The sequence below is a fragment of the Cnephaeus nilssonii genome (genome assembly GCF_951640355.1).
Source record: "Cnephaeus nilssonii genome assembly, chromosome: 13".
In the NCBI taxonomy this organism is placed as follows: Eukaryota; Metazoa; Chordata; class Mammalia; order Chiroptera; family Vespertilionidae; genus Cnephaeus; species Cnephaeus nilssonii.
Window position 1 is genome coordinate 83,032,156 of NC_137084.1, and position 139,721 is coordinate 83,171,876.

General features: G+C 60.4%; 1 protein-coding gene across 2 annotated transcripts; it reads right to left on the reverse strand.

The window, feature by feature from the left end:
• Window positions 1-21,793: 21,793 nt before the first annotated feature.
• On the reverse strand, window positions 21,794-91,909 carry NECTIN1 (nectin cell adhesion molecule 1). Of its 2 annotated transcripts, none has more exons than XM_079787783.1 (6): window positions 91,038-91,909; window positions 36,278-36,628; window positions 35,501-35,803; window positions 35,029-35,146; window positions 33,014-33,165; window positions 21,794-25,234 (listed from the first exon to the last, which is right to left on the reverse strand). In XM_079787783.1, exons 1-6 carry the CDS (start codon window positions 91,114-91,116, stop codon window positions 24,687-24,689), a joined length of 1,551 nt encoding a protein of 516 aa, XP_079643909.1. In that variant the 5' UTR covers window positions 91,117-91,909; the 3' UTR covers window positions 21,794-24,686. The 2 variants fall into 2 exon arrangements, with proteins under 2 accessions (XP_079643909.1, XP_079643910.1); XM_079787784.1 differs by lacking the exon at window positions 91,038-91,909 and adding an exon at window positions 54,851-54,993.
• Window positions 91,910-139,721: the final 47,812 nt, after the last annotated feature.

Here is a 139,721-nt window from a genome sequence, read left to right on the forward strand (position 1 = left end):
CTTGTCGTCGTCCAGACATCTGCCATGGATCCTCTGCAAGTCCTCCCTGAGATCTGGCCTAGAGCCACCTCGCTTTTCAAATTGTACCTGCCTGGCCCGGCCGGCATGGCTCAGTGGTGAGTGTTGACCCATGAACCAGGAGGTCACAGTTACGGTTTGATTCCCGGTCAGGGCACGTGCCCAGGTTGCGGGCTCGATCTCCAGTAGGGGGTGTGCAGGAGGCAGCCGATCAATGATTCTCTCTCAGCATGGATGTTTCTATGCCTCTCTCCCTCCTTCTCTCTGACATCAATAAAAATATTACTAGTACAAAACAACAAACTGTACCTGCCTGAGCAGATTCCTGGCCCAGAAACCTGGCCAGAAATAGGGGGCCATGCTGGCCGTGGCCTTAGGTAGCGCCCTTGTGAGTGTGTGCAGCATGGGCCTGGGAGGAGCTTGGATGAGCCTCTGCTAGTCGCTGCCCCCAAGCCTCCTGCAGCCCCCGCCCCCCCCCCAATCCCTGCCTGAGGACAGCGCATGCTCCTCCGGCTCCCTCTGCGTGTGGGGAAGGAGAATTGAAGACATCAATAAGCGCCTAGTACGCGCTGCCCTGCCGGCGGTCCTGGGTGCTGGGCAAACCCCTCCGGCCCGAAGCCTTCCCAGACAGAAGCAGTTTCCCTTCCCGGGCGGCTGGCCTGGCCACACCCCCACAGCCCCTCCCCACGCCCCAGTCGCGTGGCCCTGGGTTCGGGAGCTAGAGCGTCTCCATCCCGAGCCCTCCTGCCCACGGTGGTGGTGGAGGTTGGCTCCTCTCCTCTTTGTGCCTCTTGAATGCTAAGCTCAGCCAGGGTTTCCCTCCGCCCCAGAGCAGCAGGGGCAGCCGGAGGGGCCCGGAGGGAGGGACAGGCAGAGCGTGCTGGGCCTGGTTTGCAGGGGAAGAGGGTGGAGGAGCGTGCAGGGGGAGGGGGCCTGCAGCTCCAGCTCAGCTGGGGTTCTCTGTGCCCACCCCCCTGCCCGAGGGCTGTGCGTGCCAGGCTCGGGGCAGCAGGCAGAGTGGGCGGGAGACGGCGCTGGTGGGATCAGGGCAGCTGCAGCTGTCCCCTCACGTCACAGAGCGATGTCCGATGTCCGGGCTGAGCTGGGCCCAGTCCTCAGGGGAGCGCCTGGGTGGCTCCCACGACTTACCACCTGGCGACTTCCATCCCCCCTCCTCTGCCTCGGCCCCCTCCCCTTCTCTTCCACCCGGGGCTCTGACAGCTGTGGGTGCGTGGCGTTGGGGAGCTGGGGGAAGGGGAGCTGCTCTGGGGAATCCGAGCGGCCATGGCTTCTCTCTGCAAATATCAGGGTCTCCGTGCTCTCCCTCCTCCCCCCTGCGCTCGCCGGGAACAGCGTTCTTCCTCACTGTCCGGGAGGCAGAGAGCCTGAGAAGCGCTCTCCAGAGAGTCCCCTGCCTGGTGCTTGTGTGGCCCGAAGTGGCAGCTGACACCCGACTCAGGACACCAACCCGAGTGCTCAGGGCTCCTGGCTGCTCCCGGCCGGCCGGGCTGAGAGGCACCAAGCCCGGAGCTGAGCACAGGAGCATGGGGCCCACAAGGGCTCTGCCTCGGCCAATGTGTGCGGGGGGTGGGGGGGGGGGAGGGTTGGAGTGGGGGCGGGCAGCAGGCCTCACCTCTAAACTCCCCACAAGCTCAGTCACCGATGGCTGCCTGGTGGTCAGGGCTATGCTCGGGAGAGGAGGACCAGGGCTTTGAATGACGCTTCCCCCAGGCACTCGCTGGGTGATCGGGCAAGCCTCTCGGCTCCACGGAGCCTCAGTTTCCTCATCTGTAAAATGGGACTCACCAGGACTCATCATCGTGGAGATGGCTGTGAGGATTGAACGGAACGGAGTTTGGAGTCTCAGCCTGGTGCCTGGCCCAGAGCAGGTGCTCAGTGCAGCCACCACGACCCCTCTTTCGGGGACTCATCGCGGCGGTGGGATGCGGGGTGTGGGTGGGGCGTGAAGCAGCCTAGGAGGTGGGGTGGGCGGGGGACTCTCCGAGCTCCACCGCTGCTGTTTGAGGAATGGACCCCATGTCCTCAGTGAGTTCCAGCTCACCTCCATGTCTCCGCTGGTTGAGGGATAATAAACAGCTGGAGGTCTTCTCACCCCCACACCCAGGCACTGGGACTGGGGGCCTTTGGCCTTGGCCTCCGGGGCAGAATTTGGCTTCTCAGCATGGGCTCCGCACTTTGGCGAGCCCAGGTGGGAGGGAGGGGGGCTGTGCTGTGGAGACTGGGCCTGGCCCTCCCACCAGTGTCAGGAGGCCATGCCCTCTGGGCCCAGGGTGGTGGTGGTGGGGGGTGTCTGGCCAGGGTCTCTGGGCAGCACAACCTGGGTGCCTCCCCCCGCCTCCCAAGTCCGCTGCAAGGCCAGGCCGTGGGAGCAGGCAGGAACTGGGCCGGTGGGAATGGCCGGGCAGAGGCTGTGGATGGTTTGCTGGTGGTCGTTGGTGGGAACTGGGGTGCAGGGCAGAGAGATGGGTGGGGTTTGCGGAGACAGAGCTGGGTATCAGATCCAGGTTCTGCCTCATCAGAAACCCCCCTCCTTCCTGGTCTGTCAGTGCCCCAACCCCCTCTTCCCTGATACCCACCTTAGAGCCACTCCCCGCTCCAGGGTCCCCCACCCCCCCACCCCACAACCCCCTAGGCCCCCTGTCCTGCCTCCCAGCCTCCTCAGCCCCCTTTCTCTCTAAGGCAGTGGGTGGAACTGGGTGGGGGCACCATCCCAGAGGCCTAGTGGTCCTTCCTGAGGGGGTGGGGAGGGAGGCCCCTCCATCACAGTGGGGGATCTGCAGGGGCAGCTCCTGCTGCTCCGCTACCCCCCCCCCCCCCCCCCCCCCCGCCGCCTGCTGCTGCTGCTGCAGGGGCCTGGCCACCGGGCCTCAGGGGAGCATGTGGAAGAGAAGCAGGTGAGCGGCTATGGACTCCTCCGCTCCAGGCAGCCTTTTCACACCCCAGCATGACTGGGGTTTCCTCCGGTTCCCTAGGCACCCCATCTCCACCTTCGCTGCACTGCTGGCTGCTGGTGACAGGGGCAGAGATAGAATGTGGGGCCAGCTGTGACTGTACGGAACGGGAGTCCTGCTCTGTGGCCGGGATCGCTTTGTTCTGATCACAGAAGGCGCAGGCTAACCTGGTGGGAGCTGCAGTGGGACCTGGGAGCTCACCTGGAAATGCAGCCCATCCTCCCCCTCTGGGAGCTCCTGTGATCATGGAGATTAGCAACCTCGCTGCAGAGACCAGAGCCGCCAGCCCTTTGAGGCCCCCAGCCTTTGCTTACCCACAGGCCTTTGCAAATCCAGCCCCCATTACCTGTGACCGGCCCATCTGGCACACCCTTTGCCTCCTTCCCCTGTAGTCTTCGTCCTTCTACCCAACATAGCAGCGGCTTATGGAGGGGGGGAGGGAGCAGAGTTCTGTGGGTGACCCGCTGCTCTCCCACGCTGCGGCAGGATTGGAGTACACACTCATGTGATTCACCCGTCTCTGCCGAATTGGCTCAGGTGGTGACAGGTGGCCCGGACCCCTGGCGGTCCGGCTACACTGGGCGGTGCGCGAGCAGCTGAGGCCTCAGCTCTGCAGGCTCCCGCGGGGGCAGGGCCGGGCGCCAGGCCTGGTGGCGTCCCCTGAGTGAGTGGGTGCAGGGCGGTGGAGGAGGCGGGGCCTGGGGGGAAGGGGGTGTTCAGGGGCCCATGTGGGAGGAAGGGCCCCTTCAGGTGGGGCCCCTCTTGGGGACATCTTCCTTTTTCTCTCCCGCCCCCTCACTCCCGGGCCTGGGCCCCCGCAGGTCCTCAGGTGCAAGGTGGCCCTCCCTGTCGGAGGAGGCACCCTTCTGGGAGGGGCAGGGCAGGCCTGGGAGAGCAGGATGAAGCTGGGGGGGCGGGGGGCCTGCCCGCCAGGCCACCTCACGGTGTCTGGCCCCTGAGCTCCCCTCACAGGAGTGGCCCGAGCTTGGGGTGTGGTCACCCCGTGAGGCGGGGAAGTGACTGAGTGCTCTCCCGGCCTGGGCACAGGCATCCGAGGCTGTCGGCAGTGGGAGCCCTGAGGATGCACTGGGCCCAGGACGAGGGGAGAGAGGCCCCAGTGCCAAGCTGGCGAGGACACCCGGGCTTGGCCCTCACGATAAACAAGGTCTTACTGCAAGACTCCAAACCTGGACACGAACGCAGACGTCTCTGACGGGAAAATGCCAGCCTTCAAGTCAAGGCAGGCTCCTCACAGCGCCGAGCGCCGGGGGGGGGGGGGGGGGGGGGGGGGGTCAGTGTACCCACCGTGTCTGGGAAACATTACTGGTCACGCTGACCGAGGATGGGGCTTCCCGTTAAACCTGTGCCAGAGCGCCCCCTTTACCTCGCCTGGTCTGGGTCCTGCCTCACCCCTCGTGCGTGGCTGGGAGAAGGTCATCCTGGGTAAGGGGTTAGCCCCCGTGCCTCAGTTTCCTGGCCTGTAAACAGTTACCATCGCACACTGCTTCTCAGCGTTGCCGAGGAGACGCATCTCTAGTGCCTCAGTGTGGACGGGCCTGGCTCACACGCCCCTCTGAGGGTCAGCTCGCCGGGGGTGCCCGGCGGGAGTGAGACCTGAGGTGGGGAGGCCTGGGCTGCAGGGAGGGGCTGGGCGACAGTTGGGCTTACTTGTGGGAGCCCCTTTCACGTCCCGCATGGTTCAGGGTTCCGGTTCAGGGTTCGGGTTCTGGAGAAGAAATGAAAGAGACTAGAAGAAATTTAATTTGGTGATATGGGGGGCCAGGCGGGAGCCCACCTCTAGTGGGAGGACTGCCGCTAGGCTCTGGCCTTGCTATGCCTTTTATTGAGACGGCCGTGTGCGCTGCCGCCGCTGCCGCCACCTTTGCGGCCACGGCGCCTGCACCCTCTTGCCACTGCCGCCCACCCCGCTCCGCCCCGTTCCACCTCCCTCCGCCCTGCTCCACCTCCCTCCGCCCTGCTCCACCTCCCTCCGCCCCGCCCGGGCTTTCCCTCTGGCAGCCACCTTGCTTTCCGTTTTTCCTCCCTCTTCCTTCTAAGTTGTCTTCAGTCTTCACTTCTCCCTCTCTCAGCGTATGCAAATTAACCGCCATCTTTGTCGGGTAATTTGCATACTCGCCCTGATTGGCTGGTGGGTGTGGCTTTGGCTGGTGGGTGTGGCTTGGGCATAGTGAGGGTGCGGTCAATTTGCATATTACTATTTTATTAGGTAGGATGGGATACACCCATCACCCTTAAGCAGTTTGGGATACACCCATCACCCTTAAGCAGGTTTGGGATACACCCATAGCCCTTAGGCAGGTTTGGGATACACCTATAGCCCTTAAGCAGGTTTGGGATACACCCATAGCCCTTAGGCAGGTTTGGGATACACCCATTACCCTTAAGCAGGTTTGGGATACACCCATAGCCCTTAGGCAGGTTTGGGATACACCTATAGCCCTTAAGCAGGTTTGGGATACACCCATCACCCTTAAGCAGGTTTGGGATACACCCATCACCCTTAAGCAGGTTTGGGATACACCCATCACCCTTAAGCAGGTTTGGGATACACCCATCACCCTTAAGCAGGTTTGGGATACACCCATTACCCTTAAGCAGTTTGGGATACACCCATAGCCCTTAGGCAGGTTTGGGATACACCCATCACCCTTAAGCAGGTTTGGGATACACCCATAGCCCTTAGGCAGGTTTGGGATACACCTATAGCCCTTAAGCAGGTTTGGGATACACCCATTACCCTTAAGCAGGTTTGGGATACACCCATTACCCTTAAGCAGGTTTGGGATACACCCATAGCCCTTAAGCAGGTTTGGGATACACCCATCACCCTTAAGCAGGTTTGGGATACACCCATAGCCCTTAGGCAGGTTTGGGATACACCTATAACCCTTAAGCAGGTTTGGGATACACCCATCACCCTTAAGCAGGTTTGGGATACACCCATAGCCCTTAGGCAGGTTTGGGATACACCCATAGCCCTTAGGCAGGTTTGGGATACACCCATTACCCTTAGGCAGGTAATAAGTGGATTATCATATCAGTAAGGATTTACATGATTACAAGATGGGGAAGTTGCCTCAGTTACCATTGTCTCAATTAGATAGGGAGTGGTTGGCTCTGACCTTTCAGAGCTTCAAGGTTGACCAGCCTTTTTCTATTAGTGAGACAATGGTTGGTTTCTGGCACTTACTGATGACCACCCTCCCCCCGCCCCAAGCAGCTCTTCTCTGCAGGTGAGAGAGGGGAGCCCGGGAGAGCCCCAAGAACGAGGGCCAGGAGCCCAGGGACCTGGCTGGGCACCCTGGGGGAGGGGAGTTGCTGGTAGAGAGAGAGGGGGGGGGGGGAGAGGATGAAAGAGAGGGAAAGATGGAGGAGGGGACCCCGGTCAGAGAGGAGGCAGGGAGGGAAGAGCAATCCGGCACACCCCCTACCAGGGATATGCCCGCAACCAAGGTACATGCCTTGACCGGAATCGAACCTGGGACCTTTCAGTCCGCAGGCTGACGCTCTATCCACTGAGCCAAACCAGTTAGGGCAGTTGATCTTTGTCAGGGAAAATATCGGCCTAGGAATAACTGCCCACTATAACCTGTTTGTAGTTAAATATTTAATTTTCAGACCATCTTTTGTGGTGACTCTAGGTCTCTGAGTTTTCAAGACCGCCACACAGGCCTCCCCTGAGCTTGTCAGGTTAGCAGGTGGCTCCTTTTGTTCACACAGGGCCAGCGGAGGGGTGCTCAGGACGGGGTGCCACCCCTTTGTTCCATCCCTGGCCCTGCAGGGAAGATTCCCGTGGAGTTTCATGTTCTCCCCTCCCTTCTCAATTAAACATGCAAACGGAAGAGTGGGGATTTGCCGGCAGCTCTGGAGACAGCCAGGCCCAGAGCCTGGGAGGGGGAAGTGCGGCCGGTGGGGGTCCCGGGAGACCAAGGCGATCTGTCCTGAGCAGTGGAAACCCAGGGGGCTGTGGTCTGAGCCCACCCCTGCCTGACCTGCCAGGACAGTGTCCCTGGAGCCCCAGCCCCCGGGGCAGGAAGTGAGTGGGGCCATGGGGCCTCCGTAACCGTGGGGAGCGCTCGGTCTCTCTGGGTCTCAGGAAGCAAGGCGCGTGGAGGCTCTCTCATGATCTCAGTCTGGGCGGGAGCAGCTGGTCGTCCCTGAGGACAAGAGCGCCAGGGGGCACTGCCCTGAGCTGGTGGCTGGTGGCCTCGCATGGCGACCCTGCTGGCCAGGCTGTGAGACCTCTCCTGGCCTGTGCTGGCTCGTCTCACCTCTGACCTTTACAGTCCCCGGAGGGAGGTAGAGACGGAGGAGGGGATCCACTCCCTTCCCTTCCTCCCCTCACCATAGTCCATGGAGCGCATGCAGGGCCCTGAACAGAGGCGCGAGTTGCATTTGGCAATAAACCTCCTGCAGCCAGTGTCCTCCAGCAGGACTGACCAGCTCCCTGCTCCATCCCGAGGCCAAGGAGGGGTCTGGCTCCCAGGGAATCCCAGCCGCAGGGCGTGGGGAGCCAGCCTGTCCCTCTGCAGCTGGTCTTATTCTACCACGAAGGCGAAGGCGCACAGAGGTGGGGTCGGTGTCCGTGCCCCGCGGCCAGGACCACCCACCAGGCCGCCTTCTCAGTCCCCTCTCCTCACTCTGCAGCCAGGAGCCCCTCTCCCCACAGAGCCCGCCCCTCCCGGCTCAGGTCTCAAGGATGGCCTCTGCCCCACTCCCTCCTGCTGGCTCTGGGACCACACCAGTGACACCCACTAAGCCTCGAAGCTTTCACCTGTCCCCTAGGGACAGCACACCTGGTTTTCCCTCCCACAGACTGAGAATGTGACCCCCAGTTCAGAGAGAAACACAGACCTGGGCCCAGTCCTGGGGCGAAGGGGGCTGCAGGCCGAGGACACAGGCCCTTCCTGGCCCTTCCTGGAGCTCCCTTGGGCATGGAGGCCCTGAGGTGGGGAGGGGCGGAGCTTTGGATCCCACCCGGGCACCCAGCAATCTCAGTCTGCACTTCCCTCCAACCCCCACTCGGCCATACCCCATGGTCTGAGCCCGCTCTGCTCAGCAGTGGGAAGGAACCCAGACAGCCTGCCTCACGGAGCGCTCGCTTTCCCGGGCTGCTGGCCCTTCTGCATGTCAGGTCTGTGAGGGTCTTGCCCCCCAGCTAATGGGGTGTCAGGCAGGTACACAAACTGAAAGATCAGACAGGGGCTGAAAACCAGGACTACAGGCTTTATTAGAGGAGAAGGACCCTGCCGGGCTGTCTCGCAAGGGGAGAGTAGCAACATGCCTTCTGAGGGGAGGAATGGGAAGGGATGGGGCTTAGGGCACTCGGCACTTGCTGATTGGTGGCTTCATATAAGGCACATGATTAGGCACTTAGGTACTTAGGAATCCAGGGCTTAGGGTATTTGGCAGGTGCTGATTGGCGGTTCAATGTACAGTCCATATAAGGTGCCTGGTTAGGTGCTCAGGAATGTCCAGGCCGCAGGTGCAGGTTATGTCATACTCTGTCCACCAATTGGGGGAAGGGAAGATCTATCATTCCAGGCTTTTAGTAATATTTAAAAAAAATTGAGAGTCCGGGCAAGGTCAGGGGGGTGAAGGTCCATCTTCCATAGCTACTTCCTACTGAGAGGGGACGTTGTCAGGGGCGTCTACCTGGGTCTCAAAGATTCTGGTGACATAGGTGTCTCTAGGTTCTCAATGCAAAGGCCAGATAGATCTCTCCCACCTTCTGGTTGGCGAACACCTGCATTCTGTTCTTCAAAAAACTAGTGAAACAGCGCATGAGACGGGCCAAAGAGCAAGATTAAAAGAATAAATATCAGTGGGCCTAATAGTGGGAGGAGCCTTGGGGTAAGTGAGCCAAAGATGGTAATACCCCCCTTCTATCTGGTTACATCGTCTTTGGTCAATCCTGTCCCAGAAGGATTTAATGTGATCTTTGACAATTCCTGATTCATTTACAAAGTAGCAGCATTCTTCCCCAAGAAAGACACAGGCCCCCCCTTTTTCTGCTGTCAAGAGATCTAAAGTGTGCCGGTTCTGGAGAGCTACTGCTGCTAAGGACGAGGGGTGCAGCAGCATGATTTCCCCAAGAGACTGGTTGGTGAAGTCTCGAGAGTGATCCTGTTGAGTCACTTGGGAGGTAAAAGCTGGTCCTGAGGCTGCCGCAGTGTCACTTGTTTGGTTTTGCTGCTTTTCTGGGCCTGGAGCTGAAAGACAGCTGAGACCTAGATGTTATTTTTAGGGGGAAAAGAGTAGGTTACCTTGGGGGTGAGGTTCTTGTTTTCCCAGTTTTTCCTCTTGCTGGGCATCCACATGTTTCTTGCAGGTCCTGAGACAGGGTTTCAAAGTATGGGTAGAGCAGTGGTTAAGCTCCCTGTGGCAGTTCCAACCTCTGCTGTGATGCCGAGGGTTAGGAGGAGAGGGATTATCTGGACTCCTCTTTTGTGTCAGATATGATGGGTTATGGGGACAGGTAAAGACTGATTATTGGGGCTGCATCTACATTGGGTGAGAGATAAATGAGAGTACAGGTTCCTGTCCAGATGATGGGGAGACAGATGTATGTGTTTTCCCCACAGAGGAAGAAAAATCCCTGATCATGGAGACAAGCTGAAAGGTGAAAGGAGAAGAGGTGGGCTAAAGGGTATGAGATTCCTTTTAGAGGGTGGTCACCATGGCGCTACAAATAAGGGGTGATAGATGAGTGGTTGAGATTGTATTGCAGTGAAAGTGGGAGGGAAAGAGAAGGAAAGGAGTAGTGGAAGCCAGGGACCTGGATGGTTGGATAAGAGGTTAGACACTGATCCAGCAACTTGTCACTTTCTTGCTCAGAGTAAAATGGCCCTTGTACAATTCTTGTCAACAGTTAACTTTAGAACTTCTTTCTTTCAACATTTCTCTTTTCCTTCTCATCACATTCACAACCTTCACAAACTCACACTTTCAAATTAGCCTTCAAACCTTCTTTCTATGTCCTTCAAAAACGCATAAGCATGCCTCAGACCCTCTATTAAGAATTTCTAGTTGAAACCCGTTTGGCTCAGTGGATAGATCGTCGGCCTGTGGACTCAGGGGTCCCGGGTTCAATTCCGGTAAAGGGCATGTACCTTGGTTGTGGGCACATCCCCAGTGGGGGGTGTGCGGGAGGCGGCTGATCGATGTTTCTCTCTCATTGATGTTTCTGGCTCTCTATCCCTCTCTCTTCCTCTCTGTAAAAAAATCAATAAAATATATTTAAAAAAAGAATTTCTAAACATGTCTAGCAATCAATGTTTCAGTATTGTATGCTATTTTAAAATATTTAGAAAAGGCAGGGGGAGGAGGGAGCAGGCCCCGCAGCCTGTTCCCAGGCCTCTAGCCACTTGAATTTTAAACTGCCGCATTTTCCCTAGAGATAAAGATCTCAGTTTCTGATAATAGCCGAACTGTTAATTAAGCCTGTGCAGTCAAGAAAGTTGTTCCTTGGGAAGGGTGGAGGGGGAAAGCGGGGTGAGAAGGCGCTGAGGTCAGAGCAGTTGTCAGAGCATTAAAGAGGTGAGAAAGCTGGCCTTGGGATCTAAAGGCTCAGTGAGGGGTCCCTTCGCCATGTCACGTCATAGAGGAGCTTTGCAAGAAGACAAGTTGTGAACCCGGAGGCGAGAGCACCCAGTGAGCCTGAGAAAGGAGAAAATTTCTTGTTCAGAGGAGGGGACAGTCATGGAGGCGATAAGGAGATAAGGTGTTTACAGTCCAAGGAATGGCTCAGCCTTGTGGGTTGAGAGAGTGAAACTGAGGTAGGTGACTGTGGTTTGGGACAACTGGGTTTTATGAGGGGATGCATGGTAGCCCTGGCTGGGCACCGAGGTAGAATGAGAAAAGAGTGAATGGGGGAATTTAGTAAAATGTAGTGTAGACGTGAGGTGGTTAATGGCTGTGAGACTAATCTGTCAACCCCCATAATAGAGACTGAGGAGGGGACAAGGGTCCCAGTGAATTCAGAGAGGGCAGAATAAGTGGCCCCAGTGTCGATTAAAAGGAGATCGGCTTACCTGCCACCACAGTTGTTCCCTGAGGCTCTGTCCTGGTGATGTAAGTCTGTGGGGCCCTGGCAGGGCCTGGGCAGCTTCTTCAGTGGCCAGTCCCAGGAGGTCTGGGAGCTCCAAACCAGATCCAGAGGGCGGCCATGCTGGACTGGCTGAGGCCAGACCCGGAGGGCCAGACTACAGCCTGATTTCCAGTGGCCTTTCCTTCCGCACCTTGGGCAGGGCCCAGGCGGGGGTCTCGGGTTTGAGCAGGACTTGGCTCAGTGTCCTTCCTTGCTGCATTTGAAGCATGGGCCCGGAGGAGGCTCAGCCCCTGACTTACCCACGGTTGGAGGACCGGCACTTCGTTTGGGGTTTGAAAGCGGTGGCTAGGAGCTGGAAGGCCCCCTACTGGGCCTCTGCCTTGGCCTGATCTCGCCTTTGGTTTTGGATTTGGGTCTCCTTGTCTCTATTATTAAAGACCTTAAAGGTCAGGTTAACGAGGTCTTTTGAGGGGTTTGAGGACCTGTGTCTATTTTTGAAGTTGTGGCGTATGTCGGGGAGTAAAGGTGGTCAGGTCAGTGGAAAAAGAAACCTGAGATGCCTCTCAATCTGTGAGGCTGGACATAGAGAATGGGACATGGACTCAAAGAGTGTGCCCTCAGTTCCTGCTGCCTCCCTCAGGGGTAGAGTGGATGTGGGAATAGAAGGGGCTGTTGAGGAAGGCGGTCTTTGGGCCTGAGAATGAGTGTTAGATGGAAAGGCTGTTTTGGAGCTCAGGTTCTCAGGATTTGGGCTCAGGGACTGGGGAGAAGGCGGCTGCTGGTTAAGAGGGTCTGAAGAGAAAGAGTCTAGACGTTTTTCAATTTGAGAAAGGTCAGAGAGTGAGAAGGGGATGGCCAGCCACCTGTGAATTTGGTTGCTGGCGGTCACGGGGGCAGAGATTCAGCGGAGAGCACAGGGGAAGGCAGGCAGTTAGAGTTCTCAGAGGTAGAGTGTGGGGTGCAGATTCTGTGGCAGGGTTGTAAGGGGGGTGGCGAGAGCAGGAGAGGTGGAGATGAATGATCTCCTGGGTCGAAAGAGTCAGAAGACAGAGAAAGGGGCTGAGGACCGGTTTGAGAGGGTGAAGAGGACTTTGGGAGGAGGATCTGATGGGTGGAACATGAGGAGCAAAGCGAGGGGCGAGAGCGGGTGTGTGTGTGCGTGTGTGTGTGTGAGGGGAAGCCTGTTCGTAGAGATCTCTGAGGCCTCCCTGTCCAGTGGCAAAATTATCTAGGTCTCGGAGGATATTGGAATCGAAAGTGCGGTTTTCGGGCCACAGAGAGCCATTGTCGAGTTTATATTGTGGCCAGGTAGAGCTCCTTTGGTTTGATGTGGCCAGAAAGACCAAGGGTCGAGAGATTGGTGAGGATACACCCTAAGGGTGTGTTTCGAGGGGGTTTGGACTGAGAGGTCCCCATGACCGGAGGGAAGGGCCACGGGGAAGTTGGGGAGGGAACAAGAAGCGTCCTCCTTTTCCCTCAGCCAACCTGGAGAGAGAGAGAGGAGAAAAGGTTCCGAGGTCGTCACCCGAGACCTTTCCCGTGGAGTAGAGCAGAGTTTCCTGTCCAGGCACCTGGGCTTTCGTAGAACGTAGGACGTGTAGCTGAGTAGACGGGAAACTCTGAGGCCCTTCCAGGTCAAGGGAACGATGAGGGGTGGGGGGAGTTGGGAAAGTCCCTGAAGCCTACGGGTGAGAAGGAAGCGACAAGATACCCACGTGTCCTGGTACGGCAGGGTTCGAGAGGTGTCCGGATCAGGCCAATCAACTCAGAACCATGTCACCGAGCAGAGCCAGAGCAGGAGTCAGAAGCTCGGGGCTAGGTTTGAGCATCGTCCATATCGAGCACCTCTCCTGGGTTTCAGCACCAAATGAAAGATCAGACGGAGGCCGAAAACCAGGACTACAGGCTTTATTAGAGAAGGACCTGCCCGGCTGTCTCGCAAGGGGAGAACAGCAACACGTGCAGAGGGGAACACGCCTTTGAGGGGAGGAATGGGAAGGGATGGGGCTTAGGGTACTCAGCACGCGCTGATTGGTGGTTTCATGTAAGGCACATGATTAGGCACTTAGGTACTTAGGAATCGGGGGCTTAGGGTATTTGGCAGGTGCTGATTGGTGGTTCAATGTACAGTCCATATAAGGTGCCTGGTTAGGTGCTCAGGAATGTCCAGGCCGCAGGTGCAGGTTATGTCATACTCCGCCCACCAGTTGGGGGAAGGGAGGATCTATCACAAACAAGTCCCTATTTTGTGAGTCATGATTCAAGAGAAGTCTGTGAAGGCCCCGCATGGGTGCCGAGAAGAGAGTGAGTGATCGGCTTCACAGAGGAGGGGCCTTCTGAGCAGGGTTTTGAAAGCATGATAGGAGTTCACCAGGAGAATAAAGGGAGAAGAGCATTGTAGGTAGAGTGAAGGGTGCTGCAGGGATGTGTGTGAAATGTGGGGCACATGAGGGAAGTGACACTTATTAGATGTGGCTGGAAGTGGGTGCAAAGGGGGATAGACAGCAGGAGTCAGGGTGGGATAACTAGAGGCAGGCCTGGCTCAGGGGTGTCGATGCTCCAGCCCAGGTGGGCAGGGGTGGCTCCATCACTGGCCAGAGGCAGGCAGCCAGGGCTTGCATCAGTATGCTCTGGGCCAGCTCTCCTCTCTCCACAGCCTCCCTGCACCTGCATCTCCAGGTGCTAGATGGAGGCGGAGCTCCCCAGCCCGTTCTAGTCTTGTTGCTCCATCCGTCTCCGCCAGCTCTGAGAACCAGGACCTGATCCACAAGGGATGGGGGTTGAGCGAGGACATAAAGGGCAGCAGGGCCTCTACAGAACTGTGGCCGCAACATCAAGACTAAGCTCCCTGCACGCCCCTCCTCCCAAGGCCCTGCCTGTGCTCCCAGCCCCGCCCACACCCTTCCTGGAATTGTCTGTCTGACTGTGTGTTCCGGCTCACTCCGCTCCCTATCATCTGTCTCTCTAGTGCAATGCTTTCTTTCCAGGACCCCAGAGGGGTGGCTGCGGCACCATCACACTTGGGGTGGCAATCACTTGTCCCCCAGCCTAGGCATGGACACGACCCTCTCCTCCTTGGCTCAGCCCATACAGGAGGGACTCTTTCAGGCACTTTCCTCTGACCCAGGCTGGGGAGGGACCCCGAGTCTGGAGCTGGGGAGCCGCAGTCAGGAGTACCTGGCCACATGGCTCAGGCAGGGCCATGCCACTGCCTCTCTCTCGCTGGGATGCTGGGCTAGGAGGCCTGGCCCCGGGGCTAAGGCTGCTGGGAACCCCAGCCTGCCTGCTCCCTGGGCAGGCTCCTGGCCAGCTCCTGGGCCGGGCTGCACTCCCGCCTGTGTCAGGCTGCCTTTTCTCTCTGGCTACAGAGTTCGCTGTGGTTCTGAACTTGGGCGGAGGTCCCCTTGCAGTCAAGGCCTCCGACCTCCTAGATGGAGGCTGCAGCCCTGGCTCTGCCCTGCCCTCTTTCTACCCCGACCCAACTCCCACTCCATGTGTCTGGAGCAGAGGTACGTTATGCAAAGTGCTTAGCACAGTGCCCGGAATGTTCTCAGTTTGCAATACATGGTGCTGTTTCTGTTATTAGTTACTAAATAGATGCATGTTGATGGTGGTGATGATGGTGGTAATGATGGTAATGATGATGATGGTTGGTGATGATGGTGATGATGTGGTGATGATGATGATGGTTGTGGTGTTTATGGTGGTGATGATGGTGATGGTGGTGGTGATGATGTTGATGATGGTTGGTGATGATATTGATGATGGTGTTGACAATGGTGGTTATGATGACGATGGTGGTGATGATGTTGATGATGGAGGTGATGATTGTGATGATGGTAGATGGTGGTGATGATGGTGATGATGGTGGTGATGATGGTGATGGTGGTGGTAATGATGATGATGGTGGTGACAATGGTAGTTATGATGATGATGGTGGTGATGATGTTGATGATGGAGGTGATGATGGTGATGATGATGATGATGGTAGATGGTGGTGATGATGGTGATGATGGTGGTGATGATGGTGATGGTGGTGGTAATGATGATGATGGTGGTGACAATGGTAGTTATGATGATGATGGTGGTGATGATGTTGATGATGGAGGTGACGATGGTGGTGATGATGTTGATGATGGAGGTGATGATGGTGATGATGATGATGATGGTAGATGGTGGTGATGATGATGATGGTAGATGGTGGTGATGATGGTGATGATGGTGGTGATGATGGTGATGATGGTGGTGATGATGGTGATGATGATGATGATGGTGGTGGTGTTTATGATGGTGATGATGGTGGTGATGATGATGATGGTGGCGGTGATGATGGTGATGGTGGTGGCTTCTCCTCTCCCTGGAAGCGTGGCTTCTCAGCCAGCACTCGGGCTGAATGACACCTATGGCCACATTCATCTGATATCATTATATCCTGCATGTGCCTTTACTTAAATTGCCTCATTTGATGTTTCCACCTTTTGCTCTGATGACAGCTGGGTAACTGGAGGCTCAGAGAAGTTTAGTAAAATGCTCAAGGTCACACAGCCACTGATGATGGAATGAGGTAGGAACCAGACACTGAGGTCCTCAGTGCAGATTCCGGCGGCCTTTGCGAGGAGCCCTCCTGGTTCATTTTCATGCTCCCGCTGCCTCCCTCTCCCAGGTCATCTTCCGAGGAAGACACGCCCGCTCACTCTTGAATTTGCCACTTACTTAGCTGTATAACCTTGCAAAGTCTCTCCAACCCTCTTGGCCTCAGTGTCCCCATCTGTACAATGGGAATAACAACAAGGCTGTTGCTGGGCGTAGATGAGGTCATGCGTGTTAGAGCCGAGCACAGTGCCTGTGCCTAGTCCGTACCCAGTGAGCACTGGTGCTGGTGGGGCAGGGGCAGGTCTGCTGCTTGGGCACATCCTGGGCAGCGGCCGAGGGGCTGGGAGCTCTGCTCGTCCCCGCCTGGTTGCTGGACGCATGCCTGCCCTCAGCTTTCCCCAGACCCTTGCTGGGCGTGACCCTGTCTGCACACAGTGGCCCACCCATCCCAATGCTCTCCCAGTGTCCCTTGCTTCCCAGCCTGCCCCCTGGCCCTGCACCCCCTGAGCTGTCATTAGGAAAAATGAACATGATGGGCCTGACTTTCCCAGAGGCCCACTCTTCCCCACCCCGCTCTGGTCAGGCCCAGCTTGAGGGAGTTACTGGGATTTCATGCACATTTCTGAGGGGAGAGGGACTGTCTCCTTGTTGGGGATCCTGCTGGATAGGGACCTGACCCCCGCTGTGGGCTGGGCACTCCCCCTCTCCACCCCCCCCCCCCACTCCTAGCTCTTCCCCTGCCTCTCCTCACAGAGTGCTGCTTGAAGGGGAAGGAAGGACAGGTCTGAGCCGATGCACACAGTGGCCCGGCTCTCCTCTTCCTAGCAGGGTGGCCCGAACTGTTCTGAGCCTCAGTTTCCCCCTGTAACTTGGGGATGTGCAGGAAATAAGTGTGATGCGTGTGGAGTGCCTGGCACGGAGCGGCAGGGGAGCACTGGAAATTCAGGACTTGTCCTGGTATCACTGTGTTCTGACATTCAAGCAGGGGCTGGTAGGGGAGGGAGGATGGTGGTGGAGGTGGGGAGGGTGGTGGTGGTAATGCCCGCGGCCTGTGCATAGCTCCAGATTCTCTAGCTCAAGAAGATCCTCCTTCACCCCCCGCCCCCTCCCCGCACTGCTGTCCCGGAGCCACTGTCCAGCGCCCAGCAGGAGAGCCGCGTAGAGCAAAGGTCCCAGCTCTGTCCCTGCAGAAAACAAACCTCGCGGTCAGTGTGGCTGAGGTCTCAGCCACACGCCCCCAGAGCCGGCCCCAGTCCCCAGCAGGAGCGGCCCTGGGCAGGGATCCCCACCAGCCCATGACCTTGAGGGACACATCCCAGCTCCTTGGTCGTGGGGGTGAAGCAAACCACTGAGGCGGAAACTAAGGGGACGTGGTCACCACGAAGCAGAAGGCAGGTGTCCGACTCAATACCACGGCCATTGCAGGCCGGTGGCTGCTGCGCACCCCCTCGGGTCCAGGCACTGCGCTCAGCACTCTGCAGGCGGAAGGTCCCCTGTTGCTCCTGCTTCAGCAGGAACCTTCTAGCACAGCGACCGGGCCACCCCAGCAGGCTAGCGTGAGGATACAGCTCAGGGAGGTGAGCAACCTGCCTGAGGCCCACTCAGCTCATAGGGTGCGCCCACTCAACCTCAGGGGACCCTAAAACCTCGCCTCTGTCCGTTCACCAGGTTCCTAAGAAACACCTGCTGTGAACTAAACAAATAGAACAGCATCTGAAAGGGCCACACGACTCAATGCCGCCTGCGAGCGTTACGATGAAACAGGAGAGATCCTGGCCAAGTCGTCACGTTAGGGAGAAGCAGCCCACCACAGGGTGAGAGGACTGCTCAGAGGTCGCACATGCAAAGACTCATCCATCCATTCACCCCCCAGACCGCCACCAGCCGCTGTGGTCCCCATCACTGCCAGGCGGGCAGCTGGGCTGGCGCTGCCGTGTCAGAGGAAGCTGGCCAGGCTCAGGGGGACAAGCAGATAACACCCGCCCTGCTGGAACAGTCTTTCATCTCTGGCCCTCAGAAGGAGAGGGGACTAGCAATGTGTTGGTGGTTCTGTGTGTGTGTGTGTGTGTGTGTGTGTGTGTGTGTGTTTCAGAACAGCTGGAGTACCTGGGATTTTTTAAAAGCACACACACACACACTAGAGGCCCGGTGCATGAAATTCATGCATGGGCGGGGGGGGGGGGTGTCCCTCAGCCCAGCCTGCACCCTCTTCAATATGGGACCCCTTGAGGGATGTCGGACTGCCCGTTTAGGCCCAATCCCACCGGGGTCGGGCCTAAACGGGCAGTCAGACATCCCTCTCACAATCCAGGACTGCAGGCTCCCAACTGCTCACCTACCTGCCTTCCTGATTGCCCCTAACTGCCCTCCCCTGCAGGCCTGGTCACCCCTAACTGTCCTCCCTTCCAGGCCTGGTCACCCCTAACTGCCCTCCCCTGAAGGCCTGGTCCCGCCCAACTGCTCTCCCCTGCAGGACTGGGTCCCCCCCAACTGCCCTTTCCTGCAGGCCTGGTCACCCCCAACTTCCCTCCCTTGCAGGCCTGGTCCCTCCCAACTGCCCTCCCCTGCTGGCCTGATCACCCACAATGGCCCTCCCTTGCAGGCCTGGTCCCTCCCAACTGCCCTCCCCTGCTGGTCATCTTGTGGTGGCCATCTTGTGTCCACATGGGGGCAGGATCTTTGACCACATGGGAGCAGCCATCTTGTGTGTTGGAGTGATGGTAAATCTGCATATTACTCTTTTATTAGGTAGGATAGAGGTCTGGTGCATGAGTGGGGGGCAGCTGGTTTTCCCTGAATGGTGTCCTGGATCAGTGTGGGGGTTCCCTTGGGGCGTGAGGTGGCCTGGGCGAGGGGCCTGTGGTGGTTTGCAGGCCAGCCACGCCCCCTGGTGACCCAAACAGAGGCCCTGGTATCTGGGATTTATTTACCTTCTATAATTGAAACTTTGTAGCCTTAAGCAGAGGCCTGGGCTGGCCAGGGCAGGCGGAAAGCTTGGCTTCCTCCATCGCCAGGGAAACCCAAGCCTCCCTTCTGCTCTCAGTGGCCTCAGCCATCTTGGTTGGGTTTATTTGCATATTTGATCCTGATTGGCTGGTGGGCGTGGCTTGTGGGCGTAGCGGAGGTACAGTCAATTTGCATATTACTGTTTTATTAGATAGGAAATATCTTTTTGTTGCTTTTTGGTTAATCCTCATCTGAGGCTATTTTTCCATCAATTTTTAGAGAGAGTGGAAGGGTGGGGGAGAGGGAGAGAGAGAAACTTGGATGTGAGAGAGGCACATAGACTGGTTGCCTCCTACACGCACCCCTACCAGGGCCGGGGATCAAGCCTGCCTGAAACTGAGGTACATGCCCTTGACTAGAATCAAACCCAGGGCCCTTCAGTCTGCAGCTTATGTTCTATCCACTGAGCCACACCAGCCAGGGCCATGTGTACACGTCTCTGATCCTTGACCTGTATTGCATGGTGTGCTCATCACCCACAGTCAGATCATCTCTCACCAAATACAGGCGCCCCCAAAGCACGCTAGCTCAACCGACACTCCTTTCTTTTCAGCCAGACTAAGCTTTGAACAAAGGAAATTCATCCTAAAATGCTACGGAAGTTTGAAGATGCAGTTAAGTACAAATACTGCCTCTATAATTATTCAAAGTGTGTATATATATTTTGGGGGGACACCCTGATAACTCACTTCTTACTCTTCTCAGGTGTAACTGATTTGAAATAATAGGTGAAGCCAGACTGAGCTTTGAACAAAGAACATTTGCCCGGTAGGCTTTGGTGGGATACTGACGATAAAGCTGATGGCACCAAACTGGCAGCAGGTGGCGCACTGAGGCCCATAAGTACCGAACAAAACGATTCTTTTTTTTAAAATATATTTTATTGATTTTTTACAGAGAGGAAGAGAGAGAGATAGAGAGTTAGAAACATCGATCCCTGCCTCTTGCACACCCCCTACCGGGGATGTGCCCGCAACCAAGGTACATACATGCCCTTGACCGGAATCGAACCTGGGACCCTTGAGTCCGCAGGCCGACCCTCTATCCACTGAGCCAAACCGGTTTCGGCCAAAATGATTCTTGATGTTTGCGATTCCATCGCTTCACGCATCAGCAGTGCCTGGACCAGAACAGTCATCAGTTTGAAAACTCATTGACAAAAAATTATTCATTTCTGTACGTTCTTTCAACTTTTGAAAATGAACTGTATGTTAATAAACACTGACTTTATAATCACTTAAGTGTGTGTACATTGTTGGGGATACCCTCTATTTGGCCCCCTCAAATGATCTCTTTTACAACGAATATAAGATGCTAAATTCTCATTTGGTCTAGAATCCTCTTAACACACCTCTGGTCTGAAGAACTCCTATACATCCTTCAAGGCCCAGGGGAAATGTCACCTCAGCCATTAAAGCTCTCAGACCTTCCCAGACAGACGTAGCCGACAGCGCTTCGCACACAGCCCTGCTGCTTTGGAATGTGAGGTCCTGGAGGATCTGAATTCTTGAACCAGCGCCTGCCCAGGGGACCGAATGGATGAATGAGGGCGTGAGTGCCTGCATAAGTGACTAACTGGACCCCTCCATTCAAGCTCATTCCCTCAACCACCTGCAACCAGAGGCCACGGTGAGGACCGGAGAGGAGCCCTGTGGTCTCCAGGGAGAAGCTGTGACCGCAGCTCTCAGTCCCGGGCCCCCAGCCCAGATGGAGTGCAGGTGGGCACACCCCAGGGGTCCTGCCTCCAGGCCAGACAGCGTTTGGCCCTCTGCTCTGTTGAGGGTCGGGTAGGGGGCTGGAGACAAGGGCTGCGACTTGGGGAAGGAGCCTCAGTGCAGAACGCGGCTTAGCCAGCGGCTCCTATGCCCCGACTCCTGGGGTCCTGGGGAGGGGCCGGGCCTGGCCCTCCAGCCCAGAGGCTGTGCCCGGACTGATTGGTCTGCCCTCCTTCCGCCACCGGAGAAAGTCTTAATCTGCTGGAACGCTCTAGTTAAATACCAGTTAGGACGTCTGTCCACTGCTCTCTTCCAATCCATTAATCACGCCAGTGGCACTTGCTCCTGTGCAAATTAAACCTGCACTAAAACGGACGGCCTGGCGGATGGAGGGAGGGGCACCTCCTCACCGGTGTGCATCTCCTTCGAGCATCAACATCTACACAGTCCGGACGGGGCCTTCTGCGAGGGCCGCCAGCTGCCGCCAGCTGCCGCCAGCTGCCCGCTCATGGCCACGGTCCCCGCGCCGGGTGCCCCCGCCAGTTGTGTCCCGGCCGTCCAGGCCCGTGCAGAGCAGTGTCTTGCCGACGGGAGGGCTCTCTGCTGGGCAGCCCCGTGGCTTCCCCCCCCCCCCCCCGCCCCCTGCTCAGAGGTGTGCATTTCAGGGAGCGGAAGTGCTGGGGGGTTGGGAGGGGAGCCCCAGAGCCCCTGCGCTCCCACGCCGCCCGATTGGTCCTGCATTCCAGCCCGAGAGATGGGAAGCAGATGGCGCCGGGGCGAGGAGGGGGCAGTCCCTGCAGCCGGCCCTCGGAGGGCTGGGCTGGTGTCCAGAGCTGGCGGCCCTGATAAAGGAGGAAGCTCCCGCCCGTACCTGTCCGGAGGGCGCTGACAGGTGTGCCGCTCCTCCCACAGCCAGCGGAGGCCGCAGGGAGCAGGCGGCGGGCGGGGCTCCCCGCTCTGGGGCCGGGCCTGGGGCTCCGGCCCTCACGGCCCCCTCTCCACCGTCCGCCCCCCCCCTCCGGACCCGCACCCCTAAGGCTCCGGCCGGGTGGCAGATGGCACTGGCAGCGGGAGCTGCAGGTGACTTGAGCTGGACCCTCACGTCCTCCCTTGGGGGTCTTTTTAAAATATGTATGTATTTTTATTGACCTCAGAGAGGGAGAGAGAGAGACATCAATGGCGAGAGAGAATCACTGACCGGCTGCCTCCTGCACGCCCCACACTGGCGATGGAGCCTGTGCCCTGACGGAATCAAACCGTGCCCTCCTGCTCAACCACTGAGCCACACCGGCCGGGCTCCCTTGGGGCTCCTGCCTGATGGCAGGTTGGGGTTCCCTCGGCCTGGGCGTGGGGGCCCCTGCCAGGAAGGATGGGCACCACCACCCCAGGGGGCGGGGAGGGACACGAGCCAGCCAGCATTGTTTTAAACACTTTATTATAAAAAGTACATTTTCAACCCATGAGTGTGTTTTTTAATACAAGTAAAAGGGGGCGAGGCCAACACCCCCGGGTGGGAACCAGGAGGCTGTGGGGCGCCCGGGACTGAAGATGAAAACGGCGATGAGAAGCCGAGGCAGAGCTTGTGCCTCGCGCTCAGGGAGGGGCCGCTCCTGGGCCTGTTCTCATCCACACGGAACAGAACAGCCTGGGGCCCGGAGCCGTCCCTGCGGCAGGAGGGCAGGCTCCTCGCCGTGCACCAGGCGGAGGCAGCCAGGCCCCAGGCGCCCTCACCCTGGGCTGGGGAGACCTCCGCTGCTCACGAGGAGGGGCCGTGGGGCCCCCAGGCGCCCCCCTACCCAACACCATCCCCGCTTCCTGCACTGGCGGGTGGCCGGAGGAAGATGGCACCAGTGACCTGGGCACAGGGAGGGGCTGGCAGAGGGCACATGCCCAGGGCCGGTGCTCCTGGGCGCCTCTGCCCATCCCCCTGGTGCCCGTGCCTGGGCTGTACGCGCCCCACGCGCCCTGTGCCCGTGTAGGCATCCCTGTGCTGCGCTCTTCACATCCTTCTAAGAGCCTCGTGGTTCTGTCCCACGTTATAACAATATCAAAATCTTAAGAAAACAGGGTACAGGGAGGCCGGGCTGGGCCAGGACAGGAGGGCACCCAGAGGCAGGGTGACAGTGGGAGGTCTTGGCCCCCCGAATTCCAAGTTCATCTCATCTCCAGCCAGGAAGGGCTGGGGCTCAGCGGTGCTGGTGTCACAGGGAAGCAATGCCCGCCCCCCCCACCCCCCCGCCGCTGGGCCACAGCTCCCTGCAGACTCGGGCACAGAAAACCCCATCTCCCCAGGCCCAGGTGCGGACGCTGCCTCGTGCCCACTTTCGGCTGCGGGCGGCAGCTCTCCCGTGGGGAAGGTTGCAGCGGGCTCCCGGCGAGGAAGGGGGTTCCTTGTGGCCCATGCATGCGGCACAGGCACCATGATTTGTGCTTTGCTTGGAGGAGGGCCTGGAGGTGTCCGGGGGGACTCAGTGCTTTGGCTGGGCTCAGGGGCCTCCAAAGTCCATCATCAAGTGAGAAATAGGGGTGGCAGTGGTAGCATCGACAGAGGAGGAATCCTTTCAGTCTTATGGTTTCAAGAGGACAGAATGCCTCCACCAGGCAGGCCCCCGAGATTTCTCTCTGCCTGGGGTGAGGGAACTGGGTGGAGGAGTCCCTGCCCATGGATGGACAGTGACGTCACATGGAGAAGGCCCCTCCCCTGGGGGCTAATCCTGCTGGGAGAAGCAGCCCATCCCTCCCTCCTCCCCTCCCTCTTCTCTGGCTGGAAAGACCCCAGAATTTTCTCTCCGACTGCATTCCATCCAGCACCCTGAACGCCGAGGGGAGGGTGGCCCCAGGGCTGCCATGGCTTCAGATCTCTGCTACGTGGCTACTGGGTGGCTGGTGGGATGTGGGGGCCAGGTGAGGGGGGCCCAAGGTTGCCAGGAGCTGGCCAGGGGTCCCATAGCAGCACCAGAGAGGGGAGAAACAGGGTGGGGGGCTCCCTCGGGAACCTAAGGAGGGGCAAGTGGTGCCTGGGGGGCACAGCCATCTGCCCCTCCTCCCACACTTGCCATCCAATAGGGCTCACACCTGGGCCAAGTTCACCAGAATCCAGTGGGCAGGTGTGACCCCGCCTCCCCACCCAGGGTCTCCCCACCCAGAGCCAGGGGCAGGGGTGGGCAGTGATGGGCAGAGGGAGGACCTGAGGCACTTTGAGGGGACCAAGGGGCGGGGCGGGCCTTGCTCCTCTGTGGAGACCGGAGTGGGTGACTGACAGGAGCTCAGGCCTCTGCAGCCGAACCTACAGCTCCAAGGGGAGCTCTCCCAGACGCCCAGGGGCAGCTGAGCAGGAAGGCGTGTGGGAGCAGGAGCTTCGGACCAGTATCCCCGGCTCCCCCTCCCCTTGCACTTTCTGGCCTCAGTGGGCGAGGCGCTACCCACACCCTTCAGAGTCCGAGCTCCTCCCGCATGGCTCCCTCCCCCCATGCCGGCCCCTCCACCTCGGGACCCCAACCCTGACCCCAAGAGAATCCGTTGCTAGAACTTGCTAGGTGAGAGAGACCCGGGGCTTCGTGCTGTACGGAGCGGTTTAGGGCCAGCCAAGATCCTAGGGGGGAGCATGGGGGCCTCGTGCCAGCTGCCCCGCTGTGGGTGGGAGGGGGAGGAAGTGGGGGGCAGCCTGGACCGTGTCCCACCCGGGGAAGGCGTGTGACCCCGGGGTGTGCGGAAGCAGACACGGGTGGCGTGTGCATGGGTCCGTGTCTGTGTCGGCAGAGGTGTGGGCCCCCTGTGGGGACAGACTGGGGTGGCAAGGAGGGTCGTGTGGGATGAGGAGAATGCACCACCAAAGGCACCCACGGCCCGGGGCCTCGGGCTATTCGACAGACGCACAGCACGGCGCCCGCCTCTCGGGTCTAGACCGGGCCGACCCGGCCGCGTCCACTCGCAGGGGGCTGGGCGCCCTCTTCGTGGGAACGGGGAGCAGCATTGGGGGGGGGGGGGCTTTTCCTCGGGGAGGCCCTGAGGCCCCTCCCAGTGGAGCGGAGGCGTTCCAGTGTTGGGGTGGGGAGGGCTCCCCGGGCCTGGAGGGCTGGGTGCCAGGTGCACGAGGCGAGACCAGGCCCGGCTGCACAGCGCAGAGGGCACCGCCAGGGAGAGGGGGCGCAGCAACATCAAAGCCACAGAGGACACGCGGGGAGGGCGGGCCGAGGGGCCAGAACCAGGGCTCTGCCCACGGGCCGGCAGCGTGAGTCCCTGGGGGTCCTGGAGGGTCTGGGGGAGGGGGGGGCGTGCGGGCGGAGGAGGGCGCAGCAGGCTCTGGGGGGACTACACGTACCACTCCTTCTTGGAAATGAAAGACCCATCGTTCTGAGAAACCATGTTCTCGGCCAAGTCCAGCTGCTCGGGGTCGTACTGGTAGCCCAGGGTCCGGTCCCCGTAGCCGTCCTGACAGGCCTGGGCCTCGTCCACTGTGAAGTAGGGCCTCTTGGCGTCCTCGTCGTATTTGGGGTGCGTGCCCCCCACCTTGCACTCGCGCCCCCCTCCGCCCTCCTCCTCCTCCTCCTCTTCGTAGCTGCTGCCCCCCAGCGGGCCGGCCTTCTTCTCGTCGTCCGAGTCGTCGGGGTACTGCAGGCTCTGGCCCAGCGGCGGGTGGTGCTGGGGGACGCCCGCCTTGCTGTAGCCGTTGCCGTACACGTGCTTCTTGGTGCTGTAGTCGCCCTTGAAGGTGTGGCGGCGCCGGCGCAGGGCCAGCACGGCGCCCCCGACGACCAGGAGCACCAGCAGCACGCTCCCCGCCACGCCCCCGATGATGGCCGTGGGCACCGGCCCGGCCCGCCGCCCGTGCTCCGGAGGAGACGGGGTGTAGGGGAATTCTGGGGGAGGAAGAGACGGGGACGGTCAGTGTCCGCTCGGCGGCAGCGGGGGGGAGTGGGCCGAGGCCCGGGGACAGACGGCTCCAGCCAGCCCCCAGGCTGCGGTGGGCCGCGAGGCAGAGGCAGCTGCGCGGCCAGGGCCTCTGTGCCCACCTCCTGGCTGTGGCGCCGGCCCACCCTGACCCCGTGCCCACCGCTGTGTGATGGCCACGGCGCCGTGCAGCAGGCTGCTGGTACTGCCCAGGACACCGGGCCTGCCCGCAGCCACTGGCCGTGACGCAGCGTGGGCTCCCGCATGTCCAGTCCGTGCCAATGTCCCCCCTGCCTCTGCCCACACCTGTGGTCCCGGCCCCGGACTCCACCCGTCCTAGAGCACAGGGAGCCGCTGGCTCCCAGGGGCTGGCCCACAGATGCCCAGCAAGTGCCAGAAACCGGGGCTGTGGCTCTGGGCTGTGGTCTGGCCTTGCAGGCACGGTGGGGGAGGGGTGGGTTAGAGGTGCTGCCAGCCTGGGCCCTGAGCATCGACGCTCAGCCAGGATGTGCAGGAACGGGCGTGCAAGCACGGGACTTGGTACTAAAGGTGACGCGGAGACAGGTCACCTGGCACACGCCCCTGTGCCATGGCGAGCCGTGTGCCGTGCTAATGTGGTGAGTGTGTGTAAGACACGGTCACACTGAGGACAGAGTGGAGACGAGAGGCAGGAAAGGTAGAAAGAGGAGCAAGGAAGAGAGGCTGGGCAGGTGACTTTCTGGGCCAGTGGGGCCAGGCCAGAGGCCGGAGGGGCAGTTCCCAGCACCGCCACAGGGTGGCACCGGAGCCCACGGCCAGCCCGGGTCAGGAGGAGCAGCGGGCAGGTCAGGGCACACCTGGAGGCCGGGGCCCTGGAGCATCCCTCCTTTCTGCAGGTGGAGGGTGAGTTTGGGCCTATGTCCTGGCCTTCGGGGGGGGGGGGGGGGTCCTCTGCCAGCTCACTGCCGTGACCCTGCCCCTCCTCCCAGGCGGGCGGCCCCTGTGCGGTGTGGCCGTGGTCGGCAGCAGGGGGACCAGGGCAGATTCCAGGGTGGAAAAGTCCTTCCAAGGGCTCAGGCTGGAAGGGCCGCCCCCGGGGAGGGGGGTGCGGGCCGTGCCCAGGCACAGGCGGAGGTGGGGCCACCCACGCCCTCCAGGTGGAGTGGGCAGAGCTCCCATCCCCACTGTGTCCTCCGGGCAGGTGCCCGCAGGCTGCCCAGTGACTTACTTTTAAACCTAGCTGTGTTTTTTGGAAAATTGATGTCAGAGAGGAAGGGAGAGGGAGAGAGAAACATCAACGATGGGAGGGAATCATGGATCGGCTGCCTCCTGCACGCCCCAACCTGGGGATCGAGCCTGCAACCCAGGCCTGTGCCCTGACCAGGAGTCGAACCCTGACCTCTTGGTTCAGAGGTGGATGTTCAACCCCTGAGCCAGGCCGGCCGGGCTGCCCAATGATCCGTCACTGAACATGTGTCCTCACTGCCCACGTCCAGAGCAGCACCTCTGGAGCCTCACGGTTCTTCTGGTCTCACACCTGCTCCCCACGAGGGGCGCCGAGGCAGCGGCCTCTTCCGGAACTTGCACCTGCCCGTGACCTTCCCCTGCCCGTGGCCTTCCCCTGCCCGTGGCCTTCCCCTGCCCGGGGCCTTCCCCTTCCCCTGCCCGTGACCTTCCCCTGCCCGTGGCCTTCCCCTGCCCGTGGCCTTCCCCTGCCCGTGACCTTCCCCTGCCCGTGGCCTTCCCCTGCCCGTGGCCTTCCCCTGCCCGTGACCTTCCCCTGCCCGTGGCCTTCCCCTGCCCGTGGCCTTCCCCTGCCCGTGGCCTTCCCCTGCCCGTGACCTTCCCCTTCCCCTGCCCGTGGCCTTCCCCTGCCCGTGACCTTCCCCTGCCCGTGGCCTTCCCCTGCCCGTGGCCTTCCCCTGCCCGTGGCCTTCCCCTGCCCGTGGCCTTCCCCTGCCCGTGACCTTCCCCTGTCTGTGACCTTCCCCTGCCCGTGACCTTCCCCTGTCTGTGACCTTCCCCTGTCCGTGGCCTTCCCCTGTCCGTGGCCTTCCCCTGCCCGTGACCTTCCCCTGCCCGTGGCCTTCCCCTGCCCGTGACCTTCCCCTGTCTGTGACCTTCCCCTGCCCGTGGCCTTCCCCTTCCCGTGGCCTTCCCCTGCCCGTGGCCTTCCCCTGCCCGTGGCCTTCCCCTGTCTGTGGCCTTCCCCTGCCTGTGGCCTTCCCCTGCCCGTGGCCTTCCCCTTCCCGTGGCCTTCCCCTGCCCGTGACCTTCCCCTGCCCGTGGCCTTCCCCTGCCCGTGACCTTCCCCTGCCCGTGACCTTCCCCTGCCCGTGGCCTTCCCCTGCCCGTGGCCTTCCCCTGTCTGTGGCCTTCCCCTGCCCGTGACCTTCCCCTGTCTGTGGCCTTCCCCTGCCCGTGACCTTCCCCTGCCCGTGACCTTCCCCTGCCTGTGGCCTTCCCCTGCCTGTGGCCTTCCCCTGCCCGTGGCCTTCCCCTGTCTGTGGCCTTCCCCTGCCCGTGGCCTTCCCCTGCCCGTGGCCTTCCCCTGCCCGTGACCTTCCCCTGCCCATGGCCTTCCCCTGCCCGTGGCCTTCCCCTTCCCCTGCCCGTGGCCTTCCCCTGCCCGTGACCTTCCCCTTCCCCTGCCCGTAGCCTTCCCCTGCCCGTGACCTTCCCCTTCCCCTGCCCGTGGCCTTCCCCTGCCCGTGGCCTTCCCCTGCCCGTGACCTTCCCCTGCCTGTGGCCTTCCCCTGCCGTGGCCTTCCCCTGCCCGTGGCCTTCCCCTGCCCGTGACCTTCCCCTGTCTGTGACCTTCCCTGCCCGTGGCCTTCCCCTGCCCGTGGCCTTCCCCTGCCCGTGGCCTTCCCCTGCCCGTGACCCCTCCAGTTCCCACCCAGGCTGGATGCTCTCCTCTCTTCACCTGCTCCCCCGTCACCCATCCACTCATCCTCCCGTCTATCCGTCCGCCCAGCCACCTGGTCAGCAAGCGTGTGCCGAGCACCTACTTTGCTAGTGGTCACGGGACAGGACTCACAGATTCCCCAACTCGGCACTCTTGGAGACGATTTTTAGAGAGAGTGGGAGAAAGGGAGAGAAACATCGATGTGAGAGAGACATCGACTGGTTGCCTCCCACAGGCACCCTGACCTGGGGCTGGGAGGAGCCTGCAACCAAGGTACATGCCCTTGACTGGAATCAAACCAGGGACCTTAGGTCTGAAGGCTGATGCTCTATCCACTGAGCCAAACTGGCCAGGGCCCCAGGAGCTTTCTGGACCAGGGGAACCCTGGTTGTGTTGGCTGTGTTAGGCCCAGGCCTGTGCAGAGGAAGAATGGCTAAGATGACTCTAGCCCAGTGATGGGCAACCTTTTGAGCTTGGTGTGTCAAACGTCGCCAAAAAACTGAGCATAACTCGGGTGGTGTGTCACTTTGAGGAAAAAACATTATTTCGCAAATGTTTCATCCTCGGCATGCGGCCACCTCAGCGGCCGCGTGTCATCACAAATGGCTACGCCTGTCAGTGCTGACACGCGTGTCATAGGTTCGCCATCACTGCTCTAGCACCACAGACTTGGGGGGGAAGATGCTACATGGGGAGCCAGAGAGCAGTCGCTGCAGGGCCTGATGCAGCCTGCGCGGGCTGCCTGCTGTGGAGGACCCGCCCGCCCGCTCTGTCCCTCCAGCTGTCCCGAGGCCGTCTGCGTGCCAGCAGCACACACAGCCTCCATCGCTGCAGGGGGAGGGGAGGGGAGGGGAGGGAGGGCTGAGCAGGGAGGGGAGGGGGGGCTCAGCGGGTCGCTGTGCTCGCTGGCGGGGGTGGGGGGTCCAGCTGCAGCCCTCACATCCTCTTACAAAGGGGCAGCGTGGCCCCGACTCCTGACTGGCTGCAGCTTCCCCTCTGGCGGAGGGGACTCTGCATCCCTCCGGGGCCCTGGCTCCCTGATGGAGCTGGGTGGACTGCTGTGGGGGCTTTGGATGGGTCTGAGTAGAGGGAAGGGTTGGGGTTTGCAGTCTGAATCTACGATCTGGAGGAGGCTTGTGGTCAACAAGAATGTTTGGATTTGCTTCCCAAACCAACACAGACAGGCAGGAAGTGCTTGGGCACCAGATTAGGGTAGGACGCTGCGAGAACTACACCTCCCAGCATGCAGTGCGGTGGGCCAGGGACAGTGGGAAGGCCAGGGGTCAGACTCTGGGGAGCTCTTCCCTCCTCTGCAACTGCAGCAGCTGAGCATCTGTCAGACCGCAAACGGGCCTCATCGAGTCCAAGGGGCACCGGGTCCTCCAAGGTGCAGGCACAGCTGCCTTCCCAGACACCGGGCACGGCCACCGCCTGAGGAAGGAACCTGCCCCAGCCCAGCCGGCCCGTCTACACACTCAGCACTTGCACACTCAGCACGCAGCTGCTCACCTGCTGCTGGCACATCTCCTCGCCCAGGGGCACCCCCACTCAGGACCAGCCCCCACACCCCCACTCAGGATCCCGGGGCGGCCCCACTCAGGACCAGCCCCCACACCCCCACTCAGGATCCCGGGGCGCCCCCACTCAGGACCAGCCCCCACACCCCCACTCAGGACCCCGGGGCACCCCCACTCAGGACTGCTGCAGCAGCCTGGGTCTGAAGAGCACCTTGCCCATGGGGCACACCCTGTCACCTTCATGGGAAGTGGGTCGACCCCCTGCACCCCGGGGCCTCCCTGCCCTGCTCTGGAAGTGGCCTGAACCCCCAGCCCAGGGGCCTAATTTGGCCTCTTTAGTTTGATCAGGGACATCCCTGAGCGCCCCTCCCACCCCGGCATCACCCCACAGGGAGAAGGGAGGGGAGCTCACCAGTGTGTTTGTGACCTGCCCTCAGCAGGGCTCAGGCCCCGCCTCGTGGGGACCCCGAGGAGGTTATCTCCTCTGCTCTCTCACCCCACGGCCCCAGTGCAGAAAGCCCTCACGCCGCCCTCACTGCTCCCCGCGCATCCACAGCGCCTCCCAAATGCTCGGTCGGAACCAGCCCTGCCACGGCCTCTCAGGGAACCCGCAGGCTCCCCTCGGCCAGAGAGAGAACCCCTCCTTCTGTTTCCTCCCACACTCCCCCCGGGGACCCCCCTCCGCCCACTCACTCATCCTTGTAGGAACAACTCAAATACCACCTCTTCCGGGACCCGGGACCCAGAGAATCCTGTGCCAAAGCGTGTGTGCGGTGGTGCAGTGGCCAGGGACACGCGTGCCCTGCACACACGTGTTGTGCACACGCCCTGCGGCCCACCTTCTGTCCATCCTGGCCCCACTGCTCTCCATCCCTCTGCACAGGCACCAGGCTGCGCTGCTCCCCGAGCAGCCGGGAGAACGAAATGTGAGCTCCCACCTCTCCATCTCACACGTTCCCTCCAGGCCAGCCAGGCTTGGGCAGGGCAGGGCTGGGCCTCAGTGGCCCTGGGGAGTGTGACGGGCACCAGCTGGTACAGGTGAAGATTGGGGGGCTGCTGCTTAGAGAGTGCCTTGAGCCCGGCTGGCGTGGCTCAGTGGTTGAATGTTGACCTATGAACCAGGAGGTCATGGTTCGATTCCCGGTCAGGGCACATACCCGGGTTGTGGGCTCCATCCCCAGTAGGAGGCGTGCAAGAGGCAGCTGATCATGATTCTCTCTCATCATGGTGTTTCTATCTCTCTCCCTGCCTCTCTGAAATCAATAAAAATACTAAAAGAAAAACAAGAAATTGCCGTGAGCACAAGCACACTCAGCCGGGCAAAGGCGTGGTGCCAGCTGAGACCGCCTCTCAGGATGGCAGCTCGCGGCCCTGGGCCCTCGCTGGTTCAGGGAGTGTCGGCTCCGGGCTCCGGCCTGCCCAGCTGCAGAACAGGGTCCCTCTGCCAGCTGCTCACCACCCGGTGTCTCAGTTACCACCCTGGCCCCCCTCAATCTCCAGGGCACAGCCCGCCCACCTGGCCTAGAGGCTGACCCAGGAGACGGCCGCCTCCACAGCTGCCCCCTCCTTCCTTCCCTCTGCTCTGTCCCCAGGGCCTCCCCTCCCCGGTCTGGTGTGGCTTCCTGATGAGCAGCGAGCGCTCATGGGCGCTGGGCATCCTCTGGGGTGCTGGGCAAAGGGCGGCCTGAGTCCCGCCCACCCCGTCTCTGGGCTGAGCAGCACCGCGAACCCGGCAGCTCGGCGGGGCCTCGGGCTGGTCCGTGCGGCTGGGGCCCAGGGCCGCCGGGAGGAAGCTGCTGGGCTTTGCGGCCTCCTCCCAGGTCTTGTAACCCGTGGTTTTCCTGGAGCCCGGAGGGAGGGGCGCAGCACTGTGGGGGGCACCTGGGGAAGGTACACCGGGAGGAGCACCGCCCGTGCCAGGCAGTGAGTGCAGGCTGGCGTGACCATCGGAAGCCCGAGGTCTCCATATAAAGCCAAGGCAGCTGAGGCTCAGAGGCGAAGGACGAGTTCAAGGCCACAGCCGAAGGGCCCGCATGTGAACACACTCGGCCGAGCCTGCACCCCCATACGGCCGCCTCTCGCTGGGGCGGTCAGGCTCCCTCATGACGACCCCTCACCCTTGCTGCCCCCAGCGCCCAGGCCAGCGCCCAGCGCCTGCGAGGCCTCGCCCAGCTCTGCTCACTCGCTCCAGGGAGGGAGGGGTGCAGGACTGGCCTCCCTTTGCCAGCCTTTGGGAGCCCTGAACCCTGGCCTGGAGGGGTGTGCCCTCCCAAAGCAGCCTGGAGGCCAATGGCAGGGAATGGAGAAAAGAGCAAGTGGCTCCCCCTGCACCCCGAGAGGTGAGACAGCCCGGCCCTAGGTCAGGTGGGCTTAGTGCAGCCACAGCCGCTCTTCCTGCAGCCGGGCCCCCATGCACCACGGCCGCCCCCTCACCGGCTCCAGCGCACGGCCCTCAGGTCGGCCCAGCCCTGCCCTGGGCCCCGCACCGCCGCCCACGCACTCGCGCTGAGACACCCCGCGATGCCACTGCCGCGCTCGCATCCCGCACCGGCCGAGGCACAGGCTGAAGGCACGTCCTGCTCCGCCTGCGCGGCTGACGGCACTCTCCCCGCTGCTGCCCTTTCCATCGTTCCCGTGACAACGAGGACGGGTCGAGATGACCGCGGCGGGCGGCCGCTTACAGGCAGGTCTGTGCTGTCCTCAGCCTGCCTTTGGTGTAATTCTGGCTCTTCACGGCACCTCGTATTTTCCCATTTTACAGATCCCGCCCCCCTGACATGGAAGCCTCGCTCCTTCGCATCCCTGTGAGGTCGCCAAGCCTCCCAGCCCGCGCCCTCCCTGTGCCCCGAAAGGTCTGGAGGCCGACCCCGCTCATCTGCATTGACAGAGAGAGAAATGCAGGGAGAACATCAGTTCAGTGGCAGGGCCCACACCACCCTGCCTCTGGGCGACCTCCTTGCTCTCCCTCCAGTATCCCTGCAGAGGTCGGCCTCCTCCTCCAGCACATGGGAGCTCCCTGAACCCCAGAGGCAGAGCTTGGAGATTAGCTCCATCACAAGCCCCCTCCTCCAAGCTGGCCTCCCATGGGGCTGCTGCTGGCAGACCCCAGGTGGACGCTCACACCCGACCACAAGCAGCTCTGCTGTGAACAGCACTTCCTTCTCCCCGACCGTCTCTCACAGCCATCAACCGAGGAAAGAGAAAGGCCAGGGTCCCGGAGAACGGGAGATGCAGGCAAAGGAGGCACAAGCTTCCCCTGACAAAGCAACCGGAAGCCGGAAGGCGGGGCGGCAGGGGAGGAGCGGTGGGGGTGGGGTGGGGGCAGGGAGGGTGCAGCTTCCCACCTGTGATGTTGACCTCCACTTGGCCTGAGCGGGTGCCGATGGGGTTGGTGGCCTCGCAGACGTAGGTCCCCGTCAGGCTGTAGTCGATAGGTCCCCTGAAGAAGAGGGTTCTGTTCTGGGCCTCCACGCCCCTGGGCAGAGAGCCGTTCAGCCTGCGGGTGGAGACGCGGCTGGGTCAGCACCCTCCGGCCACACCTGGTGCCAGCCCAGCCCAGCCCCGCCTTCTCCGCAGCCGGCAGGGAGGGTCTGGCTTGGAAGGAGTCGGAAGAACCACCACCATTGGCAGTTCTCTGTGACCCAGCCTCGCACAGATTGTCACTGCCCCGGATTGCGGACGCCACAGGTGGGTGTGAGTCCCACTGGACAGGTGAGGGCCCTGAGGGTCAAGGCCAAGGAACCCGCTCTAAGCGGCAGGACTGGAGCCTGAGCCAGCTCTCTGGGCGCCTGCCCGGCGCTCTAATACTCGTGGTTCCTGGCTGTTGACCTGGTTTCCTGTGTAGCTGGTTAACCACACACGTCTGAGCTCTCACCCCAGCTCCACTGAAGCTGGACCACTGGGGCCATGGCCTGGGGATCTGTATTTTTTAAAAATATTTATTTTTATTGATTTCAGAGAAGAAGGGAGAGGGAGAGAGATAGAAACATCAATGATGAGAATCATGGATCGGCTGCCTCCTGCACGCCCCACACTGGGATGGAGCCTGCAACATGGGCATATGCCCTGACCAGGAATCGAACCCTGACCTCCTGGTTCCTAGGAGAAACCCCGAGCCACGCTGGGGGGCTGGCCATCTGCATTTTAACAAGCTACTTGGGTAAGGAGACGTGACTCAGGCTTAGGAGTTGTTCCATTCCCCTCTCTTGTGTTCTTGCTGGGCATGTCACAGGCCTGGACGTTTCCGGAACATAGGGACCTTCCTTCCTCTTGCTCCCCAAGGCCACAGAGCAATTACCCTGTGGGATTCCACAGCTGCTTGGCCCACGGACATGGAACTGGCGAGCAGGCCCCACTCACTCACACCTTCGGAAGCACTTCCGGTTTCAGGAGGTGGAGGGTGACGGCAGGGGCCCCGTGCCCTCTCCCTCCTGGAAGAGAATGTGGAGCCCTGGCTGGTGTGGCTCAGTGGATAGAACGTCGGCCTGCGGACTGAAGGGTCCCGGTTCGATTCCTGGTCAGAGCACATGCTCGGGTCGTGGGCTTGATCCCCAGTTGGGGGCCTGCAGGAGGCAGCCGATCCATGATTCCCTCTCATCACTGATGCTTCTCTCTCTCCCTCTCCCTTCCTCTTTGACATCAACAAAAATATATTTTAAAAAAATAGTAAATGTGTTTAAAAAAAGAAGTAGTTGTAGATGTAATCTAGACAGCCGTCTCTGCCCACCGTGCCCGGCTCCTCCTCGTCCCCCTACCCCGTCTCTCTGTGCCCCGCAGCCCTTCGCCAGGAGAGCTGGCTGCCCTGGAGGGGACAGAGCCTCTGAGGGCCCGGCCTGAGGCCCGCGGAGCCAGGAGAGGGACAACGGGACGTGGAATGAGCCCTCTGAACACAGGCGCTCTGGGCTGCCTGTGGCCTCCCTGAGAACTGGGGGTGCTGGAGAAGGAACAGGAGTAGAGAAAGGTCTGGAAGGCTTCAGAAAGCCAGCTTTCCTGGGGACACTGGACAGAAATAAACGCAGGGGCTGGGGCGGCAGCGACCAGACTGAGTCCCCGCGGAAAAGGGCAGCATCATTAGCAGCAGGGGGCAGGTCACAGGTGAGCCCCTCTGGCCGACCGGGCCGTCCCGCTGCCCGCGCTGGGGACAGGTCCTGGCTGCCGTGGAGCAATACTGACAGCACAGCGGCAGCTGAGGCGGCACAGAGCAACATGCCGCTCGGCCTCTCACAGCCCACGCCCCTTCTCACCGAGAAACCGAGCCTAGACCTGAATTTCCTCCCTGCCTCAAGGTGCTGAGGTTGGGTGGGGCCCCTCTGTGACCACCCAGGCAGCCCAGGGTGACGGGCTGGCCCCGCGCACTCACGTGGTCCAGCGGTACTCGGTGGCCGGGGGGTTAGCGTCGGCTTTGCAGGTGAGCTTCACATCCATCCGCTGCAGGTGCCAATTTCCATCAAACCCTTCGATGGTCACCTCAGGCTCATCTGTGGCCAAAAGAACGAGGTCAGAGGAGCGGGACGTGAGGCCAGGGGCCCCAGACGGTGAAGGGGTGGCGTCGACAAGGACACGGAACCGGCCAGAGAGGGAAGCGTGAGGGTGGTAAGCTCACAGAGCAACAAGGGGAATGAGGAGAGGAAGGGTGAGCAAAGGGAGGCGATGCGGAAGAGAGGAGGGGGGACAAATCACCCCCAGAAAGAGAAAAGGAGGAGGAAGAGGGAGAGGGGAGAGGGAAGAAGGAAGGGGAGAGGCGGGGAGGGGAGGAAGGGAGGCCTGGGGAGGGCGGGGCGGGAGGGGACGCGCCCTCCGGGAGGCCTGCCCGCCGCACCGGCCCCGCTCACACTGCACGCGGACGGTGATGCTCTCCCGGAAGCGGTCCAGGTGGTAGTTGACGATGCAGGCCAGGGGCTGCAGGTGGGCCTCCCGGCCGGGCACCAGGCGGTAGCGGCTGACAACGGTCACCGTGCCGTTGGGGTTTCGGACCTCCTGGTACTCAGCCTCCCCCTTCAGCCGCGTTTCCCAGGACAGCACGCCGGGCGGCTTCCCGTTGGCCGAGGTGCAGGTGGCCACCAGGACTTTCTCATCCCGCCCCTTCTCGGCACGAAGCGCGGCCTGGCTGCTCTCGATCCAGTTGGTGGGTTTGGCTGCGGGAAGTGGAGGGAGCCATGGGCCTGGCTCTCCTGCCCGGTCAGAGGGGCCCGGGCGGGATGCCCTGCCTGGCCTCGCTCAGGTCTCCGTGGCTGTCCGATCGCCATGCCCCCGGCACCCCTCCCGGGACTCTGCATGGCCGACCTCATTCCACCATGTGCACCGCCTCGGGCAGGCCCAGGCCTTCTGGGAGGCGTGCCGTGATCCAGGCCATGGCTCCAGCAGCCCTCTCTTTCCTGGGGCTCCTGAGGCTCTGCACGCCTCCAGCCACCCACCAGGGGCCCCACAGTGGGGCTGCAGCCTGAACACTGACCCTCAGCTCCGTCCAGAGCCGAGGCCCTGCCCCAACCCCTAGGAACTGTGGGCAGCCAGGCCAGAGGGACTGGAGGTGCCAGGCCTGGAGCCCCAGAAACACGCGGAGGCCACACCCAGCCCAGGCCCTGCGCACGCGGGCGGGAGGTGGCACTCACCCATCACCGTCAGGTTGAGCTGGCTCTCTCGGTTGCCCGCAGGGAAGGTGGCGAACTCGCAGATGTAGACGCCCTCGTCGTCCAGCTCGAGGCGGGAGAGGCGGATGGTGCCGTCGGTGAAGGAGGGCCGCAGGAACTGCACGCGCTCGCGGTAGGGGGCCAGCACCGAGACGCCCATGGCCGGGTTGAAGATGGCCACGTTCTGCTTGGAGCCGTTGGTCGCCTTCTGCCAGGTGACCTGGGTGATCTTCACGCCGGGCAGCGGGTTGGCGAAGCTGCAGTGCAGCACCACGTCGGTGCCGATGAACCCGGACATGGAGTCATTCACCTGCACCATCTGGGCGTGGGCACCTGGGCGGGGAGGGGGCGGTGGAGGGTCAGCGCCAGGCACACCCTCCACCAGCTCACACAACTGTCTCCTTTCCCGGCAGCCACACTCCCCTTACTCTGTTCTTAAAATACATTTGTGCTGGTTTCAGGGAGGAAGGGACACAGAGAAACATCAATGATGAGAGAATCATGGATCGGCTGCCTCCTGCACGCCCCACACTGGGGATCGAGCCCCCAACCTGGACATGTGCCCTGGCTGGGAATCAAATCATGACCTCCTGGTTCATAGGTTGACACTCAACCACTGAGCCACGCTGACCGGGCATATTCTCCTTATTCTGATTACACACAGAATACGTGCTTGTTATAAGAACACTGGGTGATACTGAGAAATACTGAGACGAGCCCTGGCTGGTGTGGCTCAGTGGATAGAGCATTGGCCTGCAGACTGAAGGGTCCCAGGTTCAATCCCCCAGTGTAGGGCGTGCAGGAGGCAGCTGATCCATGATTCTCTCTGGACATGGATGTTTCTATCTCTCTCTCCTTCTCCCTTCCTCTCTGAAATCAATAAAAATATAGAAAGAAAAAAAAAAAAAGAAGAAAAATACTGAGAAAAAAGTGAGAACCCATGGCCCCGCCACTCAGAAACGCCACTGGTCATCTCGTGGGAACGCCCTCCACGTTCTTCTCTGTAGCTGCCCAGCCATCTACTTACTTTTCCCACAAAATCAAGACCACACTCTGCATGTTGCTCTGTGCTGCCTCTCACTGCTGCTGTGCTGTCAGTATTGCTCCATGGCAGCAAGCACCTGTCCACACCCTCATTTTTTAATTTTTTGTTAATCCCCACCCGAGGACATTTTTCCATTGATTTTAGAGAGAGTGGAAGGGAGAGGGAGAGACAAACATCGCTGTAGAGATACATTGATTGGTTGTTTTCCACAAGCCCCGACCAGGGCCAGGGAGGAGCCTGCAACCAACATACATGCCCTTGACTGGAATCGAACCCAGGACCCTTCAGCCCGCAGGCCAATGCTCTATGCACTGAGCCACACTAGCCAGAGCTCATTTTCCATTTCCAATGAGGGTTGAATACACTGCTCTCAAGCCCAGCCCAGCCGAGTGCCACCGGCTGCTTCGCTTTGCCGGGCTCCTCTGGCCGACGGGGCGGGGAATCCATGGCCTCCGCCTCACAGAGCTGCGAGAACCAAACGGTCTGATGGGTGAGGAACTGAGGAGGCAGGAAGCGCTGGGGACACAGGACCCCGGTGGCTCCTGCTCTCTCCTCCGCAGAGTTCCATCCTGTGTCCGGGTGCACTGGCTCACCGCCCCCTCCCCTCTGACCCAGGGGCAGGCAGAAGCAGGCGCAGCCTTCCGAACCTGCCTGGCTTCTGAGCTTCTCCCGCTCCTCCCGTTTATTCTACCACTAGGTGCTGAGTCCACGTATCAGCACTTGAATCATATGAGCAATTCAGTCCCAGCCCCAAGGAGCAGATGCAGCACTTCCTGCCTCCTACTCATGCAGTTCCCGAGAAGGCCCCCCCCCCCCCCGATAATCCACTCGGCCACCTCCTCTGGGAAGCCCCGATCCTCCAGCTTGAACCCACCAAATCCACGACAGCTCCTTTCCACCTCGTGATGCGGCAGCTCACACCCCTGACACAGTGGGTGCTTGGTAAATACTTGTTCTACAGAAGATTTACAGGTCAGGCCGGCCGGGGAGCGTCAGTGGCTGGAGCGTCGCCCCGACCCGCTGGGATTGCACGTGGCATCCCTGGGCAGGGCGCATACAGAATCAACCAACGAACGCGTAAGTAAGTGGAACAACAAATCTCTCTCTCCCTCTTCCTGTCTCTGAAACCAATCAATAAAAAAATTACTTACAAGTCACCATGGAGAGTGGTGATTTGCAGGAAGGAGGGAGCGATCAGTGGGACCCAATAAATACCCCCCATGGCCCCCCCCCATGGCCTCCCCATGGCCCCCCCCATGGCCCCCCCCATGGCCCCCCCATGGCCCCCCCATGGCCTCCCCCATGGCCCCCCATGCCCCCCCATGGCCTCCCCCATGGCCCCCCCATGGCCTCCCCATGGCCCCCCCCATGGCCTCCCCCATGGCCCCCCATGCCCCCCCATGGCCTCCCCCATGGCCTCCCCCATGGCCCCCCCATGGCCCCCCCCCCAGCTGTTCTGTCCCATCGAGAATGGCTTCTGCTTGCGCTTCCTCAGCCCCCTCACTCGGCCAGCTTGCTGAGCCCCATCAGCCAAAGCGGTGCCGGGCCCTGCGCGGACCCAGAGGCAGCACGGCCTGGAGGCTCCCAGAGGGTCTGGGCTGCCTCTGCCCGTGGGCCCCGGGAGCAGGGCACAGTCCTCTGAAGGCCCCAACGCCATGATCAGGGGAGCGGGCTGCCCCCTCCTCCCCTTACGAGGGTGCAGGCCAGCTCCCTCTAGGCACACAGGGACTCAGGAAATGCTTACGACTAAAGGTCGCTGGTTCCTCCACGCCAGGCCCCTGCCACTCTCTGAAACTCCCGAGGCCCCCTTCTCCCCGCCCGCACGTCCACAGGCCCACCTGGGTTATCCATAGCCCACCCCCAGCTGCCCCCAGTCGGTCTGTGGGTTCCAACATGTCCCTGCAGATGCCCTGCAGGCTGGTGGGCATCTGACAGAGCACCCACAGGAGGCGAGGAGGCCTGGGTCCTATCGGCTCCATCTTGAGCTGCCTGAGACCTGACCAGGAACCCCCTCTGAGCCCCACTTTCTTCTCCGAGTGGCCCTGTCTGAGTCCTTGATCTGTAGCCCAGCGTGGTCAGTGGGCCGGACAGCCCAAGACCCCAGGTGACGGGCGAGGTGGCAGCAGGGAAGTCCTGGGCCCACCCAGGGGAACAGGGGTAGGTGCTCCCTGCCCGTCCCCAGCCTCCACTTGCCAGGCGGGCCCAGCAGCTGAGATAATGCGGGTACAGTTGGGGAACTTTCACCAACAAAGCAGGAACAGGAAAAGCCGGTTGGGAGCGCTTGGGCTGGGTGCAGGCAGGGTGGAGAGAGGGGTGCCCCCAGCAGCCGTCTGGGGGTTGGCGTCGGGCACGGGCACGGGCACGGTGGGGCCTGCAGCAGAACAAGGCCACCCCGGAGGCTGCGACCTCCTCTCCCCACATCTCCCCGCAGGTGTGGGGGCAGCAGGGCCAGTGCCTGGCCACCAGGCTGACACTCACATGGCCTCTTCAGCGGTGACCTGAGCCTGTGGAGCTGAGTGCCAGGGGAGGGCTGGCAGCGCCTGGCGTGGGCGGGAGGGCGCGGCAGGGGCTCGGGCACCCGAGACCCTTCCCACCAGCCGTGCCTCCAGGGCAGGTGTGGCCTCGGGACCCATCCCTACGCTAGGGAGGCCGCGCTCCCAGAAGCCGCCGTGGTGGGCATGAGGAAGGCGCTGGAGCCTGTTCGCTGGGCACAAAGTGGGCTCTCCTGGCCCGTGTTCCTTTGCCCCGGGGAGGGCGGGCCGGGCACAGTGGGTGGGAGGGCCTCCAGGGAGCAGGCGACTCATTCTGATGTGGATCTCTGTGCCCACAGCACTGCTGGCAGGGCCGGGGGGGTGGCCCGGGATGGGCAGGAGGAGCTTGTGGCCATGGGCATGGGGTCACTAGGGGGGCTCAGTAGTGGAACTGGGAGAGGCTGGGAAGACTGGGAAGGTCTGAAGACCCCCCTGCACCCCTCCCCCACCTGCCACGCTTAGGAGCCTGAACCAAGCGTCTGGCCTGGGGCTGCCTGTCCTGGTCAGACGGGCGACCAGGGAGAACGGCCTGCTGTTTACACTGGGAAGACGGGGCCTTTCTGAGGGGGCAGACTCCTGGTGATGCTGACAGGCAGGGCCGAATGCCAGTCACTGAGGGAACAGGGCTCACCACTGCAGGGAAAGGGCAGAAAGCCCCCCTGGCAGCCAGGAGAGTGGCGGGATGGAGGGAGGCCCTCGGACACTGACGGGGATCATCACCCCATCCCAGCCCTCTCCATGGCGTCCAGGCCTCTCCACCAGCGCCCCGGCTCTGACAGCCCGGAAACGGACGCTCTGTCTCATCTGCACTGCCCCCCGCTGCCGCCCGAAGGGCTGTCCAGCCCCTGCCCGCAGCCAGGCGGTGGGGCTGCGGAGCGTTCTCATTCTCCCCGCCACGGGCGAGCTGTGGAACCTTGGACGAATGACTTCACCTCTTTGTGCCTCAATTTGCACTGAGGTTGCACATCTGTAAAATGGGGATCATAATAGCACATACCCCACAAAATCGTAAGGATTAAATGAGTGGGCACATGTGAAACTTAGAGAAGCAGCCCGAAGCACAAATTAAATGCTCAGTAAATGTTAGTTGCTGTCATCGTCACCATCATTGTCACCATCCTCATCATCATCACCATCATTGTCATCGTCACCACCATCATCACCATCACCACCATCACCACTATCACTGTCATCGTCACCATCATTGTCACCATCCTCCTTATCGTCATCACCATCATTGTCACCATCGTCACCATCATCGTCATCACCATCATTGTCACCATCGTCACCATCATCGTCATCACCATCATTGTCACCATCCTCAGTCACCACCATCATCACTGTCGCCACCAGCACCATCACATCCTCTCTCCTCTACGAAGCAGTGGGCTTCCCTTCCTGGAACCTCACTCAGCAGATACCGATGGAGCACCTACCCAGTACGAACCTTGTACTGGGTGCTCCTAGGCCCCCTCTTCCAGGAAGCCCTTCCTACTTAGCTGACATGTATACGTGCGCACACCCTGTTGTTGTGTTTCCTGCTGTGTCACCCCGTCCCCACAGGCTGCAAGCTCCTGCGGGAGGAAGCAGCAGCAGGCCTGGCCTTGGGTTGAGTTGGTCACGTCACAGCAGACCCTGGCAGGGTCCAGAGAGTGGAGAGGACCCCCTGCCTCTTCCTGGTTCCAGCAGCCAGGCCGGTCCACAGCAGGGAGCACGTCTCCCGCCCAGAGGCTCCCCGTGCCTGGGAAGCAGAGGCTGTCCCAGGTGTGGGGATGGGACGCCTCCAATGGCGGCAGGTAGTTCACTGGAACATGCAACCCGCTGTTTTATGGAGAACAGGGTCCAGAGGGGTTGGGCCACTTGCTCAGGGACACAGAGCAGCAGCACCCAGCCGTGTTCTTTCCACCGGCCCGAAACCCATCACTGTCCTCACCGTCACCATCACCACCACCGTCATCAGCGTCACTGCCATCACCATGACCTCTCTCCTCTATGAAGCAGGGAGCTCTCTTCCTGCCATAAAACAGACCCCGCTTCTCAGTCTAACACCCCAGCTCACCCCCCCCCCCCCCCCCCCGCAGAATGTAACCTCAGTACCCACGTCACTTCTTCAGAGAAACGGCTGCAGCCTCGGGCCTGGGGGCCGGGAGCCTGGTAAGTGGGGGTCAGGCGGGGTTCAGAAGCAGGGACTTTGAGCCCAGGAGGGGATCCCTGCAAGAGGCTGCGATGTTCAGAGCAAAAAGGAGCCGGAGAGGTGGGGAGTGGAGGGTGGAGAGGCCCACGGGAGCCTGCGCCCCGGCGGAGGGGTTCCTGCACCCTGGGGACATCCAAGAATGAGCGTTTCCTGACCTAAAGCTCCGGCATCCTTCTTCCCGACCGCCCTGCGCTCCCGGGTCTGGGGCCCCGGCTGGCCTGTGCAGTGCTCGGTGTCCCCGGAGCTCAGGCAGGGCTGCTGCAGGGCTTCTCGGAAGTGCTGAGCCAGCGGCGGGCGCTGGGCGGGCCTGAGACTCACGGGCCGCAAAAGCCCGCGCTCAGCAGCACAGCACAAAGGCTCCTCAGTGTGGCCAGCAACCTGCTCCCGGGCCCTGCCCAGGCCCTGCCGCCGGGCGCTAGTCCCAGGCCGGGGTGGGTGCCCACGCAGCGGGTGCAGCCCAGTGTGCGGAGCGGCTCTGCTTCCCACCCGCGGTGAGCAGCGTCCCCTCCTGCCCCACGCAACCCAGACCCCAGACCCCTGGTCCGGCCAAGCAGGCGGGCCTGGGCCTGCGTGGTGGACGGGAGAGGGCCCAGGGGAGGGCCCGGGGGTTCCTGGCATGGACCCTCCCTTCTGTTCCTCACTCCTTTCCCGAGACTCTGCCCGGGTGCCCGCACTGGGTGGGCAGGAGTGGTGGCCTGGCCCGGGGAAAAGTAGGGGTGCCTGGGGGGGCACTGGGCTCCTCAACAGGGGACCCTCCAAAACCAAACCCTGTGGCCTGGCAGCCCCTCCAGGGCTTTCCAAGGATCTACCTGCCGCCCTCCCCCCTCACCCCCACTGGCAGAGACGAAAAGGGTATCTAGTGAGAAACCCGCTGCGGGCAGGGCGGGCAGGGAGGCCAGGGAGGCCAGAGAGGCCAGGGCGGGCAGGGAGGCCAGGGGGGGCAGGGAGGCCAGAGCAGGCAAGGAGGCCAGGGTGGGCAGGGCGCCTCCAGGAGGTTTTGCAGTCAGTGTCGCTGGGACCCACTGTGCGGCCAGCGAGAACCTGGCACACTCTCACCGAGGTCCTTCCTACTGCCTGTCTCATCCCCACACCCCACATGTCTCCCCACTATCGGGGGGCTCCCACGTGACCAGGCTGCATCCCCAGGTTCCCGTTGGCACCCAGGGTGGTGTCCAAGGTGATCCAGGTCAGAGTGACGAAGCAGCCGCACCCCCACGCCCCTCCCTGGGCTGGGCATGACGAGCGGGCGTGAGCGCTGTGGGCTGGTGCCTGCCGGCGCCCCTGTGCGCCCAGCCACCCGCTCCCCTCGGCCCTGCAGGGCACGGGCGGCCCTGGGGCGGGCCCTGGGGTCTGGGGGGGGGGGGGGGTGCCAGCGGCGCCAGGTGTCTTGGGCCTGAATCCCTTCCACACCCACCTCGCTGCAGGGCTACCTCCCAGGAACCACAGCCAGGGGCTAATTGCTACTGTCAGAGCCAGGCTCCTCTGGGTTTGGGGTCACAGAAACTGCGGCTGCTTTCCCCTTGGCTGACACCCCCACCCCCCAGTCCCCACACGGAGCTGGTTAATGATGGGCTGTGGGGCTGGCGCCGGGCGCCTTAGGCGGGTGAGCTCCCTGCGTGGGATAGGAAGGGGCGCGGCGCCTGGGAAAAGCCCGAGGGAGCGGGAGTGGGAGCCCAGCATCTCCCAGACAGGCCGGGCCAGCCTGCTCCCCGCAGCACGGAAGCCTGGGGGGGGGGGGTCCCTGGGAGTGGCAGGGGGCTGCTCTGGCGAGTCCCGTCTCTCCCGAAACCTGGTAGGACAGGTTGGGGACAGGGATGAATCAGGGGGCTGGGTTTTGCAGGAGCCGACTGCTCGTCTACAGCCTGTCTCATGCTGGTGCCCCATCCCCAAGGCCAGGGCACGGCTGGTCCCGAGCAGTCCAACTAGACCTCGCCCTCAGAACCGGGAGCCGCTTGGCTCTGCCGCTCCCCCCCACCACCTTCAGTCCCCCCCCCCTCCCGCGCCCCCCGCACCTGCCCGTCCTCAGGCCAGGCCTGGCGGGAGGAGAAGGGCACCCACTGAGCATGGAGAGGCAAGCTCTAGCCTCCGCTGCTTGGTCGCTCCCTCCTCTTGGGCCTGAGGCGAGGTGATCTCCCCTCTTTGGCCTCCGTTTCCTTGACGATAGAGGAAAATTGGACCCCATGACCCTGGAGGACGAGGCTTTGGATGTCAAATGTCCAGCTCTGTCTGGGCCCCAGCACCGCACCTTCCCTCCTTCCCTGGACCAGCCTTGGGGACCTCTCCACCTCTGTGTGCTCCCAGACCTCTGTGCACTGCCCACCAACTCCAGGCAGACCTCCTGGATTACACGGAGCGCCAGGGAGGTCCAGGCTGCACAGGGGCAGAGCTGGTCGCCACAGCCATGCAGTCACCAAGGGCAGCGGTTGCCAGCCCCCCGCCCCCGAAGTACCCCCAAGCAGAGTCTCACTTCCTTAGGTTTCAACCCTCGTGGGCTGAACTCTACCTCAGTGACGTGTCAATTCCTTTCCTGTGAACCTTAGGGACCCCCTTCTCATCCCTCCCACCCCATCTTCTCCCCATAGCCTGCCCCTGGCGCGAGCCACAGCCGTCTCTTACCCGGCCTCCTAGAGTAGAACGCCAGGTGTACATCCCTGCGTCCAGCTCCCTGCTCCAACCCACCCTCCACTCCCTAAAACAGAAATCATTCTCTGCAAAATTCTTCCCCGGCTCCCTGCGGCCTCGGGATCAGTTCAAATCCTCCGGCTCCAGACCTCATCTGGGGGATCCAGCCTCCAGCCACCTCCTCCCCTGCTCTCTCCTGCCGCACGGAACAGGCCATCAATTCCGTTAAAAACACCCGCCCGTTACCAGCCCCGTGCTCTTCCTGTCTTGAATGACCTTAGCTTTGACTTCCAACCTTCCTGGAGCCTCTCCTCCAGCCGGTCAGGGGTTCCTGCATCCCGCGGGCACCATCCATCCGCCTTAGCACCTCCCTCGGCCCAGGGCCTGGCGTGGAGTAAGCATCAGAGCTCCCAAGTGGTTGGTGGAGAAACGGGGCCCACTGGGTCCCGGGCCAGGGCCAGCCACTTCTCAGGTCTGACTGTACTTCCTGGGAGTGCTGTCGGCGGGAGGCATGGCCCGTACGGGAGGGCACCGCACAGCGCGGCAGGGGTGGGAAGACAGAGCGGCGAGGCTCATGCCTGCATGGGAGGGGAGCGGGCCAGCACCCGAGTATTCCACTTCTTGACTGAAACCAGGAAGCTACACCCCAAAAGGGTGTAGGTCTGCCTGACCTCTTGCCTGCCCCCCATTCGTGTCCTCTGCTGGCGCCCACTTGCCACTCCTGGATTCCTTTCCTCTCTCCTCTGTCCCAGTTCCCCCTCCTCCTCCACTCCAGGCCATAAGGTGAAACATTCTCCCCTAGTGCGGGCAGCCCCGAGCCCCGCTCCCCAGGTCCGAGGCCTGCAAAGCCTGCAGCTCTCCACTCCACACCCTCCTGGCCTGGTCATTCGAGGCCTCGAAGCCCTGAACAGCCCAGCTCTAAGGCCAGGGTTCAGGGTCCAGGGTTCAGGGGCCTGCCTGTAGCTGATGCCCACCCTCTCCACGCTGACAGCACCGCCTCACAGGACCCACACGGAAGCCTGGATTCCCCACTGCGGGGGGTGGGGTGGGGGGGGTGGTGTTTCTTTGTTTGGTGTGTGTATGTGTGTGTGTGTGTGTGTGTGTGTGTGTGTGTGTGACTCGTATGCATGCACATGAGCATTCCCAATGGACACAGACAGTAGGGGGGTGAGGGCATGTGCTGGGGGCCGGGGGCGGCCGGGGAGAGGTCAATGGGGGAAAAAGGAGACGTGTAATACTTTAAACAATAAAGAATTTAAAAAATTGAAAAAGAAAAAAGAAACATCAGTGATGAGAATCATTGATTGGCTGCCTCTTGCACGCCCCTCACTGAGGATCGAGCCCACAACCCGGACATGTGCCCTGACCAGGAACCGAACCGTGACCTCCTGGGTCATAGGTCGATGCTCAACCCCTGAGCCAGGCCGGCCGGCCGGGTGGGAAGAAGGTTTAGAGAGGGGTTCGGGCAGAGGTGCGGCTCCCTGAGTGCCTGCTCTGGGCCCTGTAGGAGGGCGGTGAGGTGTGCGTGGGGAAGGCGGGGGAGGGGACGGGCCCGCTGCTGTTGGCGTGGGGTATGCTGTGGCATGCCTGTGCCCTCAGAGGGCAGAGCACGGGGAGGGAGGGGGGCGGGGGCGGACAGGGAGGCAGGGCGTGCTCGTGGCTGGCACCCTCGCACAGGGGCAGGAGGCTGCGGAGACGAGGACGAAGATGAAGAAGGAAGTTGGCACCTTCTCGCGGGGAACGGCGACCCCTTTGGAAGGATGTCCACCTCGCCTGGCCCTGCGTGAGGGAAGGCGCCTGCGCTCTCCGCATCAGTGGCAAGCCTGTGCTTAGCTCGTGGCAGGTCTTTCGTATGAAAGGCATTCAGTCTTGCGTTTGCGTGTCTCACCCACCTGCTCTCCTCGGTCCTTCCTGTGACAGGACGGCGGGTGGCAGCCTCACACACACCAGCCCTCCCTGTGGCACTGAGCCCACAGGCCGGCCTGCGCCGGCCCACCCCGCGCCGGTATTTGTTGCTCCCAGCACCTCTGTCCCCGCCCGGCCTCAGCCTCTGCCACCTGGGCTGGCAGCTGTGCCTCAGGCCCCACCACCTCCCGCCTCAGGGGCTGCTCTTAGGCCAGGCTTGCAGGCCAGAACTCTGGCAGGACCCTGGCTGGAGCGGGCGGTGGAGCGGGCGGGACCCTGCAGGTCTCAGGTGCCGGGGGCGTGGGGGGGGTGGGGGGGGGGTGGGGGGGGTGTTGCTGGGACCGGGCAGAAGGCACTGCGTGCGCAGCGTCCACCAGCAGAGGATGTGCTCAGGGCACTGCTGGGGGTGCGGAGGCCTGGGGGGGGGGGCTGGGCCGGCCGAGATGGCCTCTGGACCCCACCCTCTAGGACGGTCGTGGTCTCATGGGCCCCAAGTGCTGAAGGCGTGGCCTCATGCCCACAGCAGTGAGACCCTGGGCCTTGGACAGGAAGAGTGGTCAGCGATCAGGGCCTGTGTGCAGGGAGGTCCCCAGAGGGAGGAGGGTAGTGCACGGGTCTCCTCTGGCCTGGACCCGGGAGGGCAGGAGGGAGCCTGCTCAGATTCCCCGGGGAGCCCTCCCACAACCTGGCCCAGACCCAGTGGCTCAGTCTCCCTTTACACTCCGCCCAGGGCCCTGTCACACTCCCGCCCAAGGCTGTGTCACACTCCCGCCCAGGGCCGCGTCACACTCCCACCCAGGGCCATTCCACACTCCCACCCAGGGCCATTCCACACTCCCACCCAGGGCCATTCCACACTCCCACCCAGGGCCATTCCACACTCCCGCCCAGGGCACTGTCACACTCCCGCCCAAGGCTGTGTCACACTCCCGCCCAGGGCCTGTCACACTCCCGCCCAGGGCCTGTCACACTCCCGCCCAGGGCCCTGTCACACTCCGCCCAGGTCCATTACACACTCCCGCCCAGGGCCTGTCACACTCCCGCCCAGGGCCTGTCACACTCCCGCCCAGGGTCATTCCACACTCCCGCCCAGGTCCATTACACACTCCCGCCCAGGTCCATTACACACTCCCGCCCAGGGTCATTCCACACTCCCGCCCAGGGCCCTGTCACACTCCCGCCCAGGGCCGCGTCACACTCCCGCCCAGGGCCTGTCACACTCCCGCCCAGGGTCATTCCACACTCCCGCCCAGGTCCATTACACACTCCGCCCAGGGCCTGTCACACTCCCGCCCAGGTCCATTACACACTCCGCCCAGGGCCTGTCACACTCCCGCCCAGGGCCCTGTCACACTCCCGCCCAGGGCCGCGTCACACTCCCGCCCAGGGCCGCGTCACACTCCCGCCCAGGGCCTGTCACACTCCGCCCAGGGCCATTCCACACTCCCGCCCAGGCCCTGTCACACTCCCGCCCAGGGCCCTGTCACACTCCCGCCCAGGGCCTGTCACACTCCCGCCCAGGTCCATTCCACACTCCCGCCCAGGCCCTGTCACACTCCCGCCCAGGGCCCTGTCACACTCCCGCCCAGGGCCATGTCACACTCCCGCCCAGGGCCCTGTCACACTCCCGCCCAGGGCCTGTCACACTCCCGCCCAGGGCCTGTCACACTCCCGCCCAGGGCCTGTCACACTCCCGCCCAGGGCCTGTCACACTCCGCCCAGGGCCATTACACACTCCCGCCCAGGGCCTGTCACACTCCCGCCCAGGGCCATTCCACACTCCCGCCCAGGCCCTGTCACACTCCCGCCCAGGGCCATTACACACTCCCGCCCAGGGCCTGTCACACTCCCGCCCAGGGCCATTCCACACTCCCGCCCAGGGCCGTGTCACACTCCGCCCAGGGCCATTACACACTCCCGCCCAGGCCCTGTCACACTCCCGCCCAGGGCCATTACACACTCCCGCCCAGGGCCTGTCACACTCCGCCCAGGGCCTGTCACACTCCCGCCCAGGGTCATTCCACACTCCCGCCCAGGGCCTGTCACACTCCCGCCCAGGGCCGTGTCACACTCCGCCCAGGGCCGTGTCACACTCCCGCCCAGGGCTTGTCACACTCCCGCCCGGGGCCTGTCACACTCCCGCCCAGGGCCTGTCACACTCCCGCCCGGGGCCTGTCACACTCCCGCCCAGGGCCATTACACACTCCCGCCCAGGGCCCTGTCACACTCCCGCCCAGGGCCCTGTCACACTCCCGCCCAGGGCCTGTCACACTCCCGCCCAGGGCCTGTCACACTCCCGCCCAGGGCCCTGTCACACTCCCGTCCAGGGCCATTCCACACTCCCGCCCAGGGCCATTCCACACTCCCGCCCGGGGCCTGTCACACTCCCGCCCAGGGCCTGTCACACTCCCGCCCAGGGCCATTCCACACTCCCGCCCGGGGCCTGTCACACTCCCGCCCAGGGCCTGTCACACTCCCGCCCAGGGCCATTCCACACTCCCGCCCAGGGCCTGTCACACTCCCGCCCAGGGCCTGTCACACTCCCGCCCAGGGCCCTGTCACACTCCCGCCCAGGGCCCTGTCACACTCCCGCCCAGGGCCGTGTCACACTCCCGCCCAGGGCCTGTCACACTCCCGCCCGGGGCCTGTCACACTCCCGCCCAGGGCCTGTCACACTCCCGCCCAGGGCCTGTCACACTCCCGCCCAGGGCCTGTCACACTCCCGCCCAGGGCCTGTCACACTCCCGCCCAGGGCCTGTCACACTCCCGCCCAGGGCCTGTCACACTCCCGCCCAGGGTCATTCCACACTCCCGCCCAGGTCCATTACACACTCCAGCCCAGGTCCATTACACACTCCCGCCCAGGTCCATTCCACACTCCCGCCCAGGGCCCTGTCACACTCCCGCCCAGGGCACTGTCACACTCCCGCCCAGGGCACTGTCACACTCCCGCCCAGGGCCCTGTCACACTCCCGCCCAGGGCCCTGTCACACTCCCGCCCAGGGCACTGTCACACTCCCGCCCAGGGCCCTGTCACACTCCCGCCCAGGGCCTGTCACACTCCCGCCCAGGGCCATGTCACACTCCCGCCCAGGGCCCTGTCACACTCCCGCCCAGGGCCTGTCACACTCCCGCCCAGGCCCTGTCACACTCCCGCCCAGGGCCTGTCACACTCCCGCCCGGGGCCTGTCACACTCCCGCCCAGGGCCCTGTCACACTCCCGCCCAGGGCCTGTCACACTCCCGCCCAGGGCCTGTCACACTCCCGCCCAGGGCCTGTCACACTCCCGCCCAGGCCCTGTCACACTCCCGCCCAGGGCCATTCCACACTCCCGCCCAGGCCCTGTCACACTCCCGCCCAGGGCCATTCCACACTCCCGCCCAGGGCCATTCCACACTCCCGCCCAGGGCCGTGTCACACTCCGCCCAGGGCCATTACACACTCCCGCCCAGGCCCTGTCACACTCCCGCCCAGGGCCGTGTCACACTCCCGCCCAGGGCCTGTCACACTCCCGCCCGGGGCCTGTCACACTCCCGCCCGGGGCCTGTCACACTCCCGCCCAGGGCCTGTCACACTCCCGCCCAGGGCCTGTCACACTCCCGCCCAGGGCCTGTCACACTCCCGCCCAGGGTCATTCCACACTCCCGCCCAGGTCCATTACACACTCCTGCCCAGGTCCATTACACACTCCCGCCCAGGTCCATTCCACACTCCCGCCCAGGGCACTGTCACACTCCGCCCAGGGTCATTCCACACTCCCGCCCAGGGCCTGTCACACTCCCGCCCAGGGTCATTCCACACTCCCGCCCAGGTCCATTACACACTCCTGCCCAGGTCCATTACACACTCCCGCCCAGGTCCATTCCACACTCCCGCCCAGGGCACTGTCACACTCCGCCCAGGGTCATTCCACACTCCCGCCCAGGGCCCTGTCACACTCCCGCCCAGAGCCCTGTCACACTCCCGCCCAGGGCCATTACACACTCCCGCCCAGAGCCCTGTCACACTCCCGCCCAGGTCCATTCCACACTCCCGCCCAGGGCACTGTCACACTCCCGCCCAGGGCCTGTCACACTCCCGCCCAGGGCCTGTCACACTCCCGCCCAGGGCCTGTCACACTCCCGCCCAGGGCCATTCCACACTCCCGCCCAGGGTCATTCCACACTCCCGCCCAGGGCCCTGTCACACTCCCGTCCAGGGTCATTCCACACTCCCGCCCAGGGCCTGTCACACTCCCGCCCAGGGCCGTGTCACACTCCCGCCCAGGGCCATTACACACTCCCGCCCAGGGCCTGTCACACTCCCGCCCAGGGTCATTCCACACTCCCGCCCAGGGTCATTCCACACTCCCGCCCAGGGCCCTGTCACACTCCCGTCCAGGGTCATTCCACACTCCCGCCCAGGGCCTGTCACACTCCCGCCCAGGGCCCTGTCACACTCCCGCCCAGAGCCATTCCACACTCCCGCCCAGGGCCCTGTCACACTCCCGCCCAGGGCCATTACACACTCCCGCCCAGGGCCCTGTCACACTCCCGCCCAGGGCCATTACACACTCCCGCCCAGGGCCTGTCACACTCCCGCCCGGGGCCTGTCACACTCCCGCCCAGGGCCATTACACACTCCCGCCCAGGCCCTGTCACACTCCCGCCCAGGCCCTGTCACACTCCCGCCCAGGCCCTGTCACACTCCCGCCCAGGGCCGTGTCACACTCCGCCCAGGGCCGTGTCACACTCCCGCCCAGGGCCTGTCACACTCCCGCCCGGGGCCTGTCACACTCCCGCCCAGGGCCATTACACACTCCCGCCCAGGGCCTGTCACACTCCCGCCCGGGGCCTGTCACACTCCCGCCCAGGGCCATTACACACTCCCGCCCAGGCCCTGTCACACTCCCGCCCAGGGCCGTGTCACACTCCCGCCCAGGGCCGTGTCACACTCCGCCCAGGGCCGTGTCACACTCCCGCCCAGGGCCTGTCACACTCCCGCCCGGGGCCTGTCACACTCCCGCCCAGGGCCATTACACACTCCCGCCCAGGCCCTGTCACACTCCCGCCCAGGGCCGTGTCACACTCCGCCCAGGGCCGTGTCACACTCCCGCCCAGGGCCTGTCACACTCCCGCCCGGGGCCTGTCACACTCCCGCCCAGGTCCATTACACACTCCCGCCCAGGGCCATTACACACTCCCGCCCAGGCCCTGTCACACTCCCGCCCAGGGCCGTGTCACACTCCCGCCCAGGGCCGTGTCACACTCCGCCCAGGGCCGTGTCACACTCCCGCCCAGGGCCTGTCACACTCCGCCCAGGGCCGTGTCACACTCCCGCCCAGGGCCTGTCACACTCCCGCCCGGGGCCTGTCACACTCCGCCCAGGGCCGTGTCACACTCCCGCCCAGGGCCTGTCACACTCCCGCCCGGGGCCTGTCACACTCCCGCCCAGGTCCATTACACACTCCCGCCCAGGGCCATTACACACTCCCGCCCAGGCCCTGTCACACTCCCGCCCAGGGCCCTGTCACACTCCCGCCCAGGTCCATTACACACTCCAGCCCAGGGCCATTACACACTCCCGCCCAGGCCCTGTCACACTCCCGCCCGGGGCCTGTCACACTCCCGCCCAGGTCCATTACACACTCCCGCCCAGGCCCTGTCACACTCCCGCCCAGGCCCTGTCACACTCCCGCCCAGGGCCGTGTCACACTCCCGCCCAGGTCCATTACACACTCCAGCCCAGGTCCATTACACACTCCCGCCCAGGCCCTGTCACACTCCCGCCCAGGGCCCTGTCACACTCCCGCCCAGGGCCGTGTCACACTCCCGCCCAGGCCCTGTCACACTCCCGCCCAGGCCCTGTCACACTCCCGCCCAGGGCCTGTCACACTCCGCCCAGGGCCGTGTCACACTCCCGCCCAGGGCCTGTCACACTCCCGCCCGGGGCCTGTCACACTCCCGCCCAGGTCCATTACACACTCCCGCCCAGGGCCATTACACACTCCCGCCCAGGCCCTGTCACACTCCCGCCCAGGGCCGTGTCACACTCCGCCCAGGGCCGTGTCACACTCCCGCCCAGGGCCTGTCACACTCCGCCCAGGGCCTGTCACACTCCCGTCGGTTTCCGTCTCCAAAAGCCTACCTTGCAAGCCTAGGAGCTCGCCCCTGGGCCTCAGTGGAGGCAGCATCTTACCCAGTCCCACGCTCATTCGCCCTCTTTCATGGGCTGGCAGAGCAGGCGGACAAGAGGAGGCAGCAGGGAGCAGGGGACTGGCGTAGGCTCTGGGTCACATTTGCTCTTTGATTAGCTTTCCTCAGCTGGTGTGGCCCCAAGAGCCCCTACAGGGTCTCCCACAGGAGGGCTGTGGGGCGGGGGGCAGGACAGCGGGCCCCCAGGTCAGTCAGAGCCTCAGGCCTGCTGAGTGGAGAGGAGGAGGCAAACCCTTAGTTCTCACTGGCCCTTGGCTGATGGGTGAACACGAACCCCACAGAGGAGAGGCCTCCTGAGGACTGACATTCAGGCTGACGTCCAGGGAGCATCTGACAGGTGGACACTGGGGCCTGGGGCGGGGTGGACACTGGGGGCCCGGGGTGGGGTGGACACTGGGGCCCGAGGCGGGGTGGACACTGGGGGCCCGGGGCGGGGTGGACACAGGGGCCCGGGGCGGGGTGGACGCTGGGGGCCCGGGGCGGGGTGGACACTGGGGGCCCAGGGCGGGGTGGACACTGGGGGCCCGGGGCGGGGTGGACACAGGGGCCCGGGGCGGGGTGGACACAGGGGCCCGGGGCGGGGTGGACACAGGGGCCCGGGGCGGGGTGGACACAGGGGCCCGGGGCGGGGTGGACACAGGGGCCCGGGGCGGATGAGAGAGGTGAGCGAACTTGGGGAAAGGGAGGGAGAAGTCTTCCCATAGCCCCTCGGTCACCGTGAGAACCCTCCCCCCCCCCCACTCCACCTGCTGTCCCCACGAGAAACAGACCTCTCACTCCAAATACAAGCAACAGGTGCTGGATCCCCCACGTCCCACCTTACTGGACACGTCCCAGTGTGAACCCCAAGAAGCACCCCCCGGCCCCTCACGTGAACCCCCACACCAGCCCAGCCCAGTCCCCACCTCAGTGCCAATCTGGACCCGAGACCTGGGTGGTGACCCCCCTCCGGGCGGCGGCCGGTCCCGGGTTCTAACCACTCATGCAGAGCCCACATGTGGCGATCTCAGCCCGAATCTCCCCTCGCTCCGGGGGGCGGGGGCTCAGCTGGTGGCAGTCAAGCTCCCAGCGTCCTTCCCACCTGACAGTTCTCCCCTCGGGTGGTCCGAGAAGGCGGGTCTGCACAGGGTCCTGACCTCGTGTGGCTGGGCCTGGAGGCCACCCCTGTGGTGGCGTCTGATCTCCATCGCCTGACTGGGGCCCCCGGCTTCCCCACTCTGCTCCCGCCCCCGAGCGGAGCCTCAGGAACAAGCCCAGGCCTGGGGAGCCCTCCTGGCCTGGGCCTTGCCGCCCGCAGGAGGCGGGGAAGGGCAGTGCGAGGCCCATGCTTTGCCGTTGGTCCTGCTGCTCATTTCAGTGTAGGAGCCACACACAAGTCCACACACAACCTTCCCTGAACCCCAGCCTTCTCACCTGCCAGCTGGGCTGAGATCAGCCGCTCAGGCGCTGGGGTGAGGAAGGGGAGGGGCCCTGCGGAGAGACCCCCAGCTCTGGGGTCCCCTGGGGCCTCTCCCGCCTGGCCCACTGCGCCCCCGCACGCTGCCCTGCCCCTCCCCACGCCTCTCCTCCGCTCCCTGCTCAGCAGCACTGAGGTCATCACCTTCCTGGCAAAATGCTGAGGGAGCAGCCCTGCCGTCCCAGCCGCCCGCGCCTCCGGCAGGGCCTGTGGGTTGCTGGGACCCGAGAGGTGGGAGGGGAAACCCTGAGCGGCTCACTCCCCAGCCGCCCCCCTCCAGTCCAGTCCCGGGCAGCCCATGGCCGCCCCTCTCCAGTCCAGTCCCGCTCACTCCCCAGCCGCCCCCCTCCAGTCCAGTCCCGGGCAGCCCATGGCCGCCCCTCTCCAGTCCAGTCCCGCTCACTCCCCAGCCGCCCCCCTCCAGTCCAGTCCCGGGCAGCCCATGGCCGCCCCTCTCCAGTCCAGTCCCGCTCACTCCCCAGCCGCCCCCCTCCAGTCCAGTCCCGGGCAGCCCATGGCCGCCCCCCTCCAGTCCAGTCCCGGGCAGCCCATGGCCGCCAGCGCAGGGGTCTCTCCCCGCCTCCCGCCTCCCGCCTCCCTCTGCCCACCAGCAGTCTCTCAGGAGCCTCGCCCAGCCTGCCTCCCGCTCAGGCTTGTCAGGGTTTCAGGAGTCACTGGGTAGGGGCCGGCGTGCCAGGGCCTGCTCCCGGGCTGCCTGCAGGAACAGCAGGCACGTAGGCACAGGCGCTGTGCCCGGGCACAGGGCAGCAGCCCCGCCTCCGGGCACTTGCTTCCTCCTTCCCAGCTCGTCACTCAGCCCATCCCGTGCCCGCCTGCCCTGCCCCCACGCTGCCCAGAAGGGCCGTGGCCGAGATGTGTGTGTGTGTGTGGGGGGGGGGGGCAGGGAGTACACCCCGTGTTCTTCCATTCAGAGAAGGGTGCTGCCTGCTTCCCTGGAGCCCCCAGGCCTGGGCCCTCTCCTTGGTGGTAGAATCAGGGGCCTCCCATGCTGCCCGTCCCTGGGAGAGGGAGGAGGCATGGTGTTCCCGCTGCCCGCACTGCCCGATGGCACGCACGCACGGTGACCACCTGTGACCGCTGACCTGTGCCGCCCAGGTGATGTCTGCGTGTATCGGCTCGGTCGGCCCCACCCCTCCGGAGCGCCTGTCCCATTCGGTCTCATCTGGGAGAGGAGGAAACGGGGGGGGGGGGGGGGGGAGTGACCTGCCTGCAGCACAGCCCACGGTGCTGCGGCCACGGCAGCCGGCCCCTCTCCTTCCGGCCGACGCGAGGCTGGCACACCGGCCCAGCCCCACACCGTGAGGGACACGCCACACGGGGACGCCTGTCTGTCAGCAGCCACAGTGATGGGCCACGGCCACCCCCCACCTCTGACCTGTACACGAGGCTGAGAACCCCATTGTATGGGGCAGCCGGGCCCAGGGGCACGCCAAACCCAGAAACCATTTCCCCGCGCCCTCTCCACCTGGTCCCGGAGCTAAGAACCGGGGTTCCAGTCCAGGCCTGCCTCCCTGGCTGTGGGTCCCCCCTGCCCTGGCTCCCCGCCTCTGGGCTGTGGGGCTGGAAGGACCAGGTGTGCCCAGGCGAAGGGTCCGGAAGGCTGACAAAGCGCCCGTGGCGTGCCAGCCGCTTCCCTATGTCTCGGTCTCCACACGCATCCCAGGAGGGTCCCTCAGCGTCCGGCCCAGAGGGGCAGACGGCCACCCCACTCTGTCCTTTCCCCAGGCCCCAGAAATGTGGTTTGTTATTCTTTTCCTTCTTGTCTTCCTCCTGCTCCCCCGCCGGGCAGGCACTGCCCACCCCCAGCCCCGCTTGCCCTCGCCACTCAGGGGGACTGGCTGCCCTGAAGCCCAGACCAGGCACCGGGGGCTGATGGACACTCTGCAGGGCGCCCCCCGCCCCCCAAGAGGGCCTGGAGGGCGCTGTGGGCGGCCCCCCTCAGAGCTCCAGGCGAGCAGGGAGCTCGGACACACCTCCCAGCCGTGCCACCAGCAGGCTCCGCTGCGGCTGCCGGGACGGCAGCGCCAAGGAGCGTCGGTAGCAGCGAGGCCTGCGTGGTTGGGGCCCCGGGCTCAGGGCTCACAGTGCTGCCTCCGCCGGGAATGCTGGGAACGGGGTGGGGGGTCTCTCTCTGGGGCACCTGCACATGTCACCCTGGCTAACGGCTCCTGGCTCCCAAAGGCCCCCACAAATGCTAACTGGGTTTATGACGGGGTAATTCAGGATTCTGTTGGAACACTGACATCCTGTGAGTGAACTTTATGTATAAACTAGAGGCCCAGTGCACGAATTCGTGCACGGATGGGTCAGGCTGGCCAGGCTGGCCGGGGGTAGGGGCCACAGGTGGTTGGCAGGCCAGCCCCCCCCCCCCCCCCGCCTCGTCGAACTCCCGGTCGAAGGGGCAATTTGCATATTCGCCTTTTATTAGATAGGACAGTCAGAGGGACAGAGAACTCACAGTGGACCCAGGACGAGCTTGGGGTGGAGGGAGGACAGGCGCGCCCGTCAGCCGTCCTGCGTGCGGGAGAAGGGGCGGTGCCAGGAAAAGCACCTGTCGGAGGCTGCCATGACGTTGGTGGGGGTGGAGCTGGGCCCCGCTCCTAACTCGTGGCCACGAGCGCCTCAGGGCGGAGGGTCTCCCTCTGTGTGGGCCTCTGTGTGGGTCTCTGTGGCTGCAGAGGCCCAGCCTCTGGGTCAGTGGGTACCCAACAGCTCATCAGCCCATCAGGCCGAGCAGCAGGGGGCGGGAGTGGAGGGCCACCCCTCCGCCCCCTCCAGGGGGAGCTCTCCCCCGCGGTCCACACGGAAAGGGCTGGTGAGGCGTGTTTCCCGCGTGGCTCACCCCAGCCTCCCCTGAAATGCTGGGAGGACGCGGAAGGGGCAGACAGCTGCCCCGGGAACTTCATGGGGACCTAGAGGTTGGTGCTCTTTGGGGAGGAAGGAGATTGGGGGAAACATGAGATAAGAAGGGCAAAGAGAGGACTGCCTGCCTGGGGGGATATCTGGTCCATGTTCCCCCACGGCCTCGATAATGCCTCCACGCTGGGGCCACCTCCTGTGCTCAGCTGCCCACAGACCCCTTCTCCTCCCAGCGGTTCCTCCCTCACCCCCTCGCCTCCACTCTCACGTCCCCCTCCCCTCCAACCTCCCCTCCACTCTCCCCTCCTCCCTCACCTCCCAGCGGCTCCTCCCCTCCACTCTCATGTCCCCCTCCCCTCCACCCTCCCCTCCACTCTCCCCTCCTCCCTCACCTCCCAGCGGCTCCTCCCTCCACCCTCCCCTCCACTCTCCCCTCCTCCCTCACCTCCCAGCGGCCCCTCCCCTCCACCCTCCCCTCCACTCTCACCTCCTCCCTCAGCTCCTCTCAGGGCCCAGCCACGCCAGCCCCCTCATGGACGCATTGGACTTGACTTCCTCTGAATTTCTGGAACACAGCTCCCTTATCGCCTGATCCTCATGCAGATCAACCAGGTCACCCACTTATCTGGAACCCTGGCCCCGAGAACACCAGACGGGCCTGGGCTGAGCACTCACTACCTGAGAGGGACGGTTAGGCACCGACGTTCATCCTTCTCACAGAGCCCCCGCAGTGCTGCAGCTGCTGGGAAACGCAGGCTCAGGCAGGCAAAGTGGTCCATCCGCTCTCCACGGCCTTGGAGCAGGCCCAGCTCCCCATCAGCCCACAGCCGGCCCTGACGTATGCCCAGGTCTCAGGCCCAGCTCCCCATCAGCCCACAGCCGGCCCTGACGTATGCCCAGGTCTCAGGCCCTGGTCCCCATCAGCCCACAGCCTGTCCCTGACGTATGCCCAGGTCTCAGGGCCCTGGTCCCCATCGGCCCACAGCCCGTCCCTGACGTATGCCCAGGTCTCAGGCCCAGCTCCCCGTCAGCCCACAGCCCGTCCCTGACGTATGCCCAGGTCTCAGGCCCTGGTCCCCATCGGCCCACAGCCGGCCCTGACGTATGCCCAGGTCTCAGGCCCAGCTCCCCATCAGCCCACAGCCGGCCCTGACGTATACCCAGGTCTCAGGCCCAGTTCCCCGTCAGCCCACAGCCTGTCCCTGACGTATGCCCAGGTCTCAGGCCCAGCTCCCCATCAGCCCACAGCCGGCCCTGACGTATGCCCAGGTCTCAGGCCCAGCTCCCCGTCAGCCCACAGCCCGTCCCTGACGTATGCCCAGGTCTCAGGCCCTGGTCGCCATCGGCCCAAAGCCCGTCCCTGACGTATGCCCAGGTCTCAGGCCCTGGTCCCCACGTCCACAGCCTGATCCTGACATATGCCCAGGTCTCAGGCCCAGCTCCCCATCAGCCCACAGCCGGCCCTGACGTATGCCCAGGTCTCAGGCCCAGTTCCCCGTCAGCCCACAGCCTGTCCCTGACGTATGCCCAGGTCTCAGGCCCTGGTCCCCATCAGCCCACAGCCTGTCCCTGACGTATGCCCAGGTCTCAGGCCCAGCTCCCCCTCAGCCCACAGCCCGTCCCTGACGTATGCCCAGGTCTCAGGCCCAGCTCCCCGTCAGCCCACAGCCCGTCCCTGACGTATGCCCAGGTCTCAGGCCCAGCTCCCCGTCAGCCCACAGCCCGTCCCTGACGTATGCCCAGGTCTCAGGCCCAGCTCCCCGTCAGCCCACAGCCCGTCCCTGACGTATGCCCAGGTCTCAGGCCCTGGTCCCCGTCAGCCCACAGCCCGTCCCTGACGTATGCCCAGGTCTCAGGCCCTGGTCCCCACGTCCACAGCCTGATCCTGACATATGCCCAGGTCTCAGGCCCAGCTCCCCATCAGCCCACAGCCGGCCCTGACGTATGCCCAGGTCTCAGGCCCAGTTCCCCGTCAGCCCACAGCCTGTCCCTGACGTATGCCCAGGTCTCAGGCCCTGGTCCCCATCAGCCCACAGCCTGTCCCTGACGTATGCCCAGGTCTCAGGCCCAGCTCCCCCTCAGCCCACAGCCCGTCCCTGACGTATGCCCAGGTCTCAGGCCCAGCTCCCCGTCAGCCCACAGCCCGTCCCTGACGTATGCCCAGGTCTCAGGCCCAGCTCCCCGTCAGCCCACAGCCCGTCCCTGACGTATGCCCAGGTCTCAGGCCCAGCTCCCCCTCAGCCCACAGCCTGTCCCTGACGTATGCCCAGGTCTCAGGCCCAGCTCCCCGTCAGCCCACAGCCCGTCCCTGACGTATGCCCAGGTCTCAGGCCCTGGTCCCCATCGGCCCACAGCCCGTCCCTGACGTATGCCCAGGTCTCAGGCCCAGCTCCCCGTCAGCCCACAGCCCGTCCCTGACGTATGCCCAGGTCTCAGGCCCTGGTCTCCATCGGCCCACAGCCTGTCCTTGACGTATGCCCAGGTCTCAGGCCCTGGTCCCCGTCAGCCCACAGCCCGTCCCTGACTTATGCCCAGGTCTCAGGCCCTGGTCCCCGTCAGCCCACAGCCCGTCCCTGACATATGCCCAGGTCTCAGGGCCTGGTCCCCATCGGCCCACAGCCCGTCCCTGACGTATACCCAGGTCTCAGGCCCTGGTCCCCATCGGCCCACAGCCCGTCCCTGACGTATGCCCAGGTCTCAGGCCCAGCTCCCCGTCAGCCCACAGCCCGTCCCTGACGTATGCCCAGGTCTCAGGGCCCCGTCCCCATGTCCACAGCAGCCCGTGGGCACTCCCACCACATTCCCATGCAGGTCCTACTGCCACCGAGACACGTGATTGCTGATGTCCCTGCACACGGCACACGGCACACGGCAGGACGGGAAGACCATGATTCGTGTTTGCTCACTGACCCCAGAGCCGGGCTAGACAGTCAAAGCTCCGAGAAGGGACTCAGGGACACGGGCCCTGTTGGCTTTAACCACGACTTCCCAGGAAGCCAGGGCCACAGGCGAGCAGGCCCTGGAGGCGGCCGGGGCTGTCTGCCCAAGGGAGGGTCCCTCGGAGAGGACGGCTGAGCCCCGCGTGTGGGCCCGGCGTCCGACTCCAGCCCATGGAGGTGGGAGACCCTCCCTTTGCCGGCCCAGCCCGCCCACCTGGTGCCTCGCTCCCTACAGGAAGGTGCTGCCGCCCATTCTGCAGATGTTGGCATCGAGGCCCAGAGGGGACGGGACCTCCTGAGGGTACACCCGACATGGACAAAAAGCCACGGCGAGGGCTGCAGTCTCCAGCCCTTCACCGTTCTGGTCCCACCGGGACAGGGGAGAGGCTGGGCAGAGGCAGACCCTGCGCGGGGAGCCCGTGGGCGGGATCTTTGGAAGGCAGGCGGCGGCCCATGCCCACTCGGAGGCTCAGAATGGCCCGGGTCAGGGGACACGGCAGCACCCCTCCGCCCACAGCCCCCCACTCGGCCTCAGCAGCCCCAGGCTGGGCTCCTTTGGATACATCTTAATCGGACGATGGGGGGTGGCGGGGAGGCGTGCTCTGGGGTTCACCACACCGGCCTGGGGGTGGAGGCGGGTGAGGGAGGGAAGCCTAGAGAAGCAGGTCAGAGCAAATCCTCCCACGGGCCCCACCCCACCCCACCCCACCCCACCCCCACTGAGCGGCAGGCAGCCTGGAGCCGGCAGGACCAGAACCCGGCACCCTGTCCTGACACGTCCCAGAGTGGGAGGTGAGGGATGAGTCAGGGCTGGGGGTGGGGAGTGGGGGGACAGAGAGGCTGGTGGGGGCTGGGAGAGCTGTCTGCCTCGGAGGACATGGGGCCCGGCTGGAGGAACCCGGAAGGAGGAGGGCTCCCGGGACTGGGATGAAGCAGAGCTGGCTCTGGGAGTCTGCCCACAGCCCGCCTCCCGGGCTCCCTGAAAGGGGGCGGGGTGCTGCTGGCCGCAGACAGAAGCGAGGGGAGCGGCCTCAGCTTCCACTGTCTGGGCACAGCCTCCCCAAGGCCTGATGGTGGTGAGAGAGCAGCGCCCTTCACCCCAACAATGAGCTACAATCAGCAGGAGGCCTGGCGGCCGGGGTTGGGGGTGGGGTGGCTATTTTTATATCCCATTTCCCACCCCCTCCTTGCCTCCCGTCAGGCCTGGCAACTCGGGGTCCTGCCCACCTGGTCAAAGACTGGCCTGGGGAGGGGCAGGCCCATGCCCTCTCAGTGGGGGCGCGGGCGTGGGCGTGGGGGGTGGGGAGGTCAGGGAGACGATGAGGCTGGGAGATGCTTTGAACCCAAGAAAGAAGGTGGGAACTGGTTCTTGACTCATGGTAGAAAGGGGGGGCAGGGCTTGTGCCGTATTATTTTGTCTTTTATGACTTGTGAACTCAAGCAATTAAAACATGCACCTTGTTTTACACGGCCTGCCCTGCTGTCCCTTCTTCTTGCTCCAGCCCTGGCCCACCATAAGGGTGGGCGTTTCACAGCAACTTTTTATCTTCCAAGTGATTGGAGAGATTGGGTTCCTAAAGTCTTACAAGGCTCAGAGCCCTCAACCCCCTTATGGCTCCCCCATCCCTACCAATAGATCCTGGAGGGCAGCATCGGTCCCAGGTGCCTGCCTCCCGAAGCGAGCTACTTTATTCCCCCAATACTGACGAACAGCTATGCAGCAGGCCCTGGGATGCATCTCCCGTTCAGGGTCGATCACACTTTTACTCCCATTCTTTCGTTTTGTTTTGTTTTGAAATATATATTGATTGATTTCAGAGAGGAAGGGAGAGAGAAACATCAATGATGAGAGAGAATCATGGATCGGCTGCCTCCTGCACGCCCCCCACTGGGGATCGAGCCCACACCAGGAATCCAACCGTGACCTCCTGGTTCATAGGTCGACGCTCAACCACCAAGCCACGCCGGCCGGCTACTCGCATCCTCTGGAGCAAGGACTGCTGTCCCGTCTTGGAGAGGAGGAGCCGGAGGCTCGGGGCTGAGAAGCCGTCCAGCTGCACGTGCACAGCGGGCAGCACCGTGCCGGCTCTCAGACGAGCCCACGCTGCCTTGCGGCTGCGGTTAGAGCCTCTCCTGCCCACATGTGCCGGCCTCGGCGGACATGGGGACCGTGGCTCCCGGCTGACGGGCAGGTGGGACAGACGTGCTGACGTGAGCAGGACGGGTGTCCGCAGAGGACAGGGCGAGCATTAGAAGCCGAAGCCGGTGGTGACCTGCCCGTCCAGGTCTCCGCGCAGCCGTCCTGAGCGCGGGAAAGGAAACGGGGCGAGGACTGGGGTTCTGGAGCGGCTGAGCTCTCGCCACGAGCCAGCTGGTGCCGGAGCAGAGGGCTGGGCCCGCCCCTGCCCAGGCCCTGCCCGGCTGGCGCACGGCCCCGGGCAGCAGCTGGCGAGGCATCCCGAGTGGACCTGGACCAGGCAGTGTCCTCAGGGAGGCGGCATCCGTGCTGCGCTCTGGGCCCGTGCAGCGTGGAGGGCAGGCGTGCCCAGAGGCCGCGGAGAGGCAGTGCCACCCCCCACCCTCCGCCTCCAGCAGGGGTGGCCCGAACACCTCCGCCGGGTCACCCCCTGAGCCTGTGCCCTGGCTCCCAAGGTCTCCGGAGCCGGAGACGCCACCATTTCACCCACAGAGAAGCCCTTCGCCATCCGCCCTCCACGCTTCCTGCTGCAACGGAGGCGCGCTGCCGCGGCGTGCTCGGGCTTTGGGTCAGGTGCCGGAGCCGGAGGCGGCACAGCCCGACAGCGCCAGGGGGCCGGGAGGCAGGCAGGCCTGCGCGGGCACTCCCCTCACCGGCAGTGAGCCCGGAGCCTCGGTCTCCCCACCTGTGAAGTGGACTCAGTGTGTCATCATCGACGGCTAAGGATGCGACAGCACCGAGCGCTCCCGGGCGTGTGGGTCACTGCGCAGGAGCGCAGCTGGCAGGCAGGCGCTCGGAGGCAAGGACAGAGCCACCAAGCCGAGACCACCCCACGGCTGAAGCTGCCTTCCCTGTCCGACGTGGCTCCGGGCTCTCCCCAAGGCCAAGGCTACGTTTGTCTGGATGCTGGCAGCTGCCCCGTGCTCTCCTGCTGAGGATGGGCAGCCTCAGGGCCCCACGGTGTGCGCCCGGGAGCTGGGCTGCCGCCCCACATCAGCACCCTCCTGGCCTGGCGGGGCCTGGGGTCCTCTGGCAAGTGGCCTGGGCACCGAGCAGAGCTCCCTGCGGAGGGCGAAGGGAAGCGCCCTGCGCCTCTGCCTGCCCACCTCCTGGTGGTGCCAGCACAGACCTGCACGCACACCGTGGGCCTGGGCTGCAGGCAAACGAAGGGCCAGCGCTGCCCAGGTGGGACCGGCCGAGGGACTTCCCCGCCGCCCTCCCCGGCCTGGGAGACTCAGAGAGCTCTGTGTCCTCACAGGAACTCAGGACTCCTCCCCCCCGCCGCAGCAGATACCAACTATGCCAGCTCCTCCCTCTCCTGCATCCTTCTCCCTACCCCCAGGCTGGCCGCACCCCGCTGTCGGTGCCCAGCCCGAGTCCTAAGCAGCAGAGGTCCCGTCCAGCCGCCCGCCATGCTCCTGCACCCTGGCCCCTCAGGCAGGCAGCCTGGATGGGAGGGACCTAAGCCAACATCTCCCCTCCTCCCTCACCGGGTGCTCCTGCACCCGCCTGGCTCCCCCGCCCTCAGCATGACCGTCTGGAGCAGGCATGGGGGGAGGGGGCTGAGGGAACAGGCTCGGAGCCCCCAAGTCCGTTAGTGGTGGAGCCCAGACCAGACCCAGGCTGCCCACCGGCTCAGCCCGCTCCAAGGCTCCGGGAATGAGGACGGCTCTCGGGCCGGTCTGGACGTGGGAGTTACAGCCACCGCCACCCGGGGCCAGCAGGCAGTGGGGCATTCAAAAGATGGGCTGGGGAAGGTGCCGGCCGCCACCGTTTCTCCACCTGAATGCGGGGAGCAGGGCTGCGTGCCCCATGCGGGAGGCTCTCCTCACAGCTTGGCCTGGAGGCTGGAGGGGTGGGGGTAGCGATCTTGCCCCCGCGCCCCCCCACCGCCGGCAACAGGTCCCCCTCCCAGGGGGTTGCACTCCTGGCTGCCACCGACTCCTCAGCCTGTCCTTGACTCCGAGAGTCCCTGATGGGACAAGGTCACTGCCTCACGATGAGTTCACCAGCACCAACACCCACAGGAGACCCTGGTTCTAATCCTGGTGCCTCCAGCAGTCAGTGACGCCAGCCTGCGACTCTTTTCTGGGCCTGTTTCCTCCTTGGAAACCCAGGAGTGTCCCCTCGGGCGGCCCCCAGCGTGGCCAGTCGGGAGTCGCTGCCGGTGCAGGCCGCAGGCGCAGGCGCGGGAGGCACGGGCTCTGGGCGTCCAGGAGATGCTGCCGCGTGGGGAGGGCTCGCTCCCACGTGCTCCCAAGGGCCTGGGAGCTGCGGTGGCAGAAATGGACTCGGAGAGCCGTGTGGCTCAGTGGTTGAGCGTCGACCTATGAACCAGGAGGTCACAGTTCGATTCCCGGTCAGGGCATGTGCCCGGGCTGTGGGCTCGATCCCCAGTGAGGGGCGTGCAGGAGGCAGCCCATCCATGATTCTCTCGCACCATTGATGTTTCTCTCTCCCTCCCTTCCTCTCGATAAAATGTATTAAAAAAGAGAAATGGGCTCTGAGATGCTATGGCTCACGGTGGATAGAGAACTCGCTGGATTGTGCAACCGCTGACTTCCCGATCAGGCGTGGCCCAACCGCTGACTTCCTGATCAGGCGTGGCCCGTTCTCCGGCTTCTCCCGGCTGTTGTCAGCGGGTGGTTCTCTGAGATGGCACGGCTGTGCCCTGTTCTGGGGCGGGGTGCGGCAGGGAGGGGTGGGGGTGCAGAGGGAAGGTGCCAACTCTCCCAGAGGAACACTGGCTCTTGCCTACGTTGGGGGGCGGGGAGGGGCAGTGTGAGACGCACCGGGCGCTGGGAGCTGGGAGAGGCTCCTTGAACTCACACCCAGGAAGTGAGGTGTCTGTGAGGAAGCGAGACTTGGGGTGTGCAGGGCTGCGGGCCCGGGGCCGAGGGGGGAGGGCCAGGCCCGTCTGGCCCTGCCGCTCCGCGAGTGTCGGGTCTCAGCAGCGCCCTCCTCACCTGTGCCTCCTTTTGGGCACCTGTGCGTGGAAGCCGGCCAGCTCGCGGGCGCCCGAGCTCCCTGTGTGGGTCCAAGCGACGCGCCGTGCGCACCAGCGAGGCTGCGGCCCGTGTCAGGGCCGTGCCCGGGGCTGCCTCATGCCTGGCGGGCAACGTGGGCTCTCGCTCTCGCGCCGGGGCTCGCTGGGGGGCGCAGAGACGTGAGGTGTTAGTGTTGGTCAATTCGCTGAACGAAATGAATTGTCACATCAGGGACTTTCAGAGTCAAGAACAGGGGCTGGAGGTTTTCGGGGGCCCCACCCCAACGTGTGTCGCCCAGGATGGGACGGGCACCTCGGTAAGTGAACACGATGATTTTGTGGGTCCCTCCCAGCTTGCGGTTCCTAGAATGGGACCCCGAAGCCTGAAGTCTGGCTTCTCCCAGACCCTCCCTCCTGCTCGGGGGTCTGAAGAGGCGAAGCGACTGGGCTCTGACAAATTCACAGAGAATTCGCGGGTTTACTCTCTGCGTCTCATTTCCTGCCCTGCGCTCGGCTCCTGCGGACCAGCTGCTGCTGGGAGGGTGGGAGGGGCGGGGAGGGTCCCTCAGAAGACAGGGTCAGCCCCATCCACGCGCCTCCGCCTGGCGGCTGCCGGTGCCCACTGCCTGCCACTGCCAGGAGCCACCCAGACATGAAGCTGTCAAACCACAAGCCCCTGTCTCTCGGGGCGCCTACCGGCTCAGGGGTTGACTGTCGACCACCAGGAGGTCACGGTTCGATTCCCGGTCGGGGCACCTGCCCGGGTTGTGGGCTCCATCCCCAGTGTGGGCTGCGCAGGAGGCAGCCGATCAATGATTCTCTCTCATCATGGATGTTTCTCTCTCCCTCCCTCTCCCTTCCTCTCTGAAATCAATAAAAATATATATTAAAAAATGACGTTTGAAGTCAGGGCTGGAGCAGACAGGGTCCCCGCGGGGCGGCTTCCAGTCCCCTCTGTCTATGGCCCGGTGCCTCCCACTGCCTGACACCATCTCCGCTCAGCGCCCAGCTGGGACCGGGCAGGAGGGACCACCCTTCACTTCCGGCCCCACCCCGTCCTGGGCAGCAGCCACCTCGGCGGCCCCAGGGCCTCTTCGTTTGTTTGTTTGTTTTGCTGTTGTTACTCCTCACTCCTCAGGATATTTTTCCATTGATTTTAGAGAGAGGGGAAGAGAGAGGGAAAGACAGAGAGAAACATCGAGGTGAGAGAGACACATCGATTGATTGCCTCCTGCATGCGCCCCGACCAAGGCCTGGGCCGGGGAGGAGCCTGCAACTGAGGTTTGTGCCCTTGACTGGAATCGAACCCGGGACCCTTCGGTCCACAGGCTGATGCTCTATCCACTGAGCCACACCGGCCAGGGCTCCTGTGCCTGGGTCCCCGAGCGTCTGAGACTTGCCCGAGTGTGGGCAGTCATGACCCGTGCACATCACTGGCACCGAGGGAGGCACAGAAGGGACACAGCAGAACAGGCCCAGCCCTCTTCCCAAACAGACGGGACCCTCGCCCGCGGCTGATGCTCACCCAGAGCCGCGTGGCCCAGGTAGCAAGCCTGCCCCCTGTCTGACCCCAGGTCCGACCCGTCACCCTGCATGGCTGTGGAAGTAGCTCCTCTTCAAGGCTGAAAGGGAGGCTCAGAAGGACCCTGTGAGCGAGGGAGCTCATGCCAGGTTCCCTCCGGGTGTGCTCACCGCGCCCACCCCTGCTTCCAGGCCAGCCTGCTCCTCCGGGAGCCGCCCCCCCCCCCCCCCCCCCCGCCCCAAGGGCCCGGCTCCCAGCGCGGGAGACACAGAGGCTTGTCAAGGCCATGCGGCTGTTCCCTGGGAGCCACTGCGTGCCGGCACGTGCACCGAGGCAGGGCTGTTTCCCTCCCCCTCAGATCTTTCCCAGACGACCCCTGGTTTCTCCAGGTGCAGAGCCCCCGCCTGGGAGAAGGGCTGCTGGTCAGAGGGCACCCCGGCCTCCCCACGTTCACCTCTCCACTCGTAAGGACGCTGACGCGTGGTGAGGGCTCAGGGCTGGTCTGATTCTCCCCCGTGGGTGCGAGCAGGCCGGGCCCTGCACACGGCTGGCATTCCCAGGAGGCTCTCCAGGTAGGCGGGCAGCTGCAGGGCGTGCCCATCAGCCGTGCCCGTGCCCGTTATCAAGGAGGAAGGGAGGGCGTGGGGGGGGAGTCAGAGGAGCAGGGCATGGGAAGAGGCAGACTGCCCTGAGCTGTGGGTGTGAGGAGCTCGGGATGAGGCAGCATGCACCCTGGACCGGGGATGGAAGCTGAGGCTGGGGAAGGCTTGGCTGTTCTGGCACTCACAGCCCGGGGGCATCTGTGGAAAACGGGGCAGCTCTGGCTACAAGCCTGCTACTCGGAGCACGATTCTCCCGCAGGCCCCGCCTGTCGGAATGTGGCTCAGATGTAGAGCAGGGCGGACACTTGGCCTGGGATGCTGCAGGGACAGCTGAGAGCCATAGGGGCTGCAGGCCTGCGGGCGGGGCCCCGCCGGGCAGAGCAGGCTGCCCAGCAGCAGAAAGGGGGCTGAGTGCGCATGTGTGCGCGTGTGCATGTGTGTGTGTACGCGCGCATGTGTGCGTGTGCATGTGTGTGTGCGCGCGCGTGCGCATGTGTGTGTGTGTACGCGTGCGCATGTGTGCGTGTGCATGTGTGTGCGCGTGCGCATGTGCACGCACACGCATTCACGGGCAAAGGACTGAGTTTAGATGGAGGGTGGCAGGAAGGCCACACACAGAGAGAGCGTGTGAGCCCAGACCCCACAGCACCCGTGCTACTGGGAGAACATTCCCCGCAGAGGGAGGGAAGGGGCCAGCCCTAAGGTGGGGGCGGGCGCCTGGTCAGTGTGGCAGGTGTGGCTGGAGGGAGGGAGGCAGGGGCAGGTGGGGAGGCCCGGCTCCTCCAAGCGAGAGGGGCCTGGAGGGTGAGAGTGGGCCTGGAGGGTGTGAGGGCTGGAGGGTGTGAGGGGGCCTGGAGGGTGTGAGGCCTGGAGGGTGTGAGGGGGCCTGGAGGGTGTGAGGCCTGGAGGGTGTGAGGGGGCCTGGAGGGTGTGAGGCCTGGAGGGTGTGAGGGCTGGAGGGTGTGAGGGCTGGAGGGTGTGAGGGGGCCTGGAAGGTGTGAGGGCTGGAGGGTGTGAGGGGGCCTGGAAGGTGTGAGGGGGCCTGGAGGGTGTGAGGGGGCCTGGAGGGTGTGAGGGGGCCTGGAGGGTGTGAGGCCTGGAGGGTGTGAGGGGGCCTGGAGGGTGTGAGGGGGCCTGGAGGGTGTGAGGGGGCCTGGAGGGTGTGAGGGCTGGAGGGTGTGAGGGGGCCTGGAAGGTGTGAGGGGGCCTGGAGGGTGTGAGGGGGCCTGGAGGGTGTGAGGGGGCCTGGAGGGTGTGAGGGGGCCTGGAGGGTGTGAGGGGGCCTGGAGGGTGTGAGGGGGCCTGGAAGGTGTGAGGGCTGGAGGGTGTGAGGGCTGGAGGGTGTGAGGGCTGGAGGGTGTGAGGCCTGGAGGGTGTGAGGGGGCCTGGAGGGTGTGAGGGGGCCTGGAGGGTGTGAGGCCTGGAGGGTGTGAGGGGGCCTGGAGGGTGTGAGGCCTGGAGGGTGTGAGGGGGCCTGGAGGGTGTGAGGGGGCCTGGAGGGTGTGAGGGGGCCTGGAAGGTGTGAGGGCTGGAGGGTGTGAGGGGGCCTGGAGGGTGTGAGGCCTGGAGGGTGTGAGGCCTGGAGGGTGTGAGGGGGCCTGGAGGGTGTGCGGGTGGAGGGTGTGAGGGCTGGAGGGTGTGCGGGCTGGAGGGTGTGAGGGCTGGAGGGTGTGAGGCCTGGAGGGTGTGAGGGGGCCTGGAGGGTGTGAGGCCTGGAGGGTGTGAGGGGGCCTGGAGGGTGTGAGGGCTGGAGGGTGTGAGGCCTGGAGGGTGTGAGGGCTGGAGGGTGTGAGGGGGCCTGGAGGGTGTGAGGCCTGGAGGGTGTGAGGGGGCCTGGAGGGTGTGAGGGGGCCTGGAGGGTGTGAGGGCTGGAGGGTGTGAGGGCTGGAGGGTGTGAGGGCTGGAGGGTGTGAGGCCTGGAGGGTGTGAGGGGGCCTGGAGGGTGTGAGGGGGCCTGGAGGGTGTGAGGGCTGGAGGGTGTGAGGGGGCCTGGAGGGTGTGAGCGGGCCTGGAGGGTGTGAGGGGGCCTGGAGGGTGTGAGGGCTGGAGGGTGTGAGGGCTGGAGGGTGTGAGGGGGCCTGGAGGGTGTGAGGCCTGGAGGGTGTGAGGGGGCTGGAGGGTGTGAGGGGGCCTGGAGGGTGTGAGGGGGCCTGGAGGGTGTGAGGGCTGGAGGGTGTGAGGGGGCCTGGAGGGTGTGAGCGGGCCTGGAGGGTGTGAGGCCTGGAGGGTGTGAGGGCTGGAGGGTGTGAGGGGGCCTGGAGGGTGTGAGGGCTGGAGGGTGTGAGCGGGCCTGGAGGGTGTGCGGGCTGGAGGGTGTGAGGGCTGGAGGGTGTGAGGCCTGGAGGGTGTGAGGCCTGGAGGGTGTGAGCGGGCCTGGAGGGTGTGAGGGCTACACTGCAGCGAGGGCCAGGATGGGGGGGGGGGCTCGTGCGGAGCGAGCCGGACGGGTTGGGCATCCAGGCTGGGGGCCTCCGCTCTCCCTCCCCGCCTCTCAGGGGGGACAGCTGGCAGCCTGCACCCTCTCCCAGCCACAAGCTGCCTCCCCAGCCTGGGCCTGAAAGGGCCGCTGGGCGGGGGCGGGGAGCCCTGCGGAGACCATGGCCTTGTGCCAAGATGAGAGGCTGGTTCCCTTCATTGGGATCGTCCCGGTGACACAGCTCCTGCTCTCGGCAGCCTCGCAGCTGGGAGCCAGGCCGGCGCTCCCCTCCCCGCGTCCCACCGTCTCCCGGCACAGGTTCCCTCGGACAGAGATCCAGTAACTTCCCTCAGAGAAGATCGTATCTGCCCTTACAACCCAGCGCTGACAGCCCCATGAAGAAGCAATCAGACGCCTGTTGCTGGCAGGAGGCCCTCTCGGCACCCTCCTGGGGAACTGGAGCCCGAGGCGGGAGGCCCTGGCCCTGGTGTCTCCCGTGGGGAAGGCGGACCCTCCCAGCCCCTCACCCGCCAGAAGCAGGGAGGCAGACCCCCTCCGCTGCCGGCCTGCGGGTGCCCACCAAGGCGCCCGGCCAGGCACCCCTGCACATGGCACCCTGGGAGTGGGAGCGGGGCTACCTTTGTCCCCTGCCCCCCAAAATCAGTACCGATTGCTTTCAAGCTTATTTCAAATAAACAGCATGGAACGGCCCAGCAGGGAGTCTAATCTCTTGGAAATGAGAAAAAACAGGAAGAGCGGGGGGCCGTGGGGATCCCTCACACCGGAGGCCCAGCCTGGGCGCGCCCCTCACTCAATCCTCACAGCCCCGAGGGCAGGTGTCACCGAGCTTACACTCAGCTCCACGCGTGTGCGAGGGCACCCTGGGGTCCGAGGGGGAGCCCCGAAGCCAGTGTGTGGCTGGGCCCTGCTTTCTCCCGGGCTGTGCGGAAGGAGGGCCGTAGGCGCCATCATTCGCCTTCTAGTTTCCACCTGCAAGGACAGCAGGGCCCTGAGGTGTGGGCTGGTGGTCAGGGCGTCGCCCCCCTCTGGAAAGCGGGAGGTTTCATCAGATGCAGGAAAAGGCCGCCCCCTTCCGGCGCCTGAAGCCCCCTGGGCCTGGGGCCTGCACCCCGCCTGCTCCTCTGGTCCTCCCCTCTCCCAGGCTGGCCCTCGCCGGCTCTGGGCCGTGCCCTCTTCTTCTGTGCCCGCGACGCCCCCTTTCTGGCTGAGGGTCACCCCTTTCTCTCTCCTGCTGTGCTTTCCCTGCTCTGCTCCCACCCCTGCGCTCCCTTCCAAACCTCCCACTCCCCTCTCGGGCCGGCGACCTCCGGGCACTGGGCACGGCTGGGTGAGGGAGCCACCCTCCCAACGTTTCTCAGCTCTGCGCGCACGGGCAGCTCCCAGACCAGGCCCCCCCCCCCCCCCCCGCCGTGCCAGGCTGCCCACCTCCCGCCCAGGCCTCTCCAGGTTGCATCACCCGGGTGGCACCCACTGGCTGGGCTCACCGATCGCTGGCTGAGCGCACGCCACGTGCCCAACGCTGCTTGCTGCATCTGGGGAGGTGACAAGGGGGCAGGAAGCAGGAGGCAGAGGAGCAAGAAAACGTGCGGATTTCCTTTTTCTCTAGAAACCCAGCCTAGCAGGGGCCCAGATGTGAAAACAGGTCACCACTGAGTGGTAAGTGCCGTGTTTGGTTGTTTCTTAAAGTCTAAACCCAAAGCGACGGGAGTTCTGGAGGAGGGGGCCCCGGCCAACGGGAGAAGTGGAGAGAGGGGTGAGCTGGGCCACAGAGCGAGGGCGTCCCTGAGGGAGAAGAGGGAGGAGGGAGAAGAAAGAGTATTTTCATTTTCACTTTTTAAATAAAATTCTGTATGCTAGTTTTTTTAATTGGTTTCAGAGAGGAGAGGAGAGGGAGAGAGAGAAACATCAATGATGAGAGAGAATCATGGATGGGCTGCCTCCTGCACGCCCCACACTGGGGATGGAGCCCGCAACTCGGGCCTGTGCCCTGACCGGAATCGAACCGTGACCTCCTGGTTCATAGGTCACCGCTCAGCCGCTGAGCCGGGCGGCCAGGCAGAAAGGCCGTGTTTAAAAAGCACGCGTGGGGCTGAGCCTTAGCTCTCAGGTGCACGGAGGGCCTGGAGGCGGGCACAGCCCTCCCGCCGCGGGGCAGGAAGCCCCGGCCTTGAGACCAGGAGCATGCGTGCACCGATGTGCAACGCCTGACCGCACAGACGGAGCAGATGCCTGGCCACGGGCGCTGGGGGAGAAGGACATGGGGAGTGCCTGCAAACGGCACAGGCTTCCTCGGGGCAACGAGGTGTCCGAGAGGGAGTGGTGTGGCTGCGCGGCCCGTGAACACACCCACTGCTCACTGCACCCTTCATGCTTATTTCCATTGGCTGTTACTCCTCACCCGAGGGCATTTCCCATTGATTTTTAGAGGGAGTGGAAGGGAGGGTGGGGGGGGAGAGGGGGAGAGAGAAACATCCATTGGTTGCCTTCTGCTGGGGATCGAGCCTGCCACCGAGGTATGTGCCCTTGACCAGAATAGAACCCGGGACCCGTCAGTCGTGGGGCGATGCTCTATCCACCGAGCCACCAGCCAGGGCTGACCATACACTTTAAAGGGTGAATGTGATGGCAGTGAATTGTGTCAACAGAGAAAAAAGAGGCGCGTGAAGTAGCCTGACGTGGGGGAGCTGACCCCACAATGGAAGCAAGCACTCCCCAAACATGGGGTCCCGTTCAGCAGGGCTGCTCTGAGCAATGACCACTGACGTCCGAGCTGCCCCTCCCGGGATGGACGTGGCTGGGGGGGGGGGGGGAGCCCTGGCAGCCCTGAGCCCCGTGGGTAAGGGGCGTGGTGCACATCGGGCCCGAGAGAGTGAGACCCGGACGAGCTGCGTGCCCCTGGGGCTTGAAGACGTGCGGCAGCCACAGAAGAGGCCTTGCCACGGACGGGAAATGAGGGCAGAACCGCTCCCTGGAGAGGGGACTGCCTGGGCGCGGGAGCACAGCCCTCTCGCCCCGTGTCCGGGCCTTTCCGAGGGAGCCTGCCGAAGTGGGGGCCTGGGATCGCCCCATCTCTCGTGCCAGTGACCACCGAGGTGCTCCCCAAGTCCCTCGTGTGGGGCTGTGAGGGAGCACTCAGGCCCAGGGGAGGAACAGAGGACTCCACACTCCAAGCCTGTCACCTGCACGGCTGTGGGGACAGGTCCCTGGCAGGCTGGGGAGGGGCAATACATCGCCATCACAGTGGGGTGAAATTTCTGACACCTGTAAAGTGGTGTGAGCGACAGAGATCCCTGCGAAGGAGGTTCTGAGCTGCGGGACGCGGTGAGGAAGTGGTCGGGAGGCAGGGTGGCTGAGCTCAAGAGTCTAGGCACAGCCTTAGCCGGTGTGGCTCACTGGATAGAGCGTGGGCCTGCGGACTGAAGGGTCCCGGGTTTGATTCCGATCATGGGCACGTGCCCGGGTTGCGGGCCCTATCCTTAGTGTAGGGCGTGCAGGAGGCAGCTGATCAATGATTCTCCCTCATCATTGATGTTTGTCTCTTCCTCTCCCTTCCTCTCTGAAATCAATAAAAATTTTTTTTTTTAAAATCTAGGCACAAACCACAGGCTTGCATGTCCCCGGGTTCCCTCCGGCTGTGGGTGCGGGCAGAAGGGCAGGGCTCGCTCCCCGGTCTGCGAAGGGTAAGAGCTTGTGAATGGGGGGGGGGGGGGGGGGGCGGGAACCGTGTGGGAAGCCGGAGGAGCCGGGAGAGAGCAGGGCTGGGTGGGGTGGGCGAGGGGTGCGGAGGGACCCCAGACGCCCTGGCTTAGCAGGAAGGGCAGGGCACAGAGGCAGACAGAGCAGTGTGAGGGAAGGACTTGGCTGATTTTTCCCAGCATCCCCCAGGCCACTTTGCTCACCACAAACCTCAGTCTCAAGCCACTTGGTTGTCATGGAAACAGGCTGGAAGAGAACAGATGGTCTCCACTAGCCAAATTCCAATTAATCAGGGCAGAGATGGATCGGAAAGGGGTGTGAGGTGACCAGGCCACAGAGAACTGCCCACCAGCACCCCCCGCCCACCCAGCCCACCGAGGGCGCAGTGGACAGGAGGCCTCGGTCACCCCCGCGGAGCAGGGCTGGGCCAGAGGAGATCCTGGAGGGGCAGGCGTCTCAGGTGGGTGGACAAAGCCAAGCTTGTGTGTGTGTGGGGGTTAGTTACCACCAGTCACCCCGACCTCCACCTCTTCAGTTCTCACCGGTGCAGGCGCGGGGCTGGAGGTTGGGGCCACCTAGAAAGGGCAGCAGTGGGGGGCACACGGAAAGATCTGCAGGAACATGGGAACAGACACCTGCATGGGTGTGTGTACATCCATGCACACGTGGGCACACAGCGCTGTATGTAGAAGTATGTGCATGTTTACATGCACAGAAACACATGGGAGCCTGTGCAGAGGGTTAGCTAAAGTTGTTCATCAGAGACACTCTCAGGACAGCACAAAGGAAATGCTTTGGAAAACAAAGCCATTTAATTCCATTTACTTAATTATGAATCTGTCCATGCCTGAAAGTAGGGATTATAACAAATAGGCGCGCGCACACACACACACATGCACGTGGGACATGGTCACAGCTCAAGGACACAGGATAGGTTAGCTAATATCACAGCTCGAGGACACAGGGTAAGTTACATAATGACACAGCAGGACTGGAGGAAACGATGAATTTGGGGGGCAGATGAGAGAAGGAAGGGCTAGAAGGCCGAGTGGACGTTTGCCAGGTAGCGAAGCAGGCCCGCCAAGCACAGGGACAACGAGCGCGGGCCTGGCAGGACGGAAGGTGGAGCCGGCGTGGAGGAGGGACCAGCCTGGTCTCAGCCAGGGGGCGTGGGGTGCAGAGCAGCTGGTGGAAGGGAGACCCCGAACACACCCTGGTGGGAACAGCGTCCTCCTGATCCAGCACAGACACCCACCAACAGGAATGTCACCAAACACCCTGCCTGCCAAGCCACACATCCGCCCGGCCCGCATGGCTCAGGGGTTGAGCGTCGACCTAGGAACCAGGAGGTCAGGGTTCGATTCCTGATCAGGGCGCCTGCCCGGGTTGTGGGCTCGTTCCCCAGTGTGGGGCGTGCAGGAGGCAGCCGATCCAGGATTCTCATCATTGGTGTTTCTAACCCTCTCTCCCTCTCCCTTCCACTCTGAGATCAATAAAAGTAGATTAAAAACAAAAAGCCACACCCCATGCCAAGCACCTCACGCAGCCACAGCGGCCCGGCCCCAGAGGCTCGGTACACAGGAGGTACGCAGTGAATGCCGACTCACTGGGAAGAGGCTTCTGTTCGCCGCAGACAACACTGGAGGTGTCAGCAGATGTGTTCCCATCTTGGCTCCCGGGGTTAAACAAAGTGCCAGGAACACAGGTGTGCAAAGAGGGGAACCTCAGAACTTACAGGCTGCAGAGGGAAAGCCGGCCGCTCCCACCCGTCTACTGTGCGTTTATGGAGCACCTACTGTGTACAGCGCACCGAGCGAGAGCCTGCAGACATTTTAAGGTTGAGTCCCCTCTTTCAAAGGGTGAAGGGAGGGGAGAAAGTACCAGACAGCATGGTCCCAGGAGACAGCGTGGCGATGGGGGAGGGAGCTACGTAGGAACTAGGTATTCACAGGCGGATGTGCTGGGGTCTGGCTCAGCCGGCAGGGAGGAGCTGGGAACAGCTAACTCTGGCTGGAACCTAACGTGCCCAAGTCAAGTGCGGGCGGTACTTTTGGAAAAGTAGGGTCTGGGCACAATGACAGCACAGGGTCTATGGTTCCCAACACTTTTATTGTTACTCCTCACCGAGGACATTTCCCATGGATCTGAGAGAGAGTGGAAGGGAGAGGGAAAGACAGAGAGAAACATCGATGTGAGAGAGACACATTGAATGGTTGCCTCCTGCATGAGCCCTGACCAGGGCCCAGGCCTGGGAGGAGCCTGTAACCGAGGTACATGCCCTTGACTGGAATCGAACCTGGGACCCTTCGGTCCACAAGCCGGCGCTCATAAAGACGATTTTTAGTGGCGCACAGTCGGGGAGGGGAAACGATGCTATTGGCCACACATGCCACTAACATCCTCCAATGTGCAGGTCAGCCCCGCCCGGCAGGGAAGGACCTGGCCCAGGTGGCCCCGAGCTGGCCGGCGGTGAGAAACCTGCACTTCTCAACCCCTGAGCCACGCCGGCCGGCTCCAATTCTGCTTTGGTGCAAGGAGTCACCTGGTCCTCAGGTGTCCCCCCGGCCCCGCCCCCCCACCAGCTCAAACGTCATCTGTGGACTGCCTGACCTCAGCTGAAGGGCTAGGAGGGGATTACCCACAGGGTAACCCAGGGCCCACCCGGCCAGGCAGTGAGGTAACGGGCCTGCTGGCACTGCCAAGGAGAGGAACCAGAGGCTCCTGGGTGGGCCTGGGCTTGCCTCCCAGCAGGAAACATCGAGGGGCACCGGTGGGGGGCAGTGAGAGCAGGTCTCTACTCTGAGGTTAAAGCCAGGCTGGCTCTGGAGGCCAGAAACCAGATGGGAGAGGGGGCCCAGGGCGGGGGGGGGGGGGGGGGGGGGGCCTCCTGTCAGAGGCTGGGGAAGAGCCTAGAAGTAGCTCCAGGGTGGGAGAGAGAACACTGAGGGGAAACACCAATGACTGATGAGCCAGGTGCTAATGATTAACCAGCTGGACCCTTGAACTTGAGGGCCTAATTCCTGGCTTCATCTTTCATCACGGGAATCCAAGCACCTCTGGACCCCTCACCCCAACTCCCAGGCCCGCTGCCTCCTGCAGACTGTCCCCCCGCCTCCTGCAGACTGTCCCCCCGCCCCCCGCCTCCTGCAGACTGTCCCCCCGCCTCCTGCAGACTGTCCCCCTGCCCCCCGCCTCCTGCAGACTGTCCCCCCCCGCCTCCTGCAGACTGTCCCCCCGCCTCCTACAGACTGTCCCCCCACCTCCTGCAGACTGTCCCCCCGCCCCCCGCCTCCTGCAGACTGTCCCCCCCCCGCCTCCTGCAGACTGTCCCCCCGCCCCCCGCCTCCTGCAGACTGTCCCCCCGCCTCCTGCAGACTGTCCCCCCGCCCCCCGCCTCCTGCAGACTGTCCCCCCGCCTCCTGCAGACTGTCCCCCCGCCCCCCGCCTCCTGCAGACTGTCCCCCCGCCCCCCGCCTCCTGCAGACTGTCCCCCCGCCTCCTGCAGACTGTCCCCCCGCCCCCTGCAGACTGTCCCCCGCCCGCCTCCTGCAGACTGTCCCCCGCCTCGCAGACTGTCCCGCCGCCTCCTGCAGACTGTCCCCCCCCACCTCCTGCAGACTGTCCCCCCGCCCCCTGCAGACTGTCCCCCCCCCGCCTCCTGCAGACTGTCCCCCCGCCTCCTACAGACTGTACCCCCCACCTCCTCCCCCCGCCTCCTACAGACTGTACCCCCACCTCCTGCAGACTGTCCCCCCGCCCCCCGCCTTCTGCAGACTGTCCCCCCCCCCGCCTCCTGCAGACTGTCCCCCCCGCCTCCTACAGACTGTCCCCCCACCTCCTGCAGACTGTCCCCCTGCCCCCCCGCCTCGTGCAGACTGTCCCCCCCCGCCTCCTGCAGACTGTCCCCCCGCCCCCCGCCTCCTGCAGACTGTCCCCCCGCCTCCTGCAGACTGTCCCCCCGCCCCCCGCCCCCCGCCTCCTGCAGACTGTCCCCCCCGCCTCCTGCAGACTGTCCCCCCCGCCCCCCGCCTCCTGCAGACTGTCCCCCCCCACCTCCTGCAGACTGTCCCCCCGCCCCCCGCCTCCTGCAGACTGTCCCCCCCCCGCCTCCTGCAGACTGTCCCCCCGCCTCCTACAGACTGTCCCCCCACCTCCTGCAGACTGTCCCCCCGCCCCCCGCCTCCTGCAGACTGTCCCCCCCCCGCCTCCTGCAGACTGTCCCCCCCCGCCTCCTGCAGACTGTCCCCCCCCCGCCTCCTGCAGACTGTCCCCCCCCCCGCCTCCTGCAGACTGTCCCCCCCGCCTCCTGCAGACTGTCCCCTCCCCGCCTCCTGCAGACTGTCCCCTCCCCGCCTCCTGCAGACTGTCCCCCCCGCCTCCTGCAGACTGTCCCCCCCCGCCTCCTGCAGACTGTCCCCTCCCCGCCTCCTGCAGACTGTCCCCTCCCCGCCTCCTGCAGACTGTCCCACCTGGCCTTGCTCTTCATCTCCAGTGCCATCCGCTCCCTCTCCCCTCCCCTCTCTTTCCCCCACCTAACCCCCCTCCCCCCTCCCCCCTCCCTCCTGTTTTCTGAAATATCAATCTCTACTCCCAGCCTTGTCAGGAGACTGGGGTGACAGTGACTGTTGGGTCTGAGGGGCCTGGAGGCAATCCTAGGGACCTCCCCCAGCTCCCATCTCACCCTGCTCAGCCTCAGGGTTTGGCAAGCGGAGGTGGGGGTACCAGGAGGAAGCATGGAAGTATGCCGCCCTGCTGGGCCCCTAGTGCCTGCCAAGGAAGGGGGGAAAGAGCAACTAGCCTGGGGGACAAAGGAGAAGGAGCTCCAAGCCACGCCTCCTGGGCTTGGGGGGCGGAGCTGAGCAGGTGAGGGCACATGGGGGGCAGATCCTGAGGAATCCCCTTTGGGGTTCAGGAAGGAGGCATCTGGGTTACTTTTAGGATCAAAGAAGTCCAGCCTCTCCCAGAGCGAGCGGCTCCTTTAACCCCGGCGGCTTAGCACAGCTCAGAGAGGCAGGCCGCCTGGGGTCTGCAGGGAGGGAGTGGCCGCGGGGCAGGCTCTGCCCTGCCAGCATCCGACAGGGCGCCTCACTACGTGCTCCCCTGCCCGCGCTGGGACAGGCCACCGCCTGCATCGTGTCCCGAAGCACCGAGGGGCGACGGGAGGCTGCCCGGTCACCCACACAGGACCTCCCACCAGGGGACCACCCCACCCGGCTGGCCCCCGTCCTCGCGGGGGTCTCGGGGCTGCCCAGGGCTTCCAGGGTGAAGTGTTGCAGGAATCCCGCTCTCGGCCCCACACACTGCCCCCGCTGTCTGCCCTGGGCCCTGAGTGTCTCTCTCTCTCTCTCTCTCTCTCTCTCTCTCTCTCTCAATATTTTTATTGATCTCAGAGAGGAAGAGAGAGAGAAACATCAATGAGGAGAGAGAATCATTCATTAGCTGCCTCCTGCACGCCCCACACTGGGGATGGAGCCCACAACCCGGGCCTGTGTCCTGACTGGAAATGGAACCATGACCTCCTGGTTCATAGGTCGACGCTCAACCACTGGGCCACGCGGCCAGGCCTGAATCTTTTAAATAAGCTCCGTCCCGCAGGCCCCTCCTCCCCCACACCACCCTAACCCCATTCCCGCTGGAGGTAAGTGGGTCTTTCACTGCAATTTGCTGTTAATCCGAAGCACAGCAGGGCTGGGAGGGGAAGATGGAGGTGGGGACGTGGGCGGCAGCCGCCGGCTCTGCTCCTGGACCCTGGGCGCTGCCGGGGGGGGGGGGGGGGGGGGGGGAGCCCTGGGCGGCCCAGGCTGCAGCAGCCCCACTGAGACGGGCCTGGACAATCTGCTTCTGCAGAGAGCCCCCGAGAGGGGCCAGCGTCAGACGTGGTTGAAGGAGCGAACGGGAGGGAGCCCCTGGGAGCCAGGGCCGCCCCTGAGAGACCGAAGGGCGTCCTGTGTGAACCCACTGTGCTCACACGAGTCCAAGGGCGTGGACAGGGCGATGGCTGCAGCTTCCGGGTGCAGACTTCGGCTCCAGGCCAGGAAATCGGGGCAGTCAGAGCTGTACGGCTCCCGTGTGGGGTGAGTCCTCCGCCACGGGGGGGAATCAAGCAGAGGCTGGATGATCAGCAACCAGGTGGGTTTTAAGAAGTGAGTGGGGCCCTAGCCGATCTGGCTCAGTGACCGAGCGTCGGCCTACGGACCCAAGAGTCCCGGGTTCCATTCTGGTCATTGATCCCCAGCCCTGGTTGGGTGCTTGTGGGAGGCAACCAATTGATAGATCTCTCTCACATCAATGTTTCTCTCCCTCTCTCCCCCTCTCTCCCATTCTGTAAAAAAAAAAAAAAAAACACACACACCAGAAACAATGGAAAAATATCCTTGGGAGAATTAAGAAAAAAAAGAAGTGAGTGGGTGTTACATGATTTGACTCCCTGCCGATTCTGAGACCCTAGGATCCTGACTTACCTTCCCCTCTAGGCAGGCAGGCACTCTCTGCGCCCCCCCCCCCCCCCGCCCGGGACAGAGTGGGTGTGGCCCCTGGGGAGGGGAAGGAGAGGCGGCCCCGCCTGGGCCCGGCACTAAGTGTGGACACACGGAGGCTGGGGAGCATCACCCACAGGCCCAGCTCCTCCTCTCCATCTCCCAGCCCGGCCTCTGTCCTCCGGGCATCGAGAGGTGGCACCCTCAGGGGCAGCCTGCTGTGGGTGAGGCCAGCGGGCTGTGCCGCCCCTCAGCGCCAGGACCAGGAGGGAAACTGCTCCTCCCACGCCAGGGGCTTCCCCCGGGCAGGCACCAGGCCCTTAGGGCGGCCGCCCCCCTGAGCCTGGGCCTCCTCGCTCCAGGGGCACATCTCTTGCTGCCAACTACCTTTTACGAGGGGCCCAGGAGGCTCCAGGGCCACCAGGCACTTCCCAGGTGACCCTCTGGGCATTGGGGTGTTCTCTGTGGGCTGAGCCCCATGGCCCTTCCTGAGCTGACCCCCCGGAGACGTCCCAGGAGCCCGGCCCAGGGAGCCGACTCCTCTCCAGCGCCGGGCCCCGGGCACAGGCCTGCCGGGGCCAGGGGTGCAGACTGGCTCAGGCCCGGGGCCCGGCAGCGCCTCTTTCCCTTCTCGGAGCCTCCGGGTGGCACCCCGTTCACAGTGGCGGGCACCCGCCTTTGGGAGAGAGGCACGGACACACACAGGCACGCGTCAGCAACAGAAGGCGGAGACCGCGGCCTCCAACAGACCCGGCCCGCAGTCCATTTTCTGGGGGAAAGAGTCAAACCAGTTGTCTGTGATCTTATAGACAGACGATTGCCCGAGACCGACCCCCGTGCCGTCCTCTCACTGCTGCCTCGCCCGACTCCACGCAGCTGGGGCCCTCGCCTCCGCGGGGAGAGGATGCGACCAATCAGGAGCAGGCGTCCCGCACAGGCCCGTGGCCCCGTCACACAGCACAGCCCTCACGCGCACACACATAAACCATAAACCTCTCACACACACAAAGCACATACAAGCACAGTAAGGAAACGCACATGCTGCACACGGGATGAGAAGAGAGGGGAGAGGGGGCTGGCCTCTGGGAACGCTGCCCCCCCAGCACTGTCTGCCCTGCCCCCGCTCCCTGGTGGGAAGGGGGCACAGACCTCCCAGCCTCCCCAAAACATCACTGAGAGGCGGGTGCCTGCCCTACTCCATTACCACCCCCTTCAGCACTGACACCCCCCCCACACACACACACACAGGCCATTATCTGAGTCTCGGGAGGTGACAAGGGTGGGAGGGGCGGGGCCTGGCAGGGGCGGGGGGGGGGGGGGGGGAGCAGGGGCCCATCCATCAATGTGGGGCTAATCAGGGTGCTCGCAGGCCCAGGATACTGTCTCTCTCTGGGTGTCATAAACACAGGCACCGTCTGGGAAGGGCCGAGGAGGAGGTGGCTTGGGAGCAGGCTGGCCGCAGGCCGGCGGGGGAAGGGCGGGGGCCATCCATCATTCTGAGAGATGCAGGATGCAGGCCAAAGAGATCTGCACAGTGGGGGGTGGGGGGTGGGCAACCACGACCCACAGCCGCCTGGGGCAAGGCTCCGGTTTTCTTCCGCTCCGGGAGCAGCCTGTCCCGGCCGCCGCCCAATTTTTAACCAGAAATTCGGCAGAAGCCTCTGCCATCGACTCGAACCCTCAGAGGAGGCCTGGCCGGAGGCAGAGCGAGGGGGTGAGAGTGACCCCATCCAGTGCCCCCACTCCCACCCCCACCCCGGGCAGGAAGCTCTGGGCAGAGCGGGCCTCTGTGAACGAAGGCGGTCCTTAGGGCTAGGTGGGTTCGGGTGGGCCGAGCGCCCTCCCTCCACGCAATGCCTGGCGGGACACTCCAGGCCCGGGAGCCCTGCAGCGCTGCCGCCCAGGCCGGGCTGCACGGAGATCCCAGCTAATGGCGCGTGGATAATCCAGAGCAGCAGCGGGTCCGGAGGAACGCCTCTCCGGCTTCCAAACAGATCAGATGACTGTGCAGCGAGCTGCCCTCCTAACGAAGCTGGAGTCTGTGAGGCCTGAGCCACGGGGGACCCGCAGGGCCCTCCGAGTCCCCGCTCGTGCTCGTGACACTGGGCGCGGCTCTGATTGCTCTGCTCCTGGGACAGGCCCTGGGCCCAGCTGTGCCCGTGCCGCCCGGGCGGGGACAGCCCGGTCCTTTCCTTCTGAGACCAAAGCAGCGCACAGGCCAACGCCGAGTCCTGTCCCTGCCCCGTCCCCAGCGAGGAACCCCTCCTTGCCGCCGTTTGGGATTCGGGGTGAGGACAGGAGAGACGAAACCCTCCAAGCTTAGGACAGGCCCGGCACAGTGCACCTGGCTGACCATGGGCCCCTCTGGGGTCTGGGCAGCCGGGAACGCCTGCTGGGCAGCTCCGGGCAGACTCTGCCAGACAGGCCACCTACACGGCCCGGCTCCCCGTGCCGCGTGGGAGGACCCCAAATGGCACCGTGATGCCGAAGGCTCGGGGATGAAAGTGATCATATGAGGACACCTCCTCCAGCAGCCCCAGCACTGCTCCAGGCACAGGGCGAACCAGGGCTCACGGACGCTCTGTGCTCGGGAGGCATCCGCAGGCACAGGGACGACGCTGGCTGCCGAGGAGCTGAGCGCTCCGGGCCGGCCGGCCGCGCAGGCTGTCTGCAGCGCCAGGGGAGCAGGCGGGTCAGAGATAAGGAGCCACGGGGCGGTGACACAGGGCGGCAGCCCCTGGAGGCAAGGTCTGGTGTGGCTCAGGCTCAGGAGCTGTCCGCCCACCGCCCACCCACGCGTGGCCAGGGTCTGAGCGAGGACAGGGAGCCTGGCTTTCCAGACGGAATCCTGGCTCTGCACTGACCCGGCGTTAGCCTACCCGCTGCGGGAGAGAGCTGGGGTCCCTGGCTTTTCCACTGCAAGAAGGGGGAGCACAGGGGTCCTCCCAGGGAAACGGTTAGGGAAGTGAAATGAGCTGTTGTATGCGTCTGAGTGACCAAGAACTCTGGGTAAAAGTTTTCTGTTCTTTAAAAAAAACGTATTTTTTTTTATTGATTCCAGAGAGGAAGGGAGAGGGAGAGAGAAACATCGATGATGAGAGAGAATCATTGATCGGCTGCCTCCTGCACGCCCCCACTGGGGATCGAGCCCGCAACCCGGGCCTGTGCCCTGACCGGGAATTGAACCCTGACCTCCTGGTCCATAGGTCGACGCTCAGCCCTGAGCCACGCCGGTAAGTTTGTTCTTATAATCACCAACTGTCCAATAAGCAAGCGCGTAGCCACCTAGCATGCACTCCCAGCCCAGGACAGGCCGCCGCGCCGGCCCTGCGGACCGAGCCCTGTCATGGCGGCCCTTTGGGAGCTGTCCCACGGAGGAGTCCGTCCCAGGCCCAGCGAGCTCCACAGCGAGACGCAGAACTCCTGGCGCCCGGTGCTGCGGCTGAGAGGAGAGGTCACCCAGCCGGGCTCACAGGCTTCAGGCCAGCAGCGGCTTTGGCCTCAGCACGGGGATGTGAGAGCTGCGGGGAGGGGTGCTGCGGGGAGGCGTGGGCACTGAGGCGGGAAGCAGGGCCGCAGAGGGGTGGCCGTGGGCCTGGCCGTGTGGCGAGGGCAGTGGAGGTGAGCCAGGGAGGGGCAGCGACACTCCTGAGGCTGAGTGTGTCGCAGGTGAGCGCACCCAAGCAGCAAGGTGGGCAGAGCGGGCGGAGAGCCAGGGGCCGGCGCAGTGAGCCCAGGCCGCTGCCGCCACCGCCCCCCCCCCCCCCCCGCCCAGCGGGAGCCTCAAGGGGCAGCCAGGCTTGATTCGGAGGTGCCTTCTCGACCTCCTTTGCCCTGGCAGCTCACAGCAGCTGCCCACAGACCCTAGGAGTGAGGGAGGGGTGCCTGGGGTGCTGGCCAGGGACCAGAGAATGGGGTTCCGGGAGGCAGCCTCGCCAGCCCACATGGGGCTCCACTCCAGACCACGGCCTCACGGGGCCAGTACAGGCCTCTGGCCCCTCTCTCCCGGCAGGGCCAGGCTCAGGCCGCAGACTGGCGCTCCCGTCTCTGCTGACTCACGTGGTGCCAAGCTGGGGCTGGGCTGTGCGACCCTCAGGGACAGACCGAGTCCCCCATGTGCGCCACGAGCCCGTTACTCAGACGGGGAACACGCTTCCTGAGACGGGCTCTCAGAAGGGCGAGCTTTGCTATGCTCTCGCCTCACTTTTTTTCTGGTTATTCCTCACCGAGGATATTTTCCTATTGGTTTTTAGGGAGAGCAGAAGGAAGGGAGACACAGAGAGAGAGAAACATTGATGTGAGAGGCACATCGATTGGTTATCTCCCGCACACATTCTGGCCTGGGCCGGGGAGGAGCCTGCAACCGAGGTACATGCCCTTGACCAGAATCGAACCTGGGACCCTTCGGTCCACGGGCCGACACTCTAACCACCGAGCCAAACCGGCCAGGGCTCTTGCCTCATTTTCTCATGGCGACACCCGTGAGCCGGGTGCAGGCATGTGGATCGCAGGGGAAGACAGACAAACGGGGCGGGGAGGACGCAGCGGGGAGGAGGTTAGGACCCGCTGAGAAGGAGGAACCCGAGGCTCCGTCGGTGCTGCGGCGCCCTGCACCTCCGGACGGCGAGCTCCAGGAAGCTCAGCCAAGGCTCCCAGCTGGGGAGACCGTCCATAGGGGAGGGAAGGTGCCCCCCAGGAGGTCCAGGCCCCGGGCCTGAGGCCCTCAGGCAGGGGCGGCCGTGCTGGCTCCCAGGCCCGGGGCTCCTCCAAGGAATGGGACCTGCCGAGCTTCGGGGCGGGCTCCTTCCAGAGAAGGCACACTCCCAGGCCCTGGCCCGTGGAGCCGTGTCCCGGTCGCCTCAGGCAGGAGCAGAGCTCGGGCTCTGAGTGGACAGAGGAGTCCGGGCTTCTAGGTCTGGAAGCTCCAATTCCGGGAGCGAGGAGGGCGCGGGACTCCATGGAAGTCCATGGTCACACTCTCTACGGGGCCCTCGTGCCCGCGGCCCCTGGCCTGCTCTGCCGCCCGGGCTGTGCCCGCAGCTGCGTCCCAGTGGAGCCGCCAGCCACCAGCCGCGGAACTGACGTCCTCTAATGAGAGCCGGGCCGAGGGGCAGGGCAGCCTTTATTGTCTGTGGCTTGGTAACGAGACTCCTCATAAACCGGGAATAAAACTGGGGTCTGCACAGAACGGAGCGGGTGGGGGTGGCCCAGGAGAGGGGGCTGACTCCACCTGCCACATCTTTCTCCTCTCCCCTCTCTCCACTCCCCCCCCTCCCGCCGCCCCCGCGTCCGTGCTTTCTGGGCACTGTTCTACTGGTCTCTGCCCAGCGCCAGGCTCACACCCCGCCTGGGCCTGCCATGCCCTGGACTCTGTGCCCACACTTCAGGGGCCCTGTCTCTGCCTCAGGCCGATCCCAGGGACACCCTCCTCTTGGCCCCTCTGTTGTTGGGCGGCTTGTATTCTGCGAGCCTGGGATGTGGGCCCCACAGTCAGCTCTGGCTGGGTCCCCCTCCAACCATGTCCTCAATTGACCCCCTTTTCTCCCAGGAGCTGCCATGCTCCGGCTTGTGTGTGTGTGTGTGGGGGGGGGGGGGGGGGGGTGGGGGGGCAGGGAGCTGGTGGAGCAAGAGGCAGGTCACTGGGTAGGCTGCACCCGGCCGGGCCCGCCTCCTCAGAGGTGTCTGTCCCCCGGCCCTCCCGGCCCTCGGCTTCGAGGTCTGGGGCAGGAAGGCCGCACCACATGTGGCCGCTCGGGTGAGACCGTCAGCAAACGACGGCTGTGGCCTCACCGTCCTCCTCTGTGAAATGGGAGGACGAGCCCTCTCCCAGGGCCACCCAGAGGCTCGGCATGTCTGTTCTTGGCGAAAGCGCCATCTGCAACAGGGGCGCGGAGAGGCTTTCTCAGGGCGCGGCGGTGCCGAGGAGCCCTGCCTGGTGGGGCTGCACCTGCCCACCGAATGCCGGCACCAGGCACTGCTGGAGAGGGCTCCTGTGGCCACTCTCCCCAAAATGGGGCGCTGGAGGGGAGGCAGGGGCTGGTCCCAGGCCCCCTGCCAGTCCAGGCTGCTGCCACGGCGAGCACTCCAGATGGTCAGCGGTGCCCAGCAGGCCGCAGCCCGGGAGAGGTGGGTGCTGGGGAGAGCCCCTGGGGGTGCAGAACAAAGGCTGCACAGCACCCGGTGCCCATGCAATACCAGCCACCTGGCCGCAGCCTCCACCATAACTCCCGGGGGGGGGGGGGGCAGGGGCGGGCTCCCTGCTCAAAGCAGCTCCCGGCTGGAGAGGGGAGGGAGGGGCCGTGGGCAGGCCGCGGAGTTGCTCTGCCCCACTGCCTGATGCAGCGGGGGCGGGACACGCGGGGGACAGGCCGGGAACAGGGGCAGCCGCCACTCACACTCATTCATCACATGCCTGGTTCTGTGCTAGCACGTTCCATACATTACTGTTATCTAGTCTTCACAAACCTCTTTTGAAATCGACATTAATGGAAACCCATTTTACAGATGGGAATACTGAGGTCTACAAAGTGACTTAACCAAGTCCACTCAGCTAGCAATTGGCAGAGCTGGAATTCAAATCCAGTGCACCGGGCCCCAGCTGGCTGTCTCACTGTGCCAGGCAGCCACCTGGGGGAATCTGCAGGTCGCAGGGAGGGGAACAGAGCTACCTGCTGCTCCCTTTGGACGAGGGCCTCGGGCCACTGCTGCTCTGCCCTGGATGGCTATGGAAGGCACAGACGCCAGAAGCCCCTGAGAATGCATACCCTTGGCTCCCTCCCCTGCTGCAGGACAAACTGTGGGGTCACCCGTTCCCTGGAGAGCCTCCAGCCTGCTGTGCTGTCGGGAAGTCTCTTGGGTCTCCCTGCCACTGAGCTCCTGCTTCCTTGTGGAACGGCTCCGGGGTGATGTTGGGTAAGACATGCTTTCTCCCATGTTCCCCCTTTTGCATCTCCCAACTCCAAACAGCACAACAGCACCCGAGCTTAAAGAGTTACTGGGCCCGGGGTGCTCTCTCCAGCGCAGGGCGCTTCCTTTGCAAGATGATCCCTGCTCAGATCTCAAGTTACCTCCTGCCCCAGCCAGCCCATCTGCTGCCGCCCCGCAGCCTGGTCTCTGAGGGGTGGGCACCATGGCGGGAAACAGTTGCAGCTGAACTTCCGACAGGGTGCTGGGCTCCCGGACAGCCCTCCTCCCACTCCCCGCCCCTCATTCCCACTTCCCTTTCCTACAAGGGGCGCCACTGTCCGCTGCATGGACTGGGGAGGCCTCGGCACATGCTGGACACACAGACGGTTCTGCAGGGCTGGTCAGGGGGACCAAAGCCTAATGCACCCCCTTCTCAGACGCCCAGAGGGCACCACCTTTCCCCTGAGGGTGCCTCTCTCCAAGTATCCGTGCAGGAAGCCAAGGTGCTAAGTTAGTAGCTGAAAACCTGTCTCTGAGGGCCCTCCCCAGCACGCAGGATCCCGAGAGCCAGGCGAGCCCGCGGAGGCTGAGAAGAGAAGACCGTCTCCAGGGAAGCACCTTCCACGAGGACACAGGCAGCCGCCCGCCCTCCCGTCTACAGCCAAGGGCAGAGCACAAGGAGGAAGCCGCACCCAGGCCTGCTGCCCCTCCAGGACCTGGCAGCCCGTGGAGGGAGGAAACAGGGGTGGGGGGAGCTGCCTCGGGCACATCCCTGTCTCCTCCCAGGGTCACCCTTGCTGAGCCGACAGGAACACAGACATCGCCACTGAGGCTCAGTCACTCACTGACCCCGCGTTGGGAAGACGGGCGGTCTGTTCTATGAGGGTGTATACTTGACTTGTGACCCTGTCGCATGGGGACCCGCAGAGAGCAGTGCATACAGTCCTGTCCCCGGCCCCGGGGCCACACGCAGGGAATGTGGAGAGCCCACACAAGTGCCCAAAGCCCGCACTCTGCACTCTGCACTGTGGTGACGGTGTGGTGACATCACAACTACACCCACAGCCGGCTGCCGTGCGTCCTAGCCGGCACACACTAACGTCCGAGTTAAAAAAGTCAGAACAGGTGAACCTGCACATGCCCTCTCCCAGGTGGGAGCCGTTCAATTGACCAGATTAACCAGGAAAGACACTCAGGAACAACCGAAGGGACACGGACACCTCCCTCGGGTGTTCTCTGTCTGTGATGAACAATGAACACTCGTCAGCTGCTGGACAATGGCAGTATCAGACACCGCAGCTGGGGCTCACCCTCGGCCCCGCCGGCCCCTGACTTGGCCATCACACCAGGCTCTGGCCCGTGGGGCCAGCCTGCTGGCACACACCTGGGTCAGACAGTGGCCGCGGGCAGCACTGAGAAACGGGGAGAGGAAAGGGAGCCGACACCCCGACACCCCGCATTTCAAAGGAGCCCCAGGACAGCGTGCTCTGCCCAGCTGCGGAGAAGGGGCGGGCTGTGGCCAGAAGGCCTTCCGAGGGTATGCATGACACCTGGGCAGTGTTTCCTTCCAGACAAAAGGGTTGGGAGCCAATTAGGGCGGGCGCGGTCCAGGTGGGACACCAACGCTGCACCTGCTCCGAGCGGCGCTCTGCCTCCTCCGGCTCCCGGCTCCCGGCTCCCTCTTTGGGTGGAGCCGCCTGCTCCACTGGCTCTCCTGTGGGGAGACTGCCCTCAGTCGGTGGACTGCACCCCCCACTCCCCCCCCTCCCGCCCCCGCCTGGCAAAGTCTGGCCCGTTGCAAATGTACTTTGGTGTTGACACTCCAGTGGCCAGATTGGGGATGTTTTGAAGTCAGGGACCAACCCTCCACCAGCGGCTCCCTGAGCCCCTCCCCCTCAGGAGGCTCCTCTCCTCGCTCCTCCAGGTTCAGGAGACCCCAGGAAAGAGGACCCGGGGCTGCTGGGGCCCCTGAGAGAAGCAGCAGCAGGCAGTCAGGGCTGGGTGTGATGGAGGGGGGCGGAGGGGGCCACGTCGGGGCTGGCCAGCCGCAGTCCAAGTGTCAGGCGGGCCCTGCACGTCCACACCGCCCGCCCCGGGGCCAGGGCCCAGGCCCTGCACGTCCACACCGCCTGCCCCGGGGCCAGGGCCCAGGCACGGGTGCAGGAGCGGTTGAGTCCAGGCACTTCGCAGCCGTAACAATGACAACCAAGCCCGGAGCCCACAAGCTCAATAAGCACTTTTCTGGCCCCGGTCCTTCTCTGCGTCCCACCCTCCATCTGGATTCTTGGTGTGTGTGTGTGGGGGGGAGTGTCCTTGCTCAAACCTGTGACACTGTCCCCTCTCTGCTCCTCCTTCCAGAGTTGGGTGGATCAGGGCAGGCCTCCAAGCCCCCAAAGCAGGAATTACCCACTAGGCACCCCAAGTCTGGGGGAAGAAATAACCAAAGGAGGGGAGCATGGGGGTGAATTGCTCCCCTCCCCTTATGGGACCCAAGGTTAGGGTAGCCCCTAGTGTGCCAGACCCACTGGGGCCCCGGGGTCTGCCTGTGGCTCTCCTGGGGCGGGTCTCCAGGTGGGCGATATGGGTGAAGGGTGTCCAGAAGCCCACACCCCAGGGTCAGAATTTCCTGGCTGCGCCCAAGGAGGCTCAGTGTGAGAAAAGACCCCTCACTCCCTCCAAAGCGGGGGTGGGGTGGGGGGTGATGGGGGCTTCATCAAGCCCCTGAATGGGCAGACACCTCTATGTCCAGGGATTTCCCCTCCCCCCACCTAGCAGGGAGCACCCCAGGCCCAGGAGTGGGGGCACCCGCCTCCACAAGTGCCTTAGGTACCACTGGCCACTCCCGGAGATGTGTGAGGCTCGGGCAGGGAGCTGGCGGCGGTCGAGGCACAGACAGGAATGGCGGCGGGTTCCTGCCTTCCCGGGGGGCACCCCAGCCCCGAAGTCGGCGGCCAGGCTGGGCCCTGGAAACCAACTGCCCGGCGAGTCCTCTGCGCTCGGGAATCGCGCCTCGGTGGCGGTCAGCGGCGCCCGCGATCTCAACGCCGGCCCCCGGGAGCGGATCTCTACTCCGACCCCTTCTGCCACCCTCAGGCCACGGCCACGTGCTCCAGCCCAACCTGCCCCCCGCCCCCTGCCCCCTGCAGCCACAGCGGGGGGTCAGGTTTCCTCCTGGGGAACCCCACCCACCAGCGCTGGAGTCCCAGCCGCCGGGGGAGGCGCGCAGCTTCCCCAGGGACGCGAAGGGTTAAGTCCAGGCGCGGGGACTCGGCGGGATTAGCCTCCGAAACGCATTTTCCAGTCCATTCCCAGCACTGAGCGCCCGGCGGTCCCGGCCTCCGCCCCCGTCCGCCCCGGCCTCCGCGTCCTCCCCGCTGGCGGGGCGCCGCAGGCCACCCCGGGGCGAGCTTCCGGTGAACTCCTCGGCCGCCCGCCCGCCGGCAATTCGAGGAAGGGCACCCCGGGGAAAGTGGGTCACGCGGCCACCTGGCCGGCACGAAGCCGGGCGGCCCCCTCGGGGGAGAGCCCCCCAAACTGGGAGCGGAGCCCCGAGGGGAAGCGCAGCCCCGCCGTGGCCGGGAGAGGGACCGCAGGTGGGGCCTGTGTCGGTGCCGCAGTCCCGGCTCCACGCGCCCGCCGTGGCGCGACGCGGTGCGGGAGGCGCCGGAGCGCCCGGCACAGCCAGGCAAAGGGGCTCCACAAAGAGAGGCAGCCCCTGCCGCCTCCCCGCCTGCGGCCCACCAGCTTGGGGACAGACAGACGGACGCCTCGTCCGCGGGGCTGGGTCTCCGTCCGGAGAGGCGATCACGGCGGCTATTTTGCATTTATGTAACAAGCAGTGTTTCAAACCGCCTCCCAGCTGAGAGCTGGGCATTAATAAATAGGACGCGATTACATATTATTTCTGTGGAAAACTGGGCGGGCTGAGCGCTCTCTTGCTGCACAGACATTTGCATCCCACCAGCCGCCTTCCGGTCCGGCTGCCGGGTCTCCCCGTCCACCCCCGCCGCGCCCCCTCTGCCCTCCCCGTCCCTAAACCCTGACCCAACTTTCCTGGTTCCTTTCACTCCCTACAACCCAGACGCGCCCGCCATCCAGCTCCCAGCGCTGGGAGGCATTGAATGGGGGAAAATTAATAAGAAGGCAGAGCTCACCTGGGAGGAAGAAGGCGGCCAAGCCGAGAGCGAGTCCCCACCAGTGTCCAGCCTCGTCCGCAAGCCCCCGCGGAGCCATCGGGGCCCGGAGGTCCGGCGAGGAGTGCGCTCCTCGCCCCAGAAACCGGCCGAAAGACGAAGGCGATCAGGGCCAGCCGGCGCGCTCCGGGGATCCAGGTCCGCCGCGGAGGTGGCCGGGGGCGGGCGCGCGGGGTGCGCTCGGCGCGGCGCAATCCAGGCCTCAGCCGCCCGCAGCTCAGAGGCTCGGCAGATGCCCGCCGCCAGTTGCACGAGTCATGCCCCTCTCCTCGCTCTCCGCCCCGCGCCGGTCCCGCCCTCTCCTTCCACGCAGAGCTCAGGAGAAGGGACCCACCCCCGGCTCGGCGCGGCGGCCCAGCTGCTCCGCTGCGCGGGTTCCGGGCCCGGCGCGCTCACGCCCTCCCGCTCGGCTCCAGCTTGCAGGCGTCCAGGGCCGGCGTCCTCCGGGGCCCTGTGGTGGTGGGGCGTGGGCCCAGGCGGCGGGTGGGCGTGCGCGGGCTCAGGCCCAGGCGGTGGGCGCGCGGCGCGGCGGCCGGTTGCCCGGGTGGCTCGGGGGAGGAGGGGGGGCGATCTGCGCGCCGACAGCCAGCCAGGTGCGCGCTCCGCCGGCCGCGATCCGCACAATGTGGAGCTGCCCGGGCGCCGAGGGAGCCGCGCGCCTCCTCTCGCTCTTTCTTTCCTCGCCAGCGCCGGCCTCTCCCCGCTCGGCCGTGATGTCAGGGGGGAGGGGTTAGCGTTAACCCTCCCGGCGCCGCGCCGGCCTCCGCGCGGCTGCTCCCACCTTCCGGCTGCGGGCAGAGGCGGATCCCAGGGGGGGCCGGGGTCCCGCTCGGGCCCACTGGCTCCGGAGATGCCCCCGCCGCCGCCTGCAGCCCGGGAGAGGGCGGGGGACCCGCTCAGCCGCGGGAAAGGCGGGCAGTGACCCCTGGCGGCCGGCGTCGGGGAAGCGCTGTGCCGCGGGGTGGAGTTAGCCGGGGCCGGGTGCGGGGTGGCAGCCTCGGAAAACTGGGTCTATTCATGTCCCCGCGGAACGGGCTCCCCCAGGTCCTCCGCTCCAGTCCTGGCCCCACTTTACATCTGGGGAAACAAAGGCCCCGAAGGGTAAGACGACTTGCCCAGGGCACAGGGCACAGCGTGGCGGATCTCTGGGACTGGAACCCAGGGCCAGAGCCCCTGCACCGCCCGGACGCCCGGACGCCCGATGGAGAGGCCGCCTAGCAGGACCCGCTGGGAGCTGTGGGGAAGTGGGGGGGGGGGGGGGGCGCGGTAGATGGTGAGATGGGGCCACGGAGGTTTCTGGTCTTTTCTAATCCCCGCTCCCTTCAGGGGTTCCTTCTCTAAAAACTGCGCCCGCGCCTCCCCAGATAGAGCGTTGCGTGGGGGTTCCCTCTGCGGGCACCGTCGTTGTGCTTCGCGGGGACCCATCCCGCCGGTGTCTGGGCGGGCGCTCCTGCCTCGCTCACCACATCCGGGTGGGGTGGGCTTCCTGCCAAGGTGGCCAGCCCTCCGGGTCCTTGGCAGCCCCAAGCCTACTCTCCTTCTCGCTGGACCTCCCATTCTCTCTCCCAGCAGGAGACAGACAGACAGACAGACAGACAGACAGGGCTTCCCAGGAAGAGGAACCTAGTTTTCCCCGGACGCTGGGCCAGAGGATGCCTCCTGTGTCCATTGCTGCCCTCTGCCCGCAGGCAGGAACACGGGGGGTGGGGGGGGTGGGGGTGGCTGTGCTTCCTAAATGGAAACTCTCATTTCCCCAAGGAGACAGAGCAGGGGGTGGGCAGGAGGGTGCCGCTGTTCCCCGCCCCCCCCCCCCCCCCCCCTCAGACCTGGCCCTGGAGTGTCTGGGGTTCCGTCTGAAACCATTTAAATATATTTTTATTGATGTCAGAGAGGAAGGGAGAGGGAGAGAGAGAAACATCAATGATGAGAGAGAATCATTGATGGGCTGCCTCCTGCACGCCTCACACTAGGGATCCAGCCCATAACCCGGGCCTGTGCCCTGACCGGGAATCGAACTGTGACCTCCTGGCTCACAGGTCCACACTCAGCCCCTGAGCCACGCCGGCCGGGCTGGCTGAAGCCATTTAGTTTGGCACTTGAGCACCTGCATCACCTTGACCCAATGCGACCCACGTTCTTGTTAGCAAGCACTGCGCAGGCTTGCCGATGCAAGGCATGCCATTGTCCTAAAGGCACCCAGGCCCTGGGGGCGTGGGAAGACAGACACAGTGGTGTGTGTGCTTCCAGATGGCACAGGATTTGCTGGGTCTCAGAGGAAGTGCCCAGCTCCGCAGGGAGGTGGGGGCCCCACAGGGCTGAGTCAGTCACCATCAGACGGCATGGCCCGCAGGGAGGCACTGAGGCGGACCGGAGGCAGCTGGGTCAGCACGCAGCGGTGCAGAGGCCAGCAAATGGCTGAGGCCTGAGCGAGGCCCCACGTGGTTGGCTGCAGCCTGAGCCTGCCTTGGGCATGCAGAGCCATGAGTACCAGGGTTACCCTGGGAGGGTTACCCTGGGCAATGCCTCGTCAGGACCTGTGCCCAGCCTGGCAGCTGGCACCTCCCATGGCTCTCCATGGGCTCCCGGGCCAGGCTGCGTGTGTCCGTGCTGTGGTCTCGGACTCTGCCTGGCATGTTGTAGAGTGAATAGAGGGGCTGGAGGGGCCCTTCCAGATGCGCCCTGTCTGTTCACGTCCTGCTCGTGTTCTCACCTCTCTACCTGTCGGCGAGGCTTCTGTGACCTTCTGCTCTTACATGGGTGTCCAGAGAGGGCGTGTGGGCATTGGCATGACTGCCTGGGGGTGGGGTGGGTAGAGGAGACGAAGGCAAGTACCTGAGCTAGCATGGTCACCCACGCGTCATCTTTAAAAACAAGCCCCTAAAACATGCAAAGCACCAGCGTGGGGGCCAGTGGAGTGTGTGTGTGTGTGTGTGTGTGTGTGTGTGTGTGGTGGGTTTACTCGGAGAGTAAGTAGAGGTCTTTGGGTACCTACTAGCGAGGTGCTGAGGGTACAAGAGTGAGCTACAGCTAAGAGCCCACTCAGATAACTAGGTTATTACAGGATGGAAGGTCACTGCCAAAGAGCCACAGCCGGCCGGCCTCCGAGGAGAGTGAGCGCCTCACGGGGAGAGCAGGGAAGGCTTGTGGACGAGGTGCCATTTGAGGGAGCCCTGAAGGGTGGGTCAGCTTGGAACCGAGGGAGACTAGGAGAGCATTTTGGCGAGGGGACCGCACTTACTGGGAGCAGTTGGGCTGCGCTTTCGGACGAACCTGCAGTGAGGAGCGGACGGCAGGTGAGGACTGGCGGGAGGAGGAGGAACTGAACGGAGGAGGAAGCTGCCCCAGGGTCTGACGCTGTAGGAAGCGGGTGGGGGTCGGTGGACTTTGGAACCAGTGACAGGAACACTTGTGACCTTGGAGAAAGCGGTGCTGGGGGCGGAGCAGGGGCAGAACCCAGACCAAAGAGCCAGGAGCGAGTGGGATGTGGGAGCAGAGGCAGCAGGCGCCCGCACTACTTCTGATGAGCAAAGTGGAACAGAAGCTGGGACACGTTAGCATGACACATACCAAGGGGCTTGTTCTCTCCTTTTGCTGGAAATCAAAAGCTACGGAGTCTCTGGTCAGCAGAGGGGAGGGGAGTAGACAGCGGACTGGAGAGACGGGGTAAGAACTGAAAGCGTGCGCTGCAGGTCAGCCCCGAGGAGGCTTGGGTGGGGAGGAGGGGGTCAGCCTTGGAAGGGAGAGGACTCAGCCTTCCCTGAGCCTGGAGGGAGGACGGGAAGTGCGGGGAAGATGGAGGTCTGGGGTAGAAGGCAGGGAAGGTTATAGTACGGTCGCTGCAGGGCAGTAGGAGGAGAGGCGGCCTCGGGTCTCAGACAGGGAAAGCTGCGGGCCGTGGAGGGAGGCGGCTTAGCCCTCTCCAGACCCGAAGGGAGAAGAGCAGTGTGTCTGTGTGCTCCCCAGAGAGGAACCAGGATTCGTGGGCACATGGGATGGGGAAGTCGATTTTAATTTATTCCAGGGATGAGTATTTGGGGAGCACTCCCTGTCCCTTGTCAGACGGAGGCCCAGGCCCATTTACCAGGGATGCCGTCGGTGGGATTCTTGTCGGGCAGGAGGGCCGGCCAGGTGAACGCCACGTTCCCTGGCTCTGAGACCAGGTGACTGCAGAGAGGACACCATTCACAGGACAGGCACTTGGCCCATCAGGAGACCAGTGGGTAAAAAGCTGTGGGCATTCACACCATGGAACACTGTGCAGCAGTAAAAAGAAGGATCTCTTAGCCTTTGAGACAGCATGGAGGGACCTGGAGAGTCTCATGCTAAGTGAAGTAAGTCAGTCAGAGAAAGACAAGTATCACGTGATCTCACTCCTGTGAGGAATGTACGTAACAAAATAAACTGATGAACGGAGTGGACCCAGAGCCATGGGAGCATGGAGCAGAGTGCGGAGTCTTGGAGAGGAGTGGGTGGGAGGTGATCAACCAAAGACCCCGTATGCATCTATGCATAACCCATGGACACAGACAGTGGGGGGTGAGGGCCTGGGGGGGGGAGGGGATCAATGGGGGCAAAGGGAGACACATGTAATACTTTCAACAGTAGAGATTTTAAAATAAATAAACAAACCAAGGGCCGGCACTTGGACTGCATCTTCTCTCCTACCCGTGGCGGGGCAGTGGCCAGACAGGCTCCGCCCCGAGGAAGGTGCCGCTGCCGGGAACTGCCCGGGAGCCCCTCAGTGCCCGCGGGCTCTGCCAGGGAGGGGCAGCGGGCCGGGAAGGCCCACAGTCCATACAGCGACGACTTCCCCTGGCCATGCCTCGGCCCCGTGTCACTGGACCCCCGTGTCACTCGGCCCCCGTGTCACTCTGCCCCCATGTTACTGGGCCCCCGTGTCACTGGACCCCGTGTCACTGGGCCCCCGTGTCACTCGGCCCCCGTGTCACTGGACCCTGTGTCACTGGGCCCCGTGTCACTGGGCCCCCGTGTCACTCTGCCCCCGTGTTACTCTGCCCCCGTGTTACTGGGCCCCCGTGTCACTGGACCCCCGTGTCACTGGACCCCCGTGTCACTGGACCCCGTGTCACTGGACCCCGTGTCACTGGGCCCCCGTGTCACTCTGCCCCCGTGTCACTGGGCCCCCGTGTCACTGGACCCCCGTGTCACTGGACCCCGTGTCACTGGACCCCGTGTCACTGGGCCCCCGTGTCACTGGACCCCCGTGTCACTGGACCCCGTATCACTCGGCCCCCGTGTCACTGGACCCCGTGTCACTCTGCCCCCGTGTCACTCTGCCCCCGTGTCACTGGGCCCCCGTGTCACTGGGCCCCCATGTCACTGGACCCCGTGTCACTGGACCCCCGTGTCACTGGACCCCGTGTCACTGGACCCCCGTGTCACTGGACCCCCGTGTCACTGGACCCCGTGTCACTGGGCCCCCGTGTCACTGGACCCCGTGTCACTGGACCCCCGTGTCACTGGACCCCGTGTCACTGGACCCCCGTGTCACTGGACCCCCGTGTCACTGGACCCCGTGTCACTGGGCCCCCGTGTCACTGGACCCCCGTGTCACTGGACCCCGTGTCACTGGACCCCCGTGTCACTGGACCCCGTGTCACTGGGCCCCCGTGTCACTGGACCCCCGTATCACTCTGCCCCCGTGTCACTGGGCCCCCGTGTCACTGGGCCCCCGTGTCACTGGGCCCCCGTGTCACTGGACCCCGTGTCACTGGGCCCCCATGTCACTTGGCCCCCGTGTCACTCTGCCCCCGTGTCACTGGGCCCCCGTGTCACTGGACCCCGTGTCACTGGACCCCCGTGTCACTGGACCCCGTGTCACTGGGCCCCCGTGTCACTGGACCCCCGTATCACTCTGCCCCCGTGTCACTGGGCCCCCGTGTCACTGGACCCCGTGTCACTGGGCCCCCATGTCACTTGGCCCCCGTGTCACTCTGCCCCCGTGTCACTGGGCCCCCGTGTCACTGGGCCCCCGTGTCACTGGACCCCGTGTCACTGGGCCCCCGTGTCACTCTGCCCCCGTGTCACTGGGCCCCCGTGTCACTGGGCCCCCGTGTCACTGGGCCCCCGTGTCACTTGGCCACCGTGTCACTCGTCACTGGCTGGTGAAGCTCACTGATGTGAGGGGAACCCTATGAAGAAGCCCCCGAGGTGCCCCAAACCCCCGAAATCTCTTGCTAGAAGATAAACTTGAACATGACGCATGGGGCCCCCCACTTCGGGTCCCGTCTGGGGTCAGTTGAGGCGGAGGGAGGAGGGAGGAGTTCATGGGGGAAGGAGGGCCAGAGCCCTAGCCGCCCCGAGAGGACCCCCCCCCCCCCCCCCGCAGTGCTCCTGGGCAGCCAGGCGCCCCGCACCTTGACTGCCTGCGCACCCGAGGCCGTGGTGATGGTGCGTCTGCCCTGTGCCCACAGCGCTCAGCGACAGCTAATTGTTATTCTTACCGAGGTCGCGGCAGCGTCTGCCAATCACCATGGCTGCCACTGCTCAGGGGGATGCAGCTGCCCCCAGGCCCAGTGATCCCCCACCTCAGTGTGGACCAGGATGGCTGATGGCCGCCCGTCCCTCCCCATGGGCCGAGCCGCCCCAGGATCTCCGGGACTCCGGGAGCTGGAGCTCTGAGCAGGGATAGAGGCCCCATTCGCCCCAGCCAGTTTGGCTCAGTGGACAGAGCGCCGGCCTGCAGACCATATCCCGGGTTTGGTTCCGGTCAAGGGCTTGTACCTCGGTTGCAGGCTTCTCCCCGGTCAGGGCCCTGGTCAGGGCACGTGCAGGAGGCGACCAATCGATGTGTCTCTCCCACATCGATGTTTCTCTCTGCCTTTCCCTCTCCCTTCCGCTCTCTCTGAAATCCGTGGGAACACATCCGCGGGCCAGGATTATCTAGAAAGAGAGGCCCCTGTCCCACCCTGAACCACCCAGTTCCCAGGACGAGGGACCTGGAAGGTCAAGTCCTGCCTCCAGCCGGAAGCCCTCCGCACCGTCCTGTGAGTCGCCGCCCGCGTCCGGAGGAGCCTGGACGGGGCTGGCCTCGGTCCTGCTCCCGCGAGGAGGGTTCCTTCTCAGTGAGGACGGAAGCTTAGCCCCGGAGGTGGCCCAGGAGCGGCGGGGGGAAGACACGCCACGCTCCCCGCTCGCTCCCCCCCCCCCCCCCCCCCCCCGGCCCCTGGACCCGGAGGCGGGAGGTCAGAGTAAGACCGGGATGGACTACCTGTCCAGAACCGGGCCGCTGTGAGCCTCAGGGAAGCTGCGAGATGGGATTCGTGTGGGCGCAGAGTCCCGGGCCAGCCAGCCCCGGGAGCAGCCTGTCTCGGGCTGCGGGTCCCCACCCACTTCTCTGGGCGCAGGCCCGCGGGGGTCGGGGTGGGAGGAAAGCTGTCCCTCTGCCCTCCAGCCCCCAGCGCACAGGCCAGGGCGCGAGGCGGCCGCGGAGCCCAGGGGGCCTGGGTCGGGGTCCGCTGAGGAGGGCGCCCGGCCCGTTGGGGAGGGCAGGCTGGAACGACTCCCGTGCCCAGGCTGGTGCAGGGCGCCGTGATGCGCGGGATCCAGGGTGGGGGCGTCGGGACCAGAGTTCTACAATGTGACGGGGAGCGCAGGGCAGGCCGTAAAGCGAAGGCCGCGGAGAGAGGGAAGCCATGTGCGGGACAGGGTTCTGACGTGAACGCTGACTTTAATGTCATTATGAAGTTGCTGTAAAACAGGCTTAGTTTTTCTATATTCTGTCAAGTGCTTGTCCTGGCCCGGCTGGTGTGGCTCAGGGGTTGAGCATTGACCTATGAACCAGGAGGGTTGTGGTTCGACTCTGGTCAAGGGCACATGCCTGGGTGGTGGGTTCAATCCCCAGTGGGGGGCGTGCGGGAGGCAGCCGATCCATGGTTCTCTCATCCTTGATGTCTCTCTCTCTCTCCCTCTCCCTTCCGCTCTGGAATCAATAAAAACATTAAAAAATTAAAAAATTAAGTGCTTGTCCTGCAGAAACGAGCCTCCGAGTGACCCCTGCTGCGGGGAGGGTGGGTGTCTGGTGCCCCGGGGCACAGGCTGCGGGGAGGGTGGGTGCCTGGTGCCCCAGGGCACAGGCTGTGGGAGAGGCTGCAGGGAGGGTGGGTGCCTGGTGCCCCAGGGCACAGGCTGTGGGAGAGGCTGCAGGGAGGGTGGGTGCCTGGTGCCCCAGGGCACAGGCTGTGGGAGAGGCTGCAGGGAGGGTGGGTGCCTGGTGCCCCGGGGCACAGGCTGTGGGAGAGGCTGCAGGGAGGGTGGGTGCCTGGTGCCCCAGGGCACAGGCTGTGGGAGAGGCTGCGGGGAGGGTGGGTGTCTGGTGCCCCGGGGCACAGGCTGTGGGAGAGGCTGCAGGGAGGGTGGGTGCCTGGTGCCCCAGGGCACAGGCTGTGGGAGAGGCTGCAGGGAGGGTGGGTGCCTGGTGCCCCGGGGCACAGGCTGTGGGAGAGGCTGCAGGGAGGGTGGGTGCCTGGTGCCCCGGGGCACAGGCTGTGGGAGAGGCTGCAGGGAGGGTGGGTGCCTGGTGCCCCAGGGCACAGGCTGTGGGAGAGGCTGCGGGGAGGGTGGGTGTCTGGTGCCCCGGGGCACAGGCTGTGGGAGAGGCTGCAGGGAGGGTGGGTGCCTGGTGCCCCAGGGCACAGGCTGTGGGAGAGGCTGCAGGGAGGGTGGGTGCCTGGTGCCCCGGGGCACAGGCTGTGGGAGAGGCTGCAGGGAGGGTGGGTGCCTGGTGCCCCAGGGCACAGGCTGCAGGGAGGGTGGGTGGGTGCCCCGGGGCACAGGCTGTGGGAGAGGCTGCAGGGAGGGTGGGTGTCTGGTGCCCCAGGGCACAGGCTGCAGGGAGGGTGGGTGCCTGGTGCCCCGGGGCACAGGCTGCAGGGAGGGTGGGTGGGTGCCCCGGGGCACAGGCTGCAGGGAGGGTGGGTGGGTTCCCCGGGGCACAGGCTGCAGGGAGGGTGGGTGGGTTCCCCGGGGCACAGGCTGCAGGGAGGGTGGGTGGGTGCCCCGGGGCACAGGCTGCAGGGAGGGTGGGTGGGTGCCCCGGGGCACAGGCTGCAGGGAGGGTGGGTGGGTGCCCCGGGGCAGAGGCTGCAGGGAGGGTGGGTGGGTTCCCCGGGGCACAGGCTGCAGGGAGGGTGGGTGGGTGCCCCGGGGCACAGGCTGCGGGAGAGGCTGGGGGGGGGGGAGCAGTGCCTGGAGGCTTGTCCGCCGGGAGGCAGTGCCCAGGCGGCCACTGGGTTTGAGGAACCTCGGGAGCAAGTGGAGCAGAAGGCGTGTGTCCTGGATCTGCCATGACTACGTGTGGGCAAGAAGGTGGCAACGCCCCGGTCTGCCTGGGACCAAGGGGCTTCCCAGGACCCGGGACGCAGTGCTGAGACGGAAAGTTCCGGGCAAGCCAGACGAGCCGGTCCCACTGTTAGCGGGCGCGTTAGCCTCTGCGCCTCCCTCTCCACGGTAAAATGGTGCTGTGACTCCCGGGGCCTTTGCCAAAGTGCTTCAAACTCTGCCATCTCCCCCTGTTGGGATGATGATGTGATGGTGGAGGCAGAGGAGAGGCAGCATGGGGAGGGTGGCTGTCCCAGCCTGGAGGCCTGAGAGGCCACGGGCCTGCCCCGCGGCACGTGTGGCTCATATAGGGAGAGCCGAACCACTCTCCACACGGGCTTCCCGCAGGAAGTCGGTCAGCAGGCATTGGCCAGCTACCTCGCCAGGCGCTGGAATCAAGCCATGAACGACTGAGACACGCCCCCTCCTTCCTGGGGCTAGAGTCCAACAGCAAAGGACGGGTCTGTCGGGAAGTGGGGTGATAGGGAAATCTGGGTGCCATGGGAACTTCCTGTGGGGGGCCTTTCTAATCCAGGAGGTCAGGAAGGGTCAGAGTGAGCTGAGTGGCTGGTCAGGGATGGCGTGTGGAGAGACCAGGCAGAGGGAAAGCAGTGAGTCGGGACAGGGGCTGGAGTATCAAAAACTAAGAGTAGTTCAGCCCGGCCGGCGTGGCTCAGGGGTTGAGCGTCGACCTATGAACCAGGAGGTCACGGTTCGATTCCCGGTCAGGGCACATGCCCGGGGTTGTGGGCTCCATCCCCAGTGAGGGGCGTGCAGGAGGCAGCTGATCGATGATTCTCTCTCACCATTGACGTTTCTCTCTCTCCCTCTCCCTTCCTCTGAAACCAGTAAAAATAGATTAAAAAGAAAACGACTACTCTGGCTGGCGGGCACAAGGCGCGGGGGAGGTGTGTGCGGCTGTGGACTTCTTCGGGAGGGCGGCGAGGAGCCGGGTGTCTGCACCCAACACCACTCGCTCCGACGGTGTGCCTGGGCACCTACAGGTGCCAGCTCTGTCTGTCCTGCTCCCGGCCCTGAGTCTGGCCCATCAGCTGGCACTCCTGTGGCTCCAAGCCTGGTGGACCTTGCCCTGGCAGGGCCCTGCCGCCTGGCACAGAGTGGCACGCACCCAAGCCTGCCGCTGTCACCCCGTGTGTGGGTTGATGGCTGTCTGGCCGTGAACGCAGGCCGTCCAGGCAGCTGATAAACAGTGAACAGTGACACCCATCGGCTCAGGTGCAGGGAGGAAGGGTGCATCTATCCGCACATATGTGCACACACATGCCCGCGTGCACACAGACTCACTGACATGTATGTCCACACTGTCACTGAAACTCAGGCGAGCACAGGAGTTCCCTGCCAGCCGGGAACTTTCAAACTCTGCCATCTTCCCCCCTGTTGGGATGATGAATGTGATGGTGGGGGGACCCCCACACTGGCCCACACCCCTGTATTAAGTGTTTATTTTTTAAATATATTTTTAACTAGAAGCCCGGTGCACGAAATTCGTGCACGGAGGGGGGTTGTCCCTCAGCCCAGCCTGTACCCTCTCCAATCTGGGACCCCTCGAGGGATGTCCGACTGCCCGTTTAGGCCCGATCCCACCGTGGGATCCCTCTCACAATCCAGGACTGCTGGCTCCCAACTGCTTGCCTGCCTGCCTTCCTGATTGCCCCTAACCGCTTCTGCCTGCCAGCCTGATCATCCCCTAACCACTCCCATGCCAGCCTGGTTGATGCTTAACTGCTCCCCTGCCAGCCTGTTTGCCCCCAACTTCCCTCCTCTGCCGGCCTGGTCACCCCTAACTGCCCTCTCCCGCAGGGTTGATCACCTCCAACTGCCCTCCCTTGCAGGCCTGGTCCCTCTCAACTGCCCTCCCTTGCAGGCCAGATGCCTCCCAACTGCCCTCTCCTGCTGGCCATCTTGTGCCCACATGGGGGCAGGATCTTTGACCACATGGGGGCAGACATATTGTGTTGGAATGATGGTCAATCTGCATATTACTCTTTTATTAGATAGGATTGTTGATAGTATTACAGATATCTCCCACTTTCTCTCCCTTCTCTTCCAGCCTCTGCCCACTCCCCCCCCCCCCGCCCCGCCCAGGTCCTCACCACCCTATTGCCCGTGTCCATGGGCTAGGCATGTAACTGTGTAATTTCTTTGGTTTATCTCTTCTGGCCCCCCACCCCCACATCGAGGTGTGTCAGTCTGTTCCATGCCTCCCTGCTTCAGGTCTGATTTTGTTGGTTAATTCATTTTGTTCATTAGGTTCCACAAATAAGTGAGATCACATGATACTTGTCTTTTGCTGACTGACTTATTTCTCTTAGCACGATATGCTCCAGGTCCCTCCATGCTGTCTCAAAGGGTAAGAGATCCTTCATTTTTACAGCCACATAGTTTTCCATGGTATAAAGGTACCACATCTTTTTTAAAAAATAGTTCTATTTTCTTTTTTCTTTTCTTTTCTTTCTTTTTTTTTTTTTTTTTTTTTGATGGGGCAACCACAGTATTGCCTAACCTACTGTGATTTTTTTAAATAAAACTTTATTGTTCAGATTATTACAGTTGTTTCTCTTCCACCCCCCCCCCCCCCGTAGCTCCCCTCCACCCGGTTCCCACCCCACGCTCTGCCCTTACCACCCCCCACTGTCCTCATCCATAGGTGTACGATTTTTGTCCAGTCTCTTCCCGTACCCCCCACACCCCTTTCCCCCCGGAGAATTGTCAGTCCACTCCCTTTCTATGCCCCTGATTCTATTATATTCACCAGTTTATTCTGTTCATCAGATTTTTTAATCACTTGATTTTTAGATTCACTTGTTGATAGATATGTATTTGTTGTTCATAATTTTTATCTCTACATTTTTCTTCTTCTTCCTCTTCTTAAAGAATACTTTTCAGCATTTCATATAATACTGGTTTGGCAGTGATGAACTCCTTTAGCTTTTTCTTATCTGTGAAGCTCTTTATTTGACAATCAATTCTGAATGATAGCTTTGCTGGGTAGAGTAATCTTGGTTGTAGGTTCTTGCTATTCATCACTTTGAATATTTCTTGCCACTCCTTTCTGGCCTGCATAGTTTCTCTTGAGAAATCAGTTGACAATCGTATGGGTACTCCCTTGTAGGTAACTGTTTTTCTCTTGCTGCTTTTAATATTCTCTCTTTGTCTTTTGTTCTTGGCATTTTAATTATGATGTGTCTTGGTGTGGTCCTCTTTGGATTCCTTTTGTTTGGGGTTCTGTGTGCTTCCTGGACTTGTAAGTCTATTTCTTTCACCAGGTAGGGGAAGTTTTCTGTCATTATTTCTTCAAATAGGTTTTTCAGTATCTTGCTCTCTCTCTTCTTCTGGCACCCCATAATTCGGATGTTGGTATGCTTGAAGTTGTCCCAGAGGCTCCTTATACTATCTACATATTTTTGAATTCTTTTTGCTTTTTGCTTTTCCGGTTGGGTGTTTTTTGCTTCTTTGTATTTCAAATTTTTGACTTGATTCTTGCAATCCTCTAGTCTGCTGTTGGATCTCTGTATATTATTTTAAATTTCAGTCAGTGTATGCTTAATTTCTAGTTGGTCCTTTTTCATATCCTCAAGGGTCTCACTAAATTTATCGGCCTTTTCTAGAACATTCTTGAAAACCTTTATAACCATGGTTTTGAACTCTATATCCAGTAGTTTGCTTTCTTCCATTTCTTTCATTTGTGACCTGTTTCTTTGTCTCCACATTTTGGCTGCTTCCTTGTGTTGATAGAGTGGCTTTGTGTGCTAGGTGTCCTATAGGGCCCAGTGGCTCAGCCTCCCCAATTACCTGAGGTGGACACTCTTGGTGCAGCCCTTTGTGGGCTGTGTGCACAGTCTTGTTGTAGTTAAGCCTTGATTGTTGTTGGTATCACTGGGAGGAATTGACCTCCAGGCCAATTGACTGTGAGGATCAGTTGTGTCTATGATGGGAGAACTTCTGTGCTGGAGACACGCTTATGGGGCAGGACTTGTTCCAGTGGGGCTTTGGTGCTCACTGAGTCTGCCCCCTGAGTGTGTCCCTTATGGATCTGAGGAGTTGTAATCTAGATGGTCCTACTCTGACCCCTGGGTACACTGGCTCTTGGATCTCCAAGGAGGTGCTAATTTAACCTCTGCCTGAGGCCACCCAGCAGGAGCTACGGAGAGATCTGAAGATTCCTCTTCTTTGTTTGGGGTTTGGAGGTGCCCAGATGAGGCCCAGCTGTGAAGCAATGCAAGCTGCTGTGGGGCCTTGGGCCTTCTTTTGGATGTTCTGAGTCTCTCTGACTCAGCTGCAGTTTGTTAGGTAAGTTTAGATTTCAAAGGACCAGGCCATTCATATGCAAAAGCCTCTGAGCACAGCTTGGAGTGGATGGAGTCTCAGGGCAGAGCAGATAGCAATGGCTTCCTGTCAGCCCTGCCCTAAGAGGCCCCTGGGTCTCAGTGTCCCACGGTAATCACTGCAAGCACCTCTGAGAGAAAGCCGCCCTCGAGTTCCGCCCGCTGCCAGACAGTCCAGTTTCTCCCCCTGAGTCTGGGTCCCCAGAGTCTCAACCGGAACTGGAGTTCAGAGCAGTCGGGAGCTTATGTCTCCCTGCGGATTGAAAAAGCCAGCTGTGTACTCAGTTGCCAGCCCTCTTCACGCGCGTGCCTCTGTACCTCTGCCTTCCGCAGCTCCTGTGAGTCTCAGTGTGCTTTTCTCTTTCCTTCTAGTTGTAGAATTTCCACTCAGCCAGCCTTCCTGTGGTTCTGGATGATGTCCGTTTTGTCTTTTAGTTGTAGTTTTGAAGTGGTTGTGCGAGGCAGCAAGTTCAGGTGTTTACCTATGCTGCCATCTTGGTTTCTCCTCACCTCTCTATTTTCTTTTTTTAAAAAATATTTTTATTGATTTCAGAGGAAGGGAGAGGGAGAGAGAGACAGAAACATCAATGATGAGAGAATCATTGATTGGCTGCCTCCTGCATGCCCCACACTGGGGATTGAGCACACAACCCGGGCATGTGCCCTTGATTGGAATCGAACCCGGGACCTTTCAGTCTGCAGGCTGACGCTCTAGCAACTGAGCCAAACCAGCCAGGGCTACCACAGCTTTTTTATTCACTCGTCTACTGATGGGCACTTGGGCTGCTTCCAGATCTTAGCTATTGTCAGTTGTGCTGCTATGAACATAGGGGTGCTTATATTCTTTCTGATTGGTGTTTTAGAATAGATCAAGTGTTTAACAAAACGCCTGGCCTGTAAATCTGTTACATTATTATGTTTTAATCTGGTGCTTTATTAAAGTGCTCATGTGTGTGCCCCTGTCCCCACCCACACATTTGCCCCACACACTCCTTTGAGCCAGCGTGAACGCAAGCCCGCCATCCTGTGAACGTGGGCGCATGCTGCAGGTACCCAGCCCGCTACTCACAGACGTGCGGATGCCACAGGGCACCACATCCCACCCCCGCAGGAGTAATAATGGCACCAGACCCCGCTAAGCGATGGCTTCACTTTGTTCAAAGGGCTTTCAGGCCTAAAGCGGACGTGACCCTCAGAGCGTCCCAGGAAGGCGGGCGAGTGGGGCAGGGACGTGGAAGAAGCAGAATCCAGGGTTAGCCATGCCGTCGGGAGGCGGCCTGGGACCCAGGCCCAACTGTCGCGTGAATGTCCCCACCGCCTCGAGGCCCCTGCCTGTGAGACCTCCAGCCCTCATGACGGGAGCAGAACCGGGACGGGAGCGGGACCCGGACGAGCTGCTCCTGGATCCTACACTCCTGGTCGAAACATTTCCCAGAGTCCACCTGCGCTGAGAAGCGGGAACTGGAGGCTGGCAGAGGGAAGCTGCCGCCATCAGAAACCCCGTCGTCTCATTCGCAGCTCCATCAGACGAAGGCAGCCGGACTGCGACTGCGTTGGAGGGACACGCCAACCTGGTTTCCTTTAGGGTTAGGGGCCACAGCTGATCCTGGAGGGCCTGGAGGGCCTGGGGTGGGGTCCTGCCCCATCCGGATCTCCCCACTCCATGCACGTCACGCTCTCCCTCTGTCTGACTGGCCCTGAGGTCAGCGGTAAGAGAAGGGGAGAAGGGACAAGGGAAGCGCCTCCCGCTCCCCCAGGGAACCCCCTCCTTTCTCAGTGCTGAGCCTGCCGGGCCCATCAGCACCCTGTCCCTGACCTGGCGGGGCGGGAATGGGGGACAGGCTGCCGGCCCCACACCTGGCCCGCCCCGCCCACCGCCCACGGAGGCCAGGCCCTCTGCCGGGCCTTCTGCCCAGCTGCTGGGTGGGCCTCCCCTGCCCGGTGGGGCGGGAGGGTGTGGGGCCGCAGGGGGAGGGAGGAGACGTCTGTCTGACACTTGGTCTGTCAGCATCCGTCACCTGGTGTGTATCTCCCCGGCTGATCCCATTAGGCGCGTGTTGGTAAACATTGGTAGCTGAGCCCAGTGGCAACTGAGCAGAATGCTAAGTTCGGTGCTCGGGCGGGAGCTGCTGAGACGGGGCTGGCGGTACGGGAGGGGGTGCTGCCGAGAGCCCCGTGCCCGCCGTTCTCTTCCCCAGAGGCCCCTGCTCTGGCCCCAGCAGGACATGAGGACACGGCCCCAGTCCGTTCCAGCAGAAGAGACGTGGAGTGTGGACTCAGGCAGCGTTGGCACCTGTCCCTTCACCGCCCTGAGCCTCAGTCTCCTCTTCTGTAAAGTGGGCTGAACAGCTTTCGCCTGGAGGCAGAGCCATCCTGCCTCGGTTGTGCTTTGGGTCGAGCAGCAGTTTCTTAGGTTGACTTGGGGCCAACAGGGCGTGGGCCGACTCGTGTTCTTCGTGTGGAAACAGCCCGTTTCCCACGCTGGCTGGGCCTGGGCAGGTGAGCGAGAGCGCACGCCTCCCCCCGGGTCGATCTGTGTGGTCACCGCCTCGTCCTCCTCCCAGCAGGGCTGTGTCTCCGGGTCTCCGGCGAACGGTGAAGGCACCGCCCAGGGCCGGTGCGGGAGGAAGGATGATTCTCCCGGTTGGGTTGGTCCCGAGCAGGAGGGCGAGGCAGGCCCGCTCTGAGTCTAAGGTGTCCTGGGCGCGCTGTTCCCCACTCAGAGCCCGCTCCCCGCTCCCTGGCCTGCGCATGGGTCGCCTGGACGAACACTTCCCCCCAGCAGCTCTTGTCTCCAAGTGGGGCTTCTCGGGGTCAGGAGGGCAGTTAGACCTTCCGGAGAGCGAAGGACATGCAGATGAGTGCTGCGGCCTGGGAGATTTAACGGGGGAGGGACAGACCGACAGACGTGAATACATGAAGGAGGGGTGCTGCTCCCAGCTCCTCCCCGGCCCACCTCCAGGGGCCTCAGGGGACTCCATGCTGCTCAGCCCCACCTAGCCGGCGGGGAGGGTGGGGCCAGGCCCCTGTCCCCCACTAAGCTGCCTCACTTCACTAAGTGGGGAAGGCTCCAGCCACCGCCTGTCAGCCAGGCCTCCAGGTCTAGAGTGTGGAGACCCCCCAGCCCCCCGCCACCATGCCAAGCCCTCACTCCTGCTCCAGGCAGCTCATCCAGCCCTGGGTTCTGGGGAGCACTGGGCCCAAGGGCGACAGGTTCCCACAAGGGGGCCTCCCTCCTCCCCCCACATTTGCTGCATCCCCCTCCCTCCTCAGCCGCAGAGGCCATGGATTTGGAAGAGCAGCAGGTTGTGGTGGGACAGGGAGAGGGACATGTGGACACACACACACCCTACCTGCTACACCACCCAGCATGGGGGGACACAGGAGGGGGAACGGATCAGGCCCCAGGGTAGGAGGTGCTGGTCCCAGGAGAGCTCTGCCCCTGGGAGCCCCCCTCAGATGGTGCACCCTGGGCTGCCCGCCTCCCCCCGCCCCTGCCTCCTGGTGCGCGGTCTCCTCTCGCAGCAAAGATGTTGGTGGCATGTGGGGGCCCTTTAAAAAAGTGTATGTTTCTTGATTTCAGAGAGGACCATCAGTGATGAGAGAGAATCATTGATCGCTGCCTCCTGCACGCCCCACACTGGGGACCAAGCCCACAACCTGGGCCTGTGCCCTGACCTGAAATTGAACCATGACCTCCTGGTTCATAGGTCGACGCTCGACTGAGCCACACGGGCCGGCAAGGGGCCTTTTGAACCCCAGGGGAAGCCCAGGGTGTCAGGAAGGAGGCTTTGGGGGGGCGGGGGGGCAGGAGGGGGCGGCGGGTTGGACCAGCTCTGGCTCAGCTCCAGGTCCTCGCGTAGGAGGGCGAACCCAGGGGGCTGTGTGTGTGGGGGGGCGGGGGGGAGGCGGGGGGCAGGAGCAGGAGTTTGGGCAGCGGGCCTTCCTGGATCCCTATCCCACCCTGAGGGGTGGGGCTGGCGTGACCTTGACCGTTGGCTGGAGCTGGTGCTTCTGAGCCTCCTGCAGAGTCCTGCCTCGTCACGTCTGATAGGGGGTCCTTGCCTCACAGCACCCACCTTATGAGCACCAACCCTTACAGGCCAGCTGCCCGGCTGCCCGGCTGCCTATCAGTCCACCTGCAGCCGAGGTAGAACCAACACGACCCCGCCCAGTCCCGCCCTGCCTGAGCGTCTCAGGGTTGGGGTGCAATAACGGGTGGGGCTGGCAGTTGGTGCCCGGGAGAGACAGCTGGGAGTGGGAGGGACAAGTGACTTGGAATCCGGCCTGGTGCCTGCCACCTGGACGCCCTGTGGACACAGGATCGGCCGGTGCTGGGAGCGGCTGAGTGGGGCTGCTGGCTCACCTGGTTTCCAACACGGACCCCCCAGGCCAGTGCTGAGGGTGTGCCCTTCCTGTGTGTACCTCCACTGGTGGGCACAGCCATGCCCGTGTGGGTTCCGGGAGATGGGGTTCATCGACGTATCCACAGTCTCTCGGGCGGGAGGGACTTTGGAAGAGATGCCAGCCCCCACTTGGGCCCCATTCATGCTGAATGCTACCCCGAATGCTGCTCGCTCCCTCCTGGTGCCGGGAGCTCACTCCCGCTCCAGCAGCTCATCTCGGCTCTGACCGTGGGAGAGAGCTGAACTCCGTGCGGGCAGCCTAGGGCAGGCGTGTCAGACTCAGAGGCCGACACGGGCCCAATAAACAAGGTGTGAGTGGATGTGGCTGCAAACAAACAAAAGCTTCCATTTTCATAGAAACGTAGGTTTATTTCGGGAGAGACGTGCTGACTACAAAGGGCTGAAATAAATCAGTCATCCTATCTATAAAACAGTAATATGCAAATCATCACTCTGCTACACTCACAAGCCACGCCCACCGGTCACGCCCACCGGCCAATCAGAAAGCAAATATGCAAATACACCTAACCAAGATGGCTGCAGCCTCCGAGAGCAGTTGTTGGAACTGGGATATTGGAGCCGAAGATCAGAGGGGAATATCAGAGCCAGCAGGGGTCCCCCACAGGTGATCAGAGCCAGCTGGGGTCCCCTGCAGGCGATCGGAGCCAGCTGGGGGTCCCTGTCCAGGGCCCGAGCCTCAGCCAGAGGCTTGCGGCATTGGCTGGGGGTGGAGCTGGGCCACTGGAACCAGCTGGGGTCCCCTGCGGTGATTGGAGCCAGCTGGGGGTCCCTGACCAGGGCCCAAGCCTCAAACAGAAGCTTGAGGCCTTGGCCTTGGATGGAGCGGGGGATAGAGCCATCTGGGGGTCCCTGCCCAGGGGCCGAGCCTTGGCCAGAGGCTTGCAGCCTTGGCCGTTGGGGCGGAGCCTGGTGATCTGAGCCTGGCGATCAGAGCCAGCTGGGGTCCCCTGAGGGCGATCGGAGCCAGCTGGGGGTCCCTGCCCAGAGCCCAAGCCTCTGCCAGAAGCTTTAGGCCTTGGCGGGGGGTGGAGCCCATGAGCGGAGCCAGCTGGGGGTCCCTGCAGGTGATTGGAGCCAGCTGGGGGTCCCTGCCCAGGGCCCAAGCCTCAGCCAGAGGCTTTAGGCCTTGGCTTGGGGTGGAGCCCTCCATCGGAGCCAGCTGGGGTCCCTTGCAGGTGATCCGAGCCAGCTGGGGGTCCCTGCCCAGAGCCCAAGCCTCTGCCAGAGGCTTGCGGCCTTGGCCGCTGGGGCGGAGCCTGGCAATCAGAGCAAGCTGGGGTCCCCTGTGGGCGATCGGAGCCAGCTGGGGGTCCCTGCCCAGGGCTGGAGGCTTTAGGCCTTGGCAGGGGTGGAGCCGGAGATCACAGGAGATAGGTGTGAACTACAGAGGAAATACCTTTTCTGACCACTCATTGGCTAAGCTCCCTGTATGTCACTGGTAATATTCTTAGTAACTTGGGTATAAGAATCCAAAAAAGTGATCTAGGGCTTTTCCACCACACTCCTGGAGAAAAAAATGAAGGTCCGCTGCTGGAGGGCTAAGAAATGTCATAACCTGCCCTACACGGTTTGGCTCAGTGGATAATGTCTAGGTTTGCCAACCGCAGAGTCCAGGTTAGATTCTGATCAAGGGCATGTACCTAAATTGCAGGCTCCTCCCTTGCTGGGGCCCAGGTCAGGGCTCAGGAAGGAGGCAAGCAATCTAAGTATTCCTCTCACTTTGATGTTTCTCTCTGTCTTTCCCTTTCTCTTTCACATTCTCTAAAAGTCAATGGAAACATATACTCAGGTGAGGATAAAAAAAAAAAAAAGAAAGAAATGTCATCCTATCTAATAAAAGAGTACTATGCAGACTGATCATCACTGCAACACACAATATAGCTGCCCCCATGTGGTCAAAGATCCTGCCCCCATGTGGACACAAGATGGCCACCACAAGATGGCCAGCAGGAGAGGGCAGTTGGGAGGCACCCGGCCTGCAAGGGAGGGCAGTTGAGAAGGACCAGGCCTGCAAGGGAGGGCAGTTGGAGGTGATCAACCCTGCAGGAGAGGGCAGTTAGGGGTAACCAGGCCGGCAGAGGAGGGAAGTTGGGGGCAAACAGGCTGGCAGCAGAGTGGTTAGGGGGTGATCAGGCTGGCAGGCAGAAGCGGTTAGGGGCAATCAGGAAGGCAGGCAGGCAAGCAGTTGGGAGCCAGCAGTCCTGGATTGTGAGAGGGATCCCAGATTGGAGAGGGTACAGGCTGGGCTGAGGGACAACCCCCCTCCGTGCACGAATTTCATGCACCGGGCCTCTAGTCATTAACATAAAATAATAGAACATTTTAATAAACATTAATATTTTTTTTGAACATTAACTTACCAGACACTGAATAACTGCACAAATTAATAAGCATAATGCAAATAAACCTATTTTTCTTGTTCTCCGAAAGCGAAATATTTCCTGTTGCGCACACCAAACAAGTCAGTCCAAGACTAATGACGTGGCCATCGGCTGCTAAAATATTCGCTGCTGGTATTAGCAGAGAGAAATGGTGCGCCTGTGCGTAAGGCACATAAGGGAAATGAATGCAACACGATTATAGTCATCAGTCATTAGCGAATGTATAACAAGATATTGTAAAAATTAAGTTGTGAAATTTTTATTAAAACGTTTCTTACATACCGTTATGTTGGCTGGGCTGGAAAAGTATTCACTGTGGGCCGTATGAGGCCTGTAGGCCGCGAGTTTGACACGCTTGGCCTAGACGGTGCCCCCCACTCCTGCAGGAAGACAGGCAGGACAAGGTGTCAGGAAACAGCGCCCCAAAATCGTTGTAGCCAGTGTTTACTGAGCGCCTGCTACGTTCACTCCCAGGATCTTCATACAACTGCATGAAGTCATGTTTGCTGTACGGAGACTGAAGGAAGTTGAGGAACTTCCCTGAAACTTCACAGCCCAGAGTGGCAAAGCTCAGATTTGAAACCAGGCCTCAGACTCCCCTCATTGTATCCCAGACACCACCCCAAGAGTGAGTGTGCATGTATGTGCGTGTGCGTGTGCATGTGCGTGTGCATGTGTGTGTGTGTGTTCACCACTCTGGGAAGCAGGGCTCAGCGGTATGATAGGCAACTGGGAACCTTGGACAGAAAACGAGGAGACCAGGAATTGCCCTCTGCTCTCTCTTCCCTGCCCCTCACCCCTCCTGCTCCAGCACCATGGCCTCGCCTTTGTCTGAGTTAAAAGTCATCTTCTGAGGACGTGTGTGTTCAGGGGTCTGAAGCAAGGAGCCCTGGGAGTGTCCGGGCCCAGCCAGGTGTGTGACTGTGCTGGGGGGGCAGGTGGGGAATAAACGGATCCGTCTTTCTCTCCATGACAGCCAGGAGGTCACGGCACAGCTTCAGAATTTTATTTTCTTCTAGAGGCTGGGTGCATGGATTCGTGCACTGGTGGGGGTCCCTCGGCCTGGCCTGTGGGGATTGGGCTGAAACCGGCTCTCCGACATCCCCCGAGCAGTCTTGGATTGCAAGAGGGTGGTTTTCGGGTGATGCACCCCGAAATTGGGCTCCCTCCTCTCTGGTGCCAGGTGCGTCACCCGAGAGCCACAGCTGCCAACTCACTGCAGCTTGGCAGCTCCTTTGTTGAGGGTCTGCCTCCTGGTGGTCAGTGCACATCATAGCTGCCAGTCACACGGTCCAACGGTTGGCCGGTCGCTTAGGCTTTTATATAGAGAGATTTAAAAAAAATCTGTGAGAGTATCACACAGGTCCTCCTTCCCCCCACTCCCCATTAGCCTCTTCCCGCCACTCCCATCCCCCTGCCCTCCCCACCCCATTGTCTGTGTCCACGGGCGATGCGTCTATGCACACAGGTTCATTGGTTGATCTCTTCCCACCCTCCCACCCTCCCCTGCCTTCCCTCTGAGGTCCCACAGTCTGTTCATGCGTCTGTGTCTCTGGGTCTATTCTCGGTCATCAGTTTATTTGGTTCATTATATCCCACATGTGAGTGAGATCATGTGGTATTTGTCTTTCTCCGACTGGCTTATTACACTCAGCATAATGCTCTCCAGGTCCCTCCATGCTGTTGCAAATGGTAAGCGTCCTGTCTTTTTTATTGCCACGTAGTATTCCATCGTGTAGATGTACCACAGCTTTTTAATCCGCTCATCTGCTCATGGGCACTTGGGCTGTTTCCCGTTTCAGAGTTTTATGTTCAATTTTATGTCTGGACAGAGTTGGGGCTGTCGGAGACCTGACAAGGCTCAGTCCCCTACCCACACAGAATGTTCCCTAACTTGTTATGATCTGACTTGTTTTGATGGCACTTTCCTATTGTCAGCAGAATGAGAATAGGAGAGACCTTTCATAGCTTATCAGAAGTCTGTAAATATTTACCGAGAATTTGGCTTCCTGCTTTATCTTAGTGATTAAGAGGAACAGAGAGTACATTCCTCTTGACAGACCTCCTATTCAAGTGTTTGTGTATAAAAGGCATTGTGTAGTCAATAAAAGTTGCTGCAGTCTCTCGAAGACTCGCTGCCCTCCCGATCCCGCTGTCCTGTCTTTCTTTCTTTTCTCAATTCCCACCTCCCTACCTCAGCCCGGTTCAACCATCAGGCTGGCCCTGACAATTGGCGCCCGGACCCAGGGACCTGAGGACTTGGGAAGCAGATGGTGAGGAACTCCTCAAGGTAAAGAGTGCACTCGATAAGAAGTGAGGAGAAATGTTTTGATCGTCGGGAGTAAAGCATGGGACAAGTAGAGTTTAGAGAAAGTTCCCTTTAGAGGCAAATGTTGAAGTCTATGTGATCACAAAATAATGTTGTTTCTTGTTAAAATTAGAATCTTAGTGTGTGTATGGAATTTAAAATCTGTAATAAGTGGAACTCCACTGCTAAAACTGCCTCTGGTGTGGAGAAATTCAAAGGTGGCAGGAGAGGGCAAAGCTATCTGCTCTCCTGCAATGAGATTACTTGCAATGAGATTACTTAAGGTTACATTTAAAAATTATAAGAGAACTCAGAGGGAAATGCTAATCTTGGCCAAATTGGGTGTGAGTTATTACTTCAGAAAGCGAAAAAGAAAGAAAAAATTTGAGATCTATCTTTTAAGCATGAAAAGAAATTCAGCCAGATCTGTTGCTGATGCTTCCCCTGAAGTAAGCAGGATGTGGGGGAAGGGAGAGACACATGGAGATACAATATAGAAGCCCACTCTCCCAGTATGCTAAGGAATGTGATAATTTACATTCAAACAAACCAAACCTAGTTTTCCAGAGCCACTAGCAAATAAAAGGTAAAGTTTAAATTTGCCTCATAAAAAACCTAGAGGACAGAATTGAAGCCATTAATTGATTATGTCTTATAAAGTATAAGAACTTATTTTTGAGAAAATAAAATAATGTGTTTTATATCTTAAGATAATTATAAAAGGTATTATAATCTTTAAATCATATATAGATATATATTATATTTGATATTTTTTTCCCATGTTAAAATTTCAAGGTCTTAACAGAGATGATTCTTGGAAAGCTCCAAGGGCCCAGAGTAATACAAGAAATTTATTCTCTCTTCTTAAAGGAAATCTTTTAAAACAGATCTAATATACTTGGGGTTCCATGGAAAGCCTTATCAAATAGAAATTAATAAATATTTTGTAAATATTATAAAGGTTTTGACCTCTTAAGAAGGGCAAAGCGAAGTAACTAAATATTTCTTCCAGTTTGAAATTGAATTGCCATGGCCTAGAGCAAAGAATATCTTTACATGATATTATTCTACAATGTCATTATAATTTTTGATATTTTATAACAGCATAATATACAATTATCCCAAACAAACTTACAAACTAATTCTTTGAATATTTGGCAGCAATTTTAAAAAGGACATGAAAGGAATTGAGGCACTAGGAAGGCACTTGAGCATTCTATATTGGCCTCTCTTGCTCTTTTTGCCAAGAGGGACACTCCCACAGCTGTTGCCTGAGCTTTCTGTTCATGCTGAGGTTGAAGCCTCGTGGTGGCTGGTCCCATAGATCTGTGTCTTGCCCAATGGCATGAGCTGGGCCCTCCGTGGAGAAGAAACCTGGGTTCCCCAAGATATATGATCAGTGCCGGGGCCCCGCCAGCTGGCAAGGGGATCCCAAGGCAGGTGCTGGGTGTGGAGGCCACGGGGGCATAGGCTACCAAGGAGACAGAACTGAACCTCACATCACCCTGGTTGGCCCCGGAGGATGGCTGGTTAGGAAGAGACAGGTAAGATTCCTCAGGGAAGGAACAACCTAAGACAGGCACAGTCGCAGAGGGGCCATCAGGAGAGAACATGGGGGTCAACAGAGGTGGGGCACAGATCCTCACCCCCCCAACCTTACAGGGGCCTGAACTCTAGCCCCTTCAGAGGGAGGTCTCCTGCCCCATGGCTGCTTCGCGCTTCCCACGCCCAGCTCAGATCGGGACCCAGGTAACAGACAGAGACTTGGCCCAGCTCAGATCGGGGCCCAGACAGCAGAGACAGACTTGGCTGGCAACAGCTGCCCTATATCTAAATCCAGCTTAACACCAGGAATGCTTAGAGCCTTCTCAAAGATACAAAATAATCCTTTCCATTAATATTTACAGTGTAAACTAAGATTGTTGTTAGAGATTAAATTTTCAGATTAATTTAAATTGGCTAATTGAAATAAGTGAATAGTTCATCTCATGGTAATATTGCTTAACATGCAATGAACCTAAAGCAGTCATATTTTTGTGCAGAATATTAAAATTTAAAGTTATCAAGACTACATTAAAAATTTTCCAAAAGCCTCCTAATAATTAAATAAAAAAGGGGGGGATAGTGGAAGAATCCTCTCTATAAAATGGTAATATGCAAATTAACCATCACTCCGCCACATAAGCCACGCCCACCAGCCAAGCCACGCCCACCAGCCAATCAGGGCGAGTATGCAAATTAACCCCAATCCAAGATGGCTACAGCCACAGAGAGCAAGGTTTCCCAGGTAACAGAGGAAGCCAAGCTTTCCATAGCCGTTGCAGGCCTAAGCCTCCACTCAAGCTACAAAGTTTCAATTATAGAAGGTAAACAAATTCAAACAAATGGCGGCAGAATGGAGCTTGAGAGAGCAGGCCAGGGTTGCTGGTGGCAACAGGGGAAGCAAAGCTTTCCGCACACCCTGGCCGGGCCCACCCGCTTAAGGCAACAAAGTTTCAATTGTAGAAGGTGAATTAACTGCCACAGAAATGGCTGCCGGAGCCCCAGGCTTGGCTCCGCTCCAGGCTACAAAGTTTCAATTGTAGAAGGAAAATAAATTCCAGATACCAGGGCCTCCCCTTGGGTTGCCAGGGGGCGTGGCCGGCCTGCAAACCACCACAGGCCCCTCGCTCAGGCCGCCCCACACCCAAAGGGAACTCCCACCCTTATCTGTGACACCCTTCAGGGCAAACCAGCTGGCCCCCACCTGTGCACCAGGCCTCTATCCTATCTAATAAAAGAGTAATATACAGATTGATCATCACTGCAACACACAATATAGCTGCCCCCATGTGGTCAAAGATCCTGCCCCCATGTGGACACAAGATGGCCACCACAAGATGGCCAGCAGGAGAGGGCAGTTGGGAGGCACCCGGCCTGCAAGGGAGGGCAGTTGTGAGGGACCAGGCTTGCAAGGGAGGGCAGTTGCGAGGGACCAGGCTTGCAAGGGAGGGCAGTTGGAGGTGATCAACCCTGCAGGAGAGGGCAGTTAGGGCTGACCAGGCTGGCAGAGGAGGGAAGTTGGGGGCAAACAGGCTGGCAGGGGAGCAGTTAAGCATCAACCAGGCTGGCAGCAGAGTGGTTAGGGGGTGATCAGGCTGGCAGGCAGAAGCGGTTAGGGGCAATCAGGAAGGCAGGCAGGCAAGCATTTGGGAGCCAGCAGTCCTGGATTGTGAGAGGGATGTCCCTCCAGGAGTCCCAGATTGGAGAGGGTACAGGCTGGGCTGAGGGACAACCCCCCGCCGTGCACGAATTTCGTGCACCGGGCTTCTAGTATTATATAAGGAAAAATATCCTAAAAGTGAATTACATCTAGAAAAATTTTTACTTTAAAAATTAATTTTCATTTGTAATGCTAACAGCAAGACACCCATAAAATCTTATAGTGTCAAGATAAGCCAAAGGAAAATCATTTAGACAAAAATCAAAAGGATCCCAAGTCTAATTTATAGAAAAGATTTCTTTATTAACCTTTAGTCGAGAATATGTTTGTATATTTCCAGAAAAGCCCATGTAGATTCCTGCAACAACAGATCCCAGAGAGGACCTAATAGAATTGTTCCAGCCACAGAATAGGCAGTGGCCCACAAGAACAGAGGAGAAATAGTCCAGAAATAAAAATAGTGATGACGCCTTGCCATGCTAGCAACAGCAGCTGTACATTGCTGCAGGTTGCCCAGGACCAAGGGCAAGGAAGGTCAGTGTACGTACTTCCAGATCATGTGTGCACACCCTTCTGCATAGAAGTAAAAATATTTAATGTTTTGTATACTACCAGGACCCCTGGCTTAGGGGCTTACTTTATTTCTAACACAGGGAATAGTATTAACTGCCACATTAAAAGAAATGCCATACCTCAGGCATTAACCATTTTTACAGATAGATCCAGTTCTAGAAAGACTAGATCTACTACAGCAGGGGAGCAAAGGTCATTCAAATCCCTTATATTTCAGTAGAAATACAAGCTTTTATTTATACCTTAACAGATTTTACTATGGAGCCCATTAACCTATAGTAATAGTACTTATATAGTAAGTATGGCAAAAATTATTAAAACATCTACTATAAGGCACACTAGTTCAGAAGAACTTTTCATTTAATTTTCAGTCTTTATAACGTTATTTGAGAACGACAATTTCCACGTTTTATTAGAAGCAATGTGATCAGTGTGTTATCCACCTTCCTGTACCAACTTTAGGGGTAAATCCCTGAGGACTTAAACTTAATCGAATCTGGCAAAATAAATGTCATTCAATTGTAGAAAGAGACAATCATACTCTTAAAATCATTTACTAAAACAAAAAGGGGGAGACAGTTGTTATGTGTCACCTCAAGAGAAGCTCAGTCATGCTTTTTATACTTAAAAATATTTTTGGATTGTGATGCAGAGGATCGTACAGCAGGTGAAAGGCATCAGGCCTCCTGTACAATAGCCTCCACCGAGTCAGCTAGGTGGAAGGAAGCATAAACCAGAAAAGAGTTTTATCAGATTCAGTAATAATGTGGGGAAGAGGTTGTGTTTTATATCTTTTTCCAGAAGGAGCAATGCAGCCAATTCGGGTGCCAGAGCGTTACGTGCGTCACCACAATGGACTCAGACAAGCTCCTGTGTCCCTTCACTCAAAAGGACTAAGTACTGCCCTAATAACAGCAAAGTGGAGGAATAAGAAAACTGAAAGCTACTTCTTCAACCATATTCCTACTCATGCTAGCATCTGTTAGCTGCCAGTCTTCTGCAAAGTCTTGCGCGGCTAAGTCCAAGGACTCTGAATAAATATACACCAGCAGCAAAAAGACTTTCTTTCATTTAGTAGCTAAAAATGTTAACATGTCCATAGTTTTGATTTCTCTTATTGTTTTGTTATTATTTAGTAGCCAGAGTTTTGCTCTTAACATTTTGAAAATGATAAAATGTATGTAATTTGGTTTTTCATTGGCATTATTTACAATTGTTTTAATATTAGAGCTTTATTATTAATGTTTAAATTTTACTTTTATTATTAGTAGCTTAAAATTAAATAAAGAAGGGGGATCTGTTAGAGACATGACAAGGCTCAGTCCCCTACCCACACAGAATGTTCCCTAACTTGTTATGATCTGACTTGTTTTGATGGCACTTTCCTATTGTCAGCAGAATGAGAATAGGAGAGACCTTTCATAGTTTATCAGAAGTCTGTAAATATTTACCGAGAATTTGGCTTCCTGCTTTATCTTAGTGATTAAGAGGAACAGAGAGTACGTTCCTCTTGACAGACCTCCTATTCAAGTGTTTGTGTATAAAAGGCATTACGCAGTCAATAAAGCTGCTGTAGTCGGTCGATGACCTACCTGCCGTCCTCCCGATCCTGCTGTCCTGTCTTTCTTTCTTTTCTTAATTCCCACCTCCCTACCTCAGCCTGGTTCAACCTGTCAGGCTGGTCCCTGACATGGGGCGAAGCTGTTCACAGGGCTCCCCAGGGTGCTGCTCTCAGGAGCCCTCTTGCTGCCCTGCCTTTGCCATGTGCTCTTGAGAATGAGGCGCGGGCAGAGCGGGCAGGGAGTGAGCGCTGGCTGGGAGTCAGGGACTGGGCATGGGTCTGCCACCAGCATGGTGAGTGACTGTGGATGGGTGACCCCACCCTTTCGGGTCTTTGCTTCCCCACTTGTAAGATGAAAGGCAAGGCTTGCTGGTCTGTCGGCCCTTCTGGGGGTATCCTCCCTGGAGTCTGCCAAGTGGGCTGCTCGGGCAGGTGGGCAGGCTGTGCCCCGTGCGAGGACATGTGGCCCAGAGTGGGTGGCGCTAAAACCAGCCCCTGCTCTTCCCACAGGCACCTGAAGGGGCTACTCCTCCCAGAGCAAGAGCCTTCTTTTCTATAAAATACGTTTATTGATTTCAGAGAGGAAGGGAGAGGGAGAGATAGAAACATCAATGATGAGAGAGAATCATGGATCGGCTGCCTCCTGCACGCCCCCGACTGGGGATCGAGCCCACAACCTGGGCATGTGCCCTTGACCGGGAATCGAACCCCGACCTCCTGGTTCATAGGTTGACACTCAACCACTGAGCCGAGCCGGCCGGAGGCGCCTGGTGGATCAGCATGCACCTGCGAGGCCCCATGCCTCCGTGCAGGGTATTCGGGGCGTTTCTTTATCAGCATGCCTGCACACAGCGAGCACCTCCTGCTCCTTTGGATCCTCCTAGGGAACGGGTTCTCTGGTGCCTGTGCTCTCAGAGAAAGTGCCCCTCTGTGAGGGCTCCCCGGGCCCTCATCTATGCAGAACAGCCCTCCAGGTGATGGGGGGTCCGACCAGCACAACCCAGCTGGCACCGAGGTCTCTGCAGTGACAGCCCCAGGCAGCTCTGCAGGGGCCAGGCAGGCGCCCTCTCCCCCCAGGGCTCCCCCACTCCTGTTCTGGGGAAGGAAGGGGGTGCGGGAGGTGACCCCGGCCGCCTCTCACTCACAGGGGCCTGTGCCAGGGGACATTGTTTTGAGGATGTTGTCTACCCCTCCCCTGCTGGCTGCTTTGCACGCAGACTCCCAGACCAGGGAGGAGCAGCGGCGTGTCGGGTCCTCTATCCTGTGTTGTCACAAGGGTGATGACAGCGGTGATGACATTGATATTAAAGAGCCAACACTGACTGGCCAGGGTGCTCAGGGGTTGAGCGTCGACCTATGAACCAGGAGGTCACCGTTTGATTCTCGGTCAAGGGCACATGCCCGGGTTGTGGGTTCAATCCCCAGTGTGAGGCGTGCAGGAGGCAGTCGATCAATGATTCTCTCTCATCATTGATGTTTCTCTCTTTCTCTCCCTCTCCCTTCCTCTCTGAAATTAAAAAAAAAGAAAAAAAAAGATGGAGGCTGCGTTCTTCTGGTGATGCCAGGATGGTCCCATGTCCTGACCTTTCACAGCTGCCGGAGGCCCCTTCTCCCAGCTTCTCAGCCAGCAACGCTGCACCTCGGGATGCCTTCCATGCTCACGTCTGAGGCCCGGCCAGCGAGGATCTCTGCTTTAAGGACCACGTGGTTGGGGCCACCTGGACAGTCTGGTAGAGGCTCCATGTCAGGTCGCACCGCGCCATCGCAGAGGCCTGTGTGAGGGCGTGCTCTCCGGTCCCAGGGATTCAGGCAGGGACCTTGGTAGGGTCCATTATTCTGCTACCACAACATATTTGAACTTTTAAAAAACTTGGTGATATTTAATGCAAGCAATAAAGTTCCATTTTTGTAAATATAAAATTGGATGTACATATATATTCTTCCAAGGTTTTAATTTAATTTAATTTTTCTTTAGAAATCTTTTTTTTTTTTTCAGTCTTCACTGAAGGATATTTTTCTACTGGTTTTTAGAGAGAGTAGAAGGGAAAGACAGAGAGAAACATCGATGTGAGAGAGACACATTGATTTGTTGCCTCCTGCAGGGCCTGGGCTGGGGAGGAGCCTGCAACTGAGGTACGTGCCCTTGGACAGAATTGAACCTGGAACCTTTGGTCCCCAGCCTGACGCCCTATCCACTGAGCCAAACCATCTAGGGCTAGAAATCTTTTTTATTTGTCAGTCACAGTTGAAGTTCAATATTACATTAGCTTCTAGTGTACACCATAGTGCTTATATGTCTATGTAACTTATGAAGTGGTCCCCTCAATAAGGGTATGACCCCTCTGACACCATACACAGTTATTACAATATTACAGACTGTACTAGAGGCCTGGTGCACGAATTCATGCACCAGTGGGGTCCCTTGGCCTGGCCTGTGGGATCAGGCCAAAACCAGCTCTCTGTCATCCCCTGAGGGGTCCTGGATTGTGAGAGGGTGCAGGCCAGGCTGAGGGACCCCACTGGTGCATGACTGGGGACAGAGAGAGACTCGGGAGGTTGGCCAGCCGGGGAGAGATCGCGGGAGAGCTCCAGGGCATGTCTGGCCCGTCTCAGTCCTGATCGGCGTACCCCAGCAGCAAGCTAACCTACCAGTTGGAGCATCTGCCCCCTGGTGGTCAGTGCACATCATAGCAAGTGGTTGAGCGACCTTAGCATATCATTAGCATATTACACTTAGATTGGTCAACCGGACACTTAGCATATTAGGCTTTTGTTATATACTGGTGGCCCTGCGCATGAATCCACTCAGCTGCCAGGGTTGGAGTAGCTTGCTGCCACTTGCCTCAGCTGGCCGCCCCACCCACTGCAGCTCCTAGCTCTCCGCCGCACACAGCTCGCTGTCCCACCCTCCTGTAGCTCTCTGCCGCTTGTAACTTGCTGCCCTGCCCTCCTGCTAATCGGTTGTTATGTGATGGCGTCCTGACCAATTTGCATATTACCCTATTATAAGTATAGACTAGAGGCCCGGTGCATGAAAATTCGTGCACTGTGGGGGGGGGGGGGTTCCTCAGACTGGCCTGCCCCCTCTCACAGTCCGGGAGCCCTCAGGGGATGTCCTACTGATGGCTTCCCCCTCTCACAGTCCGGGAGCCCTCAGGGGATGTCCTACTGATGGCTTAGGCCCGCTCCCCATGGAGAGCAGGCCTAAGCCACAGTCTGGCCTCCCGCTGCGGGAGACGACTGGGTTGATCAGGGGAAGGTGCCACCCCCATCACCCCATTGCTGCTGCTGCTGCCTGAGCCCATGGCTGCCTGAGTCCCAGGCCTCACAGCCGCCAGGGCTCACGACTGCCTGAGCTCTGAGCCTCGCAGCTGCCCGGGTTCAAGGCTGCCTGAGCCCCGGGCCTCGCAGCCACTGTGGCTTTGTCTGGATGGACGCCCAGAAAACGTCCTTCCTAATCAGCATATTACCCTTTTATTAGTATAGACTAGAGGCCCGGTGCATGAAAATTTGTGCACTGTGGGGGGGGAGGTTCCTCAGACTGCCTGCCCCCTCTCACAGTCCGGGAGCCCTCAGGGGATGTCCTACTGATGGCTTAGGCCCGCTCCCCATGGAGAGCAGGCCTAAGCCACAGTCTGGCCTCCCGCTGCAGGAGACGACTGGGTTGATCAGGGGAAGGTGCCACCCCAATCACCCCATTGCTGCTGCTGCTGCCTGAGCCCATGGCTGCCTGAGTCCCAGGCCTCACAGCCGCCAGGGCTCACGACTGCCTGAGCTCTGAGCCTCGCAGCTGCCCGGGTTCAAGGCTGCCTGAGCCCCGGGCCTCGCAGCCACTGTAGCTTTGTCTGGATGGACGTCCAGAAAACGTCCTCCCTAATCAACATATTACCCTTTTATTAGTATAGACTAGAGGCCCAGTGCATGAAAATTCGTGCACTCGGGGGCGGGGGTGGTCCCTCAGCCCGGCCTGCACCCTCTTACAGTTCAGGAGCCCTCAGGGGATGTCCTACTGATGGCTTAGGCCCCATCACCCTGCCACTGCTGCTGCTGCAGGCCTTCCTCTGTGGGAGGCGACCGGGCAGCTGATCAGGGGATGACGGCACTGGACGGCATGGCCTCGCCCCTCCCCCCATCGCCCCTCTGCCAACCCTGGTTGTTGATGCCTCCCTCCCCCCATCACTGTCCCCTCCCTCTGCCCACTGGCATGCACCTTGGCTGGCCTGCCACCACCTGCCCGCAGGCCCCGCTCCCCACCGACTGGTCGATTTGCATATTACACTTTTGTTATGTAGGAGGATTCCCTATGTGGTACCTTACATCCCCATCCCTGTTTTTACAACTGCCAATTTGTACTTCTCAATCCCTTCACCCTTTTCACCCATCCCCCTGCCCTCCTCCCACCTGGCAACCACCAATTTGTCCTCTGCATCTATGAGTTTGTTCTGTTTTGTTTGGTCATTTGTTTCTTAGGTTCTACTTGTAAGTGAAATCACATGGTATTTGTCGTTCTCTGTCTGACTTATTTCACTCAGCATAATGCCCTCTAGGTCCATCCATATTGTTGCAAGTAGCAAGATGTGATTATTTTTTAAAAAATATTTTCTTAAATCTTCACCCGAGGATATGTTTATTGATTTTAGAGAGAGGGGGAGAGAGAGGCAGAGAGAGAGAACATCAATGTGAGAGCGAAACATTGATCAGTTGCCTCCCATACTCACCCCGACTGGGTATCAAACCTGCAACGTAGGTATGTACCCTGACCGGGAATCGAACCCATCACCTGTCAGTGTATGGGATAACGCTCCAACCCACTGAGCACACCAGCCAGGGCAAGATTTCATTCTTTTTTATGGCTGAGTAATATTCCATTATATATATACAGTCCCCAAAAATGTATACACATTTTGAGTAATTATTAATTCCAATGTTTTTTTTCTTTTCATGTTTAACCTATTGGAATTAATAATTATTCAAAGTGTGTATACATTTTTTTCTAAAATATTTTTTTAAATTGATTTCAGAGAGGAAGAGAGAAACATCAATGATGACAGAGAATTGGCTGCCTCCTGTACGCCCCCTGCTGGGGATTAAGCCCCAAACCAGGGCATGTGCCCTGATTGGGAATCGAACCATGACCTCCTGGTTCTTGGGTCAACGCTCAACCACTGAGAAACACCGGCTGAGCTGTGAACATTTTTGGGAACACCCTGTATAGACAGCGGTGGGAAAAAGTACCCCGTAGGTTAATAATAATAAGTAATACAATGATAAATAAATAAATAATAATACAAGAAAAAGTCTGTTTCGCATACTCACAACTGTAAATCTACTTTCGCCCACCCCTGTGTGTGTATCACATCTTTTTTTAAAACTTTATTGTTCTTGTTGACACATCATAGATGTCTGCACTTCCCCCTTCACCACCTCCACCAGCCCAGCCCTCCCCTCTGGCCGTCAGCACTGCTGACTGTGTCTGTCATGCATTGTGACCTCTGGTGACCCCTTCACTCAATCACCTCCTGATGGGCACTTAGAACACTTCAGTGAGCATGGGGTGCATTCATCTTCTCAAACTGCTATTTTGGATTTCCTCAGAGAAATACCTGGAGGTGGAAATCTGGTCATGGAGTAGGTCTGCTTTTAATTCTTTGAGGAATCTCCACACTGCTTGCCACAGTGCCTGCACCAATTTATAATCCACCAACAGGGTCTTTTCTCCGCATCCTCACCGCACTTGTTGTTTGTGGGTTTATTGATGAGAGCGTTCTGACAGGTGTGAGGTGATAGCTCACTGTAGCTTTAATCTCATCTCTCTGATGATCAGTAATCCTGACCTCTTTGGAGAAGTGTCTATTCAGGGCCTCCAACTGTTTTTTAGTCGGATTGTTTGGTCTTGGGTGTTGAGCTTTATGGGTTCTTTATTATACATTTTGGATATTACCTCTTGTTGAATATGTCATTTGCAAATATCTTCTCCTATGCAGTAGGTTGCTTTTTTGTTTTGATTTCACTATACTTTACTTTGAGGTGCAGAAGCTTTGCAGTTTGATGTGTTCCCATTGGTTTATTTTTGCCTTTGTTGTCTTTGCCCGAGAAGACACATCCACAGAGCCATGTCAGAGAGTGTACTGCTGTCAACGTAAAAAGCATTCAGACCTGTGAAGAATTTTTGTGAGTTTATTTGAGCCAAACTGTCGACATGTGCTGGGAAGCAGAACCTCAGTGAATTGAGGTAATGCTCTGGAGGTTTCGGGTTACATCTGTATTTATACATTGCAATCAAAGGAAGGGACGTAGGTGGGTTACATGAAACCCATTGGTGATAGACTAGAAAGGCGGGAGAAAGCAAAGCGGGAAACCTCTGGGATTGGATAAAAAGTAAAATGATGGACATGTGCTTCTTTTACAGAGATGGATACAGGATACTTTAACGTAATTAACAGCTGACAATTAACTTGATAACAATAACAATGAGGGAATGTCCCGGTGCCATTTGTTGTGCCCTAAGGGGTCCAGGGTAAAAAGGAAGTTACAAGTTACCCAGACATCTCACAGCTATGTTATCTCAGAGGCAAAAAGGCTACTGAGCTCAGTAAAGATCTAAGTTGATCTTTGTCAGGGAAAATACCAGCCTAGGACATGACTACCCACCATAACCTGTTTGTAGTGAAATATTTAATTTCAGACCATCCATTGTGGTGACGTTAGGTCTCTGAGATTGCAAGACTTCCATGCAGGCCTCCCCTGAGCTTGTCAGGTCAGCATGTGGCCCCTTTCATCTATACATCCCCCTTTTGGTCATAAATCAATCCAAAGGATGCATTGATGACCAACCTTTTGGTTGGATAATGGAGTCCCATGGTGCTAGGAAGGCTCATTCCTAGGGTGTCTCAGTGTCAGCAGGTGGACCACTGGGGATGGGGCAAGACCATAACCTTAGATGGCATTTAAGGTCAAATTATTATTATTCAAAAAAGGCAGGTAAGTGGGAGGCAGTCAGATGTCCTTGTTAAAAAGTATTCAGATCATTTCTAATTTTTGAGCCACCATGATCTGAGTCTTTTTGCTGTTTGTCAAGTTTTGTTTTTCTGCATCTAGTATAACATTTACGTATCAGGAATAAAAGTAACAATACTAAACCAATAACATTGATTAGGAACAGAAAATGTCTAATACTAGACGAGGAAAAGTCTGAGAGGAACAAGCATCCTAGCCTGTTACATGTATTATAATTTTTTATTAAGCTAATTATATGTTTTCCTTCTTCATCCACTGTCAGTTGTACCTTATGATATGTTTGGCCAGATGAATTAAGACTCTACTATTTCATTATCTAGAAGCTCTAATTTTCTTCTGGCCAGTTAGTTTCTATAGAAATGACTTCATGGGGAGGAGTCCAATTTGCCAATACATTGGTTTTTCAGAATCAATATTATCACAGATTTTATGAACATCAGGCAAAGTCATTCTGCCTATAATTTCAGTGCTGCACCATGTTCTAGTATTATTTAATGTAAACTTGGTGATATTACAGTAAAAAATGCTTGGTATAACAGAAGAGTCTTTTAACCCTTCCCAGCAAAAACGCCCCTTTCCCATATATCATATATTGTTATTTGTTGGGGTAGATACAATAAGCCAGGACTGGGTGAATTCAGTATTCCAATGGATTGGGGGCATAACCATTCACCTTTCCGACTTTCACAAACAGACAGTGAGATGGGTTCACATTGTTTATTATTTTTAAATATGGCCCATCCACTTCCCATTGGAAGTATTCTAGTATTATTGAGGATGGTCCCTATGCCGGCCAGTTGAACTACTGGGAATTTAAGCTTAGGATTTAACCGAGGCACCTGGGCTTTTAAAACATAACGTCGTAGATCGCATTTCCCATCCAAAATTTTCCAAATTCCTGGGGAACCATAGGAGTCTCAAAGTGTCTGGCCTGGGCTTCTGCAGCCATTATAGTTGGCCATTCTTTCATAGCCACTTCAGATTCCTTGCATTAGCATAGACAACAAACAGGCCCAGTTGAGTTAGGGCACAGGCACGTTCCCATTGTTGGGTTTGGGCATGAGTTTTTATAGTCTGTCGAGTCTGTTCTATCCATTAAACTAAGGCTTTATTGTCTTTCCATGCTGCTTCCCACCCTTTTTCCTTTTTTTTCTGAAACACAGCATTCCCTCTATATGACCTATTTGAGATAAAAATCTTTTTCTAATGAATGACGTTCTTCATTAGCTTCAAGTTCAGCTTGTCCCGGATACCAAGGCCAGCCCCTACTCCTCCAAGTATTCCCCTTTTTCTTCTTTTAGGGGGCCAATGTTATTGAATCCGCCAGGAATGTTGTTGTCATTGGGTAGCTATGGCTTGGGAGCAGTTAGAGTAGACTGAGTGGACCCAAAAACGTTGAGTTTCCCATGCCATAGTTAAATGGGTGAAGGTGAGCCCCAAATGAGCTAGAGTTTGAGTATTCCATAGGGCTTCCCACAAGCGTCCAGGAAGCAAGGACGGTGGGGTAGTTACAGACATATCTACCCACCAAGTGATCCCAATAATTTCTGAAACGGGGATCCATTGATTTCTTTCTTGTTTCACAGACATCCAGCCACAAGGGCATGGCTGGTGAGTCCGAGGACATGATATGCTATGACAGATAGGACAGGCTGCTGCAAGCCTTTGGCCATCATATCCAGGTGTTTTTCTTAGCTATTCATTACCCATCTCTATAGCCATACAATATTCATCCAGATTAGATCCATATACAATTCTACCAGTGGAATTATCAGGAAGGTATTCTCAGAGGTATTTGCCTAAGGTGGGTCCTTTATAGTAGATATAGCCAGGAAAAAAACAAAACCAAAGCTTATATTGATAGTAGGAGAAGACCAATGTGTGGCTAACAAAGCATTAATTTCACTATCATACCTGATAATCAGAACATCATTGTGTAGTGGGTAGGAAAGATTAGCAGGTATCCAAGTTAATTTTTTCATATCTAATAAGGGAGGAAGTCTGGGGAGGCAGATTTTTTCCACTAGGACACTCTAAGGAGGATAATAATAATATGAAAATAATTTTATGTACATTCAATCAATAATAATCAGATGGTATAAAACAAGATTCAAGCAGTATCAGTTTGTGAGCATACAGGCTTTGTTGACGTCGTCTTGGGATAGCTGTCGGCCTCCGTGGTCAGCGACTTCTCATCCTTGAAAAATCTCAGCTGTTTCTCGACCTTGAAAAGTCTGTGATCTCTGCTGCAGACGGAGATGGTGTCGGAGATGGGAGTAGACATCCATTCACAGCCAGGGGCCTTTTTAAAATGAGAAATGTGAATCCATGAGCTAACTCCTTTAAGTTTAGCTGCACATGGGTTGGTTAGTAATACCTGGTAAGGTCCCCTCCAACAAGGTTGGAGAGAGTCTTTTATTTGGAGTCTTTTCCAATACATCAAACCCCTGGTTGTAAGCCGTGGTCTTTGAACGCTTCGTCTCCCGGGAGCGCACTGTGAAATGAATCTGTTACCAGTTTGTTAGTTCCTACAATGCAGAATGTCTGCTCTTTCCTTTTCCCTATATTCGGGAAACAAAAGATTTAAAAGTCAACAATATTTTAAAGAGTCATAAGAATAATTATCCTCAATTCATTTAGTCCCATAGTTATTTTTGTTTATCCTGATTATTTGCCAGTAGTTTTTGAATTCAGTTATTCCTTGAAGTTCTTTAAATCTTCATCCAGTTAAAAAATATGACCTGCTTAGAAGCCTGCAATTTAGAATAAATAAGAGTCCTTTTCATGGATTTTTCTAAACATATAATATACCTACAAATGTATCAGAATACAGCTGTCCACAAATGACAAAAATTTAAAAGTGGCATGGTTATAGATTTGATAAAAAAACTTTGCTTTTCTATAAACTATAACATTCCAAGACAACAACTTCTTGGTAAGTAATAGTCCCTGTAAAATGACATAGAGAATAATACAAAATTTGTATACCTTTAGATTCAATTATTATTTCAACATATAAAGAATAATATGTAAGAGTTTAAAATGAGGCACATGGCTTATTGCAAGCAGTGTATTGAGCATTGAAAATAATACATAAACTCCCAATATGTGAAACGCAAATACCCAGAGTATCACTGGCTGACGCCCCCACAGGGAATCATGACGCTTGGCTTGCCAGTGTCCCTGACTGGACACATGCTACCCTCCTAAAGTTTCCTGTTTGAATTTGGCTCTGAATCTTTGCAAGTTCCTTTCTGAAGCAGAGTGCCTTAACAATGCACGTGACCTGTCCCTTGCTCTTGATTGGAGCACAGGTGCACGGTCTTTCCTGATTGGCTAATTCAAAGGGAGGGGTTGGCCCTTGCTCTTTCAAGGGGAGAAGCAAACCATGCGGCCAACATGGCGGCTGCCAAGTCACGGTCCAAATGGAGGCTGTCTAAACTGTTCTTTGACAGAAAAGATGATTTGTTTATTCTCACAATAAACAAGGAAAGAGCAAACCAAATCCCTAAAAGATAGACAGCCACAATTATATTTCAGACAAACAGACAGAAATCTCACTAGCTGTTTCTGGAGGCTGAACCCTGAGAGGGAGAGCAAGAAGAGCCCCCAAGATGAAGAATTCTTGGCAGCTGCTGGGACGTTCTTGCAATCTCTCTCACGCCTTCAACCTCACCACACACAACTAGGCTTCCCCAAAGCGGGACTTGCCTCTTCTTTCAACAAATTAAACAACAACAAAGAGATACAAAAACATCAACCCTCTTATACAGACATGCAGAACACACTAAAAGTTTACACCAGAGAATGTCCAGCATTAAAATTACCAAAGCAGTGTCTTTTGTCCCCGGTTCGGGACCTGCCCCTCTCTAGAATTTCAGTCCATTCCCAAAGGACTATTAAAAAATGGGTTTGGGTCTTTTCTTGTTGCCTCTAAATCAGAGGCTGCTTCCTACAGGGAAAACAGGGTGTAGACATTTATTAACTTCAGGATAGTTCTGAGACAGTCTCTAAAGTTTTTTTATTAATTTCCATCTTATTGGAAGAATATTTTTTCTATGCTTTTCCTTAGAAGCTTCTAATTTCCAAATTAAGATATGCTTCCCATATAGTCATTCAGTTTAATTTCAGAGCCAGCATTTTCTAATTTCTGCATGCAAAATATTAACATAGGTACCCCAAACAAACTGCATTTTTGGCCATTTCTCAGTTGATATTTTCTGGTTAAATCTTCCCATTTCTGTAAAGTACTTGCAAGTAAAGGCTTCCTATCAGGAGGATTAAATGAGGGTGGTGTTTGGGAGCTTCTGGCCCAAGAAGCTCCAATTTCCCATGTTAATTTTTATTTTTGGATATCTGTAGTCTGAGCAAACTTTAGCTCATTTATACGGCAAAAGTTATTTTTGCTCAGACTCTCAGCAATTCCAATTGAAAAGCCAAAATCAAAACCAGCCACCCATTTTTTTCCTCCAGTCCCGCCTTAGCCTGGGTTCTGCCAACGCTTAACCTGGGGTTCTGTCAACCCTGGTTCCACCTCGAGGATTTAAAACAGCTCAAATAAAGTCAGACCCTCTACCAAAGCAAGGGAAGGTCCTGGATCCAAGAGACAACTCACCCACGTTTACCCAATGGGCCGAGAACCAGCAGGCTCAGTGGGCCCTTTGCTGGATCCTAGCACCGGGTCCAAGTCCAAGGGATGGTCCTGGGTGATCCTCTTTGGAATCCTGCCGACTACGCCAAGTAATGTTAACGGAAAAAACAAAACAAAACAAAAAACCATTGAAACCTGTAAAGAATTTTGTGAGTTTATTTGAGCCAAACTGTCGACATATGCCGGGAAGCAGAACCTCAACAAACTGAGGTAATGCTCCAGAGAATGGTGGGTTACATCTGTATTTATACATTGCAATCAAAGGAGGGACATAGGTGGGTACATGAAATCCATTGGTGATAGACTAGAGAGGTGGGAGAAAGCAAAGCGGTGGGAAACCCCTGGGATTGGATAAAAAGTAAAATGATGGACACATACTTAGGTGGGTGCTGGAACAATTAACATGATAATGAAGGAATTTGTGGTCTCTGTCCTGGCACCCACCACATTAAGTTGTGCCCCAGGGGCTCCAGAAAAAGGGAAGTTACAAGCTACCCAGACATTTCAAGGGTGTGTTATCATAGATGCAAAAAGACAGGTGGGCTCAGTTCCGGTAAAGGTTGACCTTGTCAGTGCAGATACCGGCCTAGGAGGTGACTGCCCACCATCACTGCTTTAGTTAAAGTGTCATTTCAGACCATCCTTTGTGGTTCCTTTAGGGCAGGGGTCCTCAAACTTTTTAAACAGGGGGCCAGTTCACTGTCCCTCAGACCGTTGGAGGGCCGGACTATAGTTTAAAAAAAAACTATGAACAAATTCCTATGCACACTGCACATATCTTATTTTGAAGTAAAAAAACAAAACGGCAAAAACACCCGCATGTGGCCCGCGGGCCGTGGTTTGAGGACGCCTGCTTTAGGGCTCTGAGTTTGCAAGACTGTCACGCAGGCCTCCCCTGAGCCTGTCAGGTCAGCATGTGGCCCCTTCCGTCCACAACTTTGAGTTTATTTTTGTGTAGGCATGAGAGCGTGGTCTGATTTCCGCATGGGTCTGTCTTCCCAGTTTCCCCAATGCCCTGCAGGCCCGAATGTATTCATCTAACGGACAAGTGAAGGCTGGGTGAGGGGCAGCACCCCCTCTGACAGGTGGGAAACTGATGTCTCGCCCAAGCTCACCTTGCCAGGAGTAAAGAGTATGAGATGCTTCCAATTTGGGCCTCACGGGCTCTTGAAAGTTAGATGGAGTAGAGACAGATTTCTGATCCCCCCACTATTCAGGGAGGTGGGTGGTCGCTGAGGAGGAAAGCTGGAGGCAAACAGGATGTTAGAAAGAGCTCACCAACAGGGAGGATGGGTCCTGAGGAAATGAGGAAGTGGGGAAAGCCAGTCTACTGTCAGAAGGCACACACCCAGAAGGCCTCCCGCCACAGAGACAAAGGGCGGTGGAGACAAACTGAAGGCCACAGCCCACTTTTTAGACAGCCTGATGGGAAAGCATGAGACTGGGTAATGCATGGGAAGAATGTGCCCCATAGTGCTCAGCCAGTGAGGACCCGGGGAGGGATCAGGCGCTGCGGAAAGATCGCTCGCTGTAACCAGGCGGGGTGTGCCTGCCCACCAGACACCTGGTCTTGCGAGAACACCATTAAAAGTTTCGCTTTCGCCGTACTTTGTGTCTCCAAGTTCGTTATTTGAATCTGGACAGGTGAGCGTGCATCTCACAAGCTGGGTCCGGCAAGCAGTGGAGCAGTGTGTGTGTGTGTGTGTGTGTGTGTGTGTGTGTGTGACCTGCTATTCAGCAGGTCCTGGGCGGGGCTCTCAGAGGAGGTAGGGGAGTTGCACCCTGAGCTGGCACTCAGCTCATTCTCCTTCTGAGTCCTGTTGCCGTGGGAAGCGATGGGAAGGTTACCTGCAGAGGTCAGCTGGGAGAGAGGCTGATGATGCTCTGGTGAGCTCAGGGCCCTGGCTCAAGGTGGACCTGGTGGAGGATGGGTCGCCTGCACCCGCAGGATCTCCCCTGGGACAGAACGCTGGGGTGGCCGGTGGTCCACACTGTGCTTCCAGGCGGCCCTGGTGCAGCTGCCGGTGAGAAGCATTGGCTAGTGAGTCCGGGCTGCCTGTCGCTACCTGAGCCAGTTAAGCAGAGGCAGGGTTGAATCATATGTTTATTCCAATCCTGCAGCAGCGTGGAGAGCAGCAGGTCACCCACAGAAATCTGCTCTCCCCCCACCCCCCACCAGCTGCTTATATTGGGCAGGACAGAGAGTACAGGGGGAAGTAGGCAAAAGGGTCAAAGGCCTGTGGGTAAGCAAAGGCTGGGGGCCTCCAAAGGGCTGGCGGCTCTGGTCTCTGCAGCGAGGTTGCTAATCTCTCCATGATCACAGGAGCTCCCAGAGGGGGAGGATGGGCTGCATTTCCAGGTGAGCTCCCAGGTCCCACTGCAGCTCCCACCAGGTTAGCCTGCGCCTTCTGTGATCAGAACAAAGCGATCCGGCCACAGAGCAGGACTCCCATTTCGTACAGTCACAGCTGGCCCCACATTCTATCTCTGCCCCTGTCACATCCTCTCTGCACACTGGCAGCAACCCAGGGCCCACAGCCTGTTAACTACCCCCCCCCCCCCCCCCCAGGCTGGTGGAAGGTGCTGGCCTGGCTGGGCTGGGCCAGGTGCTGCTGGACTGTAGGCTCCGTGAGGACAGGACCCAGCGTTTCCGTTTTCCATGATCTCCCAGCAGCTAGGTGCTCCGTAAGGCTTACTGCACCCGTGAGAGGAAGACAGAGCCAGCGTCCTGGCATTTGCCTTTGTTCCAGATCCACTTCCTGCCTTTCTGGGCCCTGGTTTGTGGCCTAGGGAACTACATTTCCCAGGGTCCCTTGCCTCTAAGCCTTTGAGCCAATCAGAGCCACGGGAGAAGGGGGAGCCCAGGAGGAGGGGGAAGCTGGGGATGTTTCTTTCCTCCTGCTGTCAGCCCGGGCTCCTCTTGGTGCCTTGTGATCCCTCCCTGCGGGCCGTGGGCTCCAGGGCCTTGGCTCCAGCTCCGTCTGCTGCCTGAGCCTCAGTCTGGAACCCACATCCTCCCTCGGCCCCAGGAGGGCAGCTTCCTGCGGCTGCTCATCTGCGTGTCCTGACTCTCCTGTCACCTGTGCAATTCCCTGGTTAAATCTCGGCTCAAAAGCCTAGCGTGGTTCTGTCTCCTCAGTGGACTCCGTGGGGTGATGGGTGAACGCGCCGCTTGTTCCCTGTATGAGCGGCAGGCCCGAGCAGGTTGGTTTGTTTTTAAATATAGTTTTATTTATTTCAGAGAGGATGGGAGGGAGAGAGAGAGAGAGGAAGAGAGGGGGAGGGAGAGAGGGAAAGAGAGAGGGAGAGGGAGAGGGACATCAGTGATGAGAGAGAATCTCATCGGCTGCCTCCTGCACGCCCCACACTAGGGATGGAGCCCGCAAGCCGGACTCATGGTTGGATTCCTGGCCAGGGCACAGGGCATGCAGGAGGCAGCTGATCGATTATCTCTCTCACCATTGATGTTTCTCTCTCCCTCCTTTCCTCTCTGAAATCAATAAAGATATATATATTTTAAAATGTAGGATGACTATTTTAAAAATTTGTTACTGTTCGATTTCATCAGCAACAAAAGCACCCTCTCCTGTGCCTGTTGCCTTTTGTCGTGCTAAGGGGTCAGCATGAAGGGTCTGCGGGTCAAACAGCTGAAGTTCTGGTCGCCAATGGAGACATTTTCTGTGAACAACTTGATAGTTTGAGAACCGAGGTTTGATGGCATGTTCATTCCCTGCACTGACTCCGCTGCATGGGCACGAGGTGGGCACCAGCCAGGGGCCAAGAGGAACAGCCACGCCCTGCCTGCCGGGCCCGGCGGCGTGGCCTCCAGTCCTTGTCTCTGGGAGCGGAGGGCACGCAGTGACCCTCGGGATGCGTCGTCGCAGCCTCAGTTGAAGGAGGAGACAGAGTCTAAGAGCTTACGTGGCCTCTTTGCTCCTTACAACCAACGAGCCACTCAGTTCTGTCCTCTGGTCGCATTTCCTGCCTCTCCTTGCCTCCCTGCCCGGCCTCAATGCTTCTGTTCACTTTTTTACCTTGTTTGCACCCCCATGTTTACAATACCCAAGATATGGAAACAACCGAAGTGTTCATGAATGGTTAAGTAGATAAAGAAGTTGTAATTGTAGCCCAGCCAGCATGGCTCAGTGATTGAGCACCGACCTATGAGCCAGGACTCTACCCACTGAGCCACACCGGCCAGGCTGACGGTTCCTTTTTATGTTGCTGATGGTCTCACCAGTTCCTTGAGGTCAAACTGAGTCCCGTGGGCATCCTCACAGCCACTGTTTTAAATCCGAGTCTGGCAGTGTGCTTGTTCCCATTCCACTTAGTTCCTTTTCTGGAGATTCCTCCTGTTCTTTCATTTGTGATGTGTTTCTTCGTCTCTGCTTTTGGGCTCTGCTCACTTCAAACACGCACAGCTCTCTCCAGTCTCCAAACGGTCCACCTGCTTCCAGGCCTAATTGTTGGAGGAAGAAGGCCAATGGCCTGACCCTGGCAGTCAAGGCCCTCCCGGGCGGTCCAGCACCCCTTCCCGCTGCCTCTCTTGTCTCCCTCCCTGTGAGGTCTGATCACATAACTGAATGGACACCCCTCCCCTGGGAGCTGGCCTTCACAATGGACATTCCCTTCGCTTAGACCACACCCCATTTGCTAAGACCCTTACCTCTCCGCTCCAGGCGTTCCCAGAGTCCCGACCACCCAGAGAGCTCCCCACGGAAAACACCCACCTCTGCCTCCCCACCCTGGGGTGCTGGCACCACTTGGGGACTCAGCCCATCTGGTTTCCACATGACTTGATCGATATACATAAAAGCTTAATATGCAAAGTGTCCCCTTGGGAGTTCAATTGACCAGGAGTTCAATTGCTTCCTATGACGTGCGCTGACCACCAGGGGGTGGCACGGAATGAAGGAAGGCCCCAGCCAGCAGCTGGCAGCCGGGGAAGGGAGGCCCCAGCTGGCAGTCGGCAAGCACTAGGAACCCTACCCGTGCACAAATTTCATGCACTGGGCCTCTAGTAGATTTATAATTCTTTACCCCTTTGGACCTCATGCATTCCTCCTTTGGTGACCCTAACATTTGGTGCCAAAACCCAGGAGGGTTCCATGGGAAAGGGGAGCAATCTCCCTAGCTTCAATCACCCTGAGTTTGCTACTTGGAGAGCAGTAGGCAGCAGCAGCTCATCCTGGGCTTTCCTCCAAATCCTACTCAGGTGACTCGATTGCCAGCCTCGATCAGGCCTCCTTCCCTTATGGGGTCTTCCCCAGCCAGCCAAGGAGGACACGGGATGGGGAACCTCTCCTTCTCCATTGCTGACCCTCTATCCCACACCGGCCAATCTTCTCTGGGTGAGTGACGTCCCACAATTACTCTCGTCTCCGGTCTTCTGCTCACTCTCTCTCACTGACTTCTCGGAAGTCTCTCGCCTCGAAAGTCCTAGCGCTAGGCCACAAGACTCCTCAGCCGTTTGGCTTTGGGTCCTTCTGGATGGGGGCGCCCAGTCTGAAGGGTCACCTCTCGTTTCTTGTGGTGATTTGTTTAGCAGTGGGGACGCCTGCCCTAAACAGCCACCTTGGGATTTGTGTTCTGTCACTCACCCTTCCTCTCTCGTGGGCCACGCCCACTCCCTCTGCACACTCAAGGGGGAGATTATACCCAAGCACCTCACTTTGTTTTGTAACACTGTTTGGCCACAACATAAACTAGATAATAGGTCTCAATGGCCTGAAAATGGCACTTTCAATTTTAACACATTGCACAATTTATTTTTATTATATTTAAAATATGCTTTTATTGATATTTGAGAGAGAGTAAAGAAAAGGAAGAGAGAGACAGAAGCATCGATGAGAGAGAAACATCTATTGGCTGCCTCCTGCAGGCCCCCTACTTGGGATCAAGCCGGCAACTTGGGCATGTGCCCTGAGCAGATATTGAACTGGTGACCTCTTGGTGCCTGGGTCAATGCTCAACCTCTGAGCCACACCAGCCAGGCCACATTGTGTAATTTAGATAATTGCTGTCACCACAATGGACAATGGTCAGAGATTCCCTATGTCCAGGCCTTTTCACCCTTCCGTCCTGACCCTCCCCCTCTCTCAGTCCTGCTCTACCCATCAGATCCTTCTTCACACACAACATCACCCCCAACACTTCTGATTCTGAATCTACTTCTGACCCAGAAGACCACCGGCCTCCACCCCCTTATGTGCCCCCTCCCTCACCTGCAGTAGGGTCCCTCCTAACCAGCAACCACCTTCTCCCCTGACCCCTGAGAGCCCACATCCCAAGAACTCAAGCTCCAACACAGACTTTCTCCACCTAACTGTAGAGGCCCCCTGGGAAGGCACATAGGCATTTCTTTAATTATTGTCAGCTGAACTCAGGGCCATAGGCAGAGCCACGCCCTGGGAACATGCTTCCCCCAAAAGCTGGCTGTGTTATTAGTACTGACTTTTTACCTTTGCCCAGGTGTTGGGGATTGTGGCTTTGATATGTAAATCTAGTCAAGCACCAGGAATGCTTGGGCCTACTCAAGAATGCAAATAAGCTCCTTTGATCCTAAGTTTTGGTGATACTTCCTGGTATTTGGGAGTATAAAATAAATGCGTTGTGTGGGCTCAGGGTCATCCTGTCCCTCCATCTGAGTGGCAGTGTCCCACCTGGCTCCCAGCTTGGCTTCTATTTCTGTGTCTTTCTTTCTCTCTTTCTTTCTTTCTTTCTTTCTTTCTTTCTTTCTTTCTTTCTTTCTTTCTTTCCTTCTTTCTTTCCTTCTTTCTTTCTTTCCTTCCTTCCTTCCTTCCTTCCTTCCTTCCTTCCTTCCTTCCTTCCTTCCTTCCTTCCTTCCTTCCTTCCTTCCTTCCTTCATCCCTCCCTCCCTCCCTCTCTCCCTCCCTCCCTCCCTTCTTTCTTTCTTTCTTTTCTTTCTTTCTTTTCTCAACTCCCAGCTCCTCTACTCAGGAATCGGACCCGTTCCTTTTCCACTGGACGCGGAAAAGAGAGAACACCCTACACCTAACACTCGCTCTCGGGCCACCCAGAGGGCACCTTCCTCAATAGCCGCTCTATTCCCACACCCACTCTACCCCTGCGGGGGGCAGCAGGAACTGAGGGCATTGTCCGGGTGCACATCCTATTTTCCATGTCTGACCACGCACAAAAGAGAGGCATCTCAGGTCTTTTTCCACCGACCCCCCCACCTTTACCAAGGAATCTGAGTGCCTGACCCAGTCCTATGACCTGACCTGGCACAACATCCATGTCCTCCTGTCCTCCTCTCTCACCCAGACGAGAAGGAGCGCATCTGGCTAGCAGCTCAGGACCGTGCTGTGCCCTCCACAGACAGGACATGCAGCCAACCTGGTTGGCGCTGACATGGTCTCCCAGACTGACCCGAGTTGGGACTATCAGTTAATTCTCCAGGGCCCGGCTCCATAGCCATATAATCCCCTGTCTCATTGCTGGACTCAGAAAGGCTGCCCATAAGGTGGTCACCTAAGACGAACTTAATGAGATCACTCAGGGCCCTGACAGAAACCCAGCTGTCCTCCTCTCCCGCCTCACGGAGGCCTTACGGGAATTTCCCACCTTAGACCACACCCCCCAGAGGGAGCCCTTCATCTGAACACCCATTTTATAGCCCAGTCAGCCCCTGACATACCCAATCAGCCACAAACTCCGAAAATAGACACAGGTCCACAAACCCCTCAAAAAGACCTCATTAACCTAACTTTTAAAGTCTTTAATAACAGAGACAAGGAGACCTAAATCCAAAAACAAAGGTGAGACCAGGCCAAGATTGAGGTCTCAATCCAGCTCCTAGCCACCGCTCTCACGAACCCCAAACCAAGTGCCAGTCCTCCAACCGCGGGTAAGTCAGGGGCTGAGCCTCCTCCGGGCCCTGCTTCAAATGCAGCAAGGAAGGACACTGAGCCAAGTCCTGCTCAAACCCGAGACCCCCGCCTGGGCCCTGCCCACGGTGCGGAAGGAAAGGCCACTGGAAATCAGACTGTAGTCTGGCCCCTCCGGTCTGGCCTCAGCCAGTCCAGCATGGCCGCCCTCTGGATCTGGTTTGGAGCTCCCAGACCTCCTGGGACTGGCCACCGAAGAAGCTGCCCAGGCCCTGACAGGGCCCCACAGACTTACATCACCAGGACAGAGCCTCGGGGAACACTGTGGTGGCAGGTAAGCCGATCTCCTTTTTAGTTGACACTGGGGCCACTTATTCTGCCCTCTCTGAATTCACTGAGACCCTTGTCCCCTCCTCAGTCTCTATTATGGGGGTTGACGGATTAGTCTCACAGCCATTAGCCACCTCACGTCTACACTGCATCTTACTAAATTCCCCCATTCACTCTTTTCTCGTTCTACCTCGGTGCCCGGCCAGGACTACCATACATCCCCTCATAAAGCCCAGTTGTCCGGAACCACAGTCACCTACCTTGGTTTCACTCTCACCCCCACTAAGCCGAGCCATTACTGTTAGATCGCCGAAGGAGGAACACACGAGGCCAGAGTAGTGAGGGATCAGGAAATATTCGATCACCAGGTGTCTGAGCCTGGATGGCTCCAGCCCCCAGTGACAGGAGTCAGCATCTTTTAAAGGACTTTTGGTGGGCTTTTTTCTGGGTGGAGACTTCTTTATGCAGACGTGGAGGGGAGAGAATGGAATGTGGTCACCAAAGGTGAAATGTGGTAAAAGGGAATTGCCGGAAACAAATCAGTTTCACTAAAAGAGAGATGTTGACAGGAAGCCAGGAAGGCTGGTCAACAACCTTAATTGCTCTAACCACTCACCCTTTAGTTGAGATATTGTTAGCTGAAGCAGCTTCCACCTTGGT

Excerpts from the sequence above, each read along its gene's own strand:
- NECTIN1 (XM_079787783.1), bottom strand. The coding sequence starts at position 91,116 with ATGGCTCCGCGGGGGCTTGCGGACGAGGCTGGACACTGGTGGGGACTC. Across the intron at positions 36,629-91,037 it reads GGCCGCCTTCTTCCTCCCAG|GTGCCCACGCCCAGATGGTG; the intron begins GTGAGCTCTGCC and ends CTCCCCGCCCAG. Across the intron at positions 33,166-35,028 it reads ACCGAGTACCGCTGGACCAC|GCTGAACGGCTCTCTGCCCA; the intron begins GTGAGTGCGCGG and ends CTCCACCCGCAG.